This window comes from Thalassophryne amazonica, chromosome 22 (assembly GCF_902500255.1).
Source record: "Thalassophryne amazonica chromosome 22, fThaAma1.1, whole genome shotgun sequence".
Lineage (NCBI taxonomy): Eukaryota > Metazoa > Chordata > Actinopteri > Batrachoidiformes > Batrachoididae > Thalassophryne > Thalassophryne amazonica.
In genome coordinates this window covers 36475229-36600388 of record NC_047124.1, presented here as the reverse complement: position 1 = coordinate 36600388, position 125160 = coordinate 36475229, and the positions used below count along the sequence as shown (strand labels likewise).

Below are 125160 nucleotides of genomic sequence, written 5' to 3'. Positions count from 1 at the left end.
AGGCTTTATCTTGAAGAAAGGCTGAGGTTCGATACACGTGTGGACAGTCGGCGAGGCAGAGGTCCAGGCTCGGGCACGACAATGGTGTGGTTGAAAACAGGCAAGGTTCAGTGTCACAGAGAGACAATGCAATCAGAGCTGAGGCAGAAGCAAGGTCACTAAAACAAGGCAAGGTCATACGCAGCTGGTCGGATCAAAAACAAAACTAGAGCACAGATACAGAGGCTGGGACGAGTGCTGAAACACAGGACAAACCGGCGAGGAACACAAGGCAAGCAGGGTTCAAATGCACAGGAGGAAATTAGGGAAACCAGACACAGGTGTGGACACCATGCTGGAAGGGGGAGTGGCAAACAGCAGGGACAGAACACACCCACACCAAACCCCGAACACCAGACAAGAGAGTGCAGTAAGACAAAAGCATAGTGAACAGCCTCCAAAGCAAAGATGAACCTGAGTCCACCGTGATCAAAACAAAGTACCAAAACCACAAATGAACAAAACCCAAGTTCAAATAAATAAGAAAAAAAAGAACAAAGGATTAACCGGAAACAAATGTAAGTACTGAAAATCAAATCAAATCAATTTTATTTATATAGCACCAAATCACAACAAACAGCTGCCCCAAGGTGCTTTATATTGTAAGGCAAAAGCCACACAATAATTATGTAAAACCCCAACGGTCAAAACGACCCCCTGTGAGCAAGCACTTGGCTACAGTGGGAAGGAAAAACTCCCTTTTAACAGGAAGAAACCTCCAGCAGAACCAGGCTCAGGGAGGGGCAGTCTTCTGCTGGGACTGGTTGGGGCTGAGGGAGAGAACCAGGAAAAAGACATGCTGTGGAGGGGAGCAGAGATCGATCACTAATGATTAAATGCAGAGTGGTGCATACAGAGCAAAAAGAGAAAGAAACAGTGCATCATGGGAACCCCCCAGCAGTCTACGTCTATAGCAGCATAACTAAGGGATGGTTCAGGGTCACCTGATCCAGCCCTAACTATAAGCTTTAGCAAAAAGGAAAGTTTTAAGCCTAATCTTAAAAGTAGAGAGGGTGTCTGTCTCCCTGATCTGAATTGGGATCTTGGAAAAGAGATCAACAAGAAGATTAAAGGCTCAGATTAAACTAGAATGGAACTCCCAAACGGCAATCGTAAAATAAATAGATAATTCAACATATGATAAAAAGCAAAACAAACAGGAGACTCAACAAATGATTATGAGAAATGAGACACGCTACAGCTACAAACAGCTACAAAGCTGTCTGCACCGTGTTACTGTATATTTTAGGAACTTCAGTGGGCTGACATTCTGCTGAATGCAGCAGAACCTTTTGTGTTCACTTCCTCCTGAGTGACGCCTCTCTAGTTATGTATTTAAGTGTTAATTTCCAGGGGATTTTCCACCAGAAACGAACACTTTACCAACAGTAAAATGTGCACCATCAATAAGTAGGAAAATTTTGCTAATTTTGTGGATGAAGAGACAGACCGATGAACAGAAGATAGAAATCTCGTTTGCTTTTTACTATGTAGTACCGCTGTGTACTCTGCTCTGTAATACTGCGGTGTACCACTGTAAATGGTAAATGGACTGCATTTACTTTCCATCTGCATCAGATGCTCAAAGCGCTTTACAATAATGCCTCACATTCACCCAGGTGTCAGGCTGCTGCCATGCAAGGTGCTCACTACACACCGGGAGCAAATACGGGATTAAGAACCTTGCCCAAAGGCCCTTAGTGGTGACACTCATTTGCAGACCATGAAGCCAACCACCCTTAGAGCCAACCACCAGTAGAGGCAAGTCCTCTTGCTTGCCTCTACTGGTGGTTGGCTCTCACTGCGGTATTGTATCACTTCCTGTTCCGGAGCACAGCGGTGTTTTTCTGTATCTGTTAGCTGTTTAATCTGTGTAGTTAGATTGATCTAGTTAACTAGATAACGATTTGTTTCCCAGTGTAATCTTCACGTGCCTTAACTAAAGCACTCCCTCTGCTGAATCACCTCTAAATTATTTACACATTATTCACTTTGTGTGTTTTTAGGAATCCGCTAGCTTAGCACAGCTACTAGCTCTTAGCCGATTTAGCATGGCGGCTTCTCCTGTCTCTCCCGCACTTTTCTGCTCTGGGTGTGAAATGTTTAGTTATTCCTCGGCCTCCTTTAGCAGTAACGGTACTTGTAATAAGTGTAGCTTATTCGTAGCTTTGGAGGCCAGGCTAGGCGAATTGGAGACTCGGCTCCGCATCGTGGAAAATTCTGCAGCTAGCCCTGTAGTCGGTGCGGACCAAGGTAGCTTAGCCGCCGTTAGTTTCCCTCTGGCAGATCCCGAGCAGCCGGGAAAGCAGGCCGACTGGGTGACTGTGAGGAGGAAGCGTAGTTCTAAACAGAAGCCCCATGTACACCGCCAACCCGTTCACATTTCTAACCGTTTTTCCCCACTCGGCGACACACCCGCCGAGGATCAAACTCTGGTTATTGGCGACTCTGTTTTGAGAAATGTGAAATTAGCGACACCAGCAACCGTAGTCAATTGTCTTCCGGGGGCCAGAGCAGGCGACATTGAAGAAAATTTGAAACTGCTGGCTAAGGCTAAGCGTAAATTTGGTAAGATTGTAATTCACGTCGGCAGTAATGACACCCGGTTACGCCAATCGGACGTCACTAAAATTAACATTGAATCGGTGTGTAACTTTGCAAAAACAATGTCGGACTCTGTAGTTTTCTCTGGGCCCCTCCCCAATCGGACCGGGAGTGACATGTTTAGCCGCATGTTCTCCCTGAATTGCTGGCTGTCTGAGTGGTGTCCAAAAAAATGAGGTGGGCTTCATAGATAATTGGCAAAGCTTCTGGGGAAAACCTGGTCTTGTTAGGAGAGACGGCATCCATCCCACTTTGGATGGAGCAGCTCTCATTTCTAGAAATCTGGCCAATTTTCTTAAATCCTCCAAACCGTGACTATCCAGGGTTGGGACCAGGAAGCAGAGTTGTAGTCTTACACACCTCTCTGCAGCTTCTCTCCCCCTGCCATCCCCTCATTACCCCATCCCCGTAGAGACGGTGCCTGCTCCCAGACTACCAATAACCAGCAAAAATCTATTTAAGCATAAAAATTCAAAAAGAAAAAATAATATAGCACCTTCAACTGCACCACAGACTAAAACAGTTAAATGTGGTCTATTAAACATTAGGTCTCTCTCTTCTAAGTCCCTGTTGGTAAATGATATAATAATTGATCAACATATTGATTTATTCTGCCTTACAGAAACCTGGTTACAGCAGGATGAATATGTTAGTTTAAATGAGTCAACACCCCCGAGTCACACTAACTGTCAGAATGCTCGTAGCACGGGCCGAGGAGGAGGATTAGCAGCAATCTTCCACTCCAGCTTATTAATTAATCAAACCCAGACAGAGCTTTAATTCATTTGAAAGCTTGACTCTTAGTCTTGTCCATCCAAATTGGAAGTCCCAAAAACCAGTTTTATTTGTTATTATCTATCGTCCACCTGGTCGTTACTGTGAGTTTCTCTGTGAATTTTCAGACCTTTTGTCTGACTTAGTGCTTAGCTCAGATAAGATAATTATAGTGGGCGATTTTAACATCCACACAGATGCTGAGAATGACAGCCTCCACACTGCATTTAATCTATTATTAGACTCTATTGGCTTTGCTCAAAATGTAAATGAGTCCACCCACCACTTTAATCATATCTTAGATCTTGTTCTGACTTATGGTATGGAAATTGAAGACTTAACAGTATTCCCTGAAAACTCCCTTCTGTCTGATCATTTCTTAATAACATTTACATTTACTCTGATGGACTACCCAGCAGTGGGGAATAAGTTTCATTACACTAGAAGTCTTTCAGAAAGCGCTGTAACTAGGTTTAAGGATATGATTCCTTCTTTATGTTCTCTAATGCCATATACCAACACAGTGCAGAGTAGCTACCTAAACTCTGTAAGGGAGATAGAGTATCTCGTCAATAGTTTTACATCCTCATTGAAGACAACCTTGGATGCTGTAGCTCCTCTGAAAAAGAGAGCTTTAAATCAGAAGTGCCTGACTCCGTGGTATAACTCACAAACTCGTAGCTTAAAGCAGATAACCCGTAAGTTGGAGAGGAAATGGCGTCTCACTAATTTAGAAGATCTTCACTTAGCCTGGAAAAAGAGTCTGTTGCTCTATAAAAAAGCCCTCCGTAAAGCTAGGACATCTTACTACTCATCACTAATTGAAGAAAATAAGAACAACCCCAGGTTTCTTTTCAGCACTGTAGCCAGGCTGACAAAGAGTCAGAGCTCTATTGAGCCGAGTATTCCTTTAACTTTAACTAGTAATGACTTCATGACTTTCTTTGCTAATAAAATTTTAACTATTAGAGAAAAAATTACTCATAACCATCCCAAAGACGTATCGTTATCTTTGGCTGCTTTCAGTGATGCCAGTATTTGGTTAGACTCTTTCTCTCCGATTGTTCTGTCTGAGTTATTTCATTAGTTACTTCATCCAAACCATCAACATGTCTATTAGACCCCATTCCTACCAGGCTGCTCAAGGAAGCCCTACCATTATTTAATGCTTTGATCTTAAATATGATCAATCTATCTTTGTTAGTTGGCTATGTACCACAGGCTTTTAAGGTGGCAGTAATTAAACCATTACTTAAAAAGCCATCACTTGACCCAGCTATCTTAGCTAATTATAGGCCAATCTCCAACCTTCCTTTTCTCTCAAAAATTCTTGAAAGGGTAGTTGTAAAACAGCTAACTGATCATCTGCAGAGGAATGGTCTATTTGAAGAGTTTCAGTCAGGTTTTAGAATTCATCATAGTACAGAAACAGCATTAGTGAAGGTTACAAATGATCTTCTTATGGCCTCAGACAGTGGACTCATCTCTGTGCTTGTTCTGTTAGACCTCAGTGCTGCTTTTGATACTGTTGACCATAAAATTTTATTACAGAGATTAGAGCATGCCATAGGTATTAAAGGCACTGCGCTGCGGTGGTTTGAATCATATTTGTCTAATAGATTACAATTTGTTCATGTAAATGGGGAATCTTCTTCACAGACTAAGGTTAATTATGGAGTTCCACAAGGTTCTGTGCTAGGACCAATTTTATTCACTTTATACATGCTTCCCTTAGGCAGTATTATTAGACGGCATTGCTTAAATTTTCATTGTTACGCAGATGATACCCAGCTTTATCTATCCATGAAGCCAGAGGACACACACCAATTAGCTAAACTGCAGGATTGTCTTACAGACATAAAGACATGGATGACCTCTAATTTCCTGCTTTTAAACTCCGATAAAACTGAAGTTATTGTACTTGGCCCCACAAATCTTAGAAACATGGTGTCTAACCAGATCCTTACTCTGGATGGCATTACCCTGACCTCTAGTAATACTGTGAGAAATCTTGGAGTCATTTTTGATCAGGATATGTCATTCAAAGTGCATATTAAACAAATATGTAGGACTGCTTTTTTGCATTTGCGCAATATCTCTAAAATCAGAAAGGTCTTGTCTCAGAGTGATGCTGAAAAACTAATTCATGCATTTATTTCCTCTAGGCTGGACTATTGTAATTCATTATTATCAGGTTGTCCTAAAAGTTCCCTAAAAAGCCTTCAGTTAATTCAAAATGCTGCAGCTAGAGTACTGACGGGGACTAGAAGGAGAGAGCATATCTCACCCATATTGGCCTCTCTTCATTGGCTTCCTGTTAATTCTAGAATAGAATTTAAAATTCTTCTTCTTACTTATAAGGTTTTGAATAATCAGGTCCCATCTTATCTTAGGGACCTCGTAGTACCATATCACCCCAATAGAGCGCTTCGCTCTCAGACTGCAGGCTTACTTGTAGTTCCTAGGGTTTGTAAGAGTAGAATGGGAGGCAGAGCCTTCAGCTTTCAGGCTCCTCTCCTGTGGAACCAGCTCCCAATTCAGATCAGGGAGACAGACACCCTCTCTACTTTTAAGATTAGGCTTAAAACTTTCCTTTTTGCTAAAGCTTATAGTTAGGGCTGGATCAGGTGACCCTGAACCATCCCTTAGTTATGCTGCTATAGACGTAGACTGCTGGGGGGTTCCCATGATGCACTGTTTCTTTCTCTTTTTGCTCTGTATGCACCACTCTGCATTTAATCATTAGTGATCGATCTCTGCTCCCCTCCACAGCATGTCTTTTTCCTGGTTCTCTCCCTCAGCCCCAACCAGTCCCAGCAGAAGACTGCCCCTCCCTGAGCCTGCTTCTGCTGGAAGTTTCTTCCTGTTAAAAGGGAGTTTTTCCTTCCCACTGTAGCCAAGTGCTTGCTCACAGGGGGTCGTTTTGACCGTTGGGGTTTTACATAATTATTGTATGGCCTTGCCTTACAATATAAAGCGCCTTGGGGCAACTGTTTGTTGTGATTTGGTGCTATATAAATAAAATTGATTGAATTGATTGATTAGTGATTTTTCCAGTCAGGCTGGGATTTGAACCGAGGATCTTCTGGTCTCACACCCAACACTTAACCATCATCTCCCCCAACTGTGACCATCACCACTGTACTGTGTGATACTGCTGTGTAGTCTACTGTGGCTAATGCAGTACATGTTGGGAAGGTGTCGTGACACGGACCCACAACAGGGGGCGTTAATGAACGGACAATGGATAAGCCAAAAGTAGCAATTTAATGTTGTGAATCGCACAATGACATACAGACAATAACAATAATGTGGATTGTCAATTATACATAAGGTGACATGTGGGTAGGCTCGAAGATAGACGACGTCTGGCGAGAGAAGAGCCAGATCCCACACAGCTTCCACCACCAACGGATCTGAAGAACACCGGAGCCGCCAAGCCCTGCGCCCCAGGTGGCCGCTGTCTTCAGCAGTCAGACCCGGTACTGCTGGCAGAAAACAGAAACAGTTAATGGTGGGTGTGTGAATACACACCCAGCAATCGTGTAAAGCTTAGTTCCTCCGGGAGGGAGAACCTCCACCTCCAGACAGAGAATCACCTGTGGAGCTCCTGTCAGTCACTCTCCCTGGAAGGAGTATGAGGCGAAGACGTCGCAAGTCACACTATCCGCCAATCCAGTTACAGACTGAGTCCACAGGATACACGGCTGCACACAGAACAATGTTCAAACACTCAGAAAATCACAGCAGAGAAAGATTACCTGGAACGGTAGCTGATTTCTCGGTGAGGAGGTGGAGTTGCAGTCCGGCTTATATGGTGATGAGTTGAACAAGTGACAGCTGGTGCTGATAAGTGACAGCTGTCACTCCCAGCGGCTCCAACGCCCTCTCGTGCTTGAAGCCCGCACTCCAAGCAGGGCGCCATCTGGTGGTGGTGGGCCTGCAGTATGTCCTCTTCAGCGGCCCACACAACAGCACATGTACACACGAGAGCACGTCACAGTTTTCAAAGTTATTCTGTGTATTCAGTGTAAAAAATAATGACATTATCTCATTGTCACATCAAAATAATAATAAATATAACGTGATGCTAAAGTCCCAGGAAAGAGAATGTGACCTTTTGACCTCTTAACATAGGTCAAGAGTAGCCATTTGAACTTGTCCGACGTCTGTGTCCCAAGAATGTTCCCTGTGAATCTGAAGACTGTGGGTGTCCCTGTTTATTTCAGCAAGACAATGTCAAGATACACTGGCTTTGTAGTAAAAGAGTGCAGGTACTAGACTGGCCTGCCTGCAGTCCAGACCTGTCGCCCAATGAAAGTGTGTGGCGCATTATGAAGTGCAAAATACGACAACGGAGACCCCGGACTGTTGAACATCACTCACCTGTTTCCAAACAGGTGTTCTTTGAGCATTCATCAACATTCCCAGTCTTTTGTTGGTCCCATCCCAACTTTTTTGAAACGTGTTGCAGCCATCTATTTCAAAATGAGCAAATATTTGCACAAAAACAGTAAAGTTTATCAGTTTGAACATTAAATATCTTGTCTTTGTGGTGTATTCAGTTGAATATAGGTTGAAGAGGATTTGAAAATCATTGGATTCTGTTTTTATTTACATTTTACACAACGTCCCAACTTCATTGGAACTGGGGTTGTGTTAGTGTCCACACATTTTTATTAGTTATAGCGCCACCTAGCATTTTTCACCAGCCATTTGGTGTATACATGTAGAGTGTACAGAGATCTACTAACCCTGTAAATTTCACATTTCATCTCTGCCTGGTTTTTGCTGCGTGACCTTTTGTACATAGAAAATAAGTAAATAAAAATCTGCACAAAAACAGGGTCCTCAACCAGCGTAGAGTCATAATAATAATAATAATAATAATAATAATAATAACAACAACATAACACAGTTAAAAACATACCTTGGTCTTGGACGGAGTAAGCGAGGTTAATAATTTATATTTATTACATGACTATTATATATTTAAACACAAATGTCTGGTATCACATGAATGTGAAGCTGCTGAGGGTTTTGGGTTCATAGTCCGACCTGTTCCCTTTCTTCACCTCCATGGAGAACTTGCTAACAGATGGTCCGGTTTCTAGCTGGTAAACTTTCAGCCCGTGTGTTTTTTCTGATGCTGTTTCGATATTTATGGAGTATGTTCATGTCCGACTTGGTTTATAAAATTGTGTTTTTAGCGTTCTGGTTTGGTTTTCAATCTGTTCTTGACTGTGTTTTCATCTTGTTGGTCTTCATTTCATTTTGCACGTCCACTTCAAGTTCATTTACTGTTAATTCGTCCATTTTCTTTGTTCTTTTTTTGTTTTGTTTTATTTAGTGCCATGAAAATTGTAAACAAAGTCACAAATCTGATACACGATCCGGACAGATTATCATGGTAACAGTTTGATATGGGAAAATATCAGACCAGAAATCAGTCAATCAGAGAATCTGTACCATCGTAGCCACAAAATAAAATCAGATATATTTTTTGAATCATATACTACTGAAGTGGATACAGAACTGCTCATTCATTCTTATTTTGAACATTTAAAATGGTTTGGACTCTCTGAACGATGGAAATCTGTTTGTTTGTTGGTTTCTGCGACTGCAGTTTTGATTATTATTGATATATTGATTATATCCGAACTTTGAATGTTGGTAGTATGACTGGTAAAGGGAGAGAGCTGGCTGATATGACGGAGGGGAGAAAGGTAGACATATTGTGTGTGGAAGGGAAGTAAGAGCAGGAGCACAGGAGGTGGGTTCAAGTTGTACCATGGTGAGGACAGGAAGAGAAATGGTGTTGGGGTCATGTTAAAGGAAGAGTATGTTAAGAGTGTGTTGGAGGTTAAGCGAGTGTCTGACAGGGTGATGAGTGTGAAGTTGGAAATTGAAGGGGTGATGATGAATATCATCAGTGCATATGCCCCACAGGTAGGTTGTGAGATGAAGGAGAAAGAAGATTTCTCGAGTGTGTTAGATGAGGTGGTGGAGAGTGTGCCCAAGCATGAAAGAGTGGTGATAGGAGCAGACTTCAATGGGCATGTTGGTGAAGGGAACAGAGGTGATGAGGAAGTAATGGGTAGATATGGTATAAAAGACAGGAATGCAGAAGGACAGATGGTAGTTGATTTTGCAAAAAGGATGGAAATGGCTGTGGTGAATACCTACTTTAAGAAAAGGGAGGAGCACAGGGTAACATAACAGAGTGGAGGAAGGTGCACACAGGTGGACTACATTCTTTATAGGAGATGCAAGCTAAAAAGAAATCACAGACTGTAAGGTGGTAGCAGGAGAGAGTGTCACTAGACAGCATAGGATGGTTGTTTGTAGGATGACTTTAGAGGTAAAGAAGAAGAAGAGAGTGAGAGCTCAACAAAGGATCAGATGGTGGAAGCTGAAGGAGGAAGACTGTTGTGTGAAATTTAGCGAGCAGGTGAGAGAAGCACTGGATGGAGGGGAAGCAATTTTGCACAAAAGTACTGCAGATGTGATGAGGGAGACAGCTAGGACAGTACTGGGTATGACATCTGGACAGTGGAAGGAAGACAAGGAGACTTGGTGGTGGAATGAAGAGGTCCAGGAAAGTATAAGGAGAAAGAGGTTGACGAAAAGGTTTTGGGATAGTCGGAGAGATGAAGAAAGACAGGAGGAGTACAAGGAGATGTGGCATAAGGTGAAAAGAGAAGTGGGAAAAGCGAAGGAAAAGGCAAGAACTTGAATAGTAAGGAAGGAGAAAAGGACTTGTGCTGATTGTCCAGACAAAAGGACAGAGCTGGAAAGGATGTGCAGCAGGTTAGAGTGGTAAAAGATGCACATGGTAATGTGCTGACAAGTGGAGAGAGTGTGTTGAGAAAGGTGGAAGGAATATTTTGAGGAGCTAATAAATGAAGAAAATGAGAGAGAAACAGCTGGATCATATGAGTAAATGAGGAAGTACAAGAGACAAGTAAGGATGAAGTGAGGGCACTTATGAAGAGGGCAAAAAGTGGAAAGGCAGTTGGTCCAGATGAGATTCCACTGGAGGTATGGAAATGTCTAGGAGAGATGGCAGTAGAGTTTCTAATTAGACTATTTAATAAAATCTTGGAAAGTGAGAGCATGCCTGAGGAGGGGAGACGAAGTGTGCTGGTTCCTATTTTCAAGAACAAGGGTGATGTGCAGAGCTGCAGTAACTACAGAGGCATAAAGTTGGTCAGCCACAGCATGAGGTAGTAGAAGCTAGGCTTAGAAAACAAGTGAAGTTCTGTGAGCAGCAATAAGGTTACTACAGATGCAATGTTTTCTCTGAGAATACTGTTGGAGAAGTACAGAGAAGGACAGAAGGAGTTACATTGTGTGTTTGTGGACTTAGAAAAAGCTTATGATAGGGTGCCACGCAGGGCTGGACTGGGGAAATTTTTCAGGCCGGGCATTTTTAACCAAGACCAGGCCACCACCAGGTATCGAAGGGGAAAAAAATTAAGCCTGCTGTGACAGTGTGTTTTTTTTTTTTTTTGGTCCCTTAACCGATCAATGTGCACCAGGAGACACATACATTTTAACACTATAAGAAGCATTATGAAAAGTTCTCCTGAAATACAGTTATCATAGGCTTATCAAAAGTACGATCTATTGACAGTAGGTCACATTACTTTTTAGACATAATAAGCCATCATTTCATTCAACCTTGTTACTTAAATTTAGAAATAGAAATTATATAAAAACATTTGTTATAGAAATACTGTAGGCTATACTATAAATAACATATCATTACTTGTGTGATACAATTCATCATATAAAGCAAAAAATGACTGGATGACTGGACCAATGACTGGATACAAAGGTTGAACTTTTGAAACTGCAATACACAAAAAGGCCACAAGATGGAGACAGTTGTCTATCTCACTACAAGCTATAAGTAACATCAAGGATTTCTTTTATTGCCAATTTGTGTTGCTAATCAACTTAGAGAATGACTCTCAATTTAAAGTAAAATGTTAGGTATGTGAAATTATGCCAGGACTTGGGAAAATACATTTTAGACAGGGACGCCGTTATTCCACGCCACCGCACCGCAGACTGTGCAAAACAGCATACTTCGTATGACCGACACACGACTGTCACACAAATAGAATAAAGAAACAACCTGGTGGCGGCAGCATGGTAGCTAGCCATGCACACCATTTGCACAGGTTACATTGCTAGGCTAGGTTACGTGACTCAACAATCATTGATCATCATCACACAATCAGTCATGACTAAAGGGCCGATCTACCAGTTTATGCACCAATAGGAGGGTTTATATACCGGTATCCAGTGTTGCCACAGTTACTTTGAAAAAGTAATCCAATTACTGATTACTGATTACTCCTTGAAAAAGTAACTTAGTTACTTTACTGATTACTCAGTTGTAAAAGTAACTAAGTTAGATTACTAGTTACTTTTTTAGTTACTTTCCCCAGCTGCCCACAACAACCCTCTGCCACCTCAACATGACAATGATACCTGTTTTACCAAAACTCACTTTATAGTCACCCTTTCTTGACTGCAATGAAAATAAATACTTGTTTTATAAAAAGTAAAATAAAGACCTCTTTCTTGTGTTGTGAAAGTGTAGTGACACGGACCCACAACAAGGGGCGCAAATGAACGGTCAATAGATGAGCCAAAAAGTAACAATTTAATGTTGTGAAGGTGCACAACGAACATACAGACAATCTCAGAATATGATTACAGTCAATCCACAAAGGTGACGTGTGGGCAGGCTCGAGGATAGAAGACGTCTGTCCTGAGAAGAGCCGGAACCACATGATTTCCGCCGCCACCGAACCTGGTGAATACTGGAGCTGCCAAGTCCCCAATTCCCAGGTGATCACCGTCCCCGACTGTCGGATCTGGTACTGCTGGTGAAGAACAAAGACAGTCAAGTGTGGGTGTGTGTACACCCAGTAACAACAACGGTGGGAATGCCACCTCCACCTCTCACTCAATATGCTGAAGAGTACCGCAGTGATTCCTCAGGGGAAAAGAGTGCCGTCCTGCACTCACTCAGCTTCCACAGACAGAGGGACCGGTACTCCTGCAAACACTCACAATATACAGATATATTGCAAAACACAAACGGCTGAGTCTATTACCTCCATTGAAGTATGATATCTCAGCGATGAGGTGGAGATGACGTCTGGGTTTTATGGAGTGGGATGATGAAGAATGAGTGACAGCTGTCAGGACATAATGAGTAACAGCTGTCACTCCCGGCTGTGTCCGTGGCGGCAGCGCCCTCTCGTGCCTGAAGCCCGCACTTCAGGCAGGGCGCCCTCTGGTGGTGGGCCAGCAGTACCTCCTCTTCTGGCGGCCCACACAACATCTTGACCTCATATTTAACTGCTGACAGCACTGTAACAGTAAAACTTGCAATTTCTAACCTACATTGTTTATAAATGTAACTATTAAATTCTTTCTAAAATTTTTCTAACATTTAAATTTTCTCTAAACATTTTACTTGTCGAAATTATTATTATTTTAAGCAATATTAGTAGTTGTAGTAAAAAAAGGCTTCAAAACTGGACCTTTAATCTAGGGGTGTTGTGAGGGGGCACATCCTTGCCCCACGCCCCCATTCCTCCTGGATTCGCCCCTGCTTTGGTGTTTGAGCACAAAGAATGGATAACATTTATTTATGCAGAAAACAGGACCAGATTTACAGGTAAGAAAGTTTTATGGTGTTTTCACATCATGTGGTCCTCAGAAAGAGAGTTTAGGTGCATTTGAGTGGAAAATAGTGTTAGTTGTTGACACGTCGCGGAGGATCAGCTGTTTTTAGCGAGCAGATACGGAGCAGCTCAGCTCTAAATAAAGGAGAAAAAAGCAACAGGTGTGCTGTTGTCACCGCGCTTTAACAGGTGACGATGAGTCGTAGCTGCTACAAAAAAAAAAAAAAACACGGATGAAAAGCTCACAGCTCACTTTACTTTGTTAAAAATAAATAAATAAATAAAAATCCGCAGGCCAGTAGGCCATCAGTCCAGCGGTGGTGCCAAGAGAAGAGCTGTGGTATTGTATGAGGAAGTCTGGAGTGGCAGAGAAGTATGTTAGGGTAGTGCAGGACATTTACAAGAATAGTGTGACAGCAGATATGAAGTGTACTGGTTCCTATTTTTATGAATAAGTGTGATGTGTAGAGCTGTAGTAACTACAGAAACATAAAGATCAGCCACAGCATGAAGTTATGGGAAATAGAAGCTAGGCTTAGAAAATAGGTCATTTTCTAGGTGTTTGCATGTGATCTGTCCCAGAGAGACCAGCATTGTTAGATGACTCCTCTGTGTATCAGGGTTTGAACTTTTTCAATACAACATCATCAGCATTCATCTCTAGTTTGTGAACTAGTGCAGATAACATCTTGATTATTGGTGACTTTAACATTTATATAAATAAGCCTTCAGCACATCATTTATGGAAATTGTGGATGTATTGGGATTCCAGCAATGCATTCAGGACTTCAGGATTCCAAATTAGAGGTATTCCACCTTGTGTGGCGGGATGCTTTCTTAGACTATAAGCACTACTGGCCACAAAGTGGACCTATTACTCTGATTTGATCAGTTAAAAACAAGCATAACTCAAAGTTCTTGTTTGACAAGGTAGCATTTCTTATTCACAGGCAGCCACCTGTTAGCCGTTCTACCTTTTCAGCACAGGATTTCTTGCATTATATTGAGAAGAAAATAGAAGATATTAGGATGAGCATAGCTCAGCACGCCTTGGCCCAGCCATTAAAACCTGGAGGTGGGTGCAACCACTGAGGTATTACCTAGATTTACAGAATTTGATAGTATCTCACTAGGCATGCTGACGAAACTCGTAACATCAGCAAAAAGCACAACCTGTTTATTTGATCCTATACCAACAAAACTGTTTAAGGACCTGTGGCCCACTCTTGGGCCGACTGTGCTGGAAATGATTATTCTCTCATTAACCTCTGGATCTGTTCCTAAATGTTTTAAATCTCAGTGATTAAACCATTACTTAAGAAACCTAATCTTGACCCTAGTGTACTGAAAAATTATAGGCCGATATCAAATCTATCTTTCTGTTCCAAAATTTTAGAAAAAGTGCTTTCATGACAGTTCGTAGACCACCTCTGAGAATAATCTCTTTGAGCCGTTGCAGTCTGCTTTTAGGAAATATCACTCCACAGAGACAGCTCTCACTAAAGTGGTGAATGATCCTCTGTGAACAATGGATTCAGACACCACTCCGGTTCTTGTGCTGTTAGATCTCAGTGCTGCGTTTGATACCGTGGATCATCAAATTTTGCTGGAAGTGCCCAATGTGTTTTGTATAATAACACTACCTCTAACCTTAGTGACATGAGATTCGGGGTTCCACAGGGATCCATTTTATGCCCCTTGCTTTTCTCCCATTATGTAGCATCCCTTGGGCATATACTGCAGCATTTTGGGAATACCTTTCATTGTTATGCTGATGATACTCAGTTGTTCATGCCAATAACTGCAGGAAATCTCATTCCTATAAAATCCCTGGAGGACTGTCTTCTATCAGTGAGAAGCTGGATGTCTAGTAACCTGCTACTTTTAAACTTTGATAAGACTGAAATGATGGTTCTTGGTCCAGCGAGACATCAGCATCAGTTTGACCAGCTGACACTCGGCCTGGGTTCGTGTGTCGTACATCAAATGGACAAAGTGAGGAACCTTGGGGTAATTTTTGATCCCACGTTGTCCTTTGACCTCCACATCAGGGATGTTACTAGGACTGCTTTTTTCCATCTGCGAAATATAGTGAGGATCCGCCCCATCCTGATGCTGAGACCCCGATTCATGCTTTTGTTTCTTCTAGACTAGATTATTGTAATGTTCTATTTTCAGGGTTACCGCAGTCCAGCCTTAGGGGTCTTCAGCTGGTTCACCACACTGCTGCCAGACTTTTGACACGAAGCAGAAGGTTTGAACATATCACACCCATTTTGGAATCTTTACACTGGCTACCTGTCTCTGTGAGAGCAGATTTTAAGGTTTTGTTATTGACTTATAAAGTTGTTCATGGACTGGTGCCGTCTTATCTGGCCGATCTGGTAAAACCCTACGTGCCGTCCTGGATTTTGCAGTCGCAGGATGCGGGTCTTCTCTGTGTCCCCAGAGTGAAGAAGAAGTCAGCGGGTCAAAGAGCTTTTTTAATTAAATTGAATTGAATTGAACACTTAAACTTTGAAGTCTGTTTCCTGTCCAATTCTTTTTGAGATCACTCACCACAATAAAAGAACCTAACGAGTTCAATGGAACAAGGTGAAAAATGGAACATTCCATCTTTCACCAAATTAAATACAACTTCCAGTGAAAGAATGAAAAAAACATTCATTACTTGTTTTATATAATGGTGAAAACAGATCCATTACATTTGAAATTTTAAACAGGAATCCAAAATTGTGACTTTGTGTACTTCAAAAAAAAAAAAAAAAAAAAGACTTTGTGTAGTTCCTCAGTCCAAAAAAAACAGGCAGCAGCGGACAGCAACACTCCCAAACCCCCGAAGCCCCAGCCCCGACCCCGGAGCAAACCCAAGACCCCACTATCAGGACAACCAAACCATCCCTGCCTGCATCAGGCCACACAGCACCATCACCCTGAGAGGCCACATCCTTTAAAAGACATGAACTCTCACCTCCACCAGTGCAAACATTTTCAAGAAAAACCACATATCATTCTCTGACAGCAGGAGTTCCACAAAGAGCTGCAACCAGGATCTGCAGCACAAGAGAGAAGAGTTAGTGGATCAACAACAAAAGAAAGGAGTCATAATCTAATAATAACACGGTTCATTAACAGGTGTGACGGTGACGTTCCCTAACAGGCAGAAATCAGACCTGCAAATTACAATTACAATTTAATGAATTGATAGATAAAGACCATGTTTCATTCAATTGTGGTAATTGTTTTTTTAATGAAGCAGATATTTTTTCCATTTACATATATTAGTAAAGGAGGTTTGACCAGTGGTTAATAACTATTTTGCTAAATTGGAAAAATAATCAGTGCTACAAGTATAGTTTTAGATTGTTTAGTTGGCAGTTCAATAACTGTAGTGTCTCCAAGTCAACATAAATTAGGAGATGATGGGATTCTGTATCCAGAGATGGAGGAGAGTTAAAAAAAAAGAAAAACACCGGACAGGTGAGCAGAGTCAAAGGGCATGAAAATAGGTATCAGTGGTGTTTAGTTCACACTGTGAACAAACCTCAGAGTCTGAGAAGCCCGTTTTATACATCTTATACTGTCTGATGTGTGTTCTATGAAGAACTTTGCATTGGATGAGTTGTAAGTTGATGTTTTTTGTAATTGAAAATGTGTTTTTACAGATCTGTGTCCAGTGGTCAGGGTCAGAGGTCAGGAGGAACTTTAAACTGGGTAAATGTAAGACAGTGTCCACACCTGATATGAACTTATATACCTTAGATAAGATTTTCTTTATTGGGAGGAGGTTCTTGATGTCTGTCACTAATGTGGGTGGTTCTGGTGGGCACTGATGCGTCTGTAAGACGTTCGTACTTTACTTGATGGTAATGAATAAAATGTCCTCCTATAATTCCAAACCTCTGCGTCAAGTTATTAAATGGTATAAACCTTTTATTTTGAAAGAGGTGATGCAGGTATGTGATTGCTTTCTGTTCCCATGTGCTGACATCCCTTACCAAAAAGTAGTACTGATAAGTATATAAAAAGTAAACTGGAAGTATACTTGAAACATACTTGCATGTACTACTTTTTGGTAAGGGATGAAGAGCTGCTTTATTGATCTTAAAGTCTGGATTGTGCCAAATAGGAGCATCTGTACAGATTTCCATTAGTGAGTTTGTAATCTCTAAAGTTTTCCACCAGGCAGTCAAAGTGGAAGAAATCAACGGATTTTTAAAACATTTATTGTCAGGCCGGATGGTTGCCCGGCTACGGTGGCAGCTGGATCCGCAATGCAGAGTCCCAGATCAGGCTTTGGTGTCAAAGAAGTCGTCGTCTTTATTACAGGTCTTGGTTCGGTGCACAGGTTATGATTCAGTGGAGCAGAGGTACAAACAGCGCTAGGCATACACACAGTCATGGTCAGGCAGGGTTCAGAGGCACGAGCAAACACGGACATCAGAGATGAAGCAAAAGGCGCGGTCAGAAACACAAAGCAGGATCACAAACATGGCAAAATCAATCAGGACTGTAACAAAAGCTGGTAAGTGCACGGAGACAACAAACTGGCGCTGATGAGGTGACTGAGAGGAGATTAAATAAGCAGGTGGTAACAAGGTGCACGTGAGGGGAAGGATCTAGAAGGGGGCGCGGCTACTGAACAAAGATTAGACACTGTGCAGGATGGGAAAGAAGGGAGTGCACAAAGAGAAGTGATGTAAGCTACAGAAATGCATGAGCAGGTACCAAGAGTGAGAGTGGAAGAGAACAGAGTGGACAGAATCAAAGTGAGGGAAAAACATAATGACAGGTGCAGGGCGTGGAAACAAATGGTAAAAACAGAAGAATTAAATCAGAGGATAATGAGAAAAATAAACCCAAGGACAAAAGGAGACAGGAACTGACTAATGACTGAAGAATACTATAAATGATAACCAGATAACAAAACAAGCAAAGACTAAATGATCAACAGAAAGCAAAACCCGATAATAAAGTACAGAAATGAGAATAGTCAAAAATAAACAGATGACAAAATAATATGAACACAACCACAACACAACAAAAAAACAAAGTAACCCTAACCCTGACCACCAAAAGAAAATAACAATGAATAAAACAAAGCTGGGGCAGATGAAAATGAACTAAATACAGAGGCTGAATACGGATTAACACCTGGATCAGGGACAGGCATGACATTTAGGCTTAGTTAGTTAGAAAATATTGTGCTTCCAGACCTCCTTGAGATTTATTTTTCTGAAGAGTAGCTAGACTAATTTGAGCTTTTTTATTTTTCCAGTAAAACTTTGAAATGACAGACTCTAGTGACTGACACCATTTGACTGTGGGTTTGAATGGAATCGTTGAAAAAAAAAGGTCATTAATTTGTGGTAATATTTTTATTTTGATCATTGCTATCCTTCCTAATAAGGAGATGGGGAGGTTGTTCCATCACTTCAAATCATTACAGATTTTGTCCATAATTGGGACAAAGTTCAGGCCACAGGAGGCTGGAACCTCCCCCAGCAGGGAGAGGAGGGAGGTAGGTCGACTCTGGACAGGAGAGAAGAAAGCACTGCATCCATGTATCATCATCAGTCAGAGGAAAAGTAAGATGGATTATTTTAACACTGACACATATTATAATCACTTCCTTTTAGAAAATGACTCATGTAGCCAAGAACACTGGAATGTGTGAGCTCCCCTCACCCACCTGATGTGTGAGCTTCCCTCACCCACCTGACCTGAGCCTCTTCCTCACACATGAGCGTGAGGAAGTTATTTGCTGGTTCTCACTTCCCCAGCAGGTCAGAAATGAACTTACAGCAACAAACATTAAAAATCTGAAGCTGGATCTGAGCAGACAGAGACAACAGCATGATCGTTCTAAAAAATCTTTCTTTTGTGTGAAGCATCTTCTGCTGAGTCATGATGGATAAAACAATGAGTTAATATGAATAAAGTAAAAAAAAGTAAGATTGTTGTGCAGCTTTTCACAACCAAATAACCATTTAAAGCATAAAACCCTCTGCTAGTTAGATCTCTCATTAAATGTCCATCGACTGTTTACCGATATGTTACTATCAAAGATATGGTGTGTGTGTGTGTGTGTGTGTGTGTGTGTGTGTGTGTGTGTGTGTGTGTGTGTGTGTGTGTGTGTGTGTGTGTGTGTGTGTGTGTGTGTGTGTGTGAGAGTTATGTGAATTGTAAAATTTCCATCTTCTGTGTGTTTTCACAGGGAACTTCTACAAACCAACCACATTAAAATCTTTATCCACATTAAAAAGCGTTACAGGTTTATACAGTATTTACACTCTGAACAAATGAACAGATTCTACATGACGCACTTTCCTCTTGTCACACTGACAGCAGTGTGTCGGCTCCGGGGCTTTTAACGTTTTTGACAGAATCTGTAGGAAATGTGCAACTTTCGCGTAGTAACAACAGCCAGTTTTAACATTAGAACTCTAACCCTTGTGATGTCAGTCAACGTGTGTATGAAATGTGTATTCGTTTAACAAATGTTCACCTTTCTGTATCATCTGTAGCAGTTGTTAACGAAGCTATTTTGTTCATAATTACAAGTGGTTTTTAAAAACACACAAAACAGACTTGATGGTTAGAATCTTTGCAAGTGTTCAGATGATTTATCTTTAAGAGTATTTACAAGTCGTTCCAAACTGGGGTTAACACTGTGACTTAGTTTGGAAAAAGAAGTCTGTGTGAAAACTGATTCATACCACGTGACATTATTCAGGGCTTCTTCTTGATCTACTTTATCTGAACACCCAACATGTTTGATGATCCGTTGGTTCAGGTCAAGACTTATGACAGTATGAAGTAAAATTCTGGAATTGTGCAGCTGACATTTTTCCCTGCATTCACTGCAAAAACATTCAAATACTAGGACTGCAAGCAGTCATACACGGGCCCTTGTGCCGCGCAACCACCTACCCAGGCCAGCGTGTCCCCTTCTGACTATATGTGGGCAGGTGCATACAGGGGCTGACCCTCATCACACAGTTCAAGTTTCAAACAAATCAGTCAATGCGTGGAGTTATGAGAAGTTGATTGTTCATCCACTAGGGGGCGCTCAGTGTACAAACAGAGGGGGCAGGTGTGTTCAGGGGCCAACCATCATCATACATGTGAAGTTTCAAGTCAATCAGGCAAAGCATGAAGGAGTTATCATGACTTGATGTTCCATGGCAAAGGGTCAAAATGGTGACGCCATAACAGCCACACCCTTCCACATAAAGAAAAGCTTATGATAACTTTTGATCAGTATCGTCTCTGGATGATCTGAAAGAAATTTGAAGTGCATTGGACAAAATCCGTAGGAGGAGTTCATTCAAATACAATGTGTGGAAATCACACCAAATTTACATGAAAATTCAAAATGGCTGACTTCCTGTTTGGAGTAGACCCATGGTGCCAGAGACTTTTTTGTATGTCTATGCAAGTCACACATGTGTACCAATTTTCATCTCCCTACTCCAAAAAAACTCCTATGGGGAGGGGTTTTTGAAAGTTGCAAAGGGGGCGCTATTGAGGCATTTTGCCCCGCCCATGGGCGACGCCCCTATGAATTGTAAGAGGTTGTCATGCTTGACCTGTGTATCAATTTTCATGATGATATGACAAAATTAAAGCCATCAAAAGGAAGAACATAATTTCATGGCAAAGGGGCAATATTCAAAATAATATCATCGCAGTATCGGTCTGTGTGTAGACCATAAGAATTATTATTATTATTATTATTATTATTAATTATTATTATTACACCTGATGGAACTCGAGAGCACTTTTCCCCGACCAGGGGACATTTCTGTCTCACACATTCAGACCCCAAACATGTCGTGTTGACTTGTGATGCAACATGAAGCTTTTTTTTTCGGTGTCATGTGAAAATACAAAGAAAACACTTAGTTGTCGTTCTATTTGATGCACATTCATGATACAAACGAGTAGAAACCTGGTGACAAAAAACTCACCAATTAACTGTTTAAATTCAATCTGTTGTCTGTCTCACACATCGTTTTCTTTTTCTCTGATTGTACATTTTATTTTCTTGCACACTTCATTTGCACATTTTTTACTGTGAATTATTCAGTGTTTAGTGTATATTTCTACATGCTGTACACTGTAAAATATAATAAGTTGACTTTACTATAAAACATATGCAAACTTGCTGCCTTAAAACAAGTCATTTATGTTGGCTTAAATGAATCAGATTTGATGAACTTATTTATTGTGAGTGTGCAGAACTCAATTTAAATAATTGTACAATAGTAACTTGTTCAATTTGATTTAGCAGTACTCAAATAAATTTAAAAACCTAGATTACAGTAACGTGTTTGCAGTACTGAAATAAATTAGATTACAGTAATGTATTTACTGTGAACATCCGGTACTCAAGTGACAGCTTCATTCTCTTTAGTTTTGTTCATTCATCATATTCAGGTCAACTTAATTTTCTTGAAGCTCCAGATGGAAAACTGAGTTTGTTTAACTTATTGTACTTAATTCATTTGTATGTTCACATTTACAGTGTACAGAGAGAGCGCAGCTCAAACCAAAGTCTAATTCCTTGTATTCTGTGTGGACTCGGCCATTAAAAGCTGTTCTGATTCAGATTCTGATAAAACAGCAGGCGTTTACGAAGAAAATGCTGATGAACCCTGTTTTATTTGAAACGTCAAAGTTGTTGCTTCAGTTCTCTGTCACTCAGTTATCTGTGATTTTCAGGGGAAACTTGACATAAAATAATGACGGCTGATTTTCATATTTAAAGAATACTCGTAGATGTCACACTCGCCCTTTTGGAAACTCTCCCAAGAAATGTGATCAGTGTTCAGAGAACCTTGATGTCTTCAGGGTGTATTAAAAAGTAACCAGGAAAAAAGCTGCTTTCAAGAACAGTTTCAGTTATTTTTTGACTCATTTCAGATGTTTCTCGGTCAGAATGAGACTGTAAAGCAGGAACTTGGAACAACACAAGTGAGCAAAGAAAATGTTTAGATTTAGGACTTAACGTCCAAGCTGCTGGCATGTGAACGTTACTGTGACCACAAGTGTTGAGATAAGAGAAGGATTTGATGTTTGAGTCCCACAATGATGATTTTAATACCTAAAACTTCAGAACAACTGCTGTCCATGCAGGAACAAATCTACTTCCAGTCCTTGCAGTGGTTCATGATCAAAAACTCAGTCTGTCTTGTTGCACATCGATGTCATTTTTTAATTACAGTTTTTGCCGATTGCTTGCACACATTTTGCAAAAATCAAAGCAAACAATCTCTTCTCAAAATGTCATTCCAGCAACAAAATCAAACACACATTCACCATTTTCAAAAAAATTCAACAGCAACACACTGACGTGTTTCACACAAAACACTGAAGCCAATAAATTTTATTTACTTTTCTCAAACAAGAGCTGAAAGTTAGAGCATTATATTATTATATTAGCGTGACAGATTTTAAATAACTGCAATTATAATTACTTCATAAAAAAAGTCTGTTTTAAATATTCATGTTTAATTATATCATAATTCAATATTTCGTTAATTGCTTCATTAAAGAAATCCTCACATAATTGCATTAAAGATACGGTTATTTTGTAAATTGTTTTTAAATTCAGGAATTAAAAATATAAAAGGGTATTAAAATATTAGACACAGGTGGGAGGGGCAGGGAGGTCTGGGGGCGGGGTTTAGAGGTGGGGCTTGGGGAGGGGAGGGGGTGTCATAAATCATGACATTGTTTATGGTTTTATGGCCCCTTTTGACAAGTTGTGTCCTTCTTTTCTCTCTATCTGATAATTGTGAAAAAGTAGAGTTCAGTTTAAATACTCCCTGTAGTGATTGTGAGGGTTCTGGGAGATATACGAGGTCTGTCCAAAAAGTATCAGACCTTTTTATTTTTTTCAAAAACCATATGGATTTGAATCATGTGTGCTTGCATGAGCCAACCTTGAACCTTCATGCACATGCGTGATTTTTTTCACGCCCGTCGGTTGCATCATTTGCCTGTGAGCAGGCTTTGTGTGAGCACTGGTCCTCCTCCCTCGTTGGATTTTCATTAGGAGGTGGAACCATTTGGAGCTTTGTTGCATCAAATTTTCAGGAAACTGAGAGACAGCCAGGTGGAAACCATTCAGAAGATTCAGACGGCTTTTGGTGACGATCCTATGGGCATCACACAGATTGAGTGTTACAACCGGTTTAAAGACGGTGCACAATGGCGGAGGGTGTGCCGCGCTCCGAGCGGCCATCGACAGGCTGAAACGACCAGATCATTTCCAAAGTGAACGCTGTGTTCATCCAGGACGTCGTCTGACTACCAGAGAAATTGCAGAAGAGGTGTACATCAGCACTTTTTTGGCACATTCCACTGTTACAGGAGATTTTGTAATGAAAGACGTGCAGAAGTTGGAAGTCTCACAGGACATGTTGTGACATGTCCAGCTCTTACACAATTCCTCGGATACTCACTCCACTGAAAAGCCACCAAAAGCCGTCTGAATCTTCCAAATGGTTTCCACCTGGCTGTCTCTCACAGTTTCTGGAAAAATTTGATTCAGCGCTGCTCCAATTGTTCAGACATTTTACTCGCAATGAAAATGCAACAAGGGGGAGGACCAGTGCTCACTCAAAGCCTACTCACAGGCGAATGACGCAACCGACAGGCGTGAAAAAACTCATGCATGCGCACGAAGGTTCAAGGTTGGCTCATGCAAGCACACGTGATTCAAATCCATAAGGTTTTTGAAAAAAATAAAAAGGTCTGATACTTTTTGGACACTCCTTGTAGTATAATATCATCAGCATATAAATTGACTTTGTGGTCAGATATTGAGGAGTTGATACCCTTGATGTTGATATTCTGACGTATTACAGCCCCAAGAGGTTTGATAAATATTGCAAATAACAGTGGTGAGAACAGGCAGCCCTGTCTAGTCCCTCTTTGCAATGTGAAACTTTGAGATGTAATCTCATTAGTTGTGACTGTGGCCTTTGGTGAGTTATGTAGACTTGTGATCCAATGAATAAATGATTCTTCAAAACCAAATTCATGAAGAACTCTAATAAGAAAACTCCAGTTTGGTCATTGTGTTTTCTTGATGGTAATATTTTTTCTAAGCAGGATGCCAATGACTTGGCGATGAATTTTACATCACTATTTATTAATGATAGCGGGCGGTGATTAGAGGTCAGATTATGGTCTTTTGTGGTTTCAGTAGAAGTTTTATTGCTGCAGTATTCATATGAGGGGGAATCTGACCTTTGGTCCAAATTTCTGACACAATCTGAAAGAATAGAAAGAATTTCCATTCAATTTTCAATTTATTTTCATTGATATAGCGCCAAATCACAGCAGAGTTGCCTCAAGGTGCTTCACACAAGTAAGGTCTAACCTTACAAACCCCCAGAACAGCAGTAGTAAGGAAAAACTCCCTCTGAGGAAGAAACGTCAAGCAGACCAGACTCATAAATGCTTCAGGAATTCAGGAGGAAAGCCATCTGGACCCGGAGCCCTGCCATTAGGCATTTTGTTCAAAGTTGCATGTAGTTCTGTGATGGTTACAGGTGTGTCTAATGCATCTGTGTGCTGTTTAGATAGCTGAGGTAGGCGTAGCTTGTCGAGGAATATATATATATATATATATATATATATATATATATATATATATATATATATATATATATATATATATATATATGTGTGTGTGTGTGTGTGTGTGTGTGTGCGTGCATGCGTGCGTGCGTGTAATCACTCATTTAGGTTATTGCTTGATAAAATATGAAATGACATCTCAAATTCTGGAAACATCATAGATTTATTTTGTCTTATTTTTCTGTCCCGTGAGCCAAAACAAACTGAAACCTCACCTTCCCGTCTGTAACTGTTGTTATGATCAGTTTGATTGATTAATTGCCTGTTGAAGAATTAGCCATGATCAGTTTCAGCTTGACCTCTGTGGAGCGCTGAGGCTGGTTACTATGGAAACCCTGCGGAGAGCAGCCAGCTCTTCAGTGGCGGCTCCTCCTCGGCGGTGAAGACGCGTGCTTGCAGGGCCACGCCCTTCAGCTGACACCTGGCCAGCGTGACGTTGCAGGTGTGGAGGCCGTAGCATCCGGCACAGTGTGCGCGCCTGCTGCAGCTCCGCTCCTGGATTCCACGGCAGCCAAACTGAAAACACAGGTACGGTAAGGTGAGAGGCTCGGTCACACAGACTGTCTGGAGTGTTTTTGGAGTAAACCCACTCAGACACAAGCAGAACCAGAAAAGCCCTCACAGACACAGTGCAGCTGGATTCAAACCCACAACCCACTGCAGCGTACTAACGACCAATAAACACAAACATGCAAAATGTCTTTTGTTTGATAACTGTTCATATTTTGGACAGTATCAGTTCTCACCGATTCAGAGTTAAACCGTCCAACGTTGGTTGCACGGATCCTGTTGTTGCCTGTTTTTCTTTGTCTGGATCCCACAGAATCCCGGATGGTCCCGCCATGCTGGATGGACTCCCTCCTGCCCGAGGCTGGACTCGGTGCAGGCGGGTCAGCGGTGCCGGTCCAGCCGCTGCTCTGTGTGGTAGCTGAGTCTGCACAGTGAGCATGCAGAAAGACCGCGTGGACCGTGAGGATCATCAGCAGGACACAGCCACCCATTGGCTTTGCTCATAGGTACCTTGGACTGAAATGTCCAGCTTTAAGGTTCCATATAAATCCCTCCCAGAGCTCCGCCTCCCTCACTGCCTGCCCCACAGTGTCCTGCATGTTGAGAGGATTAACCAGAACAACTTGATCCATTTCCTCACAGCCTGGTGAAAGTTCTGGGTCACATCAGGAATCTGTACAAAGGGGAAGCGTTTTCATTGTGCGACATTCATAACAGAATGCAGTGATGGAAAGAAACCCAGGAGGAAAAGAAAACAGATCAAATCTAGGATTAAGTCCATAACTTCAGAGTTTTCTGGGTGTCTTGGTAGCTTCCCTCACTCGTCTGCTTGCATACAAGTCACATGCACATGTGTGCTGTTTGGTGATGTTATTGGTTATTGTTTCTTTTGTTATTTTCCCTCCTTCTCAGTGAGTCTTTAGGTTTCTGGTTTCCTGCGCCGCTCAGAGCGATGTTGTGGTTTCTCTTTTGGTGTCTTTCACTTTGATGCACTCTTGACATTCTCAGTTTTCTCCCTCAAGTTTTCATCTTTTTCTCTGAATCTTTTGTGTTCTTTCTCATTTTTGGGGTTCATAGTTTAATATTTACCTGCTCTTTATTCTGACTTGTTGTTGTAGTTTGTAGTTTTAGTTTCCGTTTGTGTTGCTTGTCCGGTGTTGCCTTCACTGCGCATGCGTCATTTCTGAGCGTCACCAGCAATTTGCAAGTTGTCACCTCGTTTCTGCTTCAAAGTGCCTCCAGTCATCATCTGTCTCAGCCACAGGTATCTGAAGCTTTTGGACAACAATCATTTCCACGTAAATTCTGCATTATTTCATCATAAAAGACGGAGGACGCAATCAGAGCGCCGCAGCAGCCAGACGAGCTGCTGGTGCTGCGTTCACTGCGCCTCCGTCATCTGATGTTTAATAATCACATTATTCCCTTTAAACGCTTTGGGTGTAGAGAGTCAGACTCAGAGAGTCAGACTCAGACATGCTGCTGTGGTCCCAAATGGAAAAGGCGACATTAGCGCGAAAAGGTGGAAGAGTTGAGAAGGTTGTTGAAACAACAGCTAACTGCTGCTAATGAAGCCGAGATATTTGAGTTGGTAGAAACAAACAGATCGCAGAGCAGCAAGAAGAAAGAAGAGAAGAATAATGTACAGAGACTGATAGTTGTTTGTTTGAACCAGATCTGTATTGATTTATGTTTGAGACATTGGCCTGTATAGGTCCGGTATACGGTCCACTCGCTCTTACTTTTATTCTCCTTTGTTACTTTTCACTTTTATTACTTTAATTAGTTTTAAGTGACTATGCACCACTTGGGTTCCCGTGGCTGTGGAATTCTTCAGCTGAGGAGGATTTAACATTTTGTTTTGTGACAGAAAGCTGTGATAGAGGGCATGCTTAGAGCACAGTTGAATGAATGAATGAATTAATTTATTTATTTGACACACAGATGAATAACTGTCAGGTTTGTCCCTGTTCGAGGCTTTGATTCCTTCTTTCTTTTCCTCCCCTTCAGCTCCTGCTTTGTTTTATTAGTGGATTATTTTCATGTGTTTATTCTGTGTTCCATTTTGCTTTGCCACTTTGTTTCTTTGTCACTTTTTATTCTTTTGCCATGATTGAGTTCTGTTCTAGTTTTGTCCTGCCGGTTTGTGTTTTGAGTTTATAACATTTATTGTATAATGCTTGCTCACAGGTTTTGTTATTATTTATCTTCAGTGTTGCTTATGTGATTCCATTTGTTAGTCATTCCATTTTCTGTTTATACATTATCTTGTTTTATTAATTGCATTATTCTGTATTCACCGGGTTTTGTCTATTTGCAGTTTAACCAATAGTTTGTTTTGCCTTAATCAGTTATTGTATTCTCTTTTGTCTCAGCCACGATCTCTTTTGTCCTAGTTTGGATTAATATTAAGTTTCTTGTTTTTTTCCCTTTTTAGACTAGTCACAGTATTTCTTAGTTCTGCCCATTTTGTTTTGCTCACATTAATTATTTGAGCATGTCATGTTTCTCACAGTTAGTTTTTCTGTCACTCACTTCTCTTGCTTTGCACTGCTTTGTTTTGCCCTCCCGCACTCTGTTGCCTTTCTTCCCTCTTCTTTGTTCACTTAACCACACCTCTTTCCAGAACCTTCCACACACCTGCTTCACATCTACCTGATTAGTTTGCTCCTCATTAAAACCCCCACAGTTCCACAACTCACTGCCCAATTGTTGACTTTGATCACTCTCATCCTGTCCAGTTTGCGCTCTAGTATTTTTGACCTTGCTTGTGTACTCTGTCCTCCGTCCTCCACCTTGCCGTAGCCCTGATCTCTGCCTGTTTTTGACTCTGCCTTTGCTCTGCCTGCTATACTCCTTGACGCCGATGGTACGAATTCTACTTGTTTTTTGACCACGGCCCTGCTTGGTCCATGTCTGATACCTCTGCCTGTATGTCTGACTTCACGTGTACTGAACCCAATGCCTGGTCATCAGATAAAGCTACTTATTTTCTACCACCAGCCTTGACAATAACAACATAAGCAATAACAAAACTCATAAAAAGAACAATGTACAATGAACCCATGTGGCCGAAAGGGTGAAGGCAGAAGCAAAGCCTTGTAGCTAGCTTCAGAGTTAAAACTCTGCTAGCGGCTAAAAGACTTCAGCTCAACTCAGATTTTGGCCTTGTTGGAATTTCACGGCGCCCTTGAAACACGCTCTAGCGTTGACAAAGTCTTCTTCAACGAGGTTAACAAACAGGTCAGCTAGTTGGCATTGTTAATGCTAACCAAGCCAGCTAATGGTGATATCATTTTTTTTTTTTTACTTTATTATCACCCACCTAAGAGTAAAAGATGTAAAACACTGTGCCATTTCAAACCTGTCTGCTTGCTTTGCTCTTCTTCTGCACGATAGTGGTGCACCCATCACGGGTTGTAGAATACCCTAGTGCAGGTGCTTTATGGTGCACCATCACGGGTTGTAGAATACCCTAGTGCGGGTGCTTTATGGTGCACCCAACATGGGTTGTACAATGCCCTAGTGTGGGTGCTTTATGGTGCACCCAACACGGGTTGTACAATGCCCTAGTGTGGGTGCTTTATGGTGCACCCAACACGGGTTGTAGAATGCCCTAATGCAGGTGCTTTATGGCGCACCCAGCATGGGTTGTAGAATGTCCTAGTGCAGGTGCTTTACCACACCTTGAGCCTCTACCACAGGGTGAAGCTTTATCATCTGCTGCTGCCACTTCTAAACCATTGTAAACACTTGCTTCCATCATCATTAACCATAAGAAACTCAAGAGTACTCGTTCATCGTCACTGTTTATGCTACTTGTTATCTTACAGGGAGGGGACCTTGAGACTAACCTCAGGCCACCCAAATACCCGTGTCAGATCTGTGGTAAAGCTGTCCGCTGTGGCCAGCACGTAATACAGTGCCACCGTTGCGATGATTGCCTGCATGTTGAGTGCACGGTGATGCCTACAGCAATTTACCAGTCTTTGGCCAATAGTAGCATGTCATGGATTTGCTGTACGTGTGATTTACCCAACACTCTTCCATCTTTGACAGCACTACAAGTGACATGGCTGATGGCAACACATCTGATAGTTTGTCTTCTTCATTGAATGAGACTATTGGATCACCTGTTGCTGTCTCCTCGCTCTAGTTGTTCTAGAAGGTGGCTGCCTCTGAGAAAGCTGAAATGTATGACTGTTAACTGTAGGAGCCAAAGGTCTCAGAGTAAGAAGTCAGACCTTTTATTACTCTATCAGACACCTGATGTTGTGTTCAGCACTGAGTCACATTTTGACAGCTCCTTTTCTAGTGGTGAGACATTTCTACCAGCAGTCTATTGCGGGGACCGAGTTTCTGGAGATGGCGGTGTTTTCCTCTTGGTGAAAAGAGATCTTATGTGATCTGCAGAACCTACATTAGAGTCAGATTGTGAGGGTGTATGGACCAAGATTACCATCCAAATTCACCGACCTCTTTATCTTGGTTCATTTTATAGACAACCTACAGCAGACCCCCACAATGTTCATGAGCTTGATGTGTCCCTTGCTAAACTGCCAAGTCAAAGATTGCCTAACATCTTATTATCAGGGGACTTTAATGTCCCAGATATCAACTGGAGAAGGCCCACCATCAAACCATCTCCGCAGTATGACTATGTGGTGAATGAGTCGCTGCTCAATACGGTCCAAGAGTCCAGCCTCATTCAGCTCAATCCATCCACAACTGGGCTTCACAACATCTTGGATCTGGTATTTACCACCATACCTGATGACTCATCCCGAGTCTCCTGGGACGAGTGATCATGAGGTTATTTTGACAATCATCAACCTTAAACCCAGGCCAGCCAAGAGGGTGTCAGGAACAGTGTTGTCATACAAGAAGGCCAATATGGATGCCATCAGAGAGGACCCGAGACACTACTTTACATTTATGGACCCAGACGATAACACCTCTGTTGAGTCTAGGTGGACTTCTTTAACTGATGCTCTGTCTACGTCAATGAAAAAAACATCCCAACTAAGACCTTTACCATCAGGGGGATGTCCCATGGATCTCTCAGCCCATCAAAAGGATGATCCATAAGAAGCAGCACATCTACAACAAAGCCTGTCACACCAATAACCATCTTGACTGGAGCGATGCTTCAGAAGGCCCACTATAGCTACATCATGGGTCTGGTTGACTTTTCTGCTGACTGTGAGAAACCATCCCTGGGGAAAAGGTTCTGTTCTTATGTGAGGTCAAGATGAACTGACTCCATTGGAATTACCATCCTCAAGGATGGTGATCGAGAGATATCCAACAGCAAAGAGAGATCCTCAATCGCCTGTCCAGTCAGTGTTTACTCCACCAGACATGACATCGGTACCTGACCTGGGTCAGAGTCCTTGCCTGACATCACTTTTACCACCGAGGTTTTTGAGAAACTTCTCAAAGAAATTAATCCAAAGAAGGCTACTGGACCTGATGCTATTCCAGCTTGTATTCTTAAGGAAGCAGCCTCAGAGACTGCTCCGATATTCCAAGTGATTTTCCAGCAGTCTTGGAAGACAGGGGAAGTACTATCTGACTGGAGATGCATGAATGTTATTAATATCTTCAAGAAGGGAAGCCGGACTATACCAGCCAGCTACCGGCCAGTATGCCTCGCCTCAAGCTCATGAAAGCTTATGGGACACATTGTCTTTTCTAACATCATGAAGCACTGTGATGGACATGGAATTTTGAAGCAACATGATTTCCACAGGCAACACTCTTGCGAGACTCAGCTTCTTATCACTTTAGAGGACCTTCAGAGATGTCTAGACAACAACATCCAGTTCGACGTTCTGTTTCTTGACTTTTCAAAGGCTTTTTGACAAGGTTGATCAACATCGCTTGGCCACTTTGGTTCATATCATCACAAAACATCTTGATAAACCACATAACTATGCAAGAGCACTCTTTCTGGACTATTCTTGTTGGGAAAGTGTAGTGACATGGACCCACAACAGGGGGCGTAAATGAACGGACAATAGAGGGAGTTAAATTAGAACACTTTACTGTTGTGAATGTCACAACCACACACAGCAGATTACAGAATGAATACAAGTCAATTAATGAAGGTGTCGTGTGGGCAGGCTCGACGATAGGAGACGCCCGTCTGGAGACGAACCGGAACCACACGATTTCCACCGCCACCGAGGGATACTGGAGCCGCCAAGTCCCGAAGTCCCCAGGTGGCCACCGTCTCAGCGTGTCGGATCTGGTACTGCTGGCGGAGAACAAAAACAGTCAAGTGTGGGTGTGGTACACCCCGTAACAATAATGGTGGGAATTCCCCTCCACCTCCGAAAATATGAACACAGTCTTTTACAGAACCTGAACAGTCACTTGTCTCACTGATCGTGAAGGGTGCGATCCGTCACCCTGTCGTTACCGACAGCTCAGCTTCCCGCTGACACAAACAACTGAAAACCTCCTGTACAAAGATCAGAAACACACAGTGCAGTACGGCACAGATTAAGGCTGAGAATGTTACCTCTCGCAGAAGTTGATATCTCGGCGATGTGGTGGAGGTGTCATCCTGCTTTTATCCCACGTGAGATGCAGATGATCGGTGACAGCTGTCATAGTTGATGAGTGACAGCTGTCACCTCGGCTGTTCCTGTAGGCGGCAGCGCCCTCTCGTGCCTGAAGCCCGCACTTCAGGCAGGGCGCCCTCTGGTGGTGGGCCAGCAGTACCTCCTCTTCTGGCGGCCCACACAACAGGACCCCCCCCCCAACGGGCGCCTCCTGGCGCCCGACCAGGCTTGACCGGGTGGCGTCGGTAAAAATCGGCCAGGAGGGCCGGGTCCAGGATGAAGCTCCTCTTCACCCAGGAGCGTTCTTCGGGTCCATACCCTTCCCAGGTCCACCAAATATTGAAAGCCCCGGCCCATTCGACGGACGTCCACAAGCCGGCTCCCCGTCGATAATACGGGCAGGAGGCGGCGCCGGACCGGGTGCACAGAGGGGTGAGGTGTGATGTGGTTTCAACCTGGAGACGTGAAAGACTGGATGGATCCGCAGTGAGGCCGGGAGTTGGAGCCTCACTGCGGTGGGACTGAGGACCTTGAGGATGCGGAACGGCCCTATGTAACGGTCTTTCAACTTCGGGGAAGCCACTTGGAGAGGTATGTCCTTGGTTGATAGCCATACCACCTGCCCGGGCTGGTATGCGGGGGCCGGGGACCGTCGACGGTCTGCATGGGCTTTTGCCCTCATCCGGGCCCTCAACAAGGCCGAACGGGCGGTGCGCCACATCCGACGGCATCTCCGCAGGTGGGCCTGGACCGAGGGCACACTGACCTCTCCCTCCACCACAGGAAACAAAGGGGGTTGGTACCCAAGACACACCTCAAACGGGGAGAGGCCGGTGGCAGAGGACACTTGGCTGTTATGCGTGTACTCGATCCAGGCCAGGTGTTCACTCCAAGCCGTCGGGTGTGCGGATGTTGTACAATGCAGGGCCTGCTCCAACTCTTGATTGGCCCGTTCGGCCTGTCCGTTAGTCTGAGGGTGATACCCAGACGAGAGGCTCACGGTGGCCCCCAGTTCCCGGCAGAAACTCCTCCACACCTGCGAGGAGAACTGGGGACCGCGATCTGAAACGATGTCTGTAGGTATCCCATGCAGCCGGACGACATGGTGGACCAGGAGATCCGCCGTCTCCTGGGCCGATGGGAGCTTAGGAGGGCCACAAAGTGGGCCGCCTTGGAGAACTGGTCCCACTATCGTGAGGATGGTGGTGTGCCCCCGGGACGGCGGGAGGCCCGTGACAAAATCCAGACCGATGTGGGACCAGGGGCGATGAGGCACAGGAAGTGGCTGCAGGAGTCCCTGTGCCTTCTGGTGGTCCGCCTTGCCCCTGGCGCAGGTGGTGCAGGCCTGGATATAAGCCCGGACGTCAGCCTCCAGAGACGCCCACCAGAAGCGCTGCCGGACCACTGCCACGGTCCTACACACCCCTGGGTGGCAGGAGAGCTTGGACCCGTGACAGAAGTCCAGGACGGCAGCTCTGGCTTCTGGTGGGACGTACAGTCTGTTTCTCGGTCCTGTTCCGGGATCCGGGCTCCGTGCCAGGGCCTCCCAGACGGTCTTCTCCACGTCCCAGGTAAGGGTAGCCACGATAGTGGACTCCGGTAAGATGGGTTCCGGTGGATCCGACAGCTCGGTCTTGACTTCATGTTCGTTACACCCGGGACAGGGGCATCCGACCTCTGGTTTTTGGTCCCCGGGTGCGGTAAGTGATCCGGAAGTCAAAATGGCCGAAAAAACAGTGACCAGCGGGCTTGCCTGGGGTTCAGTCGCTTGGCGGTCCTGATATACTCCAGGTTCCGGTGGTCAGTAAAAACCGTGAAAGGCACTGACGCTCCCTCCAGCAGGTGTCTCCACTCCTCAAGAGCCTCTTTCACCGCAAGGAGCTCTCGATTGCCCACGTCATAGTTCCGCTCTGCTGGGGTCAACCTGTGGGAGAAATAGGCACACGGGTGAAGAACCTTATCGGTCTCTCCGCTCTGGGATAGCACGGCTCCTATCCCTGAGTCAGAGGCGTCCACCTCAACCACAAACTGGCGACTAGGATCGGGCTGCACCAAGACAGGTGCAGTCAAGAAGTGCTGTTTCAACTCCCTGAACGCGGCATCACACCGATCCGACCAGGTGAAGGGAACTTTTGGTGAGGTCAGGGCTGTCAGGGGGCTAACTACCTGACTATACCCCTTAATGAACCTCCTGTAAAAAATTTGCGAAGCCGAGGAACTGTTGCAGCTTCCTACAGCTCGTAGGTTGGGGCCAGTCTCTCACCGTTGCGACCTTGGCCGGATCCGGAGCGACGGAGTTGGAGGAGATAATAAACCCCAGGAAGGACAAAGAGGTGCGGTGAAATTCACACTTCTCGCCCTTCACAAACAGCCGGTTCTCCAACAACCGCTGCAGGACCTGACGTACATGCCGTACATGGGTCTCAGGATCCGGAGAAAAGATAAGTATATCGTCCAGATATATGAAGACGAATCGGTGCAGGAAGTCCCGCAAGACGTCATTAACCAAAGCTTGGAACGTCGCGGGGGCGTTTGTGAGGCCGAACGGCATGACCAGGTAGTCAAAATGACCTAATGGGGTGTTGAATGCCGTTTTCCATTCGTCTCCCTTCCGGACCCGAACTAGGTGGTATGCGTTCCTAAGATCCAGCTTTGTGAAGATTTTGGCTCCATGCAGGGGGGTGAACACCGAATCCAACAAAGGCAACGGGTATCGGTTGCGAACCGTGATCTCGTTCAGCCCCCGGTAATCAATGCATGGACGAAGACCGCCATCTTTTTTGCCCACAAAAAAGAAACCTGCTCCCATCGGGGAGGTGGCGTTACGGATCCCAAACACACCCGATGGCAGGTCTCGCTCCACTGTACCACCACCCCGGACGGCCAATCAATCCGGGGATTGTGTTTTAGCATCCAGGGGAACCCCAGAATCACACGGGAGGTAGAGGGAGTCACAAAAAACTCAATCTCCTCCCTATGATTCCCTGACACTACCAGAGTTACTGGTAGTGTCCTGTGTGTGATTAAAGGGAGTAGGGTGCCATCTAGTGCTCGCACCTGCAATGGCGAAGGAAGCGCCACCAGAGGGAGCCCTACCTCCCTGGCCCATCTGCTGTCTAGCAGATTCCCTTCTGACCCTGTGTCTACCAGTGCTGGGGCCTGAAGGGTTAAATCCCCGCTAAGGATTGTAACTGGGAGCCGTGTGGAAATGTGTGTGTGTCCCACGAGAATTTCTTGGCCCACCCTAAGCCCAGTTTCTAGGGGCGGGCGTTGGTGTTTAACCGTTCGGGGCAATTACTCAATTGGTGCTCAATTGAGCCGCAAACAAAACACACCCCGCGGGGAAGCCTCCTCTGTCTATTCGGTGGTCTGAATGTGGCCCTGCTTGTGTCCATAGCTTCGTCAGCGGGGGAGCTGTCGCCACATGGGACATAGAGGCCAGGGAGCATGGGAAGGGCGGACCTTTTTCGGACCCGGAAGGAAGAGGGATGGCGCGCGCCCGGCCACGCCCTTCGTCTCGTTCCTGACGGCGTTCTTCCAACCGATTGTCTAACCGTATAACAAGATCGATAAGCCCATCTAATTCCCGCGGTTCATCCTTGGCCACCAGGTGCTCCTTCAGGACCGATGACAGTCCGTTTACGAAGGCGGCGCGGAGCGCAGCGTTATTCCAGCCGGAACTCGCAGCCGCGATGGGGAAATCGACTGCATAAGTGGCTGTGCTCCGGCGTCCCTGTCTCATTGACAGCAGCACAGTTGAAGCGGTCTCTCCCCTGTTAGGGTGATCAAACACAGTCTTGAACTCCCTCACAAACCCAGTGTACGTGTGAAGGAGCCGTGAATTTTGCTCCCAAGCGCCATAGCCCAAGCACGTGGCCTCTCCCCGAAGCAGATTAATCACATAAGCTACTTTACTAGTATCTGACGCGTACATGACTGGACGTTGTGCGAAGACGAGCGAACACTGCATGAGAAAGTCCGCGCACGTCTCCACACAACCTCTGTACGGCTCAGGAGGGCTTATGTATGCTTCAGGGGATGGTGGGAGGGGTTGTTGAACCACCACTGGAACATTCATATCCTGCACAGGGTCGGCAGGAGGAGGAGCTGCAGCAGCACCCTGAGCGCTCGCCGCCACCTGCGCGGAGAGAGCCTCCACCCCTGCGGTTCAGGAGGATGTTTTGCTCGGTCATTTGATCCAACCGAGCTGTAAAGGCGGTGAGAATGTGCTGCAGCTCACCAATCACGCCTCCTGCAGATGCCTGCGCTCCCTGCTCTCCCATTGGTCGTTCAACAGCTGGGTGACGCCCCTCGGAGTCCATGACGCTGGCCGAGATATCCTGTTGGGAAAGTGTAGTGACACGGACCCACAACAGGGGGCGTAAATGAACGGACAATAGAGGGAGTTAAATTAGAACACTTTACTGTTGTGAATGTCACAACCACACACAGCAGATTACAGAATGAATACAAGTCAATTAATGAAGGTGTCGTGTGGGCAGGCTCGATGATAGAAGACGCCCGTCTGGAGACGAACCGGAACCACACGATTTCCACCGCCACCGAACCCGAGGGATACTGGAGCCGCCAAGTCCCGAAGTCCCCAGGTGGCCACCATCTCAGCGTGTCGGATCTGGTACTGCTGGCGGAGAACAAAAACAGTCAAGTGTGGGTGTGTGTACACCCCGTAACAATAATGGTGGGAATTCCACCTCCACCTCCGAAAATATGAACACAGTCTTTTACAGAACCTGAACAGTCACTTGTCTCACTGATCGTGAAGGGTGCGATCCGTCACCCTGTCGTTACCGACCAGCTCAGCTTCCCGCTGACACAAACGACTGAAACCTCCTGTACAAAGATCAGAAACACACAGTGCAGTACGGCACAGATTAAGGCTGAGAATGTTACCTCTCGCAGAAGTCGATATCTCGGCGATGTGGTGGAGGTGTCATCCTGCTTTTATCCCAGGTGAGATGCAGATGATCGGTGACAGCTGTCATAGTTGATGAGTGACAGCTGTCACCTCGGCTGTTCCTGTAGGCGGCAGCGCCCTCTCGTGCCTGAAGCCCGCACTTCAGGCAGGGTGCCCTCTGGTGGTGGGCCAGCAGTACCTCCTCTTCTGGCGGCCCACACAACAATTCTCCCGCTTTCAACACAATACAACCCAATATTCTACTTTCAAAATGTCCCACCTGGGAGTGAACCCTTACCTGATCCACTGGTATGCCTCTTTTTTAACAAATAGAGTCCAGTTAGTTAAGGTAAACAAGACTTCTGCCATCTCAACCAACATTGGTGCACCTCAGGGCTGCATAAGTTCCGTAATACTTTTCACTCTATACACAGATGATCTCTGTTCAACTTTAAATCACCAGTATGTTTTGAAATACTCTGACGATACTGTTTTGCTGACATTACTACATGATTCAGAAAGTCCTGATGTGCACCAACAAGGCATTAATAAAGTGGTCACATGGAGCAAAAACAACGCTCTGGAGATAAACACAAAGAAAACCGAGGAAATTGTATTTAGTCCAAACCAGTGAGGGTAAACTCCAGCAGCCGGTCTGCTCTGTGTCAGCCTGATCCCATCAGATTTTAGAAGCTAAGCAGAGCAGGATCTGGTTAGTACTTGGATGGGAGACCTCTTTGGAGCACCAGCGGTTGTGTGTGTTTCTCCAGGTAACACTGGAGTTGCGTCAGGAAGGGCATCCGGCGTAAAGATGGCTTGCAGACCATACTCAGACTGTTGTTGGAGGTGAGTGCTCTTCCAATGCCACTGTTATCGCTGGAGTACCTCAGGGCACAGTCATGGGCCCTCTACTATTCCTACTGTATATCAACGATATAGGAGAGGGCATAACATCTTCCATTCAGCTTTTTGCTGATGACTGTGTCCTGTATCGGCCTATCAGATCACCAGCTGATGCTCAACTGATTTGACCTTTTTTGAGAAGTGGTCCCACACATGGAGGATGATCAGCAAATGCTACAAATTGTCAGTCACTCAAAAACATCCTTACAGTGCAAGATACCAAACTGACAACAAACTGCTGACTGATGTCCCCCACAATCCCTATGCTGGGTTAAATTCCAGCATGACCTCAAGTGGGATCAGCATATTCAGAACATCTCCCCAAAGGCCAGTGGCGTAGTTTTTGTGGAGGAATTTGTCTTCCTGCTCACCTGTGGTGAAGGAACAGGCATAATTCACACGGGTACGGCCACACTTAGAGTATGTGGGTGCTTCTTGGGACCCTTATCTCATTAAAGACAAGGCTAAGCTTGAGATGGTCCAGCGCCAAGCAGCCAGGTTCATTTATAACAATATAGGAAGGGACCAGGAATTGTTACCGTGCTCTGGAGTGGCAGCCACTGGAGCATAGGAGGGAAGTAAGGCAACTTGCTGTGCTGCACAAGATAATCAACAAACAAATTGCAGTGCCTTTGCCAACGTACATTCTGCTTGCTACCCGTACTGGAAGGAGGAAGCAGGACTTCATCCAGCTCACATCATCAACTGACCTGTACCAGCAGAGCTTCTTTCCATGGACAATTACCACTTGGAACCAATTACCGGCCAATATTCGATTGTTGCCCCTAGAGGAGTTTAAGTCTCATGTTGGTTCAACTCTTCTGGCATCATCCTTATAGAATTAGACTGCGTAGTTTTTAGCCGTTTCAGTTTGTTTACATGTGATTTTAACTTTTAGTTTTTTTTTGTTGTTTTTTTGATGAACGTGGGGTGATGTTGCCACCTTTTGGTGCTCAGTGTGATGCCCACTGGCAGTTACTGAGGATAGCTGTAGATGTAGAGGTGGGCACAGATAACCAAAAAATTAACTTCAATAACAGATAATCAGATAACTGAAAAGTTATCTTCAATAAAGATAAAACAACGAGACCACACTTTTTTCTTTCAACATTCTGCCCCTGCTGGAAGCTCTTGTTTACTACAGCGCTCCCAGCACAGAGGCACTCTGAGAGCAGCCCTAAAGCCAGCTCTCTATCAATCACAATGCTACAGTCAGGCAGAGTTCTTGAAAAATAAAGTCATGCTGAGTTATGGTTTTGATATATAAATAACATTAATACCGATAGAATAACTCCATTAATGTCAATTCTGTCATTTGTACAAAGTTAAAATATAACATATATATTTTAATGTTGAATAATGCACTAATTCTGAGGTTTTGTAACAAACAGACAAAGCAAAAGTGCCTCTGCTAAACACTGATTGGTTCAGTCATTCATTATGTAAACCAACACGTTAATGTGACGTTTGTCGTGTGTTGGTGTTTAAAGATAAATGTGCTTTTGTAAAATATTCCATTTGTTTATTTGTAAAAACAGGCATTTTTACGGAGCCCTGCAAGTGTCATTGCAAAATGTTTTGCATGTGGAGAGAATGTGCGCACGTTTTATGATGTTGTAAAACGTGCTTTACACTGTGCGAGATGATTTTTCATGCAGGAATTTTGGGGGGAGGATGGTCTTCAGTTTGGTGGGCTCAGGGTCTCATCACTGCTTTTGCAGATGATGTGGTCCTGTTGGCTTCATCAACCTGTGACCTCCAGGCTTCAAACTGGCTCAGTTTGAAGGAGAGTGTGAAGCGGCTGGGATGAGGATCAGCACCTCTAAATCTGAGGCCATGGTTCTCAGCAGGAAACCAATGGATTGCCTCCTCTGGGTAGGGAATGAGGTTTTGCCCCAAGTAAAGGAGTTCAAGTACCTCAGGGTTGTTCACAGGTGAAGGGACAATGGAGCGTGAGATTGGCCGGAGAATCGGTGCAGCAGGGGCGGTGTTTCATTCGCTCTACTGTGCTGTTGTGATGAAAAGGGAGCTGAGCCAAAAGGTGAAGCTCTCGATCTACTGGTCAATCTTTGTTCCTACTCTCACCTATGGTCATGAGGGTTGTGTCATGACTGAAACAACTAGATCGCTGATACAAGCAGCCGAAATGGGCTTCCTCAGGAGGGTGGCTGGTGTCTCCCTTAGAGATAGGCCCAGAAGTTTGGACATCTGTGGGGAGTTTGGAGTCGAGCCACTGCTGCTTCATGTTGAAAGGAGCCAGCTGAGGTGGTTCGGCCATCTGATAAGGATGCCTCCTGGGAGACCCCGGGGAAGTCCCAGGACTAGGTGGAGAGATTATATCTCCACACTGGCCTGGGAACGCCTCAGGATCCCCCAGTCAGAGGTGGTCAATGTGGCCCAGGAAAGGGAAGTCTGGGGTCCCCTACTGAAGTTGTTAGCTCCATGGCCCGATCCCAGATAAGCAGTTGAAGATGAACTGAACATAACATATAAATGGACAATTAGATGATAATAAAATGTTAAAATGTGTGAATTTCGCTGTCGGAGTTCCCTTTGAGGCACTTGTGACATCACTCCACTCTCCACTTCAAAGCATGATCACTGCAGCTTTGTTATTGATCAGAAAAGGGTTTATTTGTTGTGGAAATATGCATTGTTAGGGCAATGGAGCTGAGTGCAAAAATAAGAGAGACAACAGGCATCACACTGAACGTGGAAGAGTGAGAAGACGGAACTATATTTGGCGCACATTTTTCTGACGACTGCGTTGTGGAAGGGCCTGTGCTTTCTCCTGGAAGTAACATGACTCTGAAACACATGTTGAAGTACTGAGTGTTTTCTTACCACTGTTACCTGTGTTCTTGCTCTAGGGGTTGGTAGGTTAGACTTTGCTTGTGTGAAGCGCCTGGAGGCAGCTTTGTTGTGTTTTGGTGCTACATAAATTAAATAAATTGAGTTAAATTGAACTGAATTTTAATTCAGGTTGCCTATTATATACGTGTACCAGCAGGCAGCAGCTGATGTTGCGTGGGTTCCTGGGTTCCCACTGGGCGCTCCGACTTCCTCCCACATCCAGTGGCATGCAGGTTAGGTGCACTGGAAACTTTAAAGTGTCTGTAGATGTGTGTGCAGGTGTGAATGTGTTTGTTTGTGTGTGTGTGTGTCCCTGTGACAGACTGGTGTCCTGTCCAGGGTGAACCCGCCTCACACCCTGTGACTGCTGGGATAGACTCCGGCCCACTCACTGATTATTGCATCATTTTTGCTTAAATCAGCCTTGTTTCTGCTTTAAACTGACTTTATAATGATTTAAGAGGTTTTACTTTGTCCTCTGATGGTTAATAATCACATTATTCCCTTTGATCGCTTTGGGTAGAGAGAGTCAGACTCAGACAGTCAGACTCAAAGTCAGTCTCAGACGTGCTGCTATGGCACTTCTTCCATCTTTTATGATGAAATAATGCTGAATTTATGTGGAAATGATTGTTGTACAAAAGCTTCAGATATCTGTTGTCATGGACTGCCTTTGGTCCTTCCATGTCTGTCCTTTTGTGTGTTGTTTGTGTGTTTACCCTCCAGGTGGTGTGCAACAGAGCCCAGGAACACCTGTGATTCATCTGCTTCTGATTATCAGCGGTGTACTTAAACCCCGGCTTTGACCTTGCCATATCTCAGACTTGAATCTGCCAGAATCTTGTTCCTGATCACTCCAGAATCCCATGTCTGAGTCTGATGCGAGAACCTTCTGAGAGATTTCCCCAAGACGCCCTCAGCGTGAATTCTGAGCTTCCCACAGCTTCTCTCCAAGGAACCCTGGCCACTCTGTTTCCCGTAATAGACTACTCTGACCCTTGGTGTTTCCAGACGCCTTCCTGTGCAGCTTCCATGCCACAACATCTACTGGCTTCCACGCCACTACCTGCAAACTACTACGCCACTTTAGGAACGCTCAGCTGTGCTGCTGATGATCCACAGCCTGCCTCAGAGCGAACCACTCTGCTCCCGTCAGCTAAGATCCTGTTCGTCTTTGAGTTCCTGAGATTCTGCTCTCATTCAGCTCCTGTCTGTGACTTTATCTGTTTATTCCAAGAACTATATGAACTGTGTGCAGAACTGTTAAGAACTTCCAAGTCTCTCCTGAAGCCGAGTTTCAGCTAAATTGAACTGCGTCATAAGATGCGCTGCTGTTTAATTGCATTACTGACCTCTAACCTCTGAACATTCCTGAACTGAGCCTCCATGCTAACTCTGGACATTCTGTAGTTAAAGACTTCTAGTGTTACGAGTTCATTCACTCACCATTGTCTCCTCAGAACATTCCTCCATCCTCAGCTCTGTTTTATGGCCACCTGGCTCCGGTTCCTGTCCTGTCCTGACCTGGATTCCAACCAGTCCTTACTCTCCAAACCTGGTTCAGAGTGCACTGCAGCTCCCAGCCTCCACCGCCCTGAGCGGGTCCTGTCTTCACTCTCCAGGCTCCCATACCAGCTTCAGCATTATCACTTCTGTTGCACCATTATTGTAAATAAATCTCCTTTTGTTCACTCCCGTTCTCGTTATTGCTCCCTGCATCTAACCAGTCCAGTCCCGTCTGGACCACTAATCAGAACATCTGTAGCTGAGACAGATGATGACTGGAGGGCAGTTTGAAGCAGAAACAAGGTGATAATCAGTGAATTGCTGCTGACGTTCTGAAATGACACATGCACAGTGAAGGCAGTGCGGCCCGTTCAATCAACGACACCAGTAACGGCCTGAATGCAATCAAGTGGATCACATAATGCCTTTGACATGAATGCTTTAAGAATCTAGTAACTCCAATAATCAGCTCATGATGGTTTATTAGTGTGCATGAAAACATGCTCAGTGTTTCATCCTGCTGCATGATAAAAAGCTTTTAAAAACAAGGCACTTAGACTCCGTCCTGATCCTGATCATCAGTAGCGTACACTTGGCCGCTTCACATTGACCTGGTCCATGAATTCCAGCTGAACATTTGAAGGATTCCTGCAAACAGAAAAAGGACTTCCTGGTCTGAGGTCAGAGTGTGTTTCATTTCTTCATCTAACTCTGTGCAAAACTGCTTCAACCAACCAAACAATTTTGGAATATTTTCAAACTGTAAAGGAACTTTTCATCACCGGTGAGCAGCTCCAGGAAATGTCATAAAGTAAAGCTCAGAATTCCCCAACACCCCGAGGCAGTCCTTCCCAGGACATTCTGGGAGGTCAGTGAACCTATCTGCAAACTTTCAGAAGCATTTCTCTCTTTTGGTTCTTTCTTTCTGTGGGCCCTGCATGAAGTCAGCTGACCTCCACTCGGCTATGGTTGGATAAACCTGCAGGATATGAAACCGTCAAAGCCCTCTGGGGTGCAGAGCAGGAAGCTGCTGCTGCAAGCTGCAACCCAGAGTTCTAACTGTCCACACCCACAGGAGACACAAACGCATCAAAAAGCAGCCTGCAGTGATGCCTGGAGGGCTGAGGGACGGTCACCAGGCAGCACCTCCTTCATCCTTCAGCATCTGTCCACATTTTGACATGTCATGGCAGGACAGACTCTGATCCATTCAGGTGTGCTTCCTGCTCCAGTCACTCAGCAGGTCTGTGTGGGACGGATCAACGGATTAATCTGTTCATTCATTCTGTGCACATTGTGATGGCAACACTCACAAATCTTTGTGTTGGTTCACTCAGTGTCTTTGGCTTTGGAACGACTGGTGATGACCTGGAGGTTCCAGCTTTTGTGTTGCTGTATGACAAACTGATTTACCTTATTTACTGGACCTTATTTACTGAAGCTCTGCATTTGTAGAAACATGTCCAAACACCATAGTTTCTACAGAAAAATGCACACACTGATTTACTCACGGTGCACATTGAGGGCTGCGTCTTTCAAATGCTCAAAGCAGTGCATGTTGTCCATAAATATGCAAGCTGAAGTGTGTCCACCTGAGCGGATAAAACTGTGGGAGCTGAACATGCAAACTGGTGAGGTTTGCACACATAACATGATTATCATTAAGACAACACATATACATTTGACATTGTTTATGTGCACTAAACTTGAAGCAGTCCGTTATCAGAATTGAGGCGATGTGAGTGTATGTGTGTGTGGGGGGGGGCAGCAACATGTGGTCACGCAGCCGCCAGCTTGGGGGGGAAGAGATAGCTGCAGCAGCTAAAGATGCGCTGCAACCCGGAGGGGGAAGGGAGTGGTGTGAGCGGGGGTGGGATGGGGCGGGGGGATGGGGGTAGGGGGGGTGGGAGCATGCGTATCAGTCTCTGTCCATGTGTGAGTGACAAATGAGTTAAGTTTATGTCAGTTTCTGTCCGTGTGTGCTGGAATTTCAGAAGATAAGAAAGAAGAAAAAATGCTGTAGCTCCTCTGAAAAAGAGAGCTTTAAATCAGAAGTGGCTGACTCCGTGGTATAACTCACAAACTCGTAGCTTAAAGCAGATAACCCGTACGTTGGAGAGGAAATGGCATCTCACTAATTTAGAAGATCTTCACTTAGCCTGGAAAAAGAGTCTATTGCTCTATAAAAAAGCCCTCCGTAAAGCTAGGACATCTTACTACTCATCACTAATTGAAGAAAATAAGAACAACCCCAGGTTTCTTTTCAGCACTGTAGCCAGGCTGACAAAGAGTCAGAGCTCTATTGAGCTGAGTATTCCTTTAACTTTAACTAGTAATGACTTCATGACTTTCTTTGCTAATAAAATTTTAACTATTAGAGAAAAAATTACTCATAACCATCCCAAAGACGTATCGTTATCTTTGGCTGCTTTCAGTGATGCCGGTATTTGGTTAGACTCTTTCTCTCAGATTGTTCTGTCTGAGTTATTTTCATTAGTTACTTCCTCCAAACCATCAACATGTCTATTAGACCCCATTCCTACCAGGCTGCTCAAGGAAGCCCTACCATTATTTAATGTTTCGATCTTAAATATGATCAATCTATCTTTATTAGTTGGCTAAGTACCACAGGCTTTTAAGGTGGCAGTAATTAAACCATTACTTAAAAAGCCATCACTTGACCCAGCTATCTTAGCTAATTATAGGCCAATCTCCAACCTTCCTTTTCTCTCAAAAATTCTTGAAAGGGTAGTTGTAAAACAGCTAACTGATCATCTGCAGAGGAATGGTCTATTTGAAGAGTTTCAGTCAGGTTTTAGAATTCATCATAGTACAGAAACAGCATTAGTGAAGGTTACAAATGATCTTCTTATGGCCTCAGACAGTGAACTCATCTCTGTGCTTGTTCCGTTAGACCTCAGTGCTGCTTTTGATACTGTTGACCATAAAATTTTATTACAGAGATTAGAGCATGCCATAGGTATTAAAGGCACTGCGCTGCAGTGGTTTGAATCATATTTATCTAATAGATTACAATTTGTTCATGTAAATGGGGAATCTTCTTCACAGACTAAGGTTAATTATGGAGTTCCACAAGGTTCTGTGCTAGGACCAATTTTATTCACTTTATACATGCTTCCCTTATGCAGTATTATTAGACGGCATTGCTTAAATTTTCATTGTTACGCAGATGATACCCAGCTTTATCTATCCATGAAGCCAGAGGACACACACCAATTAGCTAAAACTGCACGATTGTCTTACAGCATAAGGACATGGATGACCTCTAATTTCCTGCTTTTAAACTCAGATAAAACTGAAGTTATTGTACTTGGCCCCACAAATCTTAGAAACATGGTGTCTAACCAGATCCTTACTCTGGATGGCATTACCCTGACCTCTAGTAATACTGTGAGAAATCTTGGAGTCATTATTGATCAGGATATGTCATTCAAAGCCCATATTAAACAAATATGTAGGACTGCTTTTTTGCATTTACGCAATATCTCTAAAATTAGAAAGGTCTTGTCTCAGAGTGATGCTGAAAACTAATTCATGCATTTATTTCCTCTAGGCTGGACTATTGTAATTCATTATTATCAGGTTGTCCTAAAAGTTCCCTGAAAAGCCTTCAGTTAATTCAAAATGCTGCAGCTAGAGTACTAACGGGGACTAGAAGGAGAGAGCATATCTCACCCATATTGGCCTCTCTTCATTGGCTTCCTGTTAATTCTAGAATAGAATTTAAATTTCTTCTTCTTACTTATAAGGTTTTGAATAATCAGGTCCCACCTTATCTTAGGGACCTCATAGTACCATATCACCCCAATAGAGCGCTTCGCTCTCAGACTGCAAGCTTACTTGTAGTTCCTAGGGTTTGTAAGAGTAGAATGGGAGGCAGAGCCTTCAGCTTTCAGGCTCCTCTCCTGTGGAACCAGCTCCCAATTCAGATCAGGGAGATAGACACCCTCTCTACTTTTAAGATTAGGCTTAAAACTTTCCTTTTTGCTAAAGCTTATAGTTAGGGCTGGATCAGGTGACCCTGAACCATCCCTTAGTTATGCTGCTATAGACTTAGACTGCTGGGGGGTTCCCATGATGCACTGTTTCTTTCTCTTTTTGCTCTGTATGCACCACTCTGCATTTAATCATTAGTGATTGATCTCTGCTCCCCTCCACAGCATGTCTTTTTCCTGATTCTCTCCCCTCAGCCCCAACCAGTCCCAGCAGAAGACTGCCCCTCTCTGAGCCTGGTTCTGCTGGAGGTTTCTTCCTGTTAAAAGGGAGTTTTTCCTTCCCACTGTCGCCAAGTGCTTGCTCACAGGGGGTCGTTTTGACCGTTGGGGTTTTTACGTAATTATTGTATGGCCTTGCCTTACAATATAAAGCGCCTTGGGGCAACTGTTTGTTGTGATTTGGCGCTATATAAATAAAATTGATTGATTGATTGAAGACAGCCGAATGGTTCACCAAGGCCGTAGAAATTCTTCTGGAGGAAAACAACGGGCTTTTTGTCCTTCAGAGGCTGATAAGCCTGCCATGTTGAGCAGTGAAAACATATAGCTCACATGAACAACCAGATCCAATTTATGAGTATTCCCTGGTCTCTGACATCTTCCTTTGCAAGGCGTGCATTTGCTCTGAGATGTTATCCAACTTACATCTGAGTTCAAGGGTTAACACAGTCTGAGAATGTATCGCCTTGCCCATCATGACAGACAGGTGAGGGGTCGTGGTTCTGGTGGCAGCCATCTTGCCGATTCTCTGGTAGGTCAGGGCAGCACATAAACCAATAAGTACCAGCCCTCCTACATTAAAACCAAATATAAATAAATCTTCGACGTCCTCCACAGAGAGTTGCACCAAGCATGCGGCACGCCATTTCTCCCAGGCATCAAGAACATAGCCTGCAGAGTAGGTTCCATCTGGGCATGCAGGGTCCCCTGGCCCTGATTTCCTTGTTGAAAATAGTGTCAATAGCATTCAGAGACCAACTGATCAATTCCATGGTTAATCCAATATAGTTTGAAGAATTCACAGTCTGGTGAAGTAGGGACTTTGAAGGTTGGAGCAGAGATAGAGGAGAGAGGAGGAGATGTAACTGCCCTCGCCAGAGTCCCAAGCTGTACAGGAACATCAGGCCAAACCTCCTGGGAACATTTTTAAGGAAAACTTCTTTTTAGTTCCCAAAACAGTCTGGTCATGTTACGTAAAGTCATAATCTGATCATTGAAAGAAATTTGAAGTAAGAAAGATGGTGAGACCAGAATTAATTTATTGTCAAATTTCCCTCAACTATAAACATGACAATATATAACACGAAGTAATAACGTCATGAAAATGTTCTAGAAATGTTTCTGATAACCCTAACCTACATATAACCAATATGTAATGATTTTGACACCTGTCACCCCTCTAATGACAAAGCCAGTCCAGTAAACAACTTTATGATTGTGATCTAAAGACTAAGTCTTAAACCTTACTGTGCACCTCTGTACACAGCGCATTTTTGGTCCAACTATAAAAAGGGAAGCTTGCAAAGGCTGTAGGGAGCCTACGACGATGGTTTTCGTGTGCTTATGAGGTGGCCGAGATGAACCAGTGCGAGTGAGATGTTTCTGTCAGATTAAACACGCTGAAAGCCACACTGAGGAAAGATACGTACAGTTTTATCTGTCGATTGAAAGACTCTGTAAATCAAGTTGTCATGTCCCTGGTTGACATTCGCTGGAGTGTGATTCATTATCAGTCCAGGATGTGGAAACACTGGTACAGTTGTCTATTTTAAAAAGACATTCTTAATCATTATAATTGTTTTTTTGTTTTTTTTTTGTATTATTGTTATTGTTTTGTCGTTTGGTGGGCTTTGAGTCTGTAATAAAGTTGAATTGAATAAATGACCCATTAAAGTACCTGACAGTTTGGACTGAAAGACAGAAACATTAATGAATGATGACAACAAGCATTTTATTCTGAAGGACCATTACACTCAGTAAGCGGCTGAGGGTCCAGAACCCGCCTGGTTAATGACGACATTCTCTGACACTGTGTGAAATATTCTGTTCGTTTTGTGATCATTCACACTTGTCCCATCCAGGTCTCACCGGTTATTTGCAAATATATTTCCCCAACTTCCCTTTTGGAGTTTTTGCCAGAGGGGCATAAAACACAACCACAAAGGGCAAAAACATGTACTTGAGTCTGAAAACCAAAGAACTCACAGCTGTTACACTTTGTGCTGGGACGACGGACAGACAGTTAAATCCTTTAAATCCAGTTTAGCAAACTGAGTTTTCACACAGTTGAACCTTCTGCCAGCTGGTCGTGGAGTTGATGCTCGCTCTGATTCCCGTGGTGGACGAGCAGCACTCACACAGATTAGTCAGTGTGTGAATGACGGGGACGCTTCACACACTCGATGACTGATGGCGCTGCTGTCTCCATGGAGACCAGCGGACAGCACAGGATGTGCCGTCGGGTGATGACAATTTGAACAATATGGATTTCCGTGTCGCTGTGCAGCCGCAAAAACACATCCCAGGACAACGGGAACAGTCTCCTGAGTCCTGACCTCCTCACAGCGCGCCGCCGCGTTAACGTCAGGGACTGTTTTCTGCATGTTGACTCTCAGCATCGTAGCAACACAGTGTCACACTCTGAGTCTCTGTGTGTGTGTGTGTTTGTCTATGTGTGTATGTGTGTGTGTGTTCTCTATGCACAGCCACAGTAATTAAGCAGTTAACACCAAACTGGTGACTGGGGGCCACAAGGGGGAGCTCACTGGGGCCTTTAGGTTCAATGCATATGGGCACGAACACACACACGGTCAGCCTTAAATATGAGATCACGACCCGCTCACTGGAGCACTTAATTTCACAGTTTCACGTGGTACTCAGGTCAGGTAGCAGCATCACACTTTACTTACTATGTCAATCAATCAATCAATCAATTTTTTATATAGCGCCAAATCACAACAAACAGTTGCCCCAAGGCGCTTTATATTATAAGGCAAAAGCCATACAATAATTATGTAAAACCCCAACGGTCAAAACAAACCCCTGTGAGCAAGCACTTGGCTACAGTGGGAAGGAAAAACTCACTTTTAACAGGAAGAAACCTCCAGCAGAACCAGGCTCAGGGAGGGGCAGTCTTCTGCTGGGACTGGTTGGGGCTGAGGGAGAGAACCAGGAAAAAGACATGCTGTGGAGGGGAGCAGAGATCGATCACTAATGATTAAATGCAGAGTGGTGCATACAGAGCAAAAAGAGAAAGAAACAGTGCATCATGGGAACCCCCCAGCAGTCTACGTCTATAGCAGCATAACTAAGGGATGGTTCAGGGTCACCTGATCCAGCCCTAACTATAAGCTTTAGCAAAAAGGAAAGTTTTAAGCCTAATCTTAAAAGTAGAGAGGGTGTCTGTCTCCCTGATCTGAATTGGGAGCTGGTTCCACAGGAGAGGAGCCTGAAAGCTGAAGGCTCTGCCTCCCATTCTACTCTTACAAACCCTAGGAACTACAAGTAAGCCTGCAGTCTGAGAGCGAAGCGCTCTATTGGGGTGATATGGTACTACGAGGTCCCTAAGATAAGATGGGACCTGATTATTCAAAACCTTATAAGTAAGAAGGAGAATTTTAAATTCTATTCTAGAATTAACAGGAAGCCAATGAAGAGAGGCCAATATGGGTGAGATATGCTCTCTCCTTCTAGTCCCCGTCAGTACTCTAGCTGCAGCATTTTGAATTAATTGAAGGCTTTTTAGGGAACTTTTAGGACAACCTGATAATAATGAATTACAATAGTCCAGCCTAGAGGAAATAAATGCATGAATTAGTTTTTCAGCATCACTCTGAGACAAGACCTTTCTGATTTTAGAGATATTGCGTAAATGCAAAAAAGCAGTCCTACATATTTGTTTAATATGCGCTTTGAATGACATATCCTGATCAAAAATGACTCCAAGATTTCTCACAGTATTACTAGAGGTCAGGGTAATGCCATCCAGAGTAAGGATCTGGTTAGACACCATGTTTCTAAGATTTGTGGGGCCAAGTACAATAACTTCAGTTTTATCTGAGTTTAAAAGCAGGAAATTAGAGGTCATCCATGTCTTTATGTCTGTAAGACAATCCTGCAGTTTAGCTAATTGGTGTGTGTCGTCTGGCTTCATGGATAGATAAAGCTGGGTATCATCTGCGTAACAATGAAAATTTAAGCAATACCGTCTAATAATACTGCCTAAGGGAAGCATGTATAAAGTGAATAAAATTGGTCCTAGCACAGAACCTTGTGGAACTCCATAATTAACTTTAGTCTGTGAAGAAGATTCCCCATTTACATGAACAAATTGTAATCTATTAGACAAATATGATTCAAACCACCGCAGCGCAGTGCCTTTAATACCTATGGCATGCTCTAATCTCTGTAATAAAATTTTATGGTCAACAGTATCAAAAGCAGCACTGAGGTCTAACAGAACAAGCACAGAGATGAGTCCACTGTCCGAGGCCATAAGAAGATCATTTGTAACCTTCATTAATGCTGTTTCTGTACTATGATGAATTCTAAAACCTGACTGAAACTCTTCAAATAGACCATTCCTCTGCAGATGATCAGTTAGCTGTTTTACAACTACCCTTTCAAGAATTTTTGAGAGAAAAGGAAGGTTGGAGATTGGCCTATAATTAGCTAAGATAGCTGGGTCAAGTGATGGCTTTTTAAGTAATGGTTTAATTACTGCCACCTTAAAAGCCTGTGGTACATAGCCAACTAATAAAGACAGATTGATCATATTTAAGATCGAAGCATTAAATAATGGTAGGGCTTCCTTGAGCAGCCTGGTAGGAATGGGGTCTAATAAACATGTTGATGGTTTGGATGAAGTAACTAATGAAAATAACTCAGACAGAACAATCGGAGAGAAAGAGTCTAACCAAATACCGGCATCACTGAAAGCAGCCAAAGATAACGATACGTCTTTGGGATGGTTATGAGTAATTTTTTCTCTAATAGTTAAAATTTTGTTAGCAAAGAAAGTCATGAACTCATTACTAGTTAAAGTTAATGGAATACTCAGCTCAATAGAGCTCTGACTCTTTGTCAGCCTGGCTACAGTGCTGAAAAGAAACCTGGGGTTGTTCTTATTTTCTTCAATTAGTGATGAGTAGAAAGATGTCCTAGCTTTACGGAGGGCTTTTTTATAGAGCAACAGACTCTTTTTCCAGGCTAAGTGAAGATCTTCTAAATTAGTGAGATGCCATTTCCTCTCCAACTTACGGGTTATCTGCTTTAAGCTACGAGTTTGAGAGTTATACCATGGAGTCAGACACTTCTTATTTAAAGCTCTCTTTTTCAGAGGAGCTACAGCATCCAAAGCTGTCTTCAATGAGGATGTAAAACTATTGACGAGATACTCTATCTCCCTTACAGAGTTTAGGTAGCTACTCTGCACTGTGTTGTTATATGGCATTAGAGAACATAAAGAAGGAATCATATCCTTAAACCTAGTTACAGCGCTTTCTGAAAGACTTCTAGTGTAATGAAACTTATTCCCTACTGCTGGGTAGTCCATCAGAGTAAATGTAAATGTTATTAAAAAATGATCAGACAGAAGGGAGTTTTCAGGGAATACTGTTAAGTCTTCTATTTCCATACCATAAGTCAGAACAAGATCTAAGATATGATTAAAGTGGTGGGTGGACTCATTTACTTTTTGAGCAAAGCAATAGAGTCTAATAATAGATTAAATGCAGTGTTGAGGCTGTCATTCTCAGCATCTGTGTGGATGTTAAAATCGCCCACTATAATTATCTTATCTGAGCTAAGCACTAAGTCAGACAAAAGGTCTGAAAATTCACAGAGAAACTCACAGTAACGACCAGGTGGACGATAGATAATAACAAATAAAACTGGTTTTTGGGACTTCCAATTTGGATGGACAAGACTAAGAGACAAGCTTTCAAATGAATTAAAGCTCTGTCTGGGTTTTTGATTAATTAATAAGCTGGAATGGAAGATTGCTGCTAATCCTCCGCCTCGGCCCGTGCTACGAGCATTCTGACAGTTAGTGTGACTCGGGGGTGTTGACTCATTTAAACTAACATATTCATCCTGCTGTAACCAGGTTTCTGTTAGGCAGAATAAATCAATATGTTGATCAATTATTATATCATTTACCAACAGGGACTTAGAAGAGAGAGACCTAATGTTTAATAGACCACATTTAACTGTTTTAGTCTGTGGTGCAGTTGAAGGTGCTATATTATTTTTTCTTTTTGAATTTTTATGCTTAAATAGATTTTTGCTGGTTATTGGTAGTCTGGGAGCAGGCACCGTCTCTACGGGGATGGGGTAATGAGGGGATGGCAGGGGGAGAGAAGCTGCAGAGAGGTGTGTAAGACTACAACTCTGCTTCCTGGTCCCAACCCTGGATAGTCACGGTTTGGAGGATTTAAGAAAATTAGCCAGATTTCTAGAAATGAGAGCTGCTCCATCCAAAGTGGGATGGATGCCGTCTCTCCTAACAAGACCAGGTTTTCCCCAGAAGCTTTGCCAATTATCTATGAAGCCCACCTCATTTTTTGGACACCACTCAGACAGCCAGCAATTCAAGGAGAACATGCGGCTAAACATGTCACTCCCGGTCTGATTGGGGAGGGGCCCAGAGAAAACTACAGAGTCCGACATTGTTTTTGCAAAGTTACACACCGATTTAATGTTAATTTTAGTGACGTCCGATTGGCGTAACCGGGTGTCATTACTGCCGACGTGAATTACAATCTTACCAAATTTACGCTTAGCCTTAACCAGCAGTTTCAAATTTCCTTCAATGTCGCCTGCTCTGGCCCCGGAAGACAATTGACTATGGTTGCTGGTGTCGCTAACTTCACATTTCTCAAAACAGAGTCGCCAATAACCAGAGTTTGATCCTCGGCGGGTGTGTCGTCGAGTGGGGAAAAACGGTTAGAAATGTGAACGGGTTGGCGGTGTACACGGGGCTTCTGTTTAGGGCTACGCTTCCTCCTCACAGTCACCCAGTCAGCCTGCTTTCCCGGCTGCTCGGGATCTGCCAGGGGGGAACTAACGGCGGCTAAGCTACCTTGGTCCGCACCGACTACAGGGGCCTGGCTAGCTGTAGAATTTTCCACGGTGCGGAGCCGAGTCTCCAATTCGCCCAGCCTGGCCTCCAAAGCTACGAATAAGCTACACTTATTACAAGTACCATTACTGCTAAAGGAGGCCGAGGAATAACTAAACATTTCACACCCAGAGCAGAAAAGTGCGGGAGAGACAGGAGAAGCCGCCATGCTAAATCGGCTAAGAGCTAGTAGCTACGCTAAGCTAGCGGATTCCTAAAAACACGCAAAGTGAATAATGTGTAAATAATTTAGAGGTGATTCAGCAGAAGGAGTGCTTTAGTTAAGGCACGTAAAGATTACACTGGGAAACAAATCGTAATCTAGATAACTAGATCAATCTAACTGCGCAGATTAAACAGCTAACAGATACAGAAAAACACCGCTGTGCTCCGGAACAGGAAGTGATACAATACCGCAGTGAGAGCCAACCACCAGTGGGTACCACCAGTATATGTGTTGTCTTTAATTCTGATGTGTGCCATTATTATGGTAAACAAGTAACAATTGTGGATAAATTGCTGTATCTTGTCTGAGGTAACTGGAGTGTAAACGTAATTTCGTGACAATGACAATAAATCTCATCTCATGTCATCTCATCAAGGAAGGGAGATGCCAGTCCGTGAACAATTTTATAGACTAGTAGCAGAACCTTAAAATCTGATCTCACTGGGACAGGAAGCCAGTGAAGAGACGCTAAAATGGGTGTAATGTGGTCGAACTTAGAAGAGACAAACGCATGGATCAGGGTCTCAGCATCAGCCATAGACAGGATGGGATGAATCTTCGCTATATTTTGCAGGTGGAAGAAAGCAGTCCTTGTAATATCGCTAATGTGGAGGTCAAAGGACAACGTAGGATCAGAAATTACCCCAAGGTTCCTCACTTTGTCAGTGTGATGTATGACACGCGAGCCTAGGCTAAGCATTAACTGGTCAAATTGATGCCGATGTCTCACTGGACCAGGAACCATCATTTCAGTCTTATCAGAATTTAAAAGTAGGAAGTTTCTAGACATCCAACTTCTCACTGATGCAAGGCAATCTTCTAAGAATTTTATGTGGATGAGATTACCAGCAGTTATCGCCATGTATAACTGAGTATCATCGGCATAGCAGTGAAAGGTAATCCCAAAACACTGCAATATGTGCCCAAGGGGTGCTATATAAAGGGAGAAAAGCAGGGGGCCTAAGACGGACCCCTGTGGAACCCCAAATTTCATGTCACTAAGGTTAGAGGTAGTGTTACTGTACAAAACACAGTCAGAACGACTGGTCAAGTATGATTTCAACCATGCAAGGGCACTCCCAGTAATCCCAAAATGATTTTCCAGCCTATCAAGTAGAATATGATGATCCACTGTATCAAATGCAGCACTGAGATCTAACAGCAACAGAACCGTAGTGGTGTCTGAATCCATTGAAAGCAGAAGATCATTCACCACTTTAGTGAGACCCGTCTCTGTAGAATGATATTTTCTAAAAGCAGACTGCAGTGGCTCAAAGAGATTACTCTCAGTAAGACAGTCTACGAGCTGCCGTGACACCACTTTTTCCAGAATTTTAGAGAAAAATGATAGATTTTATATCGGCCGATAGTTTGTCAATACACTAGGGTCAAGATTAGGTTTCTTAAGTAATGGTTTAATTACTGCAGATTTGAAACAGGAACAGATCAGGAACAGATCCAGAAGTTAAAGAAAGATTAATAATTTCCACCACAGTCGGCCCAAGAGTGGACCACAGGTCCTTAAACAGTTTTGTTGGTATAGGATCACATTGTACTTTTTGTTGACATTACGAGTTTCGTCAGCATGCCTAGAGAGATACTATCAAATTCTGTAAATCTAGGTAATACCTCAGTAGTGGCGCCCACCTCAATAGCAGGGTGTAGTGGCTGGGTTAAGGCATGCTGGGATATGTTTAACCTGATGTCTATTTTCTTCTCAAAGTAATCCAGGAAATCTTGTGCTGTAAAAGGAAAACGAGCTACAGGTGGTTGTCCATGAATAAGTGTTGCCACCGTGTCGAACAAGAACTTTGAGTTATGCTTGTTTTTGTTGATCAAATCAGAGTAATAGGTCCACTTTGTAGCCAGTAATGCATGATTATAGTTTAAGATAACATCACGCCACGCAAGGTGGAATACTTCTAATTTTGAACTACGCAAGTAATCATTGAACCAAGGCGACTGTGTTTTGGGGGGGGTGCGATTTTAACAAAGGTGGCGCAATCATGTCGAGTGTAGTTTTGAGCACTGAGTTTAAACTGTCTACAAGTCTGTCCACTGATTGGGTATTTGACAAATGTGAAGCTAAGACATCAGGCAGTTTAGCATCAAGTTCAGTCTTAGTTGAGGAAATGATGCATCACCGTAGTGATAAATAAGGTTATTGTTCCACAAAACACGGCAGCAAAACTGTAAACTTAATAAGTGAGTGATCAGAGACCACTGATGTAAGAATCAAATCAAATCAATTTTATTTATATAGCGCCAAATCACAACAAACAGTTGCCCCAAGGTGCTTTATATTGTAAGGCAAAGCCATACAATAATTACGGAAAAACCCCAACGGTCAAAACGACCCCCTGTGAGCAAGCACTTGGTGACAGTGGGAAGGGAAAACTCCCTTTTAACAGGAAGAAACCTCCAGCAGAACCAGGCTCAGGGAGGGGCAGTCTTCTGCTGGGACTGTTTGGGGCTGAGGGAGAGAACCAGGAAAAAGACATGATGTCAGTATTTGTGACAGCAATACCACGTGTGAGAACCAGATCCAGGGTATTTCCACTAATGTGCGTCGAGTCCAGAGGCCAGAAAGAGTTACATTGTGTGTTTGTGGACTTAGAAAAAGCTTATGATAGGGTGTCAAGAGAAGAGCTGTGGTATTGTATGAGGAACTCTGGAGTGGCAGAGAAGTATGTTAGGGTAGTGCAGGACATTTACAAGAATAGTGTGACAGCGGTGAGATGCGCAGTCGGAATGACAGACTCATTCAAGGTGGAGGTGGGATTACACCAAGGATCAGCTCTGAGTCCTTTCTTGTTTGCAGTGGTGATGGACAGGTTGACGGAGGCAGGGGGCAGGTGTGGAGGAGCCAAAATGGTTAAAGTAGCTGTTTAGCTCCTCTGCAAACTGAGAATCTCCGTTAAAGTAGCTGTTTAGCTCCTCTGCAAACTGAGAATCTCCATCTGCAGTCCTGCCAGCACCTTGCCCAAATCTGGAGGTGGTCTTGAGGCATCTCCACACGTCTCTGACGTTGTTCCGGGCCAGTTGCTCCTCCATCTTCTTTCCATACTCCTTCTTGGCTGCACGGATCTTCCACTGGAGCTCCTGTTGCACTCTACGCTGCTCCCCTCTGTCTCCTGAGTTGAAAGCCCTCTTCTTCTGGTTCATAAGGACCTTCAGCTTGGGGGTCACCCAGGGGTGGTTGTTGCGAAAGTACCGTACCCTCCGGGTGGGCACAGTGCTCTCCACACAGAAGTTCATGTAGTGAGTAACACAGTGGGTCAGGCCGTTGATGTCTTCACCATGAGTTTTGAAACATGCTCCAGTCTGTAGTTCTGAAACAGTCCCTCAACCTCTCAGTGGCCTCTTCAGTCCAGAGTTTCACTGACCTTTTTTGCACTGGCTCTCTTCTCACCGTGGGTGTGTATTGGGGGAGCAGATAGACGAGATTGTGATCCGAGCATCCCAGCGGGGGGGGGGCTGGAGGTGGAGGTGTAAGCGTCCTCCACATTAACATAAAAAAGGTTCAGTATTCTATTGTCCCTGGTTTTACACGTGATGTACTGGGTGAACGTGGGGAGGGTGGCGGAGAGGGAGGCGTGGTTAAAGTCCTCGGTGATGAGGAGGAGGGCGCATGGGTGTTGTGTCTGCAGCCGCGTGACTGCACTGTGGATCTGTTCGCAGGCAGCGGCGGCGTCTGCAGAGGGAGGAATATATGCGCAGAGCGTAATCACACTTCCAAACTCCCGTGGGAGATAGTACGGCCTCATGCTCACCGCGAGTAGCTCCACGTCCAAGGAGCAGATCTGATCCTTCACGTGAACATGAGCTGCGCTGCACCATCTCTCACTCACATAAACGGCGAGTCCTCCTCCTCTTTTTTTTCCGCTCTCTGCCAACATCCTGTCCGCGTGGATGAGTGTAAAGCCGTCCATGTTAATGACCGAGTCCGGTATATGTTCATCCAACCACGTCTCTGTGAATCACATGAGACTGCAGCCCTTATACAGCCTCTGGAAACGGGTTAGCGCTGCTAGCTCCTCGGTCTTGTTGCGGAGAGATCTTACATTCCCCATGACCACAGACGGAATATAAGTCCTTCGCTGCTTCGTCTGTCCACCCCTGCAGCCTCTCCGTATGTCCAGGTGCTCAGCATAGTGGGGACCCGGCCCACTGTACATAGAGTCTCTTAGTACAAGCAGCTGAAGCAGGACAGGGTGAGATGGAAATGATTGCTGTGGCGACCCCTAATGGGAACAGCCAAAAGACAAAGAAGAAGAAGAAGAAGCAACACCCCTGCCTTGCTTTACATCACAAGGGATGTGACTAAATGTATATGCTGGTGTGCAAGCCTCATTTAAGGGGAGGACAGCTGTAGGTTTAAGCCAGGTTTCACATAACCCAATCATATCTAAGTGATGATCAATAATTAGATCATTAACCAGCAATGATTTTGAGGATAGTGAACTTATGTTAATGAGACCCAAACTAAGGACCTCAGTGGGGTTGACAGTTTGACTGTTTGGGTTTAGGGGTGGTTCCAGAGTAGCATATATAAAATGCCTGGAAGTAGGTTTAGGTTTGAGACATTCCACGAGCGTTGTAGGTAGCAGACACAAAATCTTTGATATTGCTGGAACAACCATTGGGCCATCCTCAATTTGAACATCATCCAATGTAGTAACAGGTATTAAGTTTGCAAAGCATATCCCTCTATGATTTTTATGGGCATGTCTACGGAAACAGACCATAGTCTTAACTTGTTGAATTTCCCTCCCTGGCAGATAAACTGCACTATCACCATAGTGGATTTTCTGCACTAATTTCCCCGCTAAGATAATGGATTCCACACTCACATTTGTCATAAGCCTTGCAGGGTCTCTAATCACCTGTTCTGTGGCCAGATTAGAATCCAAACGGGCCAGCGCGCACTGCGTGCAAGTTAAATCACACATTTTTTCAGTTTAAACATACCTGCTGTGTGCAGCTGCCAGAGCCTTGCAGTGATATGACCTGCTGTCACCTTTTATCATCATTCTTTTGAGTCTTTGGAAACCAGACAGAGATGGAGATGCACAGGACAGACTGGATGATGGATGTGTAGAAGATGATGAGCAGTTCCTGGGGCAGGTTGAACTTCCTAAGCTGTCTGAGGAAGTACATCCTCTGCGGTGCCTTTTTCCTGATAGAGTCTATGTGGGAAGTCCACTTCAGATCCTGGGAGATGGTGAGATGGTGGATCCCAGGAACTGGTAAGTGTCCACTGTAGGCACAGTGTTGTTGAGGATGGGGGGGTGATGTTGGGTTCCTCATGAAGTCTACTATCATCTGTATAGTCTTGAGCGGGTTCACCTCCAGGTTGTTCTGACCACACCAGAGGAACAACTGTTACACCTCGTGTCTGTGTGCAGCCTCATCACCATCCTGGATGAATCCAGTGATGGTGGTATCATCTGCAAGTTTCAGGAGTTTAACAGAGGGGTTCCCTGAGGTGCAGTCGTGTGTATAGAGGGAGAAGAGCAGTGGGGAGAGCACACACCCATGAAGGGCACCAGTGCTGATTGTCCGTGTTCTGGACGTGATGCTCCCCAGCCTCACCTGCTGTGTCCTGTCCATCAGGAAGTTGGAGATCCGCTGACAGGTGGGAACTGGCACAGAGAGGTTGGAGAGTTTTTTTGTGGAGGATGTCGGGGATGATGGTGTTGAATGCCGAGCTAAAGGCCATAAACAGGATCCTTGCATACGTCCCTGCCGAGTCCAGGTGCTGCAGGATGTAATGCAGACCCATGTCGACTGCATCCTCAACTGACCTGTTTGCCTGCTGGGCAAACTGCAGTACGAATATTTCATGAGGTGAAAGCTGGAACATACCATTCAACGAGGCAAAGCCAGGAAAACAAACTCCGCCATGTTTAGGTAAACACCGCCCCATTAGTGCTGGGCAGTGGTCGCAGCATGGAATGGCACAAAACGTATGGAGCCAAATTTGCACCCTAAATGCAACGCAACGCAAATGGGACGAATAATCCATATCACGTGACATTCAAAGCACCAATCAAATGACAAGGATGCACTCAGCTGTTATGTAAAATACGAGGTCTGTTAGAGTACAGGGGAATGACGCAACCGACAGGCATGAAAAAACTCACGCATGCGCACGAGGGTTCAAGCTTGTCTGACGCAATCACACGTGATTCAAATCCATATGGTTTTTGAAAAAAATAAAAACGTCGGATACCTCGTATGTTGTAGAATTGGCTCAGCTGTGACGCGTGATGTCAAGGCGCTGACGTTACACTTTATGTTAGCATAGCTGAGCGCTTCCATTGTGATTAACAGGCTTTAAAACGGGCTTGAAAAATAAATGCATGTGGCAGGTGAGGACCTAAGCGAGGGGACCAAATTAAAGCAGTGACTCACAGTCGATTTACACAGTGACGGTTCCACACATCCAACAATGATCTGCATGTTGATTTGACCCACACATCCGTCCTGATGCAACGAAATGTTACATGTTGTTAATTTTTTTAATATCTCTATTAATTTACACTTCAATTATCAGATTCACACATTAATTGTGTTCAGTCTAATCGTTTGGTTTGGTTGATCATTTCTTGAATTTAGGTAAAACTAAAGACAGCACTTTTTTGCCGACTGAAACTGCCAACCTGTGTTTTGTTTGGCATCTTAAGGCTTGACTCCGACTCCGTGGAGCCAAAGGTCACCAGGGGATATTTGACCATAAATGTTCAGGGGCATATAAAACTACTATGTTGTCTTTTTTTACTTTAGCTTGGTCTTGCTTGCTTTTTGTTGACATTCTGTTTTTGCTTTTTTCTGGTGGTCTTTATATTCTGTGATCTGTGTTTTTGTCATGTCACATATGTTTGGGTTATAAAAAACGACCATGAAGAGTCAACAGAAAAGACGCATGATAAGAAAAACCTCTGTGACTTGCTGACGTCTTTGTTACCTTTGGAACACACAGCAATGTGTGATGGTTGTCCTTCTGGAAGGTTCTTCTCTCTCACCAGAGGAATGGAATGGTGGAGTTTTTTTGTGGACAAAACACAGCACAGATTAACTGTGTGTCCTGGAGTAAGACGTGAAGTGGACACAGGTGGACTGACCGTGTGTCTTGGAGTAAGACGTGAAGTGGACACAGGTGGACTGACCGTGTGTCCTGGAGTAAGACGTGAAGTAGACACAGGTGGACTTACCGTGTGTCCTGAAGTAAGACGTGAAGTAGACACAGGTGGACTGACAGTGTGTCCTGAAGTAAGACGTGAAGTGGACACAGGTGGACTGACTGTGTGTCTTGGAGTAAGACGTGAAGTGGACACAGGTGGACTGACCGTGTGTCCTGGAGTAAGACGTGAAGTAGACACAAGTGGACTGACCGTGTGTCCTGAAGTAAGACGTGAAGTGGACACAGGTGGACTGACCGTGTGTCTTGGAGTAAGACGTGAAGTAGACACAGGTGGACTTACCGTGTGTCCTGAAGTAAGACGTGAAGTGGACACAGGTGGACTGACCGTGTGTCCTGGAGTAAGACATGAAATAGACACAAGTGGACTGACCATGTGTCCTGAAGTAAGACGTGAAGTGGACACAGGTGGACTGACCGTGTGTCTTGGAGTAAGACGTGAAGTAGACACAGGTGGACTTAGCGTGTGTCCTGAAGTAAGACGTGAAGTGGACACAGGTGGACTGACCGTGTGTCCTGGAGTAAGATGTGAAATAGACACAAGTGGACTGACCATGTGTCCTAAAGTAAGATGTGAAGTGGACACAGGTGGACTGACCGTGTGTCTTGGAGTAAGACGTGAAGTAGACACAGGTGGACTTACCGTGTGTCCTGAAGTAAGACGTGAAGTGGACACAGGTGGACTGACCGTGTGTCTTGGAGTAAGATGTGAAGTAGACACAGGTGGACTGACCGTGTGTCTTGGAGTAAGACGTGAAGGGGACACAGGTGGACTGACCGTGTGTCTTAGAGTAAGACGTGAAGTGGACACAGGTAGACTGACCATGTGTCCTGAAGTAAGACGTGAAGTGGACACAGGTGGACTGACCGTGTGTCTTGGAGTAAGACGTGAAGTAGACACAGGTGGACTTAGCGTGTGTCCTGAAGTAAGACGTGAAGTGGACACAGGTGGACTGACCGTGTGTCCTGGAGTAAGATGTGAAATAGACACAAGTGGACTGACCATGTGTCCTGAAGTAAGACGTGAAGTGGACACAGGTGGACTGACCGTGTGTCTTGGAGTAAGACGTGAAGTAGACACAGGTGGACTTACCGTGTGTCCTGAAGTAAGACGTGAAGTGGACACAGGTGGACTGACCGTGTGTCTTGGAGTAAGATGTGAAGTAGACACAGGTGGACTGACCGTGTGTCTTGGAGTAAGACGTGAAGTGGACACAGGTGGACTGACCGTGTGTCTTAGAGTAAGACGTGAAGTAGACACAGGTGGACTTACCGTGTGTCCTGAAGTAAGACGTGAAGTGGACACAGGTGGACTGACCGTGTGTCTTGGAGTAAGATGTGAAGTAGACACAGGTGGACTGACCGTGTGTCTTGGAGTAAGACATGAAGTGGACACAGGTGGACTGACCGTGTGTCTTAGAGTAAGACGTGAAGTGGACACAGGTAGACTGACCATGTGTCCTGAAGTAAGACGTGAAGTGGACACAGGTGGACTGACCATGTGTCCTGAAGTAAGACGTAAAGTAGACACAGGTGGACTTACCGTGTGTCCTGAAGTAAGGCATGAAGTAGACACAGGTGGACTGACTGTGTGTCTTGGAGTAAGATGTGAAGTAGACATAGGTGGACTGACTGTGTGTACTGAAGTAAGATGTGAAGTGGACATAGGTGGACTGACTGTGTGTCCTGAAGTAAGGCATGAAGTAGACACAGGTGGACTGACCGTGTGCCCTGAAGTAAGACGTGAAGTGGACACAGGTGGACTGACCGTGTGTCCTGAAGTAAGACATGAAGTGGACACAGGTGGACTGACCGTGTGTCCTGAATTAAGACGTGAAGTGGACACAGGTGGACTGACCGTGTGTCTTGGAGTAAGATGTGAAGTGGACACAGGTAGACTGACCGTGTGTCTTGGAGTAAGACGTGAAGTGGACACAGGTGGACTGACCGTGTGTCTTGGAGTAAGACGTGAAGTGGACACAGGTAGACTGACCATGTGTCCTGAAGTAAGACTTGAAATGGACACAGGTGGACTGACCATGTGTCCTGAAGTAAGACGTGAAGTGGACACAGGTAGACTGACCATGTGCCCTGAAGTAAGACATGAAGTGGACACAGGTGGACTGACCGTGTGTCTTGGAGTAAGATGTGAAGTAGACACAGGTGGACTGACCGTGTGTCCTAAGGTAAGACGTGAAGTGGACACAGGTGGACTGACTGTGTGTCTTGGAGTAAGACGTGAAGTAGACACAGGTGGACTGACCGTGTGTCCTGAAGTAAGACATGAAGTGGACACAGGTGGACTGAACGTGTGTCTTGGAGTAAGACGTGAAGTGGACACAGGTAGACTGACCATGTGTCCTGAAGTAAGACATGAAGTAGACACAGGTGGACTGACCGTGTGTCTTGGAGTAAGACGTGAAGTAGACACAGGTGGACTGACCGTGTGTCCTGAATTAAGACATTAAGTGGACACAGGTGTACTGACCGTGTGTCTTGGAGTAAGATGTGAAGTGGACACAGGTGGACTGACCGTGTGTCTTGGAGTAAAACGTGAAGTGGACACAGGTGGACTGACCGTGTGTCTTGGAGTAAGACGTGAAGTGGACACAGGTAGACTGACCATGTGTCCTGAAGTAAGATATGAAGTGGACACAGGTGGACTGACCGTGTGTCCTGAAGTAAGATGTGAAGTGGACACAGGTAGACTGACCGTGTGTCCTGAAGTAAGACATGAAGTGGACACAGGTGGACTGACTGTGTGTCCTGAAGTAAGGCATGAAGTAGACACAGGTGGACTGACCGTGTGTCCTAAGGTAAGACGTGAAGTGGACACAGGTGGACTGACCGTGTCTCCTGAAGTAAGACATGAAGTGGACACAGGTGGACTGACCGTGTGTCTTGGAGTAAGACATGAAGTGGACAGGTAGACTGACCATGTGTCCTGAAGTAAGACATGAAGTAGACACAGGTGGACTGACCGTGTGTCTTGGAGTAAGACGTGAAGTAGACATAGGTGGACTGACTGTGTGTCCTGAAGTAAGATGTGAAGTGGACACAGGTGGACTGACTGTGTGTCCTGAAGTAAGGCATGAAGTAGACACAGGTGGACTGACCGTGTGTCCTGAAGTAAGACATGAAGTAGACACAGGTGGACTGACCGTGTGTCTTGGAGTAAGACGTGAAGTAGACATAGGTGGACTGACTGTGTGTCCTGAAGTAAGATGTGAAGTGGACACAGGTGGACTGACTGTGTGTCCTGAAGTAAGGCATGAAGTAGACACAGGTGGACTGACCGTGTGTCCTGAAGTAAGACATGAAGTAGACACAGGTGGACTGACCGTGTGTCTTGGAGTAAGACATGAAGTAGACACAGGTGGACTGACCGTGTGTCTTGGAGTAAGACGTGAAGTAGACACAGGTGGACTGACCGTGTGTCCTGAAGTAAGATGTGAAGTGGACACAGGTGGACTGACCGTGTGTCCTGAAGTAAGACATGAAGTAGACACAGGTGGACTGACCGTGTGTCTTGGAGTAAGACGTGAAGTAGACATAGGTGGACTGACTGTGTGTCCTGAAGTAAGATGTGAAGTGGACACAGGTGGACTGACCGTGTGTCTTGGAGTAAGACGTGAAGTGGACACAGGTAGACTGACCATGTGTCCTGAAGTAAGATATGAAGTGGACACAGGTGGACTGACCGTGTGTCCTGAAGTAAGACGTGAAGTGGACACAGGTAGACTGACCATGTGTCCTGAAGTAAGACATGAAGTGGACACAGCTGGACTGACCGTGTGTCCTGAAGTAAGACATGAAGTGGACACAGCTGGACTGACCGTGTGTCCTGAAGTAAGACATGAAGTAGACACAGGTGGACTGACCGTGTGTCCTAAGGTAAGACGTGAAGTGGACACAGGTGGACTGACCGTGTCTCCTGAAGTAAGACATGAAGTGGACACAGGTGGACTGACCGTGTGTCTTGGAGTATGACGTGAAGTAGACACAGCTGGACTGACCGTGTGTCCTGAAGTAAGACATGAAGTAGACATAGGTGGACTGACTGTGTGTCCTGAAGTAAGGCATGAAGTAGACACAGGTGGACTGACCGTGTGTCCTAAGGTAAGACGTGAAGTGGACACAGGTGGACTGACTGTGTGTCTTGGAGTAAGACGTGAAGTAGACACAGGTGGACTGACCGTGTGTCCTGAAGTAAGACATGAAGTGGACACAGGTGGACTGAACGTGTGTCTTGGAGTAAGACGTGAAGTGGACACAGGTAGACTGACCATGTGTCCTGAAGTAAGACATGAAGTAGACACAGGTGGACTGACCGTGTGTCTTGGAGTAAGACGTGAAGTAGACACAGGTGGACTGACCGTGTGTCCTGAATTAAGACATTAAGTGGACACAGGTGTACTGACCGTGTGTCTTGGAGTAAGATGTGAAGTGGACACAGGTGGACTGACCGTGTGTCTTGGAGTAAAACGTGAAGTGGACACAGGTGGACTGACCGTGTGTCTTGGAGTAAGACGTGAAGTGGACACAGGTAGACTGACCATGTGTCCTGAAGTAAGATATGAAGTGGACACAGGTGGACTGACCGTGTGTCCTGAAGTAAGACGTGAAGTGGACACAGGTAGACTGACCGTGTGTCCTGAAGTAAGACATGAAGTGGACACAGGTGGACTGACTGTGTGTCCTGAAGTAAGGCATGAAGTAGACACAGGTGGACTGACCGTGTGTCCTAAGGTAAGACGTGAAGTGGACACAGGTGGACTGACCGTGTCTCCTGAAGTAAGACATGAAGTGGACACAGGTGGACTGACCGTGTGTCTTGGAGTAAGACATGAAGTGGACACAGGTAGACTGACCGTGTGTCCTGAAGTAAGACATGAAGTAGACACAGGTGGACTGACCGTGTGTCTTGGAGTAAGACGTGAAGTAGACATAGGTGGACTGACTGTGTGTCCTGAAGTAAGATGTGAAGTGGACACAGGTGGACTGACTGTGTGTCCTGAAGTAAGGCATGAAGTAGACACAGGTGGACTGACCGTGTGTCCTGAAGTAAGACATGAAGTAGACACAGGTGGACTGACCGTGTGTCTTGGAGTAAGACGTGAAGTAGACACAGGTGGACTGACCGTGTGTCCTGAAGTAAGATGTGAAGTGGACACAGGTGGACTGACCGTGTGTCCTGAAGTAAGACGTGAAGTAGACACAGGTGGACTGACCGTGTTTCCTGAATTAAGATGTGAAGTGGACACAGGTGGACTGACCCTGTGTCCTGAAGTAAGACATGAAGTGGACATAGGTGGACTGACTGTGTGTCCTGAAGTAAGACGTGAAGTAGACACAGGTGGACTGACCGTGTGTCTTGGAGTAAGACGTGAAGTGGACACAGGTGGACTGACCTGAGGTCATGTCACTCTTCTGTCTAAAAATCGCTCTGAATCAGTTCTGCATTTTTCAGGCGCTGACTGAATAATTCAGCACTCACAGAAGTTACAGAGTCGGAGGAAGGTTTCATAATCTGGTCTTTTTTATTTTTGTCTTTAGATGGCGCTGATTGGAGGAGATGTGACCTTTAATGGAAAATGATCCTTTGAGGCAGCAGGAAACAGGACTCATCCCCTTTCTCCACCTCGTGTCATGCTTCACTGCAACCACAACACCAGGCCTTGGGTCCTGGATGACAACCACTTAGGCAGACAACAGGCCCGTTACCACGTCTTTAAAATCATCATCTGTCTGCTGACACCAGGTCAAACATGTTGTAGCTGAAGCGAGCTCACGATGGGAGACCTCTTCATCTTAATATCCTTCAGTACCTTCTGACGGGACCCCACGATCCGCCACATAGACCTGGTAACCTCTCGTCCCCATAGGTCACTGGTTAGAGTCCAAGTCTCACAACTACACAGCAAGACAGACAGCATCAGGACCCTAAAGACGTGGACCTTCATTCTCCTGCAAAGACAACAGCATCACCACACACCTCTGACCTTTGACCTCATGACTCCATAAAATCTTCCCAGGCGTCTCTGGATCTCAAAGGCTGAGGACCAAGAGACATGAACGTCCCTGCTGAGATCAGGGGACGTCTCTAAAGGTTCAGAGACACTTCTGATGGACGAGTCCAGGACGTCCTCAGGACCCTGAATCTTAGACTGGAGTCAGGATGTGTCCCAGGGAGAGAATACACACACACACACACACACACACACACACACACACACACACACACACACACACACACACACACACACACACACACACAGTCAGCTTGATATATTAGATGTACAACTTCAATGTTTCTCCGTTGCACACATTTTTATTACACATTTTATTTGCACGTTTCCTGTGTGTTTCCGGTGTTGAGTGTGTATTTGGACGTGCCGCACAGAGCAGCTCAAACCGAAGTCGAATTCCTTGTATTATTGTAGATACTTGGGCGAATAAAAGCTACTGTGATTCTGATTGATTGGATTTACCCCACATGACTGCAGCAAACATCAACCTCAACGTCAACCCAAGGTTAACATGAGTGTGGAAATGGCGGCGCCTAGTGGACAGGGTGAATTACGCTGTTTTCGGAAAAGGCCGAACGTAAGCGGACAAATCCGAAACAAACCGAAGAGTGTCGGAGCACGCGGCCGGAGCCTCTCAACATAAACAGCAATGGCGGAGGCAGCAGCGGCGTCAACGGTTGCTTCAGCTGTTACAGGAGGTTGGACCAAACACGTAACCTGCCGGTAAGACAAAACCGAGCAGCGCCGAAATATCGAAGGTGGTGACGTTCTCTGTCAACTGACGGGAAAATGGCAGCGTTGTTATGGCGCTCTGTTGTCGGTTAGCTAGCTGTTGTTAGCCGCTACGCCTCTGTGCTGAGGCCAGTTCCTGTTTGACGGCAACGGCTAACCGACAGCAGCGATAAACTGACACCAACGGTTAACATCAGAGGCAAACGATCACCAACGGCTAACCGACAGCAGCGATAAACTGACACCAACGGTTAACATCAGAGGCAAACGATCACCAACGGCTAGCTGACACCAACAGCTAACCGACAGCAGCAGCAAACAGACCCCAACCGCTAACCGACAGGAGCGGCTAACCGAAGCATCAGCAGTCTTCTTTTTAATAAAATAACGAGCGCCGATTTTGCGCCTTCGTTAACGACTAAAACGAGCTGACGACGAGTTTACGTGTGAATGGCTCACGCTAGTGACGTTTCCTGTTCCTTTGCTTGGACGCAGCCTTTACGAGTAGTAAATTGTACGTTTTCCATACGTGTGAGTTGCTGTCACACCTTGATGGTTTAACCAGCGTATGCCGACCGTATTATAATCACTGGCATACGTCTAATAAGTTACGGTTAAGTTGTGTACGTTAGGAGCACGCTGATACATGTAATACCGCGAGTACCTCGAAAATCTTTGGGCACGTACAATATTTTCCACATATTCAGGACTTTGACATTTCCCATAATCCCCCTGTGCCTCCCAGAATGCACCGTCGCACCAGCAGAGTTCCGGCATCTTACAGTGCATGTAAACAATGGCTAACTAGGATGTGGATGGCGTTGATTCAGCAAGTTCACAGGCGATTATCTTGACAACACGTTCTCTCAAGTTTAGAGGGTTTTCTAGAGGAGGTGTAGCCTCGATGATGTCTTGTTGTCCATAACTCACAAGCTTTATTTACATTCTGCACTGAATCGGAACTCTGCTAAAACTGACCTCTCGCGTGAGTCACAGACTACGCGATGGTGCGAGATTCACAACTGGGGAACAGCAAATACCGGAGTATGTCTTATATGTCTTGCATATGCAGGACATAAGTTGTAGGCATGTTATGCAACTGTTAACACACATTTCTTGTCAGTTACTCACAAGTCAAAATACATACTTTGATAGTGTCCGTTGATTGGCTGAACAGCTGAAAGCTGCATTCCTCATGTGAACAGTTCACAGTTTCAGATATTAACCATTCACAAACTGAGTAAATAGTAAAGGATTATTAACCGAGCATGAGGTCTGTACAGGAAAATATCAGACTGAGGTGTTGACAGTACGGACTGAGCAGAAAACACCAAGGTCTGATATTCCTGTATAGACCGAGCAAACAAGGCTAATAATTTATTATATATATATATAAACACGCAAACTTTTGGTATCACCCGAATATAAAAGCTGCTGATGGTTTTAGGCTTGTAGACAGACCTGTTCTCTTCACCTCCGTGAAGAACTTGCTAACAGATGGTCCAGTCGTTAGCTGGTAAACTGTCAATCAGTCTGTGTTTTTTCTGATGGCATATAGATATTTATGGAGTATTTAATGTCCAACTTGGTTTTTCTAATCTTGTTTCTAGTTTGCAATGAATGTGATGCACAATTCGGACTAATTGTCATGGTAACGGTCTGATATGGGAAAATGTCAGACCGGAAATCACCAATCAGAGCGCGTGTAGTGTCGTAAAAAGTCTTCATCCGACCTGTTCTTTTCAGGTGGATTCATCATCACAGCCTGACGAATACTTATCCACATAAAGAGTCCTGATTTTGGAAAACGACGTCTGAAAATACTTTAGTTTCTTGTCGTGGCTGAAGAAACTCAGCATTTTTAAAGATGTCCCTCTGTCTTTTGTGCATTTCTCTGCATGAACCAGAGAACACTGGCGCTTTGAGCCACAACAAGACAATTAACTTATTTTAAAAGTTGAAAGAGTCACAGCGCTTCATTCATTCACATCAGCGTTTATCACAGACATCAGTCGACTCTTCAGCATTCTGCATGCCGTGAAAATAAATCCCATGATCCACCAAGACAAAAATAAAATGTTAAATTACTCTGTTTGGCCTTTGTGTGGAGGGGAGAGGCTGCGCAACAGCGTATGTGCGCTCAATGATGTGCTAGTCAATATCCAAGTGTTCCGCCTGCCAAACAAAAGTGTTGTGCCAGTGGTAGAAATGCAAACCAAGCCAGACTTAACTGTTCTGACCCGTATGCAGTACCGACCTGTATCGCTCAGTGGAAATGGGGCTGTTAGCATACGCTGGCTAAATCGTCAAGGTGTGACAGGGCCCTAAGATTAGTTTTTCCTCTGTGTTCCTGTGATTAATGCAGTGAGCCAATAAAACAAGCAAATTCATTTTTCTCTACTTGTGTGTTACTGAGATTAGTTTGAATGTTTTCCCTATGAGGGTGAAAAACATTTGATCCATATATGGGCCATAATACAGTTATGTTGCGATGCGTATTGTGATGTGCTGCAGGACTGATTTAGTGTAGTAATGATGAATGTTGATGAGTGTAATGGAAAGAATGCTTCATGAGGTGAAAGATGGAATGTTCCTCTCAACGAGGCAGTTAGTCATGAAAAATCATTTCATTATTTGTTTGATATAATGCCTAAAAATCCTGAAGATGTAGTCTGTGCCATGGCTGATGCCATGTACTGACTTCGTGTACAGACTGCCGTCTGCTTTCCTCAGTGCAGCGAAAAATCGTGACAGAAATTTGTCGAGCTCTTACAACTCCAATTCCAATGAAGTTGGGATGTTGTGTAAAATGTAAATAAACACAATCCATTGATTTGCAAATCCTCTTCAACCTATATGTAATTAAATACACCACAAAGACAAGATATTTAATGTTCAAACTGAGAAACTTTGTTGTTTTTGTGCAAATATTTGCTCATTTTGAAATGGATGCCTGCAACACGTTTCAAAAAAGCTGGGATGGGGCAACAATAGACAGGGAAAGTTGATGAATGCTCAAAGAACACCTGTTTGGAACATTCCACAGGTGAACAGGTGAATTAGAAACAGGTGAGTGTCAGGTGAGGGTAAAAAAAAAAGGAGCATCCCCAAAAGTCTCAGCTGTTCACAAGCAAAGATGGGGCGTGTTGCAGGCCCAACCGCACCTCCAGACGGCTTACACGATTAGTTTTTTGTGTTATAAGAATGAGCAACATTAATAAAACAAAACCCACCGTGTTTGTTAAGTGTCGTCACTGCTAGTGTGAGCGCACATGGTGGCAGCAGTGTGAAATGGTACAAAACATATGGAACCAAAATTGCACGTTTGATGGAACACAGTGACAGATGGGACGAATGATCCATTTCACGTGACATACAAACCACCAATCAAATAACAAGGATCTATTCTGGCATTATGTAAGTTAAAACGACTGTTTTCACCCCACAGTCGAAACAGGCTGTGACACTATTGTCACCGTACGTATTAGCCAATGACAGTACTGCAGTACTCCTTTCATATGTGGCATAGCCGCGTTAAGGTTTGGGGTGAGATTTTAATTTAACTTTTGGGTTTGTCTGTTGACTTCATGTTGTGACCCGTTGCTGAGGGTGACATGCCGTCCGTCATATAAGTATAGCGTGTCAACCTTGTGTGCTAGCGGACTTTATTCAGGTATTAAATGATGACGGTAAAGTTCAAAAGCTTGATCAGTATTAACAAATATTTTGCAGTCACATTTTTTGGTGCCACACAGAAAGTGTTTAAAAGATTGTCACTTCAGAAGGTGAGTTCAGCCCGACATACGAGGGCTGTCAATAAAGTATAGGTCCTTTTAATTTTTTTCAAAAACTATATGGATTTCATTCATATGTTTTTACGTCAGACATGCTTGAACCCTCGTGCGCATGCGTGAGTTTTTCCACGCCTGTCGGTGACGTCATTCGCCTGTGAGCACTCCTTGTGGGAGGAGTCGTCCAGCCCCTCGTCGGAATTCCTTTGTCTGAGAAGTTGCTGAGAGACTGGCGCTTTGTTTGATCAAAATTTTGTCGAAACCTGTGAGACACATTGAAGTGGACACGGTTCGAAAAATTAAGCTGGTTTTCAGTGAAAATTTTAACGGTTGATGAGAGATTTTGAGGTGATACTGTCGCTTTAAGGACTTCCCACGGTGCGAGACGTCGCGCAGCGCTCTCAGGCGCCGTCATCAGCCTGTTTCAAGCTGAAAACTTCCACATTTCAGGCTCTATTGATCCAGGACGTCGTGAGAGAACAGAGGAGTTTCAGAAGAAGTCGGTTTCAGCATTTTATCCGGATATTCCACTGTTAAAGGAGATTTTTTTAATGAAAGACGTGTGGACGGATCCGCGCGTCGGGACGCAGCCGACGCGGTGCGGCGCCACAGGAAAAACACCTCCGTGTTGATAACCATTTGTAAAATCCAGGCGGCTTTTGATGGCTTTCAGTGGAGTGAGTATATGAGAAATTGTTTAACAGCTGGAGATGTTCCAACTTGTCCTTAAGGCTTTCAACAGAGGTGTTTTTCCTGTGGAGCTGCAATCCGTCCGCACGTCTTTCATTAAAAAAAATCTCCTTTAACAGTGGAATATCCGGATAAAATGCTGAAACCGACTTCTTCTGAAACGTCTCTGTTCTCTCACGACGTCCTGGATCAATAGAGCCTGAAATGTGGAGGTTTTCAGCTTGAACAGGCTGATGACGGCGCCTGAGAGCGCTGCACGACGTCTCGCTCCGTGAAAAGTCCTTAAAGCGACAGTATCACCTCAAAATCTCTCATCAGCCGTTAAAATTTTCACTGAAAACCAGCTTAATTTTTCGAACCGTGTCCACTTCGATGTGTCTCACAGGTTTAGAAAAAATTTTGATCAAACAAAGCGCCAGTCTCTCAGCAACTTCTCAGACAAAGGAATTCCGACGAGGGGCTGGACGACTCCTCCCACAAGGAGTGCTCACAGGCGAAGGACGTCACCGACAGGCGTGGAAAAACTCACGCATGCGCACGAGGGTTCAAGCATGTCTGACGTAAAAACATATGAATGAAATCCATATAGTTTTAGAAAAAAATAAAAAGGACCGTATTGACAGCCCTCGTATGACTTTCAGCCGTACACCGAAAGTAGCATCGCCCATTTTAAAAAGAGCTGAGGATGTGGGTTGTGTGTCTTACCTGCGCAAGCTAACGTTTACACCACATACTGATATCTGGGGCACAAACTGTTTCAGAACAGTTGGCTTTAAAATTTCTGATAGAATATGTTATAGCCAGAGGGGGGCGCAATAACCTCAATTTTAGTTTCACAGCATTTTTTTCACTTTCTGGATGGCCAGTGGGCTGAGGTTGTCTCCCCCCCAAACTACTTCATCTCTGATGTTTCACCCCCTAATATATAAGGTAGGATTTCCACATGCTACATTTGCCTCACGCCCGCGGGGCCTTGCACGGAGCTGATAGACGTCTCGAACCACTGTTTCCTTTTCCACTCGCTCCACTGCAGAACAAACCGCTACCCTGCAAATAGGCAGCAGACCGGTTTTTGACGGCTGGTGGAGCTCAGGCGTCACAGAAGATTACGCATAGTCTTTGGTGACGCACGATGATGAAATGATGAGAAAAATTTTGTAAAATAAATATTTTGAGGTAAAACTAAAGCGTCATGCTAAATACTGTACAGGTATATTCACTGGTTTTTTATTTATATCATAAATGGTGGCGTTTGAAAGTGCTGCATTCTGGTGATGGTATTTCACACTTTGAGACCTGAGCCTGGTTCTGCTGGAGGTTTCTTCCTGTTAAAAGGGAGTTTTCCTTCCCACTGTCGCCAAGTGCTTGCTCATAGGGGGTCGTTTTGACCGTTGGGGTTTTTCTGTAATTATTGTATGGCTTTTGCCTTGCAATATAAAGCGCCTTGGGGCGACTGTTGTGATTTGGCGCTATATAAATAAAATTGATTTGATTTGATATTAGTCTGGTGGTACAGTGAGGAAAATAAGTATTTGAACACCCTGTTATTTTGCAAGTTCTCCCACTTAAAAATCATGGAGGGGTCTGAAATTTTCATTTTAGGTGCATGTCCACTGTGAGAGACATAATCTTAAAAAAAATCAGAAATCACAATGTATCATTTTTTTTAATTTTTTTTTATAATTGTATGTTACTGCTGCAAATAAGTATTTGAACACCTGTGAAAATCAATGTTAATATTTGGTACAGTAGCCTTTGTTTGCAATTCCAGAGGTCAAACGTTTCCTGTAGTTTTTCTCCAGGTTTTCACACACTGCAGCAGGGATTTTGGTCCACTCCTCCATACAGATCTTCTCTAGATCTTTCAGGTTTGGAGTTTCAGCTCCCTCCAAAGATTTTCTATTGAGTTCAGGTCTGGAGACTGGCCAGGCCACTCCAGGACCTTGAAATGCTTCTTACGGAGCCCCTCCTTAGTTGCCCTGGCTGTGTGTTTGGGGTCACTGTCATGCTGGAAGACCCAGCCATGACCCATCTTCAATGCTCTTACTGAGGGAAGGAGGTTGTTTGCCAAAATCTCACAATATATGACCCCATCCATCCTCCCTTCAATACGGTGCAGTCGTCCAGTCCCCTTTGCAGAAGAGCACCCCCAGAGTATGATGTTTCCACCCCCATGCTTCACGGTTGGGATGGTTTTCTTGGGGTTGTTGTCATCCTCTAAACATGGTAAGTGGAGTTGATTCCAAAAAGCTCTATTCTGGTCTCATCTGACCACATGACCTTCTCCCATGCCTCCTCTGGATCATCCAGATGGTCACTGGTGAACTTCAAACGGGCCTGGACATGTGCTGGCTTGAGCAGGGGGACCTTGCTGCCCTGCAGGATTTTAAACCATGACAGCATCATGTGTTACTAATGTAATCTTTGTGACTGTGGTCCCAGCTCTCTTCAGGTCATTGACCAGGTCCTCCTGTGTAGTTCTGAGCTTTCTCAGAATCATCTTTACCCCACAAAGTGAGATCTTGCATGGAATCCCAGACCGAGGGAGACTGACAGTCATCTTGTGTTTCTTCCACTTTCTAATAAATAATCATAACAGTTGTTGTCTTCTACTAAGCTGCTTGCCTGTTGTCCTGTAGTCCATCCCAGCCTTGTGCAGGTCTACAGTTTTGTCCCTGGTGTCCTTAGCTCTTTGGTCTTGGCTATGGTGGACAGTTTGGAGTGTGATTGATTGAGTGTGTCAACAGGTGTCTTTTATACAGGTAACAAGCTCAAACAGGTGCAATTAATACAGGTAAAGAGTGCAGAATAAGAGGGCTTCTTAAAGAAAAATTAACAGGTCTGTGAGAGACAGAATTCTTGCTGGTTGGTAGGTGATGAAATACTTATTTTATGCAACAAAATGCAAATTAATTATTTAAAAATCATCCAGTGTGATTTACTGGATTTTTTTTTTTTTTTTTTAAAGATTGTGTCTCTCACAGTGGACATGCACCTAAGATGAAAATTTCAGACCCCTCTGATTTCTAAGTGGGAGAACTTGCAAAATCACAGGGTGTTCAAATACTTATTTTCCTCACTGTATTTGGCAGTAATATGTGGTATTGATCTGGTGATGGTCTTTTTGTTATTTAATTTTTTTAACTATTGCATCAGTTTTAAATTATAAGTAGCAAAAGACTTTTCATTGACAATAGTTATCATGTCTTTAAGTGTATTATTTACTAAAAACAGGGTGTAATTCTTCATTTGTTTTATCAGATACACTTAGAATTTGATAAATGTAGAATGAAAACAGTCAGTTAATGCAGACAGTCAGTCCATTTGTGGAAATTTATTACAGACACATACAAGATAGTAAATAAATATTAATGAAATCAAGACTTGAGCTGTATTTTGTTCCAGTATAAGAATCAAATCCCACTGTGATGTAAACCAAGAAAAACTGATCAAAGTGCTCTCAGAATGCACCAAATTGCACTTTTTTCCCCAAAATTTCCAGGGGTTGGGTGGTGGGGCATGTCCCTAGACACCCCCCCCCCCTTGGGAACCTCACTCCTTTGGAGCTTGGCTGTCCATCCCAGAAAATGTCCAGTCAAAAAAAATTTCAGTTGCTTGTATCCATGTTGTGCTGAAATAATTTTTTAATTCAGTCATTTCAACATTTAATGTCATCCTCGTTGATTATGTGATTGCTTTTAATGTTATCAGGACAGAGTAATTACTAAAATATCAATTTGACTATTCCAGTGATTTTGAATGATTTGACATCATGCACAGTAGGGGTGGGGCGTCTTCAATCTGTGGAAATGTCTTGTTGATTGAACTTTGACTTCATGGACCTGTTTAATGATTCATTCATTTAATGTTAAAATATAAAAAGCAAACAGCTTTTTCAAAGATGAAATAATTGTTCTTTAAAGGGCCTTTGTTTTATGTAGAAGTGCAGCAGCAGGTGTGAGTTTGCAGAGACAATAGATTAGCTGGACCCTCAGGACATTTAACCAGATAAAGGTTTCTTCTGCAGCTTCAAAATGAAATTGGTGAAGTTTTTGGAGACACTTTCCTCACATTTTGAAGTGCAGAGATGTTCTCTTCTTCCTTCTGGACTTCAGGTTTTGGTATATTTAGACTGACAAAGGAGGCCCTTTATAAGCCCATAATGGAAAAGCTTCAGCGGGGGCAAAGCCTAAGCAGCTCCCGAACCCCTGTCTCTTTTAAGGTGATTTCCCCCCCCCATCCCATTACGTTGAGAAAATCTTGTCGAGAACCCTGTGACCACCTGTCTCTTGTGGCTGTAACACGTCAACTCTGAATGAAAATGAACAGCAGCTGGTAGCGTTGCCTCTGTCTCTTGGAACTGATTTGGCCAGGGGGTGATGGGGGAAGCAGCCATGCTTAACCCTCTGGGGCTGACGCTGTTGTATACGACGGCTGGGACCAAGCTTTACTAAATTATAAATAACTTTTCAATGATATAAGATAGAAACTTACTTTTTTGCTGAAAAGTTAACTCTGCGGACTTTTAATCCACTGTCGGCCATCTTTGTACTCCTCATAGAAGCTGTGTGATGACTTGCGCAATGTGAGTGTCCAATCGGAATTGGTTCACTGTCACATGGTTTTCCAAAATCTAATCGTAGGGCAGATTTACCTCACGTGATAAACCAAAGATAGTTTTCAGGAGTGATAGCTTACCATTTGGCCCGTTTGAATAGGCCCCTAACTCCTCCAATGCGCCCTGCGCCATTACGCACAGCGAAAGTGTGAAGCACTTTGAGGCAACTCTGTTGTGATTTGGCTCTATATAAATGAAAATAAAGTGAAAGTGAAAGAGACAGAGAGCCTTGCATGACAATCTCACGTGCTCAAACAAAGAGTCTGTAACTATCAGGATTGCTCCACTAGTTTGCATTTGAATGTTACTGGATAATTCTGTGGCTCTCTCTCTCTGGTGTACAGCACTGTTTACCATATCAGTGAGGTGAGGGAGAGGGGCTGCTCCTCAGACTGGAGCATCAACGCATAGACCATTTAGTATATATTGTTCAAATGTGCATTTGTGTTTATTGTTTAAACTTTTTTGTTGAATAGTCTTTCACACAAGACCTCAAATTACCTTTATAAAGTGTCAAAACAGTTGTTTATTATAGTTTGCTGTGTATTTTGAATAAATGTGGAAAATTATTTTTCGCTTTACTTTTTCCTTTATTTTTGATATTAAACCTTTATTACACTTATAAAACACAACAAAAGCATATATATTATGAAAGAACAGGTTGTTCTGAAAAGAAAGAGATACATAGAACTTGATTGTGGGATGCAGGGAGAGCTGTTAACAGCAACAATAAAACATTTTATGCCAGGCGAGTGAACTGTCCAAAAAATACCCTCAGACCCCAGAGGGTTAACAGCATTATAAATTGAAATGCCATCAAAGCACCCTCTGCTGAACACACTGTGTAATGTCACTTTTCCAACAGCCACAGTGTTTATCTACAACCCCTGGCAAAAATTATGGAATCACCGGCCTCGGAGGATGTTCATTCAGTTGTTTAATTTTGTAGAAAAAAAGCAGATCACAGACATGACACAAAACTAAAGTCATTTCAAATGGCAACTTTCTGGCTTTAAGAAACACTATAAGAAATCAGGAAAAAAAATTGTGGCAGTCAGTAACGGTTACTTTTTTAGACGAAGCAGAGGGAAAAAAATATGGACTCACTCAATTCTGAGGAATAAATTCTGGAATCACCCTGTAAATTTTCATCCCCAAAATTAACACCTGCATTAAATCAGATCTGCTCGTTAGTCTGCATCTAAAAAGGAGTGATCACACCTTGGAGAGCTGTTGGACCAAGTGGACTGACATGAATCATGGCTCCAACACGAGAGATGTCAATTGAAACAAAGGAGAGGATTATCAAACTCTTAAAAGAGGGTAAATCAATCACGCAGTGTTGCAAAAGATATTGGTTGTTTACAGTCAGCTGTGTCTAAACTCTGGACCAAATACAAACAACATGGGAAGGTTGTTAAAGGCAAACATACTGGTAGACCAAGGAAGACATCAAAGCATCAAGACAGAAAACTTAAAGCAATATGTCTCAAAAATCGAAAATGCACAACAAAACAAATGAGGAACGAATGGGAGGAAACTGGAGTCAACGTCTGTGACCGAACTGTAAGAAACCGCCTAAAGGAAATGGGATTTACATACAGAAAAGCTAAACGAAGCCATCATTAACACCTAAACAGAAAAAAACAAGGTTACAATGGGCTAAGGAAAAGCAATCGTGGACTGTGGATGACTGGATGAAAGTCATATTCAGTGATGAATCTCGAATCTGCATTGGGCAAGGTGATGATGCTGGAACTTTTGTTTGGTGCCGTTCCAATGAGATTTATAAAGATGACTGCCTGAAGAGAACATGTAAATTTCCACAGTCATTGATGATATGGGGCTGCATGTCAGGTAAAGGCACTGGTGAGATGGCTGTCATTACATCATCAATAAATGCACAAGTTTACGTTGATATTTTGGACACTTTTCTTATCCCATCAATTGAAAGGATGTTTGGGGATGATGAAATCATTTTTCAAGATGATAATGCATCTTGCCATAGAGCAAAAACTGAAAACATTCCTTGCAAAAAGACACATAGGGTCAATGTCATGGCCTGCAAATAGTCCGGATCTTAATCCAAAGGTCTTACAGACCGAAAGCTTGCAGCTTCAGTAAAGCTATTTGAACAGACCTGAAGTGTGCAGATTTTTTTCTTTTTACTTGAAAGTTTCTACTGAATCTTGCACCTTTTCAACAGATGAGTGGTGACTGTTCACTATTTTACTTGGTGTTAGTTGTTGTACAAAGTGCTTAGTCGGCTGAAGTTTCACATTACCTGACGAAACTTTTTAGCCTCGTACAGAGGGGGCTAATCTTATTTTAGTCGATAAAACTTCAGTGTCTTACCTCAAAAAATGGAAGCTGTCATGTACCACCACTTGATGGAACACTCGAGAGCACCCCTAAGTCGCTTGTATTCCTCCAAAAGGAAATGAGGAAAATAAGTATTTGAACACCCTGCGATTTTGTGGAGCAAATGTGGAGGTGTCTGCAGTTCTACTTGATGTTGACATGTCCTGGACTTATGTCCTTTTTTAACTGTGATGAGAGAGTCTGAGGAGAGAAAGGAACTGCCTGCAGACAATTTTTTTTTCTTTCCTCCTTTGACCGCAAGATGTGCGCCCCGGTTGGGGTCATTCACGTCAATGTTTGAAATTCTCACCTTGTTGTTTTTGATTCAGATTTTCACACCCCTCTATATTGTCCAAAATCTCCAAAAAAATGTAAGTGCTAATGATGAGCTTGCAATGTAAAAAATAACTAAATTTGATGCTGAAACCAGTTCACACAAACTAAAAAGTACTTATGCCTTCCTTCTTGCAAGAAGAATGAAAAATAACTCCAACATTTATCCTTTAGCTCTAAAAAATAAGCCACAAACAAGGACATGTCACACATAATTTAATGTTCCGGTTATCAACATAGCATCAAATTATTCATGATTTTAAGTCTAGCCGTGCAAATGTGGTAATAATTAGTCGTTGCTGATGTATTATTATTGGTAATTATTCCTCTCTCTCTCCGTGAGTCAGCGTTTCTCAGCGTGTGATCAAATCAATTTTATTTATATAGCGCCAAATCACAACAAACAGTTGCCCCAAGGCGCTTTAGATTGTAAGGCAAAGCCATACAATAATTACAGAAAAACCCCAACGGTCAAAACGACCCCCTGTGAGCAAGCACTTGGCGACAGTGGTAAGGAAAAACTCCCTTTTAACAGGACGAAACCTCCAGCAGAACCAGGTTCAGGGAGGGGCAGTCTTCTGCTGGGACTGGTTGTGGCTGAGGGAGAGAACCAGGAAAAAGTCACGCTGTGGAGGGGAGCAGAGATCAATCACTAATGATTAAATGCAGAGTGGTGCATACAGAGCATAAAGAGAAAGAAACACTCAGTGCATCATGGGAACCCCCCAGCAGACAGGGTGTCTGTCTCCCTGATCTGAATTGGGAGCTGGTTCCACAGGAGAGGAGCCTGAAAGCTGAAGGCTCTGCCTCCCATTCTACTCTTACAAACCCTAGGAACTACAAGTAAGCCTGCAGTCTGAGAGCGAAGCGCTCTATTGGGGTGATATGGTACTACGAGGTCCCTAAGATAAGATGGGACCTGATTATTCAAAACCTTATAAGTAAGAAGAAGAATTTTAAATTCTATTCTAGAATTAACAGGAAGCCAATGAAGAGAGGCCAATATGGGTGAGATATGCTCTCTCCTTCTAGTCCCCGTCAGTACTCTAGCTGCAGCATTTTGAATTAGCTGAAGGCTTTTCAGGGAACTTTTAGGACAACCTGATAATAATGAATTACAATGGTCCAGCCTAGAGGAAATAAATGCATGAATTAGTTTTTCAGCATCACTCTGAGACAAGACCTTTCTAATTTTAGAGATATTGCGAAAATGCAAAAAAGCAGTCCTACATATTTGTTTAATATGCGCATTGAATGACATATCCTGATCAAAAATGACTCCAAGATTTCTCACAGTATTACTAGAGGTCAGGGTAATGCCATCCAGAGTAAGGATCTGGTTAGACACCATGTTTCTAAGATTTGTGGGGCCAAGTACAATAACTTCAGTTTTATCTGAGTTTAAAAGCAGGAAATTAGAGGTCATCCATGTCTTTATGTCTGTAAGACAATCCTGCAGTTTAGCTAATTGGTGTGTGTCCTCTGGCTTCATGGATAGATAAAGCTGGGTATCATCTGCGTAACAATGAAAATTTAAGCAATGCCATCTAATAATACTGCCTAAGGGAAGCATGTATAAAGTGAATAAAATTGGTCCTAGCACAGAACCTTGTGGAACTCCATAATTAACCTTAGTCTGTGAAGAAGATTCCCCATTTACATGAACAAATTGTAATCTGTTAGATAAATATGATTCAAACCACCGCAGCGCAGTGCCTTTAATACCTATGGCATGCTCTAATCTCTGTAATAAAATTTTATGGTCAACAGTATCAAAAGCAGCACTGAGGTCTAACAGAACAAGCACAGAGATGAGTCCATCTCAGCCCCAACCAGTCCCAGCAGAGGACTGCCCCTCCCTGAGCCTGGTTCTGCTGGAGGTTTCTTCCTGTTAAAGGGGAGTTTTTCCTTCCCACTGTGGCCAAGTGCTTGCTCACAGGGGGTCGTTTGACCGTTGGGGTTTTACATAATTATTGTATGGCCTTGCCTTACAATATAAAGCGCCTTGGGGCAACTGTTTGTTGTGATTTGGCGCTATATAAAAAAATTGATTGATTGAAAATTGATTGATTGGCTGTCTGAGGCCATAAGAAGATCATTTGTAACCTTCACTAATGCTGTTTCTGTACTATGATGGATTCTGCAACCTGACTGAAACTCTTCAAATAGACCATTCCTCAGCAGATGATCAGTTAGCTGTTTTACAACTACCCTTTCAAGAATTTTTGAGAGAAAAGGAAGGTTGGAATTTGGCCTATAATTAGCTAAGATATCTGGGTCAAGTGATGGCTTTTTAAGTAATGGTTTAATTACTGCCACCTTAAAAGCCTGTGGTACATAGCCAACTAATAAAGACAGATTGATCATATTTAAGATCGAAGCATTAATTAATGGTAGGGCTTCCTTGAGCAGCCTGGTAGGAATGGGGTCTAATAGACATGTTGATGGTTTGGATGAAGTAATTAATGAAAATAACTCAGAACAATCGGAGAGAAAGAGTCTAACCAAATACCAGCATCACTGAAAGCAGCCAAAGATAACGATACGTCTTTGGGATGGTTATGAGTAATTTTTTCTCTAATAGTTAAAATTTTATTAGCAAAGAAAGTCATGAAGTCATTACTAGTTAAAGTTAAAGGAATACTCGGCTCAATAGAGCTCTGACCCTTTGTCAGCCTGGCTACAGTGCTGAAAAGAAACCTGGGGTTGTTCTTATTTTCTTCAATTAGTGATGAGTAGTAAGATGTTCTAGCTTTACGGAGGGCTTTTTTATAGAGCAACAGACTCTTTTTCCAGGCTAAGTGAAGATCTTCTAAATTAGTGAGACGCCATTTCCTCTCCAACTTGCGGGTTATCTGCTTTAAGCTGCGAGTTTGTGAGTTATACCACGGAGTCAGGCACTTCTGATTTAAAGCTCTCTTTTTCAGAGGAGCTACAGCATCCAGAGTTGTCCTCAAAGAGGATATAAAACTATTGACGAGATAATCTATCTCACAGAGTTTAGGTAGCTACTCTGCACTGTGTTGGTATATGGCATTAGAGAACATAAAGAAGGAATCATATCCTTAAACCTAGTTACAGCACTTTCTGAAAGACTTCTAGTGTAATGAAACTTATTCCCCACTGCTGGGTAGTCCATCAGAGTAAATGTAAATGTTATTAAGAAATGATCAGACAGAAGGGAGTTTTCAGGGAATACTGTTAAGTCTTCAATTTCCATACCAATCAATCAATCAATCAATCAATTTTTTTTATATAGCGCCAAATCACAACAAACAGTTGCCCCAAGGCGCTTTATATTGTAAGGCAAGGCCATACAATAATTATGTAAAACCCCAACGGTCAGAACGACCCCCTGTGATCAAGCACTTGGCTACAGTGGGAAGGAAAAACTCCCTTTTAACAGGAAGAAACCTCCAGCAGAACCAGGCTCAGGGAGGGGCAGTCTTCTGCTGGGACTGGTTGGGGCTGAGGGAGAGAACCAGGAAAAAGACATGCTGTGGAGGGGAGCAGAGATCGATCACTAATGATTAAATGCAGAGTGGTGCATACAGAGCAAAAAGAGAAAGAAACAGTGCATCATGGGAACCCCCCAGCAGTCTACGTCTATAGCAGCATAACTAAGGGATGGTTCAGGGTCACCTGATCCAGCCCTAACTATAAGCTTTAGCAAAAAGGAAAGTTTTAAGCCTAATCTTAAAAGTAGAGAGGGTGTCTGTCTCCCTGATCTGAATTGGGAGCTGGTTCCACAGGAGAGGAGCCTGAAAGCTGAAGGCTCTGCCTCCCATTCTACTCTTACAAACCCTAGGAACTACAAGTAAGCCTGCAGTCTGAGAGCGAAGCGCTCTATTGGGGTGATATGGTACTACGAGGTCCCTAAGATAAGATGGGACCTGATTATTCAAAACCTTATAAGTAAGAAGAAGAATTTTAAATTCTATTCTAGAATTAACAGGAAGCCAATGAAGAGAGGCCAATATGGGTGAGATATGCTCTGTCCTTCTAGTCCCCGTCAGTACTCTAGCTGCAGCATTTTGAATTAACTGAAGGCTTTTTAGGGAACTTTTAGGACAACCTGATAATAATGAATTACAATAGTCCAGCCTAGAGGAAATAAATGCATGACTTAGTTTTTCAGCATCACTCTGAGACAAGACCTTTCTGATTTTAGAGATATTGCGTAAATGCAAAAAAGCAGTCCTACATATTTGTTTAATATGCGCTTTGAATGACATATCCTGATCAAAAATGACTCCAAGATTTCTCACAGTATTACTAGAGGTCAGGGTAATGCCATCCAGAGTAAGGATCTGGTTAGACACCATGTTTCTAAGATTTGTGGGGCCAAGTACTATAACTTCAGTTTTATCTGAGTTTAAAAGCAGGAAATTAGAGGTCATCCATGTCTTTATGTCTGTAAGACAATCCTGCAGTTTAGCTAATTGGTGTGTGTCCTCTGGCTTCATGGATAGATAAAGCTGGGTATCATCTGCGGAACAATGAAAATTTAAGCAATACCGTCTAATAATACTGCCTAAGGGAAGCATGTATAAAGTGAATAAAATTGGTCCTAGCACAGAACCTTGTGGAACTCCATAATTAACTTTAGTCTTGTAACCTTCACTAATGCTGTTTCTGTACTATGATGAATTCTAAAACCTGACTGAAACTCTTCAAATAGACCATTCCTCTGCAGATGATCAGTTAGCTGTTTTACAACTACCCTTTCAAGAATTTTTGAGAGAAAAGGAAGGTTGGAGATTGGCCTATAATTAGCTAAGATAGCTGGGTCAAGTGATGGCTTTTTAAGTAATGGTTTAATTACTGCCACCTTAAAAGCCTGTGGTACATAGCCAACTAACAAAGATAGATTGATCATATTTAAGATCGAAGCATTAAATAATGGTAGGGCTTCCTTGAGCAGCCTGGTAGGAATGGGGTCTAATAAACATGTTGATAGTTTGGATGAAGTAACTAATGAAAATAACTCAGACAGAACAATCGGAGAGAAAGAGTCTAACCAAATACCGGCATCAGTGAAAGCAGCCAAAGATAACGATACGTCTTTGGGATGGTTATGAGTAATTTTTTCTCTAATAGTTAAAATTTTGTTAGCAAAGAAAGTCATGAAGTCATTACTAGTTAAAGTTAATGGAATACTCAGCTCAATAGAGCTCTGACTCTTTGTCAGCCTGGCTACAGTGCTGAAAAGAAACCTGGGGTTGTTCTTATTTTCTTCAATTAGTGATGAGTAGAAATATGTCCTAGCTTTACGGAGGGCTTTTTTTTTATAGAGCAACAGAGTCTTTTTCCAGGCTAAGTGAAGATCTTCTAAATTAGTGAGACGCCATTTCCTCTCCAACTTACGGGTTATCTGCTTTAAGCTACGAGTTTGTAAGTTATACCACGGAGTCAGACACTTCTGATTTAAAGCTCTCTTTTTCAGAGGAGCTACAGCATCCAAAGTTGTCTTCAATGAGGATGTAAAACTATTGACGAGATACTCTATCTCCCTTACAGAGTTTAGGTAGCTACTCTGCACTGTGTTGTTATATGGCATTAGAGAACATAAAGAAGGAATCATATCCTTAAACCTAGTTACAGCGCTTTCTGAAAGACTTCTAGTGTAATGAAACTTATTCCCTACTGCTGGGTAGTCCATCAGAGTAAATGTAAATGTTATTAAGAAATGATCAGACAGAAGGGAGTTTTCAGGGAATACTGTTAAGTCTTCTATTTCCATACCATAAGTCAGAACAAGATCTAAGATATGATTAAAGTGGTGGGTGGACTCATTTACTTTTTGAGCAAAGCCAATAGAGTCTAATAATAGATTAAATGCAGTGTTGAGGCTGTCATTCTCAGCATCTGTGTGGATGTTAAAATCGCCCACTATAATTATCTTATCTGAGCTAAGCACTAAGTCAGACAAAAGGTCTGAAAATTCACAGAGAAACTCACAGTAATGACCAGGTGGACGATAGATAATAACAAATAAAACTGGTTTTTGGGACTTCCAATTTGGATGGACAAGACTAAGAGACAAGCTTTCAAATGAATTAAAGCTCTGTCTGGGTTTTTGATTAATTAATAAGCTGGGATGGAAGATTGCTGCTAATCCTCCTCCTCGGCCCATGCTACGAGCATTCTGACAGTTAGTGTGACTCGGGGGTGTTGACTCATTTAAACTAACATATTCATCCTGCTGTAACCAGGTTTCTGTTAGGCAGAATAAATCAATATGTTGATCAATTATTATATCATTTACCAACAAGGACTTAGAAGAGAGAGACCTAATGTTTAATAGACCACATTTAACTGTTTTAGTCTGTGGTGCAGTTGAAGGTGCTATATTATTTTTTCTTTTTGAATTTTTATGCTTAAATAGATTTTTGCTGGTTATTGGTAGTCTGCGAGCAGGCGCCGTCTCTACGGGGATGGGGTAATGAGGGGATGGCAGGGGGAGAGAAGCTGCAGAGAGGTGTGTAAGACTACAACTCTGCTTCCTGGTCCCAACCCTGGATAGTCACGGTTTGGAGGATTTAAGAAAATTGGCCAGATTTCTAGAAATGAGAGCTGCTCCATCCAAAGTGGGATGGATGCCGTCTCTCCTAACAAGACCAGGTTTTCCCCAGAAGCTTTGCCAATTATCTATGAAGCCCACCTCATTTTTTGGACACCACTCAGACAGCCAGCAATTCAAGGAGAACATGCGGCTAAACATGTCACTCCCGGTCCGATTGGGGAGGGGCCCAGAGAAAACTACAGAGTCCGACATTGTTTTTGCAAAGTTACACACCGATTTAATGTTAATTTTAGTGACCTCCGATTGGCGTAACCGGGTGTCATTACTGCCGACGTGAATTACAATCTTACCAAATTTACGCTTAGCCTTAGCCAGCAGTTTCAAATTTCCTTCAATGTCGCCTGCTCTGGCCCCCGGAAGACAATTGACTATGGTTGCTGGTGTCGCTAACTTCACATTTCTCAAAACATAGTCGCCAATAACCAGAGTTTGATCCTCGGCGGGTGTGTCGTCGAGTGGGGAAAAACGGTTAGAGATGTGAACGGGTTGGCGGTGTACACGGGGCTTCTGTTTAGGGCTACGCTTCCTCCTCACAGTCACCCAGTCAGCCTGCTTTCCCGGCTGCTCGGGATCTGCCAGGGGGGAACTAACGGCGGCTAAGCTACCTTGGTCCGCACCGACTACAGGGGCCTGGCTAGCTGTAGAATTTTCCACGGTGCGGAGCCGAGTCTCCAATTCGCCCAGCCTGGCCTCCAAAGCTACGAATAAGCTACACTTATTACAAGTACCGTTACTGCTAAAGGAGGCCGAGGAATAACTAAACATTTCACACCCAGAGCAGAAAAGTGCGGGAGAGACAGGAGAAGCCGCCATGCTAAATCGGCTAAGAGCTAGTAGCTACGCTAAGCTAGCGGATTCCTAAAAACACGCAAAGTGAATAATGTGTAAATAATTTAGAGGTGATTCAGCAGAAGGAGTGCTTTAGTTAAGGCACGTAAAGATTACACTGGGAAACAAATCGTAATCTAGATAACTAGATCAATCTAACTGCGCAGATTAAACAGCTAACAGATACAGAAAAACACCGCTGTGCTCCGGAACAGGAAGTGATACAATACCGCAGTGAGAGCCAACCACCAGTAGAGGCAAGCAAGAGGATCTTGCTTGCCCAAAATCAGACCGTGTACTTCTTGTTCCAGCTGCTCAATAAGTCAGAACAAGATCTAAGGTATGATTAAAGTGGTGGGTGGACTCATTTACATTTTGAGCAAAGCCAATTGAGTCTAATAATAGATTAAGTGCAGTGTTGAGGCTGTCATTCTCAGCAACTGTGTGGATGTTAAAATCGCCCACTATAATTATGTTATCTGAGCTAAGCACTAAGTCAGACAAAAGGTCTGAAAATTCACAGAGAAACTCACAGTAACGACCAGGTGGACGATAGATAATAACAAATAAAACTGGTTTTTGGGACTTCCAATTTGGATGGACAAGACTAAGAGTCAAGCTTTCAAATGAATTAAAGCTCTGTCTGGGTTTTTGATTAATTAATAAGCTGGAGTGGAAGATTGCTGCTAATCCTCCTCCTCGGCCCGTGCTACGAGCGTTCTGACAGTTAGTGTGACTCGGGGGTGTTGACTCATTTAAACTAACATATTCATCCTGCTGTAACCAGGTTTCTGTAAGGCAGAATAAATCAATATGTTGATCAATTATTATATCATTTGCTAACAGGGACTTAGAAGAGAGACACCTAATGTTTAATAGACCACATTTAACTGTTTTAGTCTGTGGTGTAGTTGAAGGTGCTATATTATTTTTTCTTTTTGAATTTTTATGCTTAAATAGATTTTTGCTGGTTATTGGTGGTCTGGGAGCAGGCACCGTCTCTACGGGGATGGGGTAATGAGGGGATGGCAGGGGGAGAGAAGCCCAACCCTGGATAGTCACGGTTTGGAGAATTTAAGAAAATTGGCCAGATTTCTAGAAATGAGAGCTGCTCCATCCAAAGTGGGATGGACAGTGAAATGAACACTGCCTTGTCTGATAGTGAAGCTTCTGAGCTTGGATTTGAAAGTGAAGGTTTGGATTTACAGAGTATACACAGACAGGAGATGACACATTTCACCCCAAAACTCTTAATTTTTTTTAGAGTCTGTTGGATTTTGGATCTGTGTGGTTACACTGCTGTTTGTCTCCACGATGGTGTTTTTAAAGACTGCCTGAACATGCAGATGGATTTCTCATATTGGGAAAAATCAAAACAATTTTATTTATATAGCGCCAAATCACAACAAACAGTCGCCATACAATAATTACAGAAAAACCCCAACGGTCAAAACGACCCCCTATGAGCAAGCACTTGGTGACAGTGGTAAGGAAAAAACTCCCTTTTAACAGGGCGAAACCTCCAGCAGAACCAGGCTCTGGGAGGGGCAGTCTTCTGCTGGGAGTGGTTGTGGCTGAGGGGAGAGAATCAGGAAAAAGTCACGCTGTGGAAGAGAGCAGAGATCAATCACTAATTATTAAATGCAGAGTGGTGCATACAGAGCATAAAGAGAAAGAAACACTCAGTGCATCATGGGAACCCCCCAGCAGTCTAAGTCTATAGCAGCATAACTAAGGGATGGTTCAGGGTCACCTGATCCAGCCCTAACTATAAGCTTTAGCAAAAAGGAAAGTTTTAAGCCTAATCTTAAAAGTAGAGAGGGTGTCTGTCTCCCTGATCTGAATTGGGAGCTGGTTCCACAGGAGAGGAGCCTGAAAGCTGAAGGCTCTGCCTCCCATTCTACTCTTACAAACCCTAGGAACTACAAGTAAGCCTGCAGTCCCCAATAGAGCGCTTCGCTCTATTGGGGTGATATGGTACTATGAGGTCCCTAAGATAAGATGGGACCTGATTATTCAAAACCTTATAAGTAAGAAGAAGAATTTTAAATTCTATTCTAGAATTAACAGGAAGCCAATGAAGAGAGGCCAATATGGGTGAGATATGCTCTCTCCTTCTAGTCCCTGTCAGAACTCTAGCTGCAGCATTTTGAATTAACTGAAGGCTTTTCAGGGAACTTTTAGGACAACCTGATAATAATGAATTACAATAGTCCAGCCTAGAGGAAATAAATGCATGAATTAGTTTTTCAGCATCACTCTGAGACAAGACCTTTCTAATTTTAGAGATACTGCGCAAATGCAAAAAAGCAGTCCTACATATTTGCTTAATATGCGCATTGAAGGACATATCCTGATCAAAAATGACTCCAAGATTTCTCACAGTATTACTGGAGGTCAGGGCAATGCCATCCAGAGTAAGGATCTGGTTAGACACCATGTTTCTAAGATTTGTGGGGCCAAGTACAATAATGACAAAATAGCAAATGAGGGAGATATCCATGTTGAGTTTCTCCAGACTTGCGGATGTAACTGACGACCTGCAGGACGTAACCACGGCTCAGCAGGTGAACCATTCGGTCCAAAAGGGTCTTCTTTAACTCCAATTGTTCCATGACATCAAGCTGAGAGTGTTCAGTCTCAAAACGTTTGATGAGCAGTTGGAGAACCTGTGGATGCAGCAGCTGGTGACATGTACAGATCTCAAGTAGTGCTAAATGGACTGGTGTGTGGTCTGTCTGAAGCTGAACATAGAGGTTCAGACACTGTCCAGTGTCTGAACCTCAGTAAATGACAGAATGACAGAATAAATTATTTTCAGGAGATAATGGACTTTCTATTTAATGTGCCACAATCCTGGGAGAACTTTGTGAGGAGCTCTGTGACACCGGCTGGTGATCGCGCACGATCTGTGCGTGGGGACTCCTTGGTGGAGTGGACTTTACGTATTTAATCTTGGAAATCATTCTACGAGTGGGTGAGTGCCCTGTGCAGTTTTTATTTATTGATTTTTATTTTGTTCTCCTCAGTGGAGCTGGTAGACTTTATTTTTTTTTTACTTTGAGACACTCTGTCTTGATGTGCGTGTGTTGTGTAATGGAGCAGCACGCACCACGTCATTCTTAATGTTAGCGTCTGGGTTCCATTCAAGTGTGCACTGGGATGTTTTCCTCAAAGAAACACTGTTGGAAAAACTCGGAAATGTTCTGATTTCAGTGCAACATGTCCTTTAAAGACTAAAGAATGGAAATAATGCACGCTGCTATCCAGCACCAAAATCTTAAAGAATGAAAGTGTCTCCATACCTGAAGGATTTTGATTTCCATTCTGCTGTTTTCTTCATTGAAGCCTCCGTCGAAGCCTTCATTGAGCCTCCTTAGCCTCCAATCTGATCGAATCCACGGCAGACGATCAGGTCAGCTGTGCACCGGCCTCGGCCTCTGTGATGTTCAGTGCCGGCGTGCCCCCTTCTTGGATGGACTGGTGATGGAAAAGAACAAAAACTGCAGAGATTGTTCTCTGATTATCGGTCTTCATGTAACGCTTGGTTTGTGTCGTCTGGATATAAACAGGATAAAATAAAGAGCTGAAGTTGTTTATGTAAAATTTCCCCTGAAAAATGGTTCTGTACGACTTCAGATTCCCACCAAGTCTCGCGCTTAAATGTCGTCAGATGACGCCACAGTATAGCAGCGCTGGATGGCAATATAACGACGCGGCGAAGTTATTCCATTGTCAGTACATAAATAACATTAATTCCTTTTTCTTACTTTGCTCCTCTTTATTTAAAAAACAAAAAGTTAGCTGATGGCTGAGCAGTAACTGATATGATGAAACTGGATAAGTTAATTCACTGGCAGGAAAAACGTTTCAAGCTCGTGTAACTTTGCCCAGGTGGACCTGAAGCTGCCGTGTTTCCGTCTGATGTTTTCTGTTGTTTATTTGACTGGTTTGGTGGTACTTTGTGTTTTCAGATACTTCATGCACGGGCTGTGTAAAGAAGGAGACAACTGTCGATACTCCCACGACCTGACCAACAGCAAACCTGCAACCATGATCTGCAAGTTCTTCCAGAAGGGGAACTGTGCGTTTGGAGACCGCTGCAGGTGAGGGTGGAGCCTAACCTCGAGAGGGAAGCGAGACAAAACCGGTTTATGGCAGAAGTGAGATTCAGAAAGACGTTTTCATCGATGGGTCTGGTTCTGAGCCTACCGTCTTAGAAATGTCACAGCCCGGCCCGACACCGGACACTTGTAGCTGTCAGCACCAGAAGGCTGCATTTAGCTCCATGTAACTTAAGTGTGTGTGTTAATGTCTTCAGATATGTTTAACTGTCTCATAACTAAACCAGCTGGCACAGTTTAATATAAGCCAGATTCTTAACACCTGCGTTCATCTGACTTTATACCTTATAAGCAAGGCGTCCAGGGGGCATCCGGAAAAGATGCCTGAGCCACCTCAACTGACTCCTTTTGACGTGGAGGAGCAGCGGCTCGACTCCGAGCTCCTCACCCTATCTCTAAGGGAGCGCCCAGCCACCCTGCGGAGGAAACTCATCTTGGCTGCTTGTACTCGCGATCTCGTTCTTTTGGTCATGAGCCAAATCTCATGACCATAGGTGAGGATCGGAATGTAGATCGATCGGTAAATCGAGAGCTTTGCCCCCTACTCAGCTCTCTCTTCACCACGACGGTCCGATACAGCGACCGCATTACCTTTTTCCCGTCGAGAACCATGGCCAGAAAAACAAAGATAAAAAAAAACAAACAAATAGTTAAATGCAGTAAGATTTATTTTTGTGGGGCCCAAAATCCCTGGCAGTGCCCCTGGTTATGGGACTTTGACTCAAGCCCCTGCGGCTGTGCAACCAAACAAGTTTGTGAATTGGTGTCAAAAATGTTCACATTTCAGTGAATCTAGTTAACATTTTATTTCATCCACCTGCAGTTAATTGTAAATGGGGTGTAATTCCGTGTGCTCGTGCCGCCGTGCGCACACACAGACACACACACACACACACACAAACAGCTTTATAATTTTGCATGCGTGTGTTTTTTTTTTTTCTGTGTAATTTGAATACTGACACCTGAAGACGTGTTTTGCACGAAGAATCGGACAAAATTTCCCCCTGAAAAGCTTCACGGTTTGGTGTCATTAACACCAAGACGTCTTTATCGGGCTGTGAGACGCAACAACATCATTACACTGATCACTGATTCACTGATTTGTGTTCCAACTTCTTTTTTTTTTTTTTAATAGTCTGTTTTCTGGTTGTCATTTGGTGCTGAGTCTTGTGTTTGTATCGTGACGGCTCTCGTCAAAAAAACTGAAGCACAGTTTTGACAAGTGCCTTTCATAGAAGACAGAGATGCACTGATGTGGACTTTCTAGTCTTGGTCCTTTGTGCAGATGGACAGACCTGTCTCGTGGAGACGGCGTCTCCTCCTTGTTGTCTGTTTCATCAGGCCCCCCCTCTTCCCCGGGGAGTCTGCTGGTTAAATTCCCTCGCCCAGTCTGTTGGGACGTGCTGTCTCACTCTTTCCTGCAGCACTGCAGCCTGCACAGCAATTACATAACACGTGCTGTTGCCAGGTTCCGTAATTTCACTCGTCCAATCGGCTGCAGCGAACTCCTCTTACGTATGGCGGGCGAGCATCCCTCCCCTCCCAGCTTATGGGAGCTCCTGTATCTTTTTGTAAGCAAACTGGAGGAAGCTGCAGCAGAGAGGCGGCTTTTTTTTAGCAGCACAGGCTGTTGATGGTGCGCGGCTCTGGTGCGCTAATGTTCTGTCCTCAGTCTCCACGTGAGCTGAAGTCAGGAAAGGTGTCATCTCTGTCCATTTTTAATTAGCCTTTCCACTAATTTCATGCCAGATTATTACTCTGATTTAACACAAAAAAGCATATAAAGAAGTAGTTAAATTATTTTTTTTTAAACTTGGAGCCTATTATTTACTTAAGATGGTTTATTTAAGGTGGTTTCGGATTAAACTCTCAGGACTAAAAACATTTTTTAGGCCATCCGCTGTTTGTTAGTGGTTAATGAACAAGCTTTCAAGACAGAAGTTTCCTGGTTCAGTACCACCTGTGCCCGTTCTCCATACAGAGTATCCAGAAAGTATTTACAGCACTTCGCTTTACCACATTTTATCTTGCAACCTTATTCCAAAATGCATGAAATTAATTTTTTTCCTAAAAATTGACACACAATACCCCATAATGACAATGTGAAAAAAGTTTGAGGTTTTTGCAAATTTATTGCAGAAAAAAAAAAAAAAACAAGAAATCACTTGTACATAAGTATTCACAGCCTTTGCCATGGAACTCAAAGTTGAGCTCAGGTGCCTCCTGTTTCTACTGATCATCCTTGAGATGTTTCGGGGAGGTGATGGTCTAGTGGTTAAGGTGTTGGGCTTGAGTCCAGAAGATCATGGGTTCAAATCCCCGCCTGACTGGAAAATTACTAAGGGCCCTTGGGCAAGGCCTTTAATCCCCTATTGCTCCCGGTGTGTAGTGAGCACCTTGTATGGCAGCACCCTGACATCGGGGTGAATGTGAGGTATAATTGTAAAGCGCTTTGAGCGTCTGATGCAGATGGAAAAGCGCTATATAAATGCAGTCCATTTACCATTTTAGTAGTTAAGCGTTGGGCTTCAGACTAGAGGATACTCAGTTTAAAACTCAGCCAGACCGGAAAATCACTAAGTGCCCATGGGCAAGGTCCTTTATCCCCTGTTGCTCCTGGTGTGTAGTGAGTGACATGCATGGCAGCACCCTGACATCAGTGTATGAGCGACTTTGGGTGAATGTGAGGCATAATTGTAAAGCGCTTTGAGCTTCTGATGCAGATGGAAAAGCGCTATTTAAGTGCAGTCCATTTACCATTTCACAGCTTAACTGGAGTCCACCTGGGATAAATTCAGTTGATAGGGCATGATTTGGAAAGACACACATCTGTCTACATATAAGGTCCCACAGTTGACAGTCAGAGCACAAACCAAGCATGAAGTCAAAGGAATTGTCTGTAGACCTCTGAGACAGGATTGTCTGGAGACACAAATCTGGGGAAGGGTACAGAAACATTTCTGCTGCTTTGAAGGTCCCAATGAGCACAGTGGCCTCCATCATCTGTAAATGGAAGAAGTTCAGATCCACCAGGACTCTTCCTAGAGCTGGACGCCCATCTAAACTGAGCGATTGGGGGAGAAGGACCTTAGTCAGAGGCCTTAATCAGGCCTGTATGGTAGAGTGACCAGATGGAAGCCACTCCTCAGTAAAAGGCACATGGCAGCCCACCTGGAGTTTTACAAAAGGTACCTGAAGGACTCTCAGATCAGGAGAAACAAAATTCTCTGATCTGATGAGACAAAGATTGAACTTTTTGGCGTCATGTTTGGAGGAAACCAGGCACCATCTCTACAGTGAAGCATGGTGGTGGCAGCATCATGCTGTGGGGATGTTTTTCAGCAGCAGGAACTGGGATACTAGTCAGGATTGAGGGAAAGATGAATGCAGCAATGTACAGAGACATCCAACCTGATGGAGCTTGAGAGGTGCTGCAATGAGGAATGGACCAAACTGCCCAATGATAGGTGCACCAAGCTTGTGACATCATATTCAAGAAGACTTGAGGCTGGAGTTGCTGCCAAAGGTGCATCAACAAAGTATTGAACAAAGGGTCCATGGCTCTTTGCAGAGGTGCTGCAAAGATGACCATAAATTAACCCCCAAACCTAAAATTTAAATCAGAAAAAAAAGGGTTTTTTTTTGTTTTTTTTTACTGAGAAAATCAGAAATACGAAGTCTGTTAGAAAAGTATCCGACCTTTTTATTTTTTTCAAAAACCATATGGATTTGAATCACGTGTGATTGCGTCAGACAAGCTTGAACCCTCGTGCGCATGCGTGTTTTTTCATGCCTGTCGGTTGCGTCATTCCCCTGTGAGCAGGCTTTGAGTGAGCAGTGGTCCACCCCTCTCGTCTATTTTTTATTGCGAATAAATGCCTGAACGATTTGGAGCTTTGCTGCATCAATTTTTTTCCAGAAACTGTGAGAGACCTCCAGGTGGACACCGTTCGAAAAATTAATATGGCTTTCAGGGACGATTTTATGGGGATTAAACAGATTACGGGGTGTTACTGCCGCTTTAAGGACGGCCCACAACTGCTGAGAGCGCGGCGCGCTCCCAGCCCCCATCGACAGGCTGACACCCCGCTGGAACAACCAGATCATTTCCAACGTGAAAGCTTTGTTGATGCGGGACCTCGTCTGACTTTCACAAAAAGGCAGAAGGCGTGGATATCAGCACTTTTTCCGGCACATTCCACCGTTACAGGAGTTTTTTTTCATGGAAAGAAAAGCGGAGGGACGCGCCATGGCTCCGTTCATTACACGGGACAAAACCACCTCGGTGTTGGTCTCACAGGACGGCTTAAAGGTGGATTTCAGACAGATTCCGGTTGCTTTTCAGTCATGTGATTATCCAATTGTGATTGTGCATGAGCTGGACATGCCAGAACATGTCCTGGAAGGCTTCATCACGGCGTTGCTTTGCGCCATGTAGCTCCACCGCGACGCGCGGAATTCCTCCACACGTCTGTCTCAATGTGCCGAAAAAGTGCTGATGTCCACGTCTTTTCACAATTCCTGTGCTAGTCAGATGACATACCGGATCAAGACAGCGTCCAGTTTAAAAATGAACGGCACATTTCACTATTACAGGAGTTTGTGTCATGGAAAGAGGAGCGGAGGGACGTGCCACAGAGCTGTTCATTACGCGGGACAAAACCACCTTGGTGTTGGTCTCACAGGACGGCTTAAAGGTGGATTTCAGACAGATTCCGGTTGCTTTTCAGTCATGTGATTATCCAATTGTGATTATGCATGAGCTGGACATGCCAGAACATGTCCTGGAAGGCTTCATCACGGCGTTGCTTTGCGCCATGCAACTCCATCGCGACACGCGGAATTCCTCCGCACGTCTGTCTCAATGTGCCGAAAAAGTGCTGATGTCCACGTCTTTTCACAATTCCTGTGCTAGTCAGATGACATACCGGATCAAGACAGCGTCCAGTTTAAAAATGAACGGCACATTTCACTGTTACAGGAGTTTTTGTCATGGAAAGAGGAGCGGAGGGACGTGCCACGGAGCTGTTCATTACGCGGGACAAAACCACCTTGGTGTTGGTCTCACAGAACGGCTTAAAGGTGGATTTCAGATGGATTCCGGTTGCTTTTCAGTCATGTGATTGTGCATGAGCTGGACATGCCAGAACATGTCCCGTGAGACTTCATCACGGCGTTGCTTTGCAGTGGAGCAGCTTCTCTTTCCATGACAAAAACTCCTGTAACGGTGGAATGTGCCAGAAAAAGTGCTGATATCCACGCCTTCTGCCTTTTTGTGAAAGTCAGACGAGGTCCCGGATCAACAAAGCTTTCACGTTGGAAATGATCTGGTTGTTCCAGCGGGGTGTCAGCCTGTCGATGGGGGCTGGGAGCGCGCCGCGCTCTCAGCAGTTGTGGGCCGTCCTTAAAGCGGCAGTAACACCCCGTAATCTGTTTAATCCCCATAAAATCGTCCCTGAAAGCCCTATTAATTTTTCGAACGGTGTCCACCTGGAGGTCTCTCACAGTTTCTGGAAAAAAATTGATGCAGCAAAGCTCCAAATCGTTCAGACATTTATTCGCAATAAAAAATAGACGAGAGGGGTGGACCACACCTCACTCAAAGCCTGCTCACAGGGGAATGATGCAACCGACAGGCGTGAAAAAACTCACGCATGCGCACGAAGGTTCAAGCTTGTCTGACGCAATCACACGTGATTCAAATCCATATGGTTATTGCAAAAAATAAAAAGGTCAGATACTCTTCTAACAGACCTCGTATGTTTAACAAACATTTTTTTGTTGCTTACAATGCAAATATAAATTTTAACTTTCAAAAATATATGTAAAAATGTAGCATAAACCAAGTTATATACAACAATTCACATTAAAATGCAGGAGATGCTTCAGGCATTTCTTGTGGCTATTTACATGCTATCAGATGCCACACAAATTATATTTGTGCCACTCAGAAAAACAATTCCTCTCTCATGCACATCAGAAGCTCCAAAGATTTGTACAGTTTGTGTATTTTTTCTTAATTCCTTGTTTTTGTAGCATTTTTTTTTTTAAATGATGTTGGTACAGACTGACCTGACTGTGTTAGTGGCAGAATTAATAATGTTGTTGTCCTTTCAGCTGCTCCCATTTTGTTCGGGGTCGCCACAGTGGATACAGTCAGAAGTGGCAAATGGTAATAAAAATAGAAAAAGGTGTTTTGGGGGGAGGGGTCTCGACCTTTGGAGCCTGCTTCTGCTGCCGGGGCAGTGTGTGTCTGCATCCAGCTCTGTGTTCCAGGACTCGGTGCTGGGGCGGAGCTCTGCAGCGCCGAGTCCTGGATAAGATGGAAAGAGAAGCGCGCGATCCACTTAACAGATCTGTGCAAACAGATCTGTGAATCCACTTGCTCTCGTGTTCATCCAGACCAGAAAAATCAAGTCCACTTCATCATCAGACTTATCACGCTCTGGTCCAACCTCTGATGACGCGCTGTCCGTGTCGATCGTCATCATGTAGTTCAGAAAAAAAGAAGAGAAAAACTTGACATGTTGGTCCAAGATCCCGCATTATTTTGACACACAAAATAAATAAATAAACTACACTGCAAATGCTACAACACTCCACCACACACACTAAAACACACTCCAAGCACGGCACATATCACACAAGTTTCAAAATTGATGGCTGTCTGCTTTTTGCTGTGCACAAAACCACAATCTTCCTGTGCTTAGCAACCAAATTGCGTGGATTGGGCATCATTGTTTATTAGGTAATATATTTTACACCAGTGATAAAAAGAAAAAATTGTTGTTTTTTTTTTGTTTTGTTTTGTTTTTTTTTTTACTTGTTTGCTGTCACAGACACACACACACGTGCGCACACCCATAGCACATCCACGTGGGGTCTGTGGGCTGTTATCAAACCAACGTGCAGTTGGTGATTTTGATTGGATAGCACAGCAAATATGAGAATATTATTCAGGCAAAAAAAAAAAACTTGTGTAAATTATTAATCATAATTCAAGTTATACTTGGCCTATTAGCAAAATTTACAAAGTGGTGTACAGGTTGAATTCCACTCGTTCAACACTCATTCAAGCAGAGACTCGGAGTGGAGCGGATTGTGTGCTACGTCCGCTTAATTAGGTCATGTGACTTTATGCGGCAATTTTACAGTGTAAAGTTCATCTGTCGAGTTACCAGCAGCTCCTGCAGAATGTACATACCTAATTGGGGTGTGAATCTTTCAGTTTTTCATGATTCAATTCTAAAAATTGATTTTCTATGATGGTGGTTGAGTGCATGTGTATCCTCTGCATAAAAAAATTTAAGTTAAATATGACAAAAATTTCATATTTCCTTATTTTGTTATTTAATCTAATTTGTTATATATTGGCCATAAGTAACATTTGAAATGTTAAAAACACATTATTATTGGATGGGTACAGTGTTTGCTATACCAGCATACAACTGGGTAAATTACTGCCAATATACAGTCACTTTAATCTGAGCCTCAGAGAGCCGATTGGAAACTTTAACACCATGAGGCAGAGTGTAAATGTAAACTGACACACGGTAACTTTAATCTGAGCCTCAGAGAGACAATCGGAAACTTTAACACCGTGAGTGTCAAAATTACACCTGAAAAGCTTCATGGTTTGTTGTCCTCAAAGGCGTCTTTATCGTTCTGTGAGACAGAATGACAACATTACAGTGAGGAAAGTTTGTGTCTCAGCATGTTATATATATATATATATATATATTTATACCACGGTCAGTGAGAATTCCATGTCTAACTGGCGTGTATTATTTTCGTGTATATGCACACTTAGTTCAGCGAGTTAAGTCACTGTTATAATCACTCCTCTGGTTGTCACCATAGCAACGTGCAAATAAGTTGGCGCAGATCAGCTGTTTGACGGGTGAATGACAGAAATGCAATAAAACATGGATTTTCAAGTGAATTTTAATATTTTTGACCAAAATAAAACATCTGAGGAATGGAAAGAGGAGGAGAGCAAATGAGAAGAACAGCAAAAGCAGCGGCGTAAAGATTTAACATTGGACGAACTGGACAAGATTGAAGATGGGAAAGAAGAAGAGAACGGTTCTTACGGGCTGCCGAGCGCTCCGCATCAAAACAGCGAGCGTAGTTTCTGGACCTGTTGCCAGAGTTGGCCGCGGCCCCACACAGCAGAGAGGGGGGCGGTGTGAGCGGCCCGCTGCGGCGCTTACCGATTCCACAGACATGGTGAGCGCATCGGAGGCGAAATGTCTTGAGACTGGCATAAAATAGTCCCAAATACTTACGCATTTTTATCAAGTTCTGTTAAATAAATATTTGTGTGTTAGCTCACTGTGTGGGACCATGGTATAAGTGGATTAAACAACTCGAAGCTGTGCATTATACAGTTTAAATGCACTTCACAGAGTAACACCACTCCGCCTCGCGTCGGACAGGTGGACGGTGTGGTTCCAGTAGCAGGTGGCTGGTCTTTCACCGTGCTGGTCTCATGTCATCCTGTAGGTTTGAACACTGTAAACCTGCAAAGCAAGAGGAGCTGCCAATCCCCCCGACGCTGCCGCTGCCCGCCATCCTGCTGGCCAGCTCATCGGACCCAGAGCCCAGTGGGTCAACATCTGGCTCTGGGGTGCAGGACTGGGTCAATGCCGCCGAGTTTGTTCCAGGACAGCCTTACTGTGGACGAGGTAAGGCTCCAGGTCTGTCCACTGATGCTGTTCACAGATTTTAAAAAAAAAATCTTTTCTTTATTTGTTAATGTGTTAGTTTAGACAAGTGGACGGGTCAAACCAGGTCAGATGGTAAAACTCACACTTGTCTTCTTCACACGCTCAGGGTTTCCCGCTGAGACACTCTACTCGTGGATGTAATATGCTACGAGGAATGAAATGATGTTGGGGGGGGGAAATACTCCTTTATATTAACTAGCAGCAGTAACCAGTTTATTCTGCATAATGGAAAAGATAACAAAAAAAAAAATGCATCAAGCATAATATTTTAGAGAATGAAGTCTGGACTCTGTAAATACTGGCCATGGCTGCTGTCTTTTTCTGTTCTATTTTTTTTTTTTAACAAGTATTTTGAAAAAATGAAAACTTCGTCGATCAAAATACACGCAAGATTAAACCCAGTGACATAATTTAAATGTATGGGTACAAAACCTCCGTTTGTATATGTATTTCTGTCAAAATTTGTTTCATTTATTCCATCATATAAAACTATATATATATATAATATAGCAACACTGTCCTGTACCAGCGTGCACTTTTCTGATGGGTGGAGTAGTACTGGATGAGCTGGTCAGATAGTTCGACTCCACCCGTGTTTTTATTATAAGCCAACATTGGGGTAGGACAGGGAATGTCTTTCACCGTCAAACGTCCATCCTTTCCATTGCTGATGACATCCAGCTGTACTGCTCTTTAAAGGTCTCTGAGATCCACAAACTGACCTCTTTAACAAATTGCCTGGTGCAGATTAAACAATGGCTTGGCAGCTAAACTCAGCAAAAACTGAAGTGCTGGTCATTGCCCCGATGAGGCGATCCCAGGGATCACTTGGCATTTAAGGAACTTGAAGTCGTCTTTCAATCGAGTCTTAGAAACCTCTGTGTTATCTTTGACAAAGAAATGTCACTCAAAACAGCTGACAAGGAATTGTTTCTGTCAGTTGAGAAAAATATCTAAACTTAGAAGTATTGTGTCAAAAGATGATCTTGAGTTGATGATCCACGCCTTTGTATCTTCGCGTTTAGACTACTGTAACCGCTTATTTTCTTGCCTAAACCAAAAGCAGCTTTCTTGCCTGCAGCAGGTCCAGAATTCTGCAGCTGGGCTGCTAACTCGGACTAACAGGAGAAGCCATATTACTCCACTTCTAAAAGCCCTGCACTGGCTCCCTGTGCCTTTCAACTTTAAAGTCCTCGTGCTGACTTTCAGAGCTCTGCATGGTCAGGCTCCCCCTTATATTAGAGACTTGTTGTGTCCCTACACTCCGTCTCGGAGCCTGAGGTCTTTAGACCTGAACCTCCTCATGGTCCCACGTACCCGTTACAAGACCAGAGGAGTTCTCTCTTTCCAGGCCATCGCGCCAAGGCTCTGGAATGATCTCCCACTTTCTGTTCCCATCTATTGATCAATCAATCAATCAATCAACTTTTTTCTTATATAGCGCCAAATCACAACAAACAGTTGCCCCAAGGCGCTATTGATGCATTGAAGAGTCAACTCAAAACGCCCTTGTTTCTCCCAGTGGTTTAATCTGCAGTGGAGGGAGCTGTTGATGACTATCACATTTGATTTTTATTGCATTGATTGTGTTTGTATTTTTTGCTACCTTTTTTGTGCAGCACTTTTTGGCTTCCTCTGTGAAAAGTACTATATAAATAAAATTTACTTACTTACTTTCCATCCTTCACCCTTCTCCACACCGTCTCTCCTGAACATACAGGATGGACGGTGGAGCACACGGACACCTCCTGTGTGTCCACTTTTCAAACACCAGAGGCTCCTCTCTGATCCATCTCACAGATCCTCTTCCATAATTTGTTGAGAGCATTTGCCCTCCCTCTGGGGCATCATCGTCTTCTGTTCTCTCTGTATGTGCCACATGCTCCAAATGTCATCTTGGCCACGTCCATGAGCAGTTTGGGACTTGAATAAAAAGTATCCATGTAAATATTGTACCCAGTACCAAGAGAGGATGGCTGGATCCGATTCATGACCACATCATCGGACAGCCCGTGGTTTCCTGTGGTCACAGTCGGTGCAGATGGTAAACCATTATTAGTGTGTAGCCCAGTGGCGACCAAACTATTCCAGAAAGGGCCGAGAGGGGGCAGTGATTTCACCGATGAACTCATCCCGTCTGCTCAAAGTGATATTAATCAATGAAACCACCTGCTGGAGTCCGTGGCTGCAAAGAAAATACTTTGGTCACCACTGGTGTAACCATTGCTTGACTCAGCCGACACAAACTCTCACCCCCATTTAGTTGGTTTGCGTTTGATACATTGTGTCGTTCCAGTTTTTCCCTTTCAAAGCAAATCAATTTTATTTATATAGCGCCAAATCACAACAAACAGTTGCCCCAAGGCGCTTTATATTGTAAGGCAAAGCCATACAATAATTACGGAAAAACCCCAACGGTCAAAACGACCCCCTGTGAGCAAGCACTTGGCAACAGTGGGAAGGAAAAACTCCCTTTTAACAGGAAGAAACCTCCAGCAGAAGCAGGCTCAGGGAGGGGCAGTCTTCTGCTGGGCTGGTTGGGGCTGAGGGAGAGAACCAGGAAAAAGACATGCTGTGGAAGAGAGCAGAGATCGATCACTAATGATTAAATGCAGAGTGGTGCATACAGAGCAAAAAGAGAAAGAAACAGTGCATCATGGGAACCCCCCAGCAGTCTAAGTCTATAGCAGCATAACTAAGGGATGGTTCAGGGTCACCTGATCCAGCCCTAACTATAAGCTTTAGCAAAAAGGAAAGTTTTAAGCCTAATCTTAAAAGTAGAGAGGGTGTATCTATTAGATAAATATGATTCAAACCACCGCAGCGCAGTGCCTTTAACACCTATGGCATGCTCTAATCTCTGTAATAAAATTTTAAGCCTCCATCCTCTCAGCTCTCCCTCCTCAGGTGGTACTAAGCCTGGCAGACACTGAGGATGTAATCATAAAGAGGCCTGACTCCAAACACTTTGTCGTGACCCGGTGTTTCCTCTTTCCAGTCAGTTTTTACATCCTCATCTGGATCACTCAGGTGGATGTTCCAAAATACAGATCGAAACCTGTCTCTTGTCATCATTTTAGCTGGAAGGGACACAGACAAAATATGATTTTTTTTTTTTTTTTTTTTTTTTCCCCCCCAGTCGTTCTGGACACTTGGCAGTGAACCATTGACATGTAAAGCCCCAAAAACTTGTATAGATCTTGCACCTCAGTATCAGTCCATTTGTAATTTTCCCCTTATTCTTTGTTTTTTGCAGCATTTTTATTTGTCTTGGTGCAGATTGTCCAGACTGTCAGTTACACAAAACAATACAATAAAGTGGAGCAGAGGAGGGATTTCTTTCACCAAAACATTAAATCTAGGCTTACGTCTCAGATGTACCTTCTGGCAAATTGTAGCTGAACTTTCAAGTCTTCTTTTTAAGAAAGTCCTCCTCTGTAACACTTCATCATGAAGCTGTATAACTGCTGATACAAAATGCAAAACCTGCACTGTGCACAATTTCTCCAGTCACAGCCACAGAAGCCTGTAACTTCTTCTGGGTTGTCTGGGTGTCTTGGTGGCTTTCCTCACTCTTCTCCTTCTTGCATAGTCACTCAGTTTTTGAGAAATGTCTACTCCACATTCTTCATAACTGATTTATATAAAGTTCGAGACCTATTCAGTGACTTGGAAATGTTCATGTATCCATCCCCTGACTTGTCTGAAGAAAACTGGCAATTAAACTGATTATTTACAGGTATTATACCAAAGGGGCTGATTACTTATGCAACCCATCACCTTGGCTTTTATATTTTTAATTCATTTTTATCACGTTGTGGAGGTTTACTTTCAGTTTGAGTCTAAGGAAGATAATTTTATAAATTTTTATATTGAGAAGCCTGATCTACTTTATGTATTTGAAATGCCATAAACAAATTAAAATGCATGAAATACCAAGGGGCTGAATACTTTTGCAAGCCACTGTATCTAGGTCATTGTGGCAGCAGACTAAGCAGCTCCTCTCACACTTCCCTATCCTCGCTCAGCATCTAATTCTTATCCCTCCAGCACGACCTGGGTCTTCCCGGGGGCCTCCTCCCAGTTAGATCTTGAAAGACCTCCCTCGGGAGACACCAGAGGGCATCTTCACCAGATGCCCGAACCACCTCAACTGGTTACTTTTCAGTTCGGGGAAACGGTTGCTCGACTGAGGGTCCCTCTTAGGTAGTGGAGTTTTTCACCCTGACCCTGAATATACCTGATGGAGGAGCCTCATTTCCACCGCTTGTATCTGCCACCACTACATATTATCAATAAAAAAAAAAAAAACCTACGTGTGTTGCTTTGTCATACAGCGAGGATTCTGACAGATTTGGTTTCAGTAGAATCCATGTGTTGGACTAACTGTCCAATTGTTGTCTCGCAGAGCCAGGGAAGGTGGACAGCACCGGCCCACTCATTGAGGAGTTGGACAGTGATGTCCCACTGGACAGCAAAAACCTAAGGAAGCAGCTTTGTCCATACGCTGCCATGGGAGAGTGCCGCTACGGACTCAACTGTGCCTATCTCCATGGCGACGTGTGTGACTTGTGCGGCCTGCAGGTGCTCCACCCCTCTGACAACAGCCAGCGCTCCGAGCACACAAAGGTAAGACCGAGTCGTGTAGCTCCATCTGTCTTCATAGTCCAGGCTTCACAGGAGCAATAACTCAGGTCCATAAGTATTTGGGCAAGGGCGTGCGTTATGCTGACTCTGTACAACACTGCGGAGGAGTTGCATTGAAACAGGTGATGTTCTTGTAGTGTCGATTTTAACTTTGTGCATCCTGAAAGTATTCACAGCGCTTCACTTTTTACACATTTTATTATGTTACAGCCTTATTCCAAAATGTATGAAATAAATTTTTTCCCTCCAAAATTCTACTCACAACACCCCATAATAACCACATGAATTTAATTAATTAAATATAATTTAATATTATATTTAATAATTTAATTTTTGCAAAATCATTGCAAAAAAAAAAAAACTAAGAAGTCACGTGTCCATAAGTATTCACAGCCTTTGTTCAGTACTTTGTTGATGCATCTTTGGCAGCAATTCCAGCCTCAAGTCTTCTTGAATATGATGCCCCAAGCTTGGTGCACCTATCTTTGAATAGTTTGGTCCATTCCTCTTTGCAGCACCTCTCAAGCGCCATCAGGTTGGATGGGGAGCGTCGGTGCACAGACATGTTCAGATCTCTCCAGAGATGTTCAGTCAGATTCACGTCTGGGCTCTGGCTGGAACACTCAAGGACATTCACAGAGTTGTCCTGAAGACACTCCTTTGATATCTTGGCTGTGTGTTTAGGGTCATTGTCCTGCTGAAAGATGAACCGCCGCCCCAGTCTGAGGTCAAGAGCGCTCTGGAGCAGGTTTTCATCCAGGATGTCTCTGTACATTGCTGCATTCATCTTTCCCTCAATCCTGACTAGTCTCCCAGTTCCTGCTGCTGAAAAACATCCCCACAGCATGATGCTGCCACCACCATGCTTCACTGTAGGGATGGTGCCTGGTTTCCTCCAAACATGATGCCAAAGAGTTCAATCTTCGTCTCATCAGACCAGAGAATGTTGTTTCTCCTTGTCTGAGAGTCCTTCAGGTGCCTTTTACTAAGGAGTGGCTTCCGTCTGGACACTCTACCATACAGGCCTGATTGATGGATTGCTGCAGAGATGGTCGTCCTTCTGGAAGGTTCTCCTCTCTCCACAGAGGAATGCTGGATCTGACAGAGTGACCATTGGGTTCTTGGTCACCTCCCTGACTAAGGTCCTTCTCCCCCGATTGCTCAGTTTAGACGGGCATCCAGCTCTAGGAAGAGTCCTGGTGGATCTGAACTTCTTCCATTTACAGTTGATGGAGGCCACTGTGCTCATTGGGACCTTCAAAGCAGCAGAAATGTTTCTGTACCCTTCCCCAGATTTGTGTCTCCAGACAATCCTGTCTGAGGTCTACAGACAATTCCTTTGACTTCATGCTTGGTTTGTGCTCTGACTGTCAACTGTGGGACCTTATATGTAGACAGATGTGTGTCTTTCCAAATCATGTCCAGTCAACTGCATTGACCCCAGGTGGACTCCAGTTAACCTGTAGAAACATTTGAAGGATGATGAGTGGAAGCAGGAGACACCTGAACTCAATTTGTGCTTCATGGCAAAGACTGAATACTTATGTACATGTGATTTATTAGCCTAGTTTTTTTAATTATTATTTTAATAAATTTGCAAAAATCTAAAAAAAAAAACAAAAAACACTTTTTTCACATTGTCATTATGGGGTATTTTTTGGGGGGGGGGGATTTCATCCAGACATGGGGTCAGATACTTTGCATTGTATTTAAATACAAATACTTTAGATTTTTGAATTCCAAATACAAATACTTTGTACTTTTCCAAATACAAATACTTTATATTTTGAGTATTTCAAATACAAATACTTTCTATGAACTATAAACAACAAATCAACACAAAAACTGATAAACTGGTGACAATTTATTGTGAAAATAGCATGACCAAATACCATTGATAAGTAAAGGATTGAATGTTTTATCACAAATTCACTATTATAATATCACAGGCAATAATCAAACTATCACAATATATATTCTGTTTCCATCAATATTGCATCCTTTTGTATCCACCATATCACAAAACAATAATAAAATGTCATATCTTCTCGTCTCAGCATATTGTATTATTGTATCTCAATCACAATAACGCGGAGCTTATAGTTTTCTGGTGTGTCTCAACACGGTATCACAGAGATTCCCAAGTTTGAAAAGTATTTGGAAATACTTGGGATCGGTGATGTATTTGAAATACAAATACTTTAGAATTCAAAATCAGAAAATACAAATACTCCGAAAAATGTATTTAAGTATTTTCAAATACATATACTTTTGTATTTGGCGCCATGTCTGTTTTCATCCATTTTGGCATAAGGCTGTAACATGAAATGTGGATAGCGTGCAGCGCTGTGAATACTTTCCGGATGCACCGTACACGGGTTTAAAATATCACATTAACCATTTGTTTACATGGTCCCTCCATTTTCAGAGCCAGTCAGTAATTGTACAAACTATATACGAGCTTTGTTGTTCATATAAATCATCACTTTTACAACCAGTTTTCTTTTAGACAAGAACATGAACAGTTTCTTCATTTTCATCAGTTATTGGGGAATACAAACAGTGTGGTCAGTCTGTCTGCAGGAGGCGGATCTCAAAAAATATGCAAGATAGAGATTCGTGAGGGAAGCCACCAAGACCCGTACAACTCTGAAGGAGTTACAGGCTTTGTGGCTGTATTCAGAGAAACTGTGCTTAGTGCAGCATTTGTCTCTTGCACCACCAGTTGGGGCTGGGCGCATGGTGCTGTGGTGCATGGTTTTAAAACACATTTTGCTGTTTCTGATGGATTGTGCATGTGATATACTCTTCTTAGGCTCCCCCGCTCAGCAGTAGTGAGTGAACGGGTGCTGTTGGTCTTGTGCACCGTGTCACTAACTTGCCCGATGTAGCAAGTTAATTTTCAGACGCATTTAAAACTAAATCAGATCAAAAGTAACCGTATCTCAGCCGTGTTGTTGGGGCTGCAGAGGTGTCTTTTGGATAAATGAAACCAGTCTCAGTAAACCTGTGCAGTTTTGGTCTCACTTCATGGTGTCATTGGACTGCCAGCAGAGGGCGCAGTGGATGTCTTCATTTCAGTTCAGTTGATTTTATTTATGTGGCACCGCTGACCCAAGGTGCTTCACACGAGTAAAGTCCAACCTCACCAACATCAGCACACTGCTTCACACTAAATACACAGCAAGCCTGTTTTATTCACACACAGAACCAACCGTGCATGTCGGCGCTCTTACCCAGCATTCATCACTCACACTGCAGAGATCAGAAATGGTTTGTCTTTATCTGAGGATGACATCGATCTCAGTCCTGTTGAAATCAGGCTGTTTGTCATATGAGGTCCAGCCTCTCTGCTCCTTTTTCAACGGTGCAGTGTTGTTGTTGTTGTTGTTGTTGTTTTTGTTTTTTTTTAAGGATTCATTCAGACACTGAGCTTGTGTGATTCTGCATGTAGTGATCTGCTGCCACCTGCTGTTCCTGATGTGTAACTGTGTCCCAGGCATGCATCGAAGCCCACGAGAAGGACATGGAGATCTCATTTGCCATCCAGCGCAGCAAGGACATGATGTGCGGCGTGTGCATGGAGGTGGTGTTTGAGAAGGCCAACCCGAGCGAGCGGCGCTTTGGCATCCTGTCCAACTGCAGCCACTGCTACTGTCTGAAGTGTATCCGTAAGTGGAGGAGCGCCAAGCAGTTCGAGAGCAAAATCATCAAGTGAGTCACTTCTGGAAGCAGAAAAATCACTTTGGCAGGATCCACAAACGTGTGTTTAAGAACCCTGAAGCAGTTCGTCACCCAAACACTAAACAGAAACACTAAAACATTATTTTTTTAAATGAGTATTCTGTTTAATGTTCAAAAAATATCTGAACATTTTATTTGAGTATTGGAATACTTTTAACAGTTTGGTACATATCAGACATTCAACATGTTTCATTTCTGCACATGTAACCAACAGGTGCTTTTATTTTGTTGAAGGTGTTCATCCAAAGTCAGATAACATAGATCTGCTCTAGTTCAGCCCCCAATGGAAGTTACAGGTATTTTTATTGATTTACTACTTTGGAACGTCTACCTTATTTGACAAAAACTCCCTCGTTGTTAATAATGGTAAGTCCCTTCAGCGTCTCCCTTGTTTTCACTCTGCGTCACCGCAGCAGATTCATGGTGGACCTACATGTTGATTTGGACGGGTTTTACACCAGATGCACATCCTGCTGAACTCTGCGTTAGATGGAGAATGGGCAGCGGTGCTCTTGAACCAGGAACCTTCCACAGTGAACATGAGCACACTAACCGCTTGTCCACCACGCTGCCACATTCACTCACAAAAGACTAGATGCCAATAATAAAATTACACACCAATAATATGTCCATCGACCTGTGTTCGTCTGATTTCTTTTGTCCAGACCACCTCAGATAACCTCTGTTGTCTCTCACCTTTATTTGTCCATCTTGATTAGTTTTGGAATTTAAGTCTTTAAACAGTATCATCTGATCTGAGGCCAGATGTTCTGGACACACACAGAGCTCTCAACTGATCACCACCTGGTGGTGAGTTGGATCAGATGGTGTGGGAGGACTTTGGACATACCTGGTAACCCCAAATGAATAGTGCAGGTGAACTGGGAACATCTGGAGGAGCCCACTGTCCGACAGTTCTTCAACTCCGGCGGAGCTTTTCTAACATCCCTGTGGAGGTTGGCGGCATGGAACCAGAATGGGCAATGTTCAAAGCTTCCATTGCTGAAGCTGCAGCGGGGGGGCTGTGGCCTGAAGGCCTTTGGTACCTCAAGGTGCGGCAACCCTAGAACACTGTGGTTGACACCAGTTGGTCAAGGAAAGGGAAGCCGTCTGACTGAAGAAGGAGTCCTTCCAGGATATGTTATCTCAGAGGACTCTGGAGGGAGTTGCAAAGTACCGACAGGCCCGAAGGACAGCAGCCTCTGCTGGGGGGAGGCAAAGCAGTGAGTATGGGAGAAGTTCGGAGTAACTGTGGAGAAGGACTTTTGGTCAGCACCAAGGTGCTTCCGGCGGACCATGAGGCACCTCATGAGGGGAAAATGGGGAACCATCCAAGCTGTCTACAGTAAAGATGGGAGTCTGTTGACCTCAAATGAGGATGCAATCTGGCGCTGGAAGGAACACTTTGAAGAACTCCTGCATCAGACCAGAGTGCCCTGTATAGCAGGGCAGAGCTGGAAGCTAATGGGGCATGATTATCAGTTTCCCTGGTGGAAGTCACTGAGGTAGTCAAACAACTCCACAGTGGCAAAGCCCCGGGGGTTGATGAGATCTGTCCAGAAATACTGAAGGCTCTGGGTGTGGAGGGACTGTCTTGGATGAGATGTCTCGTCAACATTGCGTTGAGGTCTGGGACAGTGCCTAAGGAGTGGCAAACTGGGGTGGTGGTCCCCATATTTAAAAAACAGGGCTGTGAAAACTCCCCGGATCCGCGGGATTCTGCGGATTTCATCATGGAGGGGGGGGGGGGTGGGGTGTTAGTGTTGTACTCTTTAATCGTGAACATCACTGTATTTTTAAAATGCTTATCGCTAAGCATTCTCTTTTTTTACGACATCGTGTAAGTTTTATAAGTCCGCGGACACTGATCTGTGTGTTACAGATACAAATCAGTTTCCTCAGATCCGCGGAGTGTTGCTGAGGGAAAAATGCCACTCAAAGCGTAGCTGTTAGGACAGTTGTCGTAAAGCAGGACTGGTTGGTTGCTGCGGCGACACTGTGTGGCTCCTGTGCGGCGCTTAAGCTAAACGTAGCATGTGGACATCTCAAACTTTTAGAGCTCTGAAGTTTTTAAAAGAAGATTTGTGCAGTACGTCTGTGTCACGGAGCGACGTAGCACAGAGAGAAGATGGAGAGAAAGACGGTTTGAAAAAGTGTTATAAGGACAAGAATCCGTGGAATCGTCCCTGACTTCATCAACACACCTGAAAGATAAAAGAAACGGGAAAAGTGAACTGTGTCCTCTCAGGAAACACGGTAAGAATTTTTCTCTCCCTGGAAAATAAACATTCTGCTGTTCAAACTGGATTTTTAGACAAGATTATGTGACTTTTTTTCACTCATCTAGACTTTCTTTGATTGTAAAAAAGACATTGTGGCTTTGAATATTATTGATATTTTACCCTGATTTTCCAAATATTCTACAAGCTTTAGCTGTGGTTTTTGAAATGCTGTAACAGTCTTTTCAGTCTTCATAAATTTCATGTAGATTAATTGTTCTGAGTTAATGCATAATTTGGTTTACAGTTAAAAGGAAAATCATTCCAGGTCCAACTTCCACGTCATATTCTGTTATTTCAACATCATCATTGACAGTTCAAATAAAAGGTTGAATATAGGATCATTTAAATATCCACTAATTTTGAGTTTTGTTCTTCCAGGAGATGCTGAAAAAGTATCATTAGATAAAAATTTAATTCTGGGGCCCCACAGGGCCCTAGACCCGGCTCCTGGGGAGCTGCTGTCACCAATCCTGTTTGTGATATTCATGGACAGGATATCGAGGCATAGTCAGTGGGAGGAGGGTCTTCAGGTTGGTTTGCTCAGGGTGTCATCACTGCTTTTTGCAGATGATGTGGTCCTGTTGACTTCATAAATAAAGGGTAAATAAAGGTTAAATTTGTACTGAAAGGAGCTAGGAGGAGACCCCGGGGAAGACCCAGGACTAGAGAGATTATATCTCCACACTGGCCTGGGAACACCTCGAGATCCCCCAGTCAGAGGTGGTCAGTGTGGCCCGGGAAAGGGAAATTTGGGGTCTCCTGCTGGAGCTGTCCCCTGTACCTGATCCTGGATGAGCGGTTGAAGAGAGTGAGTGTATTCAGTAACAGCACAGACCGTCCACAGTTAAACTTGCCCAGAGTTGAGGGCCACCTTACAAAGGGAGTTCTGCGTACATAACAAAAGTGTAATGACTTATGATCCGATGCAACTTGTATTTTTTATTTTTGTTTTCATTCATCTATTTACTTATTTATTTTGGACAGATGTGATTATACTCCAGAAAATACAGTGATGTACATCAATCATGGCAGTCAATTCAAATGCAGTCTGTGACACTTAACAAAGTCATTATAGCTGAAGAGTCCCGGATCTCAAGTCCACTTATTCAGCCAATAAAACCAGGAGATGAGAGCCCCCCCCACAGTAAATGTAACTGACAAACAAACACAATGTATTACAAAAACAAGAAAAGTCTGTTTATCTGTCATTGATTTTTATGAACCAGGAGCTGTTGAGGTGATGTGTAGATGGGATGTTTCCTATAAAAGCCCTCAAACGTGCGAGTGCGGGATAAATTACACATTTGTGTCTCTGTCCATGAATAGGACGGCGACACGACACTGTTCACCGACGCCTCTCTTTCATCATGCTGTGTTTTTGCAGGTCTTGCCCAGAGTGTCGAATTACATCCAACTTTGTTATCCCAAGTGAGTACTGGGTTGAAGATAAAGATGACAAACAGAAACTCATCCAGAAATACAAGGACGGCATGGGGTAAGGAAAACCGCTTTCTGTCCACAGCAAAAGGGACATGAAGTCTTAATATGACATGGGGAGGTGATGGTCTTTAGGTTAAAGTGGTGTGCTTGAGACCCGAGTTCTGTTCAAATCCCCCATCAGAGTGGAAAATAAGTTGCTCATTTTCACCAAGTTGCTCCTGGTGTGCAGTTGGGAGTTCCTTGACAGCGGTGTGTATGTGCATGATGGGGCGTTCAGACCGGGCCACAGTATTATCAAATGTTAAGACATTCAGAGTCTAACGCCCACAGGGTTCAATGTAATGCAGAGAATGTTGCCATGGCTCCTACTTTGGTTGTATAGAGACCAGATCACACATTGCAGTGGTTCTGTTGCCCCATACTTCTGCATCTCCCACCACGAGACACCTTAGGGGACCCGGTCACGCACCTTTTCAAAGTCCACAAGTACGTGTTCCAGAAAATGCAGTTCGACGCACAGCTTTAAGGATCAGAGATTATGCATGTCTGAAAATGATGACCTTGGGCACCAAATTGTCAGTTCTTAAAAATGACCTTTCAGGATTTGCCGCATTTCCATAAAAATGTGAACTATGGTGCTGTGAAAGGAAAAATGAGATTGAAGTCTTCTCTTAAAAAGGTATAAATGCTTCCCAAAAGAGGAGGGGGCGGGGGGCGTGGTGTAGTTGTGATAAAAACGTGTCGGCATCGATGAATAGTCTTTGGTCTCCTCCCCTTCCGGAGTAATGATGAGGCAGTTAGCAGGCTAACATTGTTAAATAGGTGGCTGGCACAATTTTGTAGACAGCAAGGCTTTAGCTTTATTGATAACTAGCCTTCGTTCTGGGACCGCCGTGGCTTGCTGATGCTGGACGGCCGTCACCCTACTGAGGAAGACACCGCCATCTTGTCTGCAAACATAGAGCTCTACAGGGAGGATAGCATTAGGATTTTACAGCAGGCCACTGCGCAGGTGATTAGAGACCCTGCGATGCTTATGACAAATGTGGGCGTGGAATCCATTAGCTTAGCAGAAAAACTTGTGCAGAAAATCCACTATGGTGATAGTGCAGTTTATCTGCCAGGGAGGGAAATTCATCAAGTTGAGATTATGGCCTGCTTCTGTAGACATGTCCATAAAAATCATAGAGGGATATGTTTTGCAAACTTGAGGATTGATTGAGGATGGCCCAATGGTTGTTCCAGCAATATCAAAGATTTTGTGTCTGCTACCTACAACGCGCGTGGAATGTCTCAAACCTAAATCTACTTCCAGGCATCTTATATATGTTGCTCTGGAACCTTCTGATCCCTTCTGCAAATCATTTATGGAAATTGTGGATGCATTAGGATTTCAGCAGTGCATTCAGGACTCAACGCACATTAGTGGAAATAACCTGGACTTGGTTCTCGCACGTGGTATTGCTGTCACAAATATTGACATCATGCCTCTTGCATCAGTGGTCTGTGATCATCTGTTCCTAAATCAGTGTTTTCTGGAAATTACTGGAAATCAAGGTTTTTACTTGCATGGTGAATGTTTCTGGGTTATTTTCATTCAGTATATTTCAGTTCCACACCCAAACATTTGGTGGTGTAATGTACCATGTTGGTTTGCAAGCTGCCAATAATCTCCAAAAAAAGAAGGGTAAATTTGTTTTGGGATTTAAGAGTTTATAGAGTTATGTTTTTGTGGACTGCGCTGTTGTTTTTCTAATGGTTTACTTTGTTCTGGACATTAAAAGTCATGAGCTGCATTTTTCCTCCAGTAATCATACATTAAGTGGAGCTAACGGGTGACGCTTCCAGCTGCTAAAAATGCTAATGCCATTAGCATTCAGACGAGAGTTTGCGAGTCAAAACCACAAGATTGAGTTTGAGCAACAGACAAAAATTTGTCTGAGGTGAGTGAGTGAAAATAATGTGATGTTTGTGCTCTGTTCAGGTTTATCAGCTAAATTAGCTTTTAGCTGCAGAATCAATCACTGTGGAGCTGAGTGTTTGACTCAGAGTGTTTTTTATTTTTACCAAATAAAGCTACACAATTTTTATTGTTAGTGCTGTAACTGCAAGAAAAGTCTTAACTTTAAATAAATTAGATTTTTTTATTTAAAGTTTTTTTAACCATCAAATAATCAAAGAAAATACCACAGTGCTCTTACATATTTCTTTATATTCTAAGAAATATATTTCTTGGCCACATCAGAAACATAATTTGCTGAATGAATGAATGAATCGACCATTAGTACATGTACACATTACTTTTCATTTTATTTGTCTAAAAATAAAGTTTAGTTTTCTAATGTAAGAAAAGTTTTTTTTTGTTTGTTTTTGTTTTTTTTACTTCAAAATGTACAGTAATCAGAAATTAATGTTGAATTAAAAACATATTTGTAAGGATTTTATGGTGGCCAAGAATGTGAAAACAGATCATCAATAAGTCCAACGTTTCTGGTAAAACTAGGAAAAGTGAGTGAAGGTTGAACAAGTTGATGTATTCAGGCCTGGCATTTTTCCGGCACAGGCGGCGACAGGTTGCCATGTAATCCCTATGGAAGGACGTGTTGTGGATATGTGGTGACGTGGAGATGTCTGTCTGGAGTTTATACTTGACGGGGACATGTTCTGTCTCTGGCAATCAGCCTGTGAGCAGGACTTGTGTCCCTTTTGTCTTTTATTTAACACAATTATGACAAAGTTTGAGGGGGAGAAAGCGAGGAAGTGCAGCAGCAGCCGATGTTTTTTTTTTTGTTTTTTTTCATGTGTGTGCGCACGCAAACGAATCATCCGTGAAGAAAATTTTATTAATTACACAGATGTATAAAACAAACGGTGTCTGGTTTATAACACAATTATGACAGAGTTTGAGGGGATGGTCCGCGAATGACGTTTAGCGCCGGGAAATATACCGGTTCTTTGTTTAATAAGAGCCGCAAAATACACCCCGTTCTTTGTTTAATAACACGATTTTTCATTGGTCTAGCTCGACGTGATAACCAATCATTGAACGTGTTTTAATGTGGCTCGATCTGTATCAGAACAAAAATCTTTTCTTAGCATTTTGCAGGAGCCTGTTAGACAAAGTGATCAAATTGAAGAGATTATTTAGTGGATATGATTTTGACCAGTGCAGCCGATTGCTGTAAGTAGTATTTTTTTTTTTTATTATTTGTGTAGTTTGAAGAGGTCTTAGTGAAAGGATTCAGCATCCATGACGAGTGTTTGATAAATTTCAAAATTCAAATTGCTTACGAATTCTGGCATTTCTAAAACAAAATGCTGAGCTCATGTTGTAAGTTAATAACCATTCTTTTATTGAAATAATAATTATTTTTCACATATTTGAAACTTGGAGTGGATGCGAACCCAACCCTGTTCATTTTCTGCCCTGCTTTTCTTTCCACACTGATGTTCACTTGGACTGGTCTGTTGAATGAACTATAAAATAATTACTCTGAAAATATGAGCCCAGCAGCAGCAGTGTTCAGTGATGGTAGTATGTAGTCAAAACCTGCAGATGTTTGTGGTTATTTTATTTTTGCTTTAGAAAACTGCATTGTAAAGCACAAACCACTTGACCTCAAAGATGGTAATGATTGTTTCAAATCTTTAACATTGGGTGTTCCTGAGAGCTTTCCAAACAGGTTTGAAAAGGCCTAAAATCGCAGTCCCCAGCCTGGGGCTTTGCCCCTGGACCCCATTGGGGACCTACGCGGCCCCCAAACCCCTCGACAATTTAGTTTCAGGCTTAGCCATATTGCCTCAATGCCAGTTCTTTGAATTGTCATTTCTTTTACGGTGTGTTCTGAACCACAATGTATGTTTTTTTTTTTTTTTTTTTTTTTTTTTTAAGATTAAAGGCTGGTGTCATAACACAAGTTGTGTGAAAAGACAGGTGGAAAAATTGACCTGACCCAAAAAAAAATAAAAAAAATTGCTGGGTAAATAGACCTGAAAATGCACCAGAATGCGTCTGAGATCTCAAGTTTTTCTGGGAGAGAACCCCCAGACCCCCTGCCAGGGGCATTGGGCCATTGGCCCTTGCCAAAAACTCCCAGGGTTTCTTTTCCATGGCCCACTTTCATCACTGCTAATTACATCAAATCTGCAGTGATTAAACCATTACTTAAGAAATTTAATCTTGACCCTAGCGTATTGAAAAACTATCGTCCGATATCAAATCTGTCATTTTGCTCAAAAATTGTGGAAAAAAGTGGTGTCACGGCAGCTTATGGACTATCTTACTGAGAAGAATCAATTTGAGCCACTGCAATCTGCTTTTACAAAATATCATTCCACAGAGACGGCTCTCACTAAAGTGGTGAATTAAGGAGACCCGAGTTCATCTTTATCTTCTTTATCTTTCTGCTTAAAATGGATTCAGACACCAATACGGTTCTGTTGCTGTTAGATCTCTGTGCTGCGTTTGATACAGTGGATCATCATATTCTACTTGACAGGCTGGAAAATCATTTTGGGATTACTGGGAGTGCCCTTGCAGGTTTGACGTCATACCTGACCAGTCCTTTTCACTGTTTTGTACAGTAACACTACCTTTAACCTTATTGACATGAAATTTGGGGTTCCACAGGGGTCTGTCTTAGGCCCCCTGCTTTTCTCCCTTTATATAGCACCCCTTGGGCACATATTGTGGCATTTTGGGATAAGACTGAAATGATGATCCTTGGTCCAGTGAGACATTGACATCAATTTGAGCAGTTAACGCTTAGCCTAGGCTTGTGTGTCATACATCACAAAGTGAGGAACCTTGGGGTAATTTTTGATCCTACATTGTCCTTTGACCGCCACATTAGAAAAAGACTGCTTTCTTCCACCTGCGAAATATAGCGAAGATTCGTCCCATCCTGTCTATGGCTGATGCCGAGACCCTGATTCATGCATTTGTTTTTGCATTAGGACTACTTTGTGTCCCTAGGGTGAATAAGAAGTCTGTGGGTCACAGAGATTTCTCTTATCGTGCCTCTGTTCTGTGGAATGATCTCCCTGTGTCAATCAAACAGTCAGATTATACTGTATTTGTTGTCTTTCTGACGCCTGAATCTGTTTGAGGTGCGGCTGCATCCAGAGATGGGTGAGGTGTCTGATTCTGAAACCCTCCTGTCCTGTACACCGGCAACATTTCCTATATATTTATTTTGTGAATTGTTTTGTAATTTATATCTGTATCATGGCCCAAGCAGATGGTCGCCCCTTTGAGTCTGCTCTGCTTGAGGTTTCTTCCTCAGAGGGAGTTTTTTCTTACCACTGTCACCTGTGTTTTTGCAGTGGGGGTTCGTAAGATTAGACCTTACTTGTATTAAGCGCCTTAAGGCAACTTTGTTGTGATTTGGCGCTATATAAATGAAAAATAAATTGAAAAGACCCTTCTAATATTCTTGAGGGTAAAGAAGTGATCCACTGTTCCAACGGTTTAAGTCTTCTCTTGAGTACTCCTGCACATCAGCTTTCCCAGGGAGGCTGGGAAGTATGATACCTCTAACTGGAACTCGCTCTCCAGCCTCCTTTTTAAGGATGGGGACCATCACCCCAGTTTACCAACCCAGAGCTACTGACCCGATAGTCCAACGACATCCAGAGACTTCAGCATCTCAGCACGGATCTCATGCACTCCTGACAAATAGCCACTGAAGAGTTGTGTGTTTTTTTTTTTCTTTTTTGAGTACTGCACAGGTTCTCTCTCCCTCCCTCCTTGATGGTAGGCATTGAGGAAATCCTCAGTCGTCTTTCCACCGCCTGGCGATAGCCTCAGTCTAGTTGAGCATTGCTCCTCCCTTGTTGAACACAGCCTGGGCTAAGAACTGCCTCCCTTAAGTCGCCTGAAAGTTTGCCAGAACTGGTTTGAGGTTGACTGAAAGTCATTCTGGACGGCCTCTCCAAACTCCTCCCATGTCTGAGTTTTTTGCCTCAGCAACCACTGAGGCTGCAGTCCTTCTGGCCTGCTAGTACCTGTCTGCTGATTCCCGAGACCTCTGCAGAAAAGACCTCCTCCTGTCCACCTGTAGGTTCTTGGATTGCCACTACAGCAAGCACAGACAACCTGCTGGCCGCAGCTCAAAGCATCCACCTCAGCAACGGAGGCCTTGAACATGGACCAATCCGTGTCCATCGCCCTGACCTCCCTCAGGACCTGGGAGGAGCTTTTTGGAGGCGAGAGTTGAATGCCACCTGGACAGGCTCCTCTACCAGATGTCCCTACAAAGCCCTAAATATGAAAGACATGAATTTATGAATCAGTTATGAATTTTAGAAAATTAATTCAATGTAAAAGATTGGGATTTTTTTCCTGACTTTGGCCTTTTAATCTATGACCTTGAAAATTTTTATCAGTTTTTGCTAATCAGGATATGAATCTTGAGTAAAAATTTCATAATGATGTATGAAAAATTGTGGGCTGTTCACTAACAAACGGGACTAAAACATGGACCTCCTCCAACTTTGTTGGTGGTCGTCATTATCAACCTTTCACGTCCGGGGTTCTGGTTACTTGTGAGCATCGTAGTGCTTGAACGTGTTTATCAAATCAGTTTTATTTATATAGCGCCAAATCACAACAAACAGTTGCCCCAAGGCGCTTTATATTGTAAGGCAAAGCCATACAATAATTACGGAAAAACCCCAACGGTCAAAACGACCCCAGGAATTACAAGTAAGCCTGCAGTCTGAGAGCGAAGCGCTCTATTGGGGTGATATGGTACTACGAGGTCCCTAAGATAAGATGGGACCTGATTATTCAAAACCTTATAAGTAAGAAGAAGAATTTTAAATTCTATTCTAGAATTAACAGGAAGCCAATGAAGAGAGGCCAATATGGGTGAGATATGCTCTCTCCTTCTAGTCCCTGTCAGTACTCTAGCTGCAGCATTTTGAATTAGGGAACTTTTAGGACAACCTGATAATAATGAATTACAATAGTCCAGCCTAGAGGAAATAAATGCATGAATTAGTTTTTCAGCATCACTCTGAGACAAGACCTTTCTAATTTTAGAGATATTGCGTAAATGCAAAAAAGCAGTCCATATTTGTTTAATATGCGCTTTGAATGACATATCCTGATCAAAAATGACTCCAAGATTTCTCACAGTATTACTAGAGGTCAGGGTAATGCCATCCAGAGTAAGGATCTGGTTAGACACCGTGTTTCTAAGATTTGTGGGGCCAAGTACAATAACTTCAGTTTTATCTGAGTTTAAAAGCAGGAAATTAGAGGTCATCCATGTCCTTATGTCTGTAAGACAATCCTGCAGTTTAGGTAATTGGTGTGTGTCCTCTGGCTTCATGGATAGATAAAGCTGGGTATCATCTGCGTAACAATGAAAATTTAAGCAATGGCGTCTAATAATACTGCCTAAGGGAAGCATGTATAAAGTGAATAAAATTGGTCCTAGCACAGAACCTTGTGGAACTCCATAATTAACCTTAGTCTGTGAAGAAGATTCCCCATTTACATGAACAAATTGTAATCTATTAGATAAATATGATTCAAACCACCGCAGCGCAGAATAGAATAGAATAGAATTTAAAATTCTTCTTCTTACTTATAAGGTTTTGAATAATCAGGTCCCTTCTTATCTTAGGGACCTCGTAGTACCATATCACCCCAATAGAGCGCTTCACTCTCAGACTGCAGGCTTACTTGTAGTTCCTAGGGTTTGTAAGAGTAGAATGGGAGGCAGAGCCTTCAGCTTTCAGGCTCCTCTCCTGTGGAACCAGCTCCCAATTCAGATCAGGGAGACAGACACCCTCTCTACTTTTAAGATTAGGCTTAAAACTTTCCTTTTTGCTAAAGCTTATAGTTAGGGCTGGATCAGGTGATCCTGAACCATCCCTTAGTTATGCTGCTATAGACGTAGACTGCTGGGGGGTTCCCATGATGCACTGTTTCTTTCTCTTTTTGCTCTGTATGCACCACTCTGCATTTAATCATTAGTGATCGAGCTCTGCTCCCCTCCACAGCATGTCTTTTTCCTGGTTCTCTCCCTCAGCCCCAACCAGTCCCAGCAGAAGACTGCCCCTCCCTGAGCCTGGTTCTGCTGGAGGTTTCTTCCTGTTAAAAGGGAGTTTTTCCTTCCCACTGTAGCCAAGTGCTTGCTCACAGGGGGTCGTTTTGACCGTTGGGGTTTTACATAATTATTGTATGGCCTTGCCTTACAATATAAAGCGCCTTGGGGCAACTGTTTGTTGTGATTTGGCGCTATATAAAAAAAATTGATTGATTGATTGAATGAGGATATAAAACTATTGACGAGATACTCTATCTCACTTACAGAGTTTAGGTAGCTACTCTGCCCTGTGTTGGTATATGGCATTGGAGAACATAAAGAAGGAATCATATCCTTAAACCTAGGTACAGTGCTTTCTGAAAGACTTCTAGTGTAATGAAACTTATTCCCCACTGCTGGGTAGTCCATCAGAGTAAATGTAAATGTTATTAAGAAATGATCAGACAGAAGGGGGTTTTCAGGGAATACTGTTAAGTCTTCAATTTCCATACCATAAGTCAAAACAAGATCTAAGGTATGATTAAAGTGGTGGGTGGACTCATTTACATTTTGAGCAAAGCCAATTGAGTCTAATAATAGATTAAATGCAGTGTTGAGGCTGTCATTCTCAGCATCTGTGTGGATGTTAAAATCGCCCACTATAATTATCTTATCTGAGCTAAGCACTAAGTCAGACAAAAGGTCCGAAAATTCACAGAGAAACTCACAGTAACAACCAGGTGGACGATAGATAATAACAAATAAAACTGGTTTTTGGGACTTCCAATTTGGATGGACAAGACTAAGAGTCAAGCTTTCAAATGAATTAAAGCTCTGTCTGGGTTCCTGATTAATTAATAAGCTGGAGTGGAAGATTGCTGCTAATCCTCCGCCTCGGCCCGTGCTACGAGCATTCTGACAGTTAGTGTGACTCGGGGGTGTTGACTCATTTAAACTAACATATTCATCCTGCTGTAACCAGGTTTCTGTAAGGCAGAATAAATCAATATGTTGATCAATTATTATATCATTTACTAACAGGGACTTAGAAGAGAGAGACCTAATGTTTAATAGACCACATTTAACTGTTTTAGTCTGTGGTGCAGTTGAAGGTGCTAGATTATTTTTTCTTTTTGAATTTTTATGCTTAAATAGATTTTTGCTGGTTATTGGTGGTCTGGGAGCAGGCACCGTCTCTACGGGGATGGGGTAATGAGGGGATGGCAGGGGGAGAGAAGCTGCAGAGAGGTGTGTAAGACTACAACTCTGCTTCCTGGTCCCAACCCTGGATAGTCACGGTTTGGAGGATTTAAGAAAATTGGCCAGATTTCTAGAAATGAGAGCTGCTCCATCCAAAGTGGGATGGATGCCGTCTCTCCTAACAAGACCAGGTTTTCCCCAGAAGCTTTGCCAATTATCTATGAAGCCCACATCATTTTTTGGACACCACTCAGACAGCCAGCAATTCAGGGAGAACATGCGGCTAAACATGTCACTCCCGGTCCGATTGGGGAGGGGCCCAGAGAAAACTACAGAGTCCGACATTGTTTTTGCAAAGTTACACACCGATTCAGTGTTAATTTTAGTGACCTCCGATTGGCGTAACCGGGTGTCATTACTGCCGACGTGAATTACAATCTTACCAAATTTATGCTTAGCCTTAGCCAGCAGTTTCAAATTTCCTTCAATGTCGCCTGCTCTGGCCCCCGGAAGACAATTGACTATGGTTGCTGGTGTCGCTAACTTCACATTTCTCAAAACAGAGTCGCCAATAACCAGAGTTTGTTCCTCGGCGGGTGTGTCGCCGAGTGGGGAAAAACGGTTAGAGATGTGAACGGGTTGGTGGTGTACACGGGGCTTCTGTTTAGGACTACACTTCCTCCTCACAGTCACCCAGTCGGCCTGCTTTCCCGCCTGCTCGGGATCCGCTGGAGGGGAACTAACGGCGGCTAAGCTACCTTGGTCCGCACCGACTACAGGGGCCTGGCTAGCTGTAGGATTTTCCACGGTGCGGAGCCGAGTCTCCAATTCGCCCAGCCTGGCCTCCAAAGCTACGAATAAGCTACACTTATTACAAGTACCATTACTGCTAAAGGAGGCCGAGGAATAACTAAACATTTCACACCCAGAGCAGAAAAGTATGGGAGAGACAGGAGAAGCCGCCATGCTAAACCGGCTAAGCGGTTTCCTAAAAACACACAAAGTGAATAATGTGTAAATAATTTAGAGGTGATTCAGCAGAGGGAGTGCTTTAGTTAAGGCACGTGAAGATTACACTGTGAAACAAATCGTTATCTAGTTAACTAGATCAATCTAACTGCGCAGATTAAACAGCTAACAGATACAGAAAAACACCGCTGTGCTCCGGAACAGGAAGTGATACAATACCGCAGTGAGAGCCAACCACCAGTAGAGGCAGTCAAACAAGCCCAGCAAACAGTCAAACAAAAGCCAAAGTCACAAGATGGACAGTCCATGTCCATCACAGACGTCCACCAACAAACCACTCAGATTCAGATCGGGCGGCCCGTTCTTCTTCTTGTTCTTCCTCTCCGTGACACGGTCCCATTGAAGCAAATAAAACGTGTCGCCTGTGAAATGGTCCAAACCAATTTGATTCCAGCTTTTGTGTTCAGTGATTGTTCTTCACGTTTTTTGTTTTTTTTTTCCCCATTCAGGCGCCACCCCATGAGCACTGATTTACTTGATTATAGTTTCCGTCTTGTCCAGATATGTTTTGTGTTATTGATTGTAGTCATTTCTGTCATTCTTCTTCATTAATGTACATGAAAAAAAATAATGAAAAATCAAGCTCCCGTAAAGACTCCCTTTCTGAAACGCACTTTGTTTACACCGGAACCACTTTGGAGCTCAGCAAGTGCTGGGATACAGGCTTCCTGGAACCACTCCAGCCACAAGGGATTGTGGGAAAACCTGAAAAATGTCATCTTCCAGTAAAGAAGTGCATAAGTCTTAATTTTCTTTTTTTTTTTCTTTTTTTTAAACAATCCCTCGGTTTTACGAAAACATCTCAGTTGTGACGTCACTAATGAAGACGGAACGTAACCATCTCTCCTAATCCAGACACCGTTTGAATCTTTGTTGATGAAACTGTTCTTTAGTCACAGATTTCACATTCAATGACCTTTTTTTTTTTTTTTTTTTTTTTTTTTCTTTTTCTCAAGAAGAGCCAAAGCACAGATTCTTTATAGTTTTTGGTATTTTATGTTCTTATTGGTAATTTTTTTTTAATGAGGAAGTGTTTGAATATAACATTGAAAAAATTATTTGTAGAAGACATGTTTGTTTATTGTGAATTAGCCAAAGGATTAATCGCCAAATGTTGGATTAATTATTTCAAAGTGATTCATTGAGTTAGTTGTCGCTGCTAAAGAAATGTCTTATACGGTCTGTAGTCACTTAGGAGATTGTGCTTCCATCAGGGCTTTGGTAGATGATCACTGCTGTCTAACGTTTGCTGTGTGTCTTCCAGGAATAAACCGTGTCGATATTTTGATGAGGGTCGTGGAACATGTCCTTTTGGCTCAAACTGCTTCTACAAACACGCTTTTCCCGACGGGAGGCTGGAGGAAGCTCAACCCCAGCGAAGGCAGACCGGATCCAACGGCAGGAACCGGGTAACCGTTAGTGCTCACCGACAACCCTTCAGCAGATAGTCCTGGGTTACATTCAGAGCAGGAACAAGATCAAGATCTTCTTGTACAATCAAGACTGTCCAGGTTTAGCCACAGTACACACGTTATTGGCTGAAAATGTAGAAAAACATGGCAGGTATTGGCAACGACACACTGAACACGGTCAGGAATGATGCGTCTTTGTTTACGGTTGATAAAAGTAGGAGAGGATGGAGACTTCAGGTGGAGCTGATCACAGGCAGACGATAGTTGGATCAAAGCAGAAGCTGGTGGACTTCACCTTCTGAGTAAATACTTGTATTAACTAGCTTACATCCAAACCTCAGCGATGCTCACTAGAGCAGCTAGCATAGGTGGCGTAGTTCAGTGCCAGCTGGACATATTCGTTAGTGTGGCTGGTACCAGCGGCTCAAAGTGATGTGCAGAGCTTTTGTACTGTTGACTATTGTTTTGCATGTGCTGGCAAACTGTAATCAGGGTTTTTTTTCTGTACTAGTACTGGCCAGGCAGGACACCCGCTGGACACCAGCCGCTCCTCTGGAACGTTAAGACGTTTACCATCACTTTGAGAGACACACACACACACCCCTGTGATGTGAACAGTTGCTAGGCAACCAGTGCTTTAATCTTTATGATCAATGTTTTTATCAATTTAACATTAAATGTATCAAGGGCATCAGACGCACACTCCACTCATTACAACACAGCAGGAAGGTGTGAAGCTTCCAAAACTCCAAAGTTGAATAGTTTGTGGGTTACGACGTGTTGTCTTCATGAGCGTTGATGGACTGTGTGATGCACGCGCGGGGTGCTGTCTGGTAACGTTTCCTTCCGCCCTGCAGAACTCGCGGCGGACGCCTCTGTGGGACATCTTCGAGCGGGAAAGCACAGACTCCTTTGACAACGAGGACGAGGAGATGGTGACGTTTGAGCTGAGCGAGATGCTCCTCATGCTGCTCGCCGCAGGAACCGACGACGAGGTGACGGATTCAGAGGACGAGTGGGACTTGTTTCATGAGGAACTGGATGATTTTTATGAGATTTACCTATAGCAGCCTGACCCGCTAACCCCGCCCCTCCCCCTCTATACTCGACACTAGAATGGACTGTCTTGTGAGTGATGGACAGTAGCTTTCCCCGCCCCCTGTATTGTGGCAGTGCCTTTAAGCAGGCCATACTTAAATGAACTTATTAAGAATGGAAAAAAATCCAACAAATCAGTGCGCTTGTGCTAAACATTTTCTACACCTCCGTCCTCGTGAGCGTAACCTCGTGTTGAAAGGAAACGAAGAACTGAGATTTAACAGAACTATAACTTTGCTGAAACCTTGCTAATGATAAATATCGTGGGTGTGGGCGTGACTCGTTTCTCATCTACCCAGCTGTTTGTACATATTTCTGGCGCTGAGGTTGTGCTCCGACGCGCTCGGCTCCGACACCAATACGGACACGTCAGATTTTACACACGGTTTTTGAAGGCCGGAACTTCTTATTTTTCTTTATTAAAGCTGCTGATAGCCATTATATTGTTCCCGTGTTTAATAAATTTACCAAAATCACTTCCTGTTTCCTGTTCCTTCCTGTTTCTGACATCATGTTCCTGTCTGGCACAGACTGAGAAGCCTGTCGCGGGTGCCGGTCTCCTTTTTCAGGCTAATGGCAGAATTATCTATCACCATGGGAATCAATGACAGGATCAACCATCAGACACGGTGTAGGATAAAGGTCAAGTAACCCAGCTGGACCAGCACCGCGCCACAGTCCCAGGTTATGATTATGGGCCGGTGGGTCAGGTGGTGGCGTCGATGGCTGGAGTCGTGCCTGAATAGTCAGACCACTCACTCTACATCCTTCCTGAATCTCGTCGTCCAGGTAGTTCCTCAGAACCAGGATGTTCCTGAAGCCTGGTTTGTCCTGATTGTGGTCT

The 125160-nt window shown here is 43.6% G+C and overlaps 1 protein-coding gene across 2 annotated transcripts; it reads left to right on the top strand.

Moving 5' to 3' along the window:
* The first annotated feature begins 67220 nt into the window (after window positions 1-67220).
* Window positions 67221-124793, top strand: mkrn1 (makorin, ring finger protein, 1). 2 transcript variants are annotated; one of them, XM_034163551.1, is made up of 8 exons: window positions 67221-67356; window positions 90547-90678; window positions 99202-99383; window positions 103834-104054; window positions 107572-107786; window positions 111483-111593; window positions 123071-123215; window positions 124076-124793. In XM_034163551.1, exons 1-8 carry the CDS (start codon window positions 67283-67285, stop codon window positions 124283-124285), a joined length of 1290 nt encoding a protein of 429 aa, XP_034019442.1. In that variant the 5' UTR covers window positions 67221-67282; the 3' UTR covers window positions 124286-124793. The 2 variants fall into 2 exon arrangements, with proteins under 2 accessions (XP_034019442.1, XP_034019441.1); XM_034163550.1 differs by having other exon boundaries at window positions 99202-99395.
* The last annotated feature ends 367 nt before the right edge of the window (window positions 124794-125160 follow it).

Coding starts and splice junctions, on each gene's coding strand:
- mkrn1 (XM_034163550.1), top strand. CDS start 67,283: ATGGCGGAGGCAGCAGCGGCGTCAACGGTTGCTTCAGCTGTTACAGGA. Junction 90,679..99,201: donor GCGTTTGGAGACCGCTGCAG/GTGAGGGTGGAG, acceptor GTCATCCTGTAG/GTTTGAACACTGTAAACCTG. Junction 123,216..124,075: donor GATCCAACGGCAGGAACCGG/GTAACCGTTAGT, acceptor TCCGCCCTGCAG/AACTCGCGGCGGACGCCTCT.